The sequence below is a fragment of the Balaenoptera acutorostrata genome, chromosome 1 (assembly GCF_949987535.1).
Source record: "Balaenoptera acutorostrata chromosome 1, mBalAcu1.1, whole genome shotgun sequence".
NCBI lineage: Eukaryota > Metazoa > Chordata > Mammalia > Artiodactyla > Balaenopteridae > Balaenoptera > Balaenoptera acutorostrata.
In genome coordinates this window covers 85,813,756-85,957,934 of record NC_080064.1, presented here as the reverse complement: position 1 = coordinate 85,957,934, position 144,179 = coordinate 85,813,756, and the positions used below count along the sequence as shown (strand labels likewise).

The window sequence follows — 144,179 nt, the reverse complement described above, 5'->3', positions numbered from 1 at the left end:
AAGGTTCTGAGCCCCACGTCAGGCTTCCCAACATGGGGGTCTGGCAACAGGAGGAGGAATTCCTAGAGAATCAGACTTTGAAGCCTAGTGGGAATTGATTGCAGGACTTCGACAGGACTGGGGGAAACAGAGACCCCACTCTTGGAGGGCACACACAAAGTAGTGTGCGCATCGGGACCCAGGGGAAGGAGCAGTGACCCTGGGGGAGACTGAACCAGACCTACCTGCTGGTGTTGGGGGGTCTCCTGCAGAGGCAGGGGGTGGCTCTGTTTCACTGTGGGGACAAGGACTCTGGCAGCGGAGGTTCTGGGAAGTGCTCCTTGGCGTGAGCCCTCCCAGAGTCTGCCATTAACCCCACCAAAGAGCCCAGGTAGGCTCCAGTGTTGGGTTGCCTCAGGCAAAACAACCAACAGGGAGGGAACCCAGCCCCACCCATCAACAGTCAAGTGGATTAAAGTTTTACTGAGCTCTGACCGCCACAGCAACAGTCAGCTCTACCCACCACCAGAGCCTCCCATCAAGCCTCTTAGATAGCCTCAACCACCAGAGGGCAGACAGCAGAAGCAAGAAAAACTACAATCCTGCAGCCTGTGGACCAAAAACCACAGTTACAGAAAGATAGACAAGATGAAAAGGCAGAGGGCTATGTACCAGATGAAGGAACAAGAAAAAACCCCAGAAAAACAACTAAATGAAGTGGAGATAGGCAACCTTCCAGAAAAAGAATTCAGAATAATGATAGTGAAGATGATCCAGGACCTCGGAATAAGAATGGAGGCAAAGATTGAGAAGATGCAAGAAATGATTAACAAAGACCTAGAAGAATTAAAGAACAAACAAACAGAGATGAACAATACAATAACTGAAATGAAAACTACACTAGAAGGAATCAATAGCAGAATAACTGAGGCAGAAGAACAGATAAGTGACCTGGAAGACAGAATGGTGGAATTCACTGCTGCGGAACAGACTAAAGATGAAAGAATGAAAAGAAATGAAGACAGCCTAAGAGGCCTCTGGGACAACATTAAACGCAACAACATTCGCATTATAGGGGTCCCAGAAGGTGAAGAGAGAGAGAAAGGACCAGAGAAAATATTTGAAGAGATTATAGTCGAAAACTTCCCTAACATGGGAAAGGAAATAGCCACCCAATTCCAGGAAGTGCAGAGAGTCCCATACATGATAAACCCAAGGAGAAACACGCCGAGACACATAGTAACCAAAGTGGCAAAAATTAAAGACAAAGGAAAATTATTGAAAGCAGCAAGGGAAAAACGACAAATAACATACAAGGGAACTCCCATAAGGTTAACAGCTGATTTCTCAGCAGAAACTCTGCAAGCCAGAAGGGAGTGGCATGATATACTTAAAGTGATGAAAGAGAAGAACCTACAACCAAGATTACTCTACCCAGCAAGGATCTCATTTAGATTTGATGGAGAAGTCAAAAGCTTTACAGACAAGCAAAAGCTAAGAGAATTCAGCACCACCAAACCAGCTCTACAACAAATGCTAAAGGAACTTCTCTAAGTGGGAAACACAAGAGAAGAAAAGGACCTACAAAAACAAACCCAAAACAATTAAGAAAATGGTCATAGGAACATACATATCGATAATTACCTTAAACGTGAATGGATTAAATGCCCCAACCAAAAGACATAGACTGGCTGAATGGATACAAAAACAAGACCCATATATATGCTGTCTACAAGAGACCCACTTTAGACCTAGGGACACATACAGACTGAAAATGAGGGGATGGAAATAGATATTCCATGCAAATGGAAATCAAAAGAAAGCTGGAGTAGCTATACTCATATCAGATAAAATAGACTTTAAAATAAAGAATGTTACAAGAGACAAGGAAGGGCACTACATAATGATCAAGGGATCAATCCAAGAAGAAGATATAACAATTATAAATATATATGCACCCAACATAGGAACACCTCAATACATAAGGCAACTGCTAACAGCTATAAAAGAGGAAATTGACAGTAACACAATCATAGTGGGGGACTTTAACACCTCACTTACACCAATGGACAGATCATCCAAAATGAAAATAAATAAGGAAACAGAAGCTTGAAATGACACAATAGACCAGATAGATTTAATTGATATTTATAGAAAATTCCATCCAAAAACAGCAGATTACACGTTCTTCTCAAGTGCGCACGGAACATTCTCCAGGGTAGATCACATCTTGGGTCACAAATCAAGCCTCAGTAAATTTAAGAAAATTGAAATCATATCAAGCATCTTTTCTGACCACAACGCTATGAGATTAGAAATGAATTACAGGGAAAAAAACGTAAAAAAGACAAACACATGGAGGCTAAACAATACGTTACTAAATAACCAAGAGATCACTGAAGAAATCAAAGAGGAAATAAAAAAATACCTAGAGACAAATGACAATGAAAACACGATGACCCAAAACCTATGGGATGCAGCGAAAGCAGTTCTAAGAGGGAAGTTTATAGCTATACAAGCCTACCTAAAGAAACAAGAAAAATCTCAAGTAAACAATCTAACCTTACACCTAAAGAAACTAGAGAAAGAAGAACAAACAAAACCCAAAGTTAGCAGAAGGAAAGAAATCATAAAGATCAGAGCAGAAATAAATGAAATAGAAACAAAGAAAACAATAGCAAAGATCAATAAAACTAAAAGTTGGTTCTTTGAGAAGATAAACAAAATTGATAAGCCATTAGCCAGACTCATCAAGAAAAAGAGGGAGAGGACTCAAATCAATAAAATCAGAAATGAAAAAGGAGAAGTTACAACAGACACCGCAGAAATACAAAGCATCCTAAGAGACTACTACAAGCAACTTTATGCCAATAAAATGGACAACCTGGAAGAAATGGACAAATTCTTAGAAAGGTATAACCTTCCAAGACTGAATCAGGAAGAAACAGAAAATATGAACAGACCAATCACAAGTAATGAAATTGAAACTGTGATTAAAAATCTTCCAACAAACAAAAGTCCAGGACCAGATGGCTTCACAGGTGAATTCTATCAAACATTTAGAGAAGAGCTAACACCCATCCTTCTCAAACTCTTCCAAAAAATTGCAGAGGAAGGAACACTCCCAAACTCATTCTATGAGGCCACCATCACCCTGATACCAAAACCAGACAAAGACACTACAAAAAAAGAAAATTACAGACCAATATCACTGATGAATATAGATGCAAAAATCCTCAACAAAATACTAGCAAACAGAATCCAACAACACATTAAAAGGATCATACACCACGATCAAGTGGGATTTATCCCAGGGATGCAAGGATTCTTGAATATACACAAATCAATCAATGTGATACACCATATTAACAAATTGAAGAATAAAAACCATATGATCATCTCAATAGATGCAGAAAAAGCTTTTGACAAAATTCAACACCCATTTATGATAAAAACTCTCCAGAAAGTGGGCATAGAGGGAACCTACCTCAACATAATAAAGGCCATATATGACAAACCCACAGCAAACATCATTCTCAATGGTGAAAAACTGAAAGCATTTCCTCTAAGATCAGGAACAAGACAAGGATGTCCACTCTCACCACTATTATTCAACATAGTTCTGGAAGTCCTAGCCACGGCAATCAGAGAAGAAAAAGAAATAAAAGGAATACAAATTGGAAAAGAAGAAGTAAAACTGTCACTGTTTGCAGATGACATGATACTATACATAGAGAATCCTAAAACTGCCACCAGAAAACTGCTAGAGCTAATTAATGAATATGGTAACGTTGCAGGATACAAAATTAATGCACAGAAATCTCTTGCATTCTTATACACTAATGATGAAAAATCTGAAAGAGAAATAATGGAAACACTCCCATTTACCATTGCAACAAAAAGAATAAAATACCTAAAAAAAAAAATAATAATAATGTGTTAAAACTCCTTCAAGGTGGTGTTCTCCCTTACCTCAGCAAGTTCTAATAAATTTACCTTTGCTTTATTAACAGGTTGTCCGGTGATATTTTTGGGAGAATCAACATTGTTGTTTATTTCTGTGTTTCCCAGGCCTAGATCAATAATAGAAAACGAATAGGTACTCTGGGAGAATTTGTGGAATGGATGAATGAACAAAAGAATGGATGTAGGGTCTCCATCCTCTGGTTCCTGAAGTTTGTTGAGGGGGATTATGCATTGGCACCTGGTCTGTAGTGCAGGTTCACTGTTCAGACTGACATCTGTTACATCAGTCATCCCTTGGGGTCCTTGGCCATTGGGTCCTGAAGGATGCTAACGGATCATTTCTTTGTTCTTGTCTGTGCTGGCTCCTCTAAGCCCTGATGGTATTCTTGGTTATTTCTGTATAGTCACCATTCTGCTGCTTCCATACCACACAAAAGTTGCAAAAAACTCACTAGGACTGTCTCAGCCTTTTATCCATCTTTTTGCCACTTTGAGTGCATGGGAAACTGTCAGATGCATTTGAGTTTTATGTGCCATGCTGGTTGTTTGTTTTAAGCCTATCCGCCTAAGCACGCTAGCCATTCATTGTACTCCCAGACAACACTCCACACTTCTACCTGGGGAACTGGAATTTGCCAATGCCCTAGGCCAAGTGTTGGCAAATGTTTTCTGTGAAGGACAAGGTAGTAAATATTTTTGGCTATGCAAGCCATAAGGTCTCTGTTGCAATGATTCAGTTCTGCCATAATAACATCAAAGCAGCCATAGGCAGTACATAAATGCATGGGTTTGTATTTATAAAAACAGACAGCTGACACGTGGGACAGTCAGAGTTTGCTGACCCTGCCCTCAGCTTCCCTAGAGAATAAAATATAGACCTTTCCTACTCTTGGATTCACAAATTTATCAAAGTTTAATCAGTTCCCCTCAAGTCTCAGCCCACTTTTGGGGGGCAGGATATATGACTTCTACTCAGCACTTCCAACATTCTAAGCTCTTTACTTTTCCTTTAATCATTTCTTTCTCCCAAGATAAAGTCTTGAGGACAAGAAAAAGCTGGCTTTGACAAATGACTTTTTCTTCCAAATCTATTACTTTATTTTTATACCTCAGCTTGAAGAAATGCCAGGAATTTGATTCTCTTACCTATTCTTCTTGAGGAAATGATGTGTTATTGGTCCAGTTGGGAGAAAGTAAAAACATAATAGGATATTCCAGGAGGAAATATTAGCTAATGTTTCAAACTATCATTAGCTTTTTATTATAACATGGTTCCTGGGGAGATAGGGAAGGAAAGGAAAGAAGGCTCAGGCAGCCCATCAGTGGAGTAGCTGGGGGAGTACACTGTGACAGTGGGGTCCCCAGGAGGTCTTGCTTCACCTGGGCTGAAAGCTCTGTGAACCATGACGTGGAGGCCTTTCACTAACTCAGGTTGGGGCCAACTGGTACGTTGCCTGCCATTCAAACTGAAGAAAGAATTTAGGTGTGGACTACAGACCAGAAGAGAAATTTGACTCTTTCTGGGGGTGGTATCAGAAGAAAAGAGGCAGGTAGAAACTCTAAAATGGTATCACCTAGACACTCTGCCCATTTTCTTCATGATTGGAAACCGGATAGTGATGAATTAACAGTTCAGTAAAATCAGCAGAATGTGGTTTAGCCTGGAAAAAATGATTGTGAATTAAACCATGGCAGAGGGAGTCTTGCCACGGTTCTCAGACAGGTATAACCAAAGTTACATTATACATGTGGCTGAAGATATCGCATGAGTTTAATGTTACATATCACAGAGAGTGGCCCCTATTTAGAAATGGGCACAGTAGTTCCTTCTCTAAAAATGATTGAGTTCCTGTCTGGGGGTAAAGAAACTATCTTGCATCTATATAGTGTCTTATTATTTCCAGTGTGCTTCCTTATCTATGCCCCTGCACAAAAGTATCTCAGAATAGGAGACAGAGACACATAAAAATGGGTCAAAGGTCTGGGATGAAAAAAAAAAAGGGGGACTTCCCTGGTGGTCCAGTGGTTAAGACTTCCACTGCAGGGCGCCTGGGTTCAATCCCTGGTCAAGGAACTAAAATCCCTCATGCCAAGCTGTGTGGCCAAAACAAACAAGCAAACAAAAACCCCAATATTAAATTGGGTAATATTTTCCCAAATGAATGTTACAGAAGCTGCTTTGGACAGTGGGGGACACTGTAAGAAGAGGAAGCTGGAAAGGGGAACTTTAGAAAGCGGTAACAAAGGAGATGGATTTCAGGGGGATGATGACAGCAAAGGCAAAGGAAAAGTTAACTTGACTCAATCAATAGGACAATTAGAAAAGAAAAAGAATACAATTTTAGATTAAGGAATAAATCCAAACCCTAGAGGAGATAGACATGGGGCTTGCATTTTTATGTGTGAGAATTTACGTATGAGAAATGAGATAGTGACACGTAAAATGGACAATGTGGCTTTTAATCCTACTTCTACTTTGTCCTCATCTTTGATTTTATTTTCCTTCACTTTTCCTTATGCTATCTGTCATGTAATATATCTTTATACTCTGCCTTTAAAACTTTCTGGGGCAAGATGTGGCAAAAATAAACACCATGTGCTCTGTTCTGATAATAACCAACACTCACTGCCTCATTTGCTTTGAATCCTTTTGGAAGTGGGTATACCAGAATTCAGTGCTTCTCACCCTGAGTCCCACAGAGTCCTGGTGGTTATTATAAAAGGTCTGCAAACTTTGATATTATACAAACATTGTATAGGTGTGTTTGTATAGGTGTGAAATTATACAAGCATTGTGAGGTGTACTGAAATATTTTTAGTTACATGTGGTTTAAAAAGTAGCAGATCCATTTAAAATCATAGTTTTCTACTACTATGTACTCTATCAATCAAAAGGTACTAACAGTAAGAGTTTTCATGAAATCATGATTGTTTTTTGACACAATGAAAGGTCCTCAAACACAAAAAGACTGGAGAAATTTTATAGAAATAGATAGCCCTGTTAGAATAGCACAGTTTGTTTGGTTTTTTTTTTCCTATTTATGGATGTTCAGAGAATAGAATATCGAAATAGATTAGTATATTGAAGGTCCCAGTGGAAATTTCTATAGAAAATAATTTTAGAACTTTAATTTAGTGGGTGGGGTACTCTTTGGTGTATGTGGGACTCAGAAAAAAAACGGAGTGACAAAGGCATCAGTTTTATTAGGATCACATGAGTATAAGATCTTTCAAGGCAGGATATAAACACTCCTGGTGTGCAAAGACTTTCCAGGGGCTAAGGAGCATGAATGGCCTTAAGGAAATCAGTCTGTGCCCTCATCTTCCATAGTACTCTTTTGCCTAAGGACCTGCCTTAGGTTCGCCTAAGGACCTGCCTGGGTTCATAAAAGACCTTCTTCCCTTTACCAAGTAATGCATACCTCTCCCACACATTAAATATTACTATGATTTATTGCTGGAGGTTGGAAAATCTGTTGCCAAAAGAAGGGGAGACATACCTTTCAGTAGTTAATCAAGATGCCATAGGTCCATAAAAATTCTTCTATTTTCCTATCATTATATATTCTACTTGGGATAAGCTTGTGTTAGAAATGTGGAATTTTGGTCCATGTTGGGATATCCTGAATCCAGATATTTGTTTCTTCTGTCTTCCAGTTGTTTTCATAGAAGTGGGGAAGGTCTCAAGGAAGCAAAGCAAAGAGAGTTATTGGTAGAAGTAGGGAAATGTAGATGTGGCGGACAGACCCTAAGGTGAACCCCAGTGGTTTTGTTCCTCTTGGTGCCCTGTCCTTTGAGTGTGGGCACCACTTGGGACTACTTCAAACTAACAGATTATGGCAAATGTGGTGGCATGTCACTTCCATGACTACTCACTCCTCCTTAGAAGACAGAGAGAGATTCTCTTTGCTAACATGATACAGTAAGCAGGCATATTGAGGAAACCCACATGGCAAGGAAGTGCAAAGGGCCTCTAGAAGCCATAGGCAGCCTCTAGGACATTCTAGAGGACTCCAGCCCACAAGCAGCAGAAAGCTAGACCCTTTAGTCATAAAGCTGCAAGGAAATAAATTCTGCCAATGATCCGAATGAGCTTGGAAGCAGATTCTTCCTCCGCTGAGCTTTCAGATGAGAACCTGTCTCAACCTCAGTTACATCCTTGTGAGAACCTAAACAGAGAACCCAGCTAGGCCAGGCCTGGATTCTTGGTTCACAGAAACTGAGATAATTAATATGGGTTGTTTTAAGCTGCTAATCTTGTGGTAATTTTTTACACAACAATAAAAAATGAATACTGTTGATATTTTCATTTTTATAAATATTTTGGTTGCATATGATGATGTAAGGATAATCAGTAAAAAGGACAGAAATATTTGGAAAAAGGAATAAAAACTCAAAGTGAGGGAGTAAAAGGAAAATTTTTAATTTTTGAATGTCAATGAAAAGCTGTTACAAATAGATTTTAGGGACTTCCCTGGCAGTCCAGTGGTTAATACTCCGTGCTGCCAATGCAGGGAGCACGGGTTCAATCCCTGGTCGGGGAACTAAGATCATACATGCTGTGCAGTGCGGCCAAAAAAATTAAAAAAAAAAAAAGTTTTTAGATGGAAGATGGTGGGTATCAAATGATTATGGGTTTTAAATACCATTAGTATTATTTTAAAGAAACACACAGTTTTATTCTTTAAAAAACATTTATAATATTCTGGAAATCAAATCATTTATTTAAATTTATTATTCAAATTTATAACAAAAATTTTTGATGTCAGTTTAAGGTATACCAAGGGGTACACACATTTTCAAAATTGTTTTAAGAGGTACATGAGCATAAAATACTAATGACCACAGTTACATGTTATAAGCTCTTTTATAGTAAGGGCTATGTATGTCTTATTTGTATACTGTACTCCTAGGATCTAATGCCATGCCTAAGACATAGTGTAAGTTTCATATGTTTTTGGAATTAAGGAATATTATTTTTACAGAGTTTCTGCTACTATTTTAAAAAAAAGCAGAAAATACCTTTTTGGTAGAAAAAAAATCATAGAATACAAAAACCATAACACATAAACATAAAGGTGGTAGAATTTCCTTTAGGAAAGCACCTTTTCCCTATTCTTAGTTTATGTGCTCAAGGACTCCAGGGACGGAGCAAGTGATTCAATCTCAGCCAATCAAAGCATCCAATTCCCCTGGCTACCATGATTGGTTCAGAGGTAGGCACTCAACCCCAACTTGCCTAGTCAGAGAAATTTTGTAGTGATGATCTCATCAATTGGTACGTGACTCAAGCTGATCCTATCAGGCTAACTTTTGAAACTTGAAGAATTATAGGAAGTGGATTTCTTCATCTGCAAAACTGGGATAAGAATATACACTTGATAGGATGTTAGCAAATTAAATGCTGTGACATGTGGAAACTATTTGCTTAGTAAATTGGCAGTTAGAAGGTCATTAATGATGGACATTAATGATTTGATGAGAGAAATTTCTGTGGAATATTGGTGGCAGAAGTCAGACTGCAGTTGACTGGAGTGGATTAAGTCTTGTGAAATAGTAAGTATAGACTACCCCTGTAAAAGTGTGACTGTGAAGGGGAAGTGAGATTAAATAATAGAAGGGGACATGAGATCAGAGGTGTGTGTTTTATGCAATGTGAATATGTTTATAGACTGAGACAGAATCTGTTTTCCCTTATATGTTAAGCTTCAGTTTTAAATCTAAAAATTTTTCATGATAGAATAAACATTTTCTAGATGAAAAAATACAGTTGAACTAAATAAATGTAGTAAATTGGGGGCTACAAACTCTTCACGTTGTATAAATAGACCAGTATAAACAAATGTCTAAATAAATAAATTTTTTATTTTTATTTAGGAAGTGTTTATTAACTTATAAGTTCAGTTGATCATTTTTGAACTATATCTTATCTAATCAATTGAAAGAAAAGGCTTAGTTTAATACAACTATCTCTGGGAAAAAATGCACTGCATTTTTACTCTAGGTAGGATCCTTCCAGTTCATCCTTTCTTCCACATTGACTTCAGAAATGAAATGTTCAATTTAATCGCTAATATTGTATTATTTCAAACAAGTAGTCTTTTTAGGCCTCAAAAATTCTTGCTAGATCAAATGTAAATGGAATGGAAATAACCTGTACTTCATAAGGAAAGGTTTAGAATTTAGCAAAAAAACTTAGACATGCCTCTAGGTGCAAAAACAACTCAACATTTAGATGAATATGCAAAAAGAAATCCTATATTATTTGCAATATATTGGTGTATATCTTCTGGAATTTTGAAACATGTTAGATTCCAGCTTCCCCCATTTAAGAATAAAATACTTTAAATGTAACAGATATCAGCACACAAATTGTTTATATAATTATGCTTTTTTTAAAAAAGTAGTTATAGTTTGAGAAATTAAAAGAAATGAAGAGTTTTTGTTCCCACAAAAGGGTATTTTTTGAAACAAAACAGTGTATAAGTATTTGAGCTACATGTGAACAGCTTTAAGAGATATGTATTTGTTCTTGTTTTAGTAAATGATTTGTCCTAACTTTTTCATGGATATATCAAGTATTAGATTTGCATCAGTAAATCATGGTTGTTATGAAAATTACAGCAGCCAAAATTACTTCACAGTAAAGTTAATTCCAAAGTGGAAATGATCTTATATAGCACATAGTACAGTCTCTTATCTCTGTTAAATAGATAGCTGAAAATCAGCCATAATCACAGATTTTTTTAGTTAATATGTATTGTACTCAAATCCTTTTACTATCACTACACATCTAAAATCTGTGCTATGTAGAGCATGGTAAGCTTCCTGATGTATGTATAGTTAAATAAATGAAGATACACACGTGATGAAAGTAGCAATACACAGAGTACTTACCCTCAGAGAATGCTAAATTGAAATTTATATTAAAAAATAAATATAATAGGCAATAAAACTTCTGTGATTGACTGATAGGCATTCCTCAAGAGATATATGAATAAATTTGAACCTCAGAGTCAAAGCAGTATTTTAGCACTGACTTATTTCCTATGATAAAATAGGTTTCCTGAGATTTAACGTGAGAATAAATGAAATTTCTAGCAGCTTCATTACAGCAATGAGACGACTTTAAGACAGTGCTTCTTGAAATTACAATCACGATTGTGAATTTTAAACAAAGCTCAAGTTTGAAATGACTCAATGTCATGACTATATCTTTTCCTTTAAAATACTTTTAAAGAATGGATAAAAACCTGAAAGTCTTGTTTTGGTGCCATAATATATATTTGAAAATATAGCACCCTGGGGAACAAAATAGTGTTGAGTAGGACCAATGCAAAGCTTTCAAATATTTTATAAATCAGATCATTAATAATATCAACTAACACTGTAAGTAGTCAATAGCTATAAGAAATATACAGTTACTGCCCTCTATTACTGGCTTGAAAAGTATAGAGTAATGATGTGAAGTGCTTATTACAGACTTGATAGTTATACAGATTTATATTAAGAACTGGCACAAAAATGATAAACTGAACCACAGAAAAGAGATTTTGAAGCAATTACTAATCAGGAAAAGATTCTAATAAATCAATCAGCATTAAGGTTGCTCTTCATCAGCTAGATTCATGGTATTGCAAATTATTTACATTTTTAAATGGCTCACCTGGCTTAGCAATGATATTCAAATAATTTCCATAATGTTGCCTGACAAGGACATCTTAGAAAATTGCTTATTTAACACTGAGAATCTAATGGAACAAGGAAGGGGGGCAGGCAGGAGGGAGTAAAGAAGGAGAGGAAAAAAACCTCACTAAGCCAGGTAAATGAAAATATAAAGAAAAAAAATGCCAGATTTAATGGAGTAAAATTTTATCAAGTATCAACAAATATAGATTCAGCCTATCTACATAGAGTGTATATGTAGACCTAGCATTGTGTAAATATTCTGTGATAGTGTATCTAAAAGTAACTTATATCATTACGGAATAAGCATTGATATTCTAAGCTCTTTTTCATATATTTTGTGAAAACCATACAGTACATAGGCCTATTTGTATGTTGTAGCCTTTCAGATTAGCATATTTTTAAACTTCAAAGCAGAACAATAGAAGTAACAATATATCATTAACATTACTTTCCAAAAAAAAATAATAACTTTTCTATGTTCTTAAAAAGCCTCTAAGGTGAAACTGTGTCTGGAGTTATATGGCAAGTTCCACAGAACATTCAAATTTTTCCCTATGGTGGTATTTCATTATATTATACACCTCACCAGAAATTACTTTCCAAATTACTCTCTGTGCTGAATTGAACAGAGAGTGCATAAGCAAAGAAGGAAAAGTGCTTTGAAGATAAGAAAGCAAAGAGGGAAAAAAAATTCTTTAGCAAATACTCATTCCTGTTGAAAGTATCATTTTCTTGTGCTGGACTCTTAGAAGCATATAAAATTTGAATCAATCCTAGCCCTCAATGAGCACACAGTCTACTTGGGCAGAGAGGACTGATAGAATAGGAAATAGATAAAAATAAAAATCTTTATCCACTCTCTATAGATGACCTTACCCACTCCTATTGCTTAAACTATTATCTATATGGTATGGCCCAAAGACTCCCTGGACATTATCTCCACTCCCACCTCTTTTACAATCTAATTGAATGTTCCAACAGTCCTTTAAACTGTTGCTCTAAAACTACACTACAAGAGCTACTTCTTTTTCTACCTTAAAAAAAATAATAATAGCATAACACTCTGGTCATCAAATCTTCCTTTTCCTTCACATCCTCTCATTTACTTAGTTTCCCAGCCCATCTCTGAAATAGTCCTCAAATTTTCTCCCTTTCCACTGCCTGAATTCATAGCATTATCTTTGGCTTGCTCTGTTCCAAGAATTTCCCCAACTAATCTTAATTACTCCAGGGTCTCTTCCTGCATGCAATCCATCCTCATCATTCCTACCAGTTATCTAATACAAATCTGATCACATAGAGCCCTTATTTAAGTATTCACAATTTCTATCTATAGGGAAGACTAAAATCCTCAGCATGACAGACAAGACTTACCAACTTTTTTAGTCTTATCTCTCTGCACTCCCACCTCCCATACTATATTCCATCAATATTGAACTATTCATATGAGCTGAAAATAATGTCTTTCCATTACTCTGTGCCTCTGCACATATCTTTTATTGCATTAAGATACCTTCCTTATCCATTTCTCTTTCTGGCAAGTGCTTACTTAGCCTTTAGTACTCTAGTCAAATCTCACTTCCTCTGTGGCATTAGTTTATCCTTCCCATGTGCTCTCATAGCACAATTTTATATACATCTCTATTATAACCATGGCAATATGGTTGTTTTATGTTTTCTTTGCTAGACTGTGAGTCATTTTTGCAATTTTTTGCTTGAATTGAATGGATTTGGCAAGTGCAGTGATTCAGATAAACAGTTTGTTAAGGGAGACAATTTACCAAGTCTAGGCTGAGAAATCAGGGAAGGATTCCAGTAACACAATTCACTCTTAAGAATAAGTACAAAACGGCAGGCTAGGAAAGAGAGAAGTAAGAACATTATAGGCAGAAGGACAAACATGTACAAAAGGTAATGTTATGTACATTTATCCCTAAGTATTTGCTAGTGGTAAAGTTGGAAATACGTATATATAGGCTAAGGGAAATATAAAAAGGGAATTGACCTTGGTCCTTAAAATAATTTTAAGATGGTGCAAAGTACTCAGATGAGTTGAGCTAATTTGCAAGGATGTAAGATTTTGTTCAACTGTACTTAGCAATTCAAGCAAAGAACATGGATTTTGATATTGATCTGGGTTGAGATTTGTTGGTCAGGTGTGGCATAAATGACAGATATAAGGGAAATGAAGATTTTAGTGAGAGTGGTTCAGATGACAATTCTTAGCTCCAGACTAGGTAGAAGAACTGGGAAGAATCAAGGAACATAGGCTCTCTGTTTTCAAAAACCAGATATACTGAGATTGAAACATTGGAAGTTGTAATTTATGGATCAAACAGGTCTTTATTAAGCACTTACTATGTGCCAAATACTGTTTTAGGAACTGGGGATACAGCAGAAGAAAAAAGACAAAAATCCCCATAACGTTTGTTGAAGTTCAAATTTTCAGGGGTAAAACAGTTCTGGAAGATACAAAGAGCATACGTTGACATGGGAAGGGATGACTGAAGTGTTGTGAAGGTATGGGTCACTGGAGTTTAGAAGAACAAGAAACTCTAAGGAGAATATATTCCATAAGTCATAAACATGGGTAGGAAATCAGTCAAGACATTTGTCAGCACTTGGGTGATAAGACAAAAAGCCAGGTGCAAAAGTCTTCAATGAATGTGAAGGAGTGAACAGGAGGTTGCTATGTTGTAGAGATGAAACTGGGCGAAGGAAGGTGTGGTCAGATGCAAAAGTATCACTGGAGTAGGAATGTTTACTTGAAAGTAGAGGGAGAGAAGCAGTAGTTGAGAGAAAAAAAGCTTGCCCTACCTTCTAATCCCATGGGATATATGTAAAATGAGAAGAATCAGGGTTTAGTTAAGGAAGTGGGAAAGGCATTATGTGAACACTCTAAGGGCTTTGTTCACCATGGAGTGATGAGTGAGGGTTCCACAAACAGTGTGAAAAGGTCAAGGAGAAAGAGTAGCAGTGGGAAGTTTGTTCAGAAAGAGAAAGCACAGAAAATTATGAGGATGAGTATATGGCAGACAATAAAGGACTTGAATTACATTTTGGGCAGCAATCAAGGAGTGAATTTAGTCGACTCAAATGTTACAAAAAAGCATGGGTGCAACAGTTGAGTCCAGATTCTAGAAAGACTTCCTAAGTTAGATTTCCAGCTTTACCACTTATAGACTCTACGACTTTGGAAATTATATAAAATACTTCGTGTAGATCTTGCACATAGCAATTTTAATTATTAGTTATTATTAATGTGCTGAAGCCCAGGGAAGTGTTGGAAGTTGAATGGAGCTGGTTAGTAAGTATAGGCTGACATGCTGGGAAATCAGAGGTCTGATCTGTTGATGTTGAAGCCAGGGCAAGAATAGGTCCTTGGTGGAAATGGAGGCCAGTATATTGAGAAACTCAGAGTGGATTGAGATCTCAGTACATTGATGTCAGTAAAAACAGAAATGCCCAACTTAAAGACTCAAGAGCAAAGAAAACCATCACCTGGTCTCTGATAACACACTCCCACCAGAAAGTGAGCCTAGTTTTGTGTTTATTTGTCCCATCACTTGGCTCTAAACCCTAGAGCCTGAGGAAGGCAGTAAGACAGAATAAAGAATAAATGTGTCAAAAGCAAACTACGCATATTTATGGAGGTGTATGATAAAATGTTATCACTAAAGGTCTGTGGGCTGAGATGATAGTGGAAGGATTGGTGTTTAAAACATGGGCTCAGAGGACCTGCAAGATGGCAGAGGAGTAAGACATGGACATCACCTTCCTCCCCACAAATACATCAAAAATACATCTACATGTGGAACAACTCCTACAGAACACCTGCTGAACGCTGGCAGAAGACCTCAGACCTCCCAAAAGGCAAGAAACTCCCCACGTACCTGGGTAGGGCCAAAGAAGAAAGAAAAAACAGGGACAAAAGAATAGGGACGGGACCTGCACCAGCGGGAGGGAGCTGTGAAGGAGGAAAGGTTTCCACACACTAGGAAGCCCCTTCGCGGGCGGAGACTGCGGGTGGCGGAGGGGGGAGCTTCGGAGCCATGGAGGAGAGCGCAGCCACAGGGGTGCGGAGGGCAAAGCGGAGAGATTCCCGCACAGAGGATCGGTGCCGACCAGCACTCACCAGCCCGAGAGGCTTGTCTGCTCACCCGCTGGGGCGGGCGGGGACTGGGAGCTGAGGCTCGGGCTTCGGAGGTCAGATCCCAGGGAGAGGACTGGGGTTGGCTGCGTGAACACAGCCTGAAGGGGCTAGCGCGCCACAGCTAGCCGGGAGGGAGTCCGGAAAAAAGTCCGGAGCTGCCGAAGAGGCAAGAGACCATTGTTTCTGGGTGCATTAGGAGAAGAGATTCAGAACACCGCCTAAACGAGCCTCACAGACGGGCGTGAGTTGTGGCTGCTACTGCAGCCACCAAGAATCTTGTGTGCAAGCACAGGTCACTATCCACACCTCCCCTCACGGGAACCTGTGCAGCTCGTCACTTCCAGGGTCCCGTGATCCAGGGACGACATTCCTGGGAGAACACACGGTGCATCTCAGGCTGTTGCAATGTCATGTCGGCCTCTGCCTCCACAGGCTCGCCCCGCATTCCGTACCCCTGCCTCCCCCCTGCCTGAGTGAGCCAGAGCCCCCGAATCAGCCTCTCCTTTAACCCCCTCCTGTCTGGGTGAAGAGCAGATGCCAGAGGGCGACCTACATGCAGAGGCGGGGCCAAAACCAAAGCTGAACCCCAGGAGCTGTGCGAACAAAGAAGAGAAAGGGGAATCTCTCCCAGCAGCCTCAGGAGCAGCAGATTAAATTTCCACAATCAACTTGATAAACCCTGCATCTGTGGAATACCTGAATAGACAATGAATCATCCCAAAATTGAGGCCATGGACTTTGGGAGCAACTGTAGACTAGGGGTTTGCTGTATGCAACAGACTAGTTTCTGATTCTTATGTTTATCTTAGTATAGCTTTTAGCACTTGTTATCATTGGTGGATTTGTTTACTGGTTTAGTTGTCTTTTTTTTATTACTTTTTAAATGTTTTTATTTTAATATTTTTTATTTTTTATTTTAATAACTTTATTTTTCTTTCTTTTTTTTTCTCCCTTTTCTTCTGAGCTGTGTGGCTGACAGGGTCTCGGTGCTCTGGCCGGGTGTCAGGCCTGAGCCTCTGAGGTGGGAGAGCCGAGTTCAGGACATTGGACCACCAGAGACCTCCCAGATGCATGTAGTATCAATTGGTGAGAGCTCTCCCAGAGATCTCCATCTCAGTGCTAAGACCCAGCTCCACTCAATGACCAGCAAGCTCCAGTGTTGGACACCACATGCCAAACAACTAGCAAGATAGGAACAAAACCCCATCCATTAGCAGAGAGGCTGCCTAAAATCATACTAAGTTCACAGACCCCTCAAAACACACCACCAGACACGGTTCTGCCCACCAGAAAGATAAAATCCAGTCTCATCCACCAGAACACAGGCACCAGTTCCCTCCACCAGGAAGCCTACACAACCCACTGAGCCAACCTTACCCACTGGGGGCAGACACCAAGAACAACGGGAACTATGAACCTGCAGCCTATGAAAAGGAGACCCCAAACACAGTAAGTTAAGGAAAATGAGAAGACAGAGAAACACACAGCAGATGAAGGAGCAAGGTAAAAACCCACCAGACCAAACAAATGAAGAGGAAATAGGCAGTCTACCTGAAAAAGAATTCAGAGTAATGACAGGAAAGTTGATCCAAAATCTTGGAAATAGAATGGAGAAAATACAAGAAACATTTAACAAGGACCTAGAAGAACTGAAGAGCAAACAAACAATGATGAACAGCACAATAAATGAAATTAAAAATTCTCTAGAAGGAATCACTAGCAGAATAACTGAGGCAGAAGAATGGATAAGTGACCTGGAAGATAAAATAATGGAAATAACTACTGCAGAGCAGAAAAAAAGAAAAAGGAATGAAAAGAATTGAGGACAGTCTCAGAGACTTCTGGGACAACATTAAACGTACCAACATTCGAATTATAGGGGTCCCAGAAGAAGAAGAGGAAAAGAAAGGGACTGAGGAAATATTTGAAGAGATTATAGTTGAAAACTTCCCTAATATGGGAAAGGAAATAGTCAATCAAGTCCAGGAAGCACAGAGAGTCCCATAGAGGATAAATCCAAGGAGAAACATGCCAAGACACACATTAATCAAACTATCAAAAAGTAAATACAAAGAAAACATATTAAAAGCAGCAAGGGAAAAACAACAAATAACATACAAGGGAATCCCCATAAGGTTAACAGCTGATCTCTCAGCAGAAACTCTGCAAGCCAGAAGGGAGTGGACCATTATATTTAAAGCAATGAAAGGGAAGAACCTACAGCCAAGATTATTCTACCTAGCAAGGATTTCATTCAGATTTGACAGAGAAATCAAAAGCTTTACAGACAAGCAAAAGCTAAGAGAATTCAGCACCACCAAACCAGCTCTACAACAAATGCTAAAGGAACTTCTCTAGGGAGGAAACACCATAGAAGGAAAAGACCTACAATAACAAACCCAAAACAATTAAGAAAATGGTAATAGGAACATACATATCTATAACTACCTTAAATGTAAATGGATTAAATACTCCAACCAAAAGACATAGACTGGCTGAATGGATACAAAAACAAGACCCGTATATATGTTGTCTACAAGAGACCCACTTCAGACCTAGGGACACATACAGACTGAAAGTGAGGGGATGGAAAAAGATATTCCATGCAAATGGAAATCAAAAGAAAGCTGGAGTAGCAATTCTCATATCAGACAAAATAGACTTTAAAATAAAGACTATTACAAGAGACAAAGAAGGACACTACATAATGATCAAGGGATCAATCCAAGAAGAAGATATAACAATTGTAAATATTTATGCACCCAACGTAGGAGCATCTCAATACATAAGGCAAATGCTAACAGCCACAACAGGGGAAATCAACAGTAACACAATCATAGTAGGGGACTTCAACACCCCACTTTCACCATGGACAGATCAACCAAAATGGAAATAAATAAGGAAACACAAGCTTTAAGTGACACATTAAACAAGATGGACTTAATTGATATTTATAGGACATTCCATCCAAAAACAACAGAATACACTTTCTTCTCAAGTGCTCATGGAACATTCTCCAGGATAGATCATATCTTGGGTCACAAATCAAGCCTTGGTAAATTTAAGAAAATTGAAATCATATCAAGTATCTTTTCCGACGACAATGCTATGAGACTAGATATCAATTACAAGAAAAAAGACTGAAAAAAATACAAACACATGGAGGCTAAACAATACACTACTAAATAACTGAGAGATCACTGAAGAAATCAAGAGGAAATCAAAAAATACCTAGATACAAATGACAATGAAAACATGACGACCCAAAGCCTATGGGATGCAGCAAAAGCAGTTCTAAGAGGGAAGTTTATAGCAATATAAACCTACCTCAAGAAACAAGAAAAATCTCAAATAAACAACCTAACCTTACAATGAAAGCAATTAGAGAAAGAAGAACAAAAAAACCCCAAAGCTAGCAGAAGGAAAGAAATCATAAAAATCAGATCAGAAATAAATGGAAAAGAAATGAAGGAAACAATAGCAAAGATCAATAAAACTAAGAGCTGGTTCCTTGAGAAGATAAAAAAATTGATAAACCATTAGCCAGACTCATCAAGAAATAAAGGGAAAAGACTCAAGTCAACAGAATTAGAAATGAAAAAGGAGAAGTAACAACTGACACTGCAGAAATACAAAGGATCATGAGAGATTACTACAAGCAACTATATGCCAATAAAATGGACAACCTGGAAGAAATGGACAAATTCTTAGAAAAGCACAACCTTCTGAGACTGAACCTGGAAGAAATAGAAAATATAAACAGACCAGTCATAAGCACTGAAATTGAAACTGAGATTAAAAATCTTCCAACAAACAAAAGTCCAGGACCAGATGGCTTCACAGGAAAATTCTATAGTTAGAGAAGAGCTAACACCTATCCTTCTCAAACTCTTCCAAAATATAGCAGAGGGAGGAACACTCCCAAACTCATTCTACATGACCACCATCACCTTGATACCAAAACCAGACAAAGAAGTCACAAAAAAAGGAAACTACAGACCAATATCACTGATGAACATAGATGCAAAAATCCTCAACAAAATACTAGGAAACAGAATCCAATAGCACATTAAAAGGATCATACACCATGATCAAGTGGGGTTTATCCCAGGAAGGCAAGGATTCTTCAATATACGCAAATCAATAAATATTATACACCATATTAACAAACTGAAGGATAAAAACCATATGATAATGTCAACAGATGCAGAAAGAGCTTTCGACAAAATTCAACAACCATTTATCATGAAAACCCTCCAGAAGGTAGGCATAGAGGGAACTTACCTCAACATAATAAAGGCCATATATAACAAACCCACAGCCAACATCGTTCTCAATGGTGAAAAACTGAAACCATTTCCACTAAGATCAGGAACAAGACAAGGTTGCCCACTCTCATCACTATTATTCAACATAGTTTTGGAAGTTTTAGCCACAGCAATCAGAGTAGAAAAAGAAAATGAATCCAAATTGGAAAAGAAGTAAAACTGTCACTGTTTGCAGATGGCATAATACTATACATAGAGAATCATAAAGATGCTACCAGAAAACTATTAGAGCTAATCAATTAATTTGGTAAAATAGCAGGATACAAAACTAATGCAGAGAAATCTCTTGCATTCCTGTACACTAATGATGAAAAATCTGAAAGAGAAATTAAGGAAATACTCCTATTTACCATGGCAACAAAAAGAATAAAATACCTAGGAATAAACCTACTTAAGGAGACAAAAGACCTGTATGCAGAAAACTATAAGACACTGATGAAAGAAATTAAAGATGATACCAACAGATGGAGAGATATACCATGTTCCTGGATTGGAAGAATCAACATTGTGAAAATGAGTATACTACCCAAAGCAATCTACAGATTCAGTGCAATCCCTGTCAAACTACCAATGGCATTTTTCACAGAACTAGAACAAAAAATTTCACAACTTGTATGGAAACACAAAAGACCCCAAACAGCCACAGCAATCTTGAGACAGAAAAACGGAGCTGGAGGAATCAGGCTCCCGGACTTCAGACTATACTACAAAGCTAGAGTAATCAAGACAGTATGGTACTGGCACAAAAACAGAAATATAGATCAATGGAACAGGATAGAAAGTCCAGAAATAAACCCACACACATATGGTCACCTTATCTTTGATAAAGGAGGCAAGAATATACAATGGGGAAAAGACAGCCTCTTCAATAAGTGGTGCTGGGAAAACTGGACAGCTACATGTAAAAGAATGAAATTAGAACACTCCCTAACACCATACACAAAAATAAACTCAAAATGGATTAAAGACCTAAATGTAAGGCCAGACACTATCAAACTCTTAGAGGAAAACATAGAACACTCTATGACATAAATCACAGCAAGATCCTTTTTGACCCACCTCCTAGAGAAATGGAAATAAAAACAAAAATAAACAAATGGGACCTAATGAAACTTAAAGTCTTTTGCACAGCAAAGGAAACCATAAATAAGACGAAAAGACAACCCTCAGAATGGGAGAAAATATTTGCAAACGAAGCAACTGACAAAGGGTTAATCTCCAAAATATACAAGCAGCTCATGCAGCTCAATATCAAAAGAACAAACAACCCAATCCAAAAATGGGCAGAAGACCTAAATAGACATTTCTCCAAAGAAGATATACAGATTGACAACAAACACATGAAAGGATGCTCAACATCACTAATCATCAGAGAAATGCAAATCAAAACTACAATGACGTATCACCTCACACCAGTCAGAATGGCCATCATCAAAAAATCTACAAACAGTAAATGCTGGAGAGGGTGTGGAGAAAAGAGAACCCTCTTGCACTGTTGGTGGGAATGTAAATTGATACAGGCACTATGGAGAATAGTATGGAGGGTCCTTAAAAAATAAAAATAGAACTACCATATGACCCAGCAATCCCACTACTGGGCATATACCCTGAGAAAACCATAATTCAAAAAGAGTCATGTACCACAATATTCACTGCAGCACTATTTACAATAACCAGGACATGGAAGCAACCTAAGTGTCCATTGACAGATGAATGGATAAAGAAGATGTGGCACATATATACAATGGAATATTACTCAGCCATAAAAAGAAACGAAATTGAGTTATTTGTAGTGAGGTGGATGGACCTAGAGTCTATCATACAGAGTGAAGTAAGTCAGAAAGGGAAAAACAAATACCATATGCTAACACATATATATGGAATCTAAAAGAAAAAAAAAAAAAGGTTCTGAAGAACCTAGGGGCAGGACAGGAATAAAGACACAGAAGTAGGGAATGGACTTGAGGACACGGGGAGGAGGAAGGGTAAGCTGGGACGAAGTGGCATTGACATATATACACTACCAAACGTAAAATAGCTAGCTAGTGGGAAGCAGCTGCATAGCACAGGGAGATCAGCTCGGTACTTTGTGACCACCTAGAGGGTGGGAGGGAGATGCAAGAGGAAGGGGATATGGGGATATATGTATATGTATAGCTGACTCACTTTGTTATACAGTAGAAAGTAACACACCATTGTAAAGCAATTATACTCCAATAAAGATGTTAAATAAAAAGACAAAACATGGGCTCAGTCTTTGTTGTTTACTGTGTGACTTTGGTAGTAACATCTACTGAGCCTCATTTTCTCTAATATGGAAATAATATATATTTGCCTTATAGTGTTGCCACAGGAATTAAATGTACAAATATATACAGGGTTCAGCATTGTAAATATTACTATCAAATACTCTTTAAATTCTATCTCTTACTTACTACAGGACCACAACTGCAAATCCAGACCTACAGCACATGAGATTTGTTTCCTGTTGCCACTGCTCCAACATGTGTGTCATTTCCTGAAGTTTTATCAAACCCTCCCCCCCACCTCCATTATCTGAAAAAGGAAAACATGTTTTCATGATCATCCTGTAGGAGAAAAAAAGACAGCAAAGAGAAAGTTCTGGCTCTCTAGTGCAAAAATGCACTAAAAAGTAAAGATCTTATGATAAAAATGTACAAGATTTATATCCAAAGGACAGAAGAAATGTTATGTAATGTAAAATTGTGTCAGGGATAAAAGGTATATAGATAAGCAACCAGGACCAAGAAGAATCAGATTCAAAAAAGATCTTTTCTTCATCTTCCTTTGACTGAAGGGCTACCATGTGGATAGTTTGCTTTTAGTGTTGGTTGTATAGACAAATTAAAAGAGTATGTCTCCTTCTGGCACTACAAATCTAACAAAGCTAGATTAGGTCCATGATTGATTTTGATCATCTTTATGATAGCATGTAAAAGTATAAATTTAGGTTCTTAGAGAACACATAATACTTTTTTTCCCCCTGAAGGAAGACAGGGAAAGAAAAGGGTACACTGTGACTACAGATCTCCATACAACAAGTGTTCATTGTTGAGTATAAATACAAAAGAGGAAAAGGACACACTTAACCATGTTTGCGTTCTTTCAGAAATCCTGTTAAATGTTATATGACTCTGCTGCTTTCTGTGTCTTGTTTTATCATCTGAATTGTCTCCTATCACTTGCTTCAACAAATCTACAAAGACCCACATACTTAAGCTCTCCTACCCTAACAGAAGACAACATCCTAACTACTCTTGAAGAAACAAATCAAACTCTCATGTACTAGTATACTAGTACCTGTGTATATCATGTTCACATTTAGAATTTAGCAAAAATAGGTGACAAATGAAAACAAAATTTGGATTAATTTTGCCAATTATTTTGCATTTATTACTCCATAAGTTAGACCAAGATAGTATGATACTTATGCAGTAAATATATTAAATACAGAATGAATGAGAGTTCTTTGATCTCCTTAGGTCAAACACTATTAAACTAATTAAAACTAAATTACATCTGTTTAATAACAATTCATTTAATGTGTCAAAAAATTTGACAGTCTTTGGAGTTTCTAAAGTGGGATCTGACCTAAATTATCAACTCCATACATCATCGCAGTTAAGAATGATGAATAAAGAAGAGAGACACAGAAAGAAAATATACTTAAGGGAGACAATATATTGGTAAGGAACTTCTACTAGAGTTCTAGGTTAGGTATAGTGATTCAGTGATCAGAAAGCAAGCAAATGCTAACAGAAATATTTTTGGCAGTTCTATTTATCTAATATAAAGCACAGTATTCCCAAAGATATCTTACTTGTCTACTTGATTTCAAGTAATTCTCATTAAGCTCAAACACATATGACTTTTGTATACAAAATGATAAGCTAAGGTAGATAGCAAATTTAGAGGCACAGATGGTGAAGAAAAATATGTTGAATTTTCAATCAAACTGCTTTTGAGTGTGGTTGTAAACTCAAGAATATATTGCATGTATAATTCTGCTTGAATTAGCTGAAAGACAAATCATGGTTAACATACTACTTATTAGCAAGTAATAAAGAGTTAAGCTTACTGTGGAACTTGAAACTTTTTTTAAAGTGGTCTTTGCTCAACTACATTGTCTTTTGACTCAACAAAACTGATATTTCAGATTTAAAATTTCTATATTACTTAAAAATAGGGATTCTAGAATTCTCAAGCCAAAACGGCAGCATGAACAGCTTAGGACGTTGAGGCAATATTCCTATGGGACTTTGAATCACAGCCTAAAATGGTCCTAAAAGTACAGTGGCTAAAATGGCTTTGAAATTTCATTTTAAATCTTCCGTTGTCACTTACATGCTTTATGTTTTGCATTCTTCTGATATGTCCATGTTTGTTTTAATGGGAAAATATTTTAAAATTACCACAAAAAAAGACAATGCCAAAACCATGCATCATGTTTGTTTCATGGATTTCTCTAATCCTCATCATATAGTTAGAAAAGTATGGTCATGGGGTTTAAGTTGTCAGAGGATGATGCAGCATTAGAGTAAGGATCTTCCTTTTAATGGCACTCAACAAGATACTTTTGGAAGTCTTAATTTTATATTCTTTAGGAGAATTTAGTATCAAGTTTTATTTGAGGTTCTCATATAGACAGATTTAAGCAAACTTAATACTTGTGTGATTTTTTTAGAATTAGGAAAAAAAAAACCCTCTATATTTAAAAGGGATATTTTAATGAGCAGGGTAAATTTATCAGTGTTGTCACTCCAACCCTGACCCTTCTCTTAAATCCATTTTACCAATAATTGTGTTTAGAAACACGGATCTTAGAATAGAGTCCCAATGTTTTAGCGTGACCCACGATTTGACCTTTTCATACCCAAACACATTTCTCTACCGCTTCCTTGTCTCATAATTGATGACCTAGCCATGTTAAACTTTTAGTTTCTCCAGGGTGCCATCATCTTGACTCAGTACTATATATATATTTTTTAAACAAACTGTTCTGTCTTCAACACTTCCCTTCCTCATCCCTCGGACCCAGCTCGCAACTGTAACTACAGTTGACCCTTGAACAACACAGGTTTGAACTACACGAGTCCACCTAAACATGGATTTTTTTTTTTCAATAAATACATACGTACTGCAGTACTACAGGATCCTCAGTTGAATCTCCAGATGCAGAACCAAGGGTACAAAGGGAGGACTATAAAGTTATAAGCCCTAACCCCCACGTTGTTCGAGGTTCAACTGTACCTCCAAGAATCCTTTCCTAACGGGTAAAGGTTGAGTATACTACAATAGCGCCCAGTAGTTTCTGCATAAAACTTACCAAACTATACAACTGCTATTATTTCACACCAGACTGAAAGCCCCTTGATAAGAAGGAACTGTGTTTCATGCTGATTCACAGCTTCTAGTTAGCATGTAGTAGTATTTGCTGAATGAAGATGTTAGCGAGTAAGTATGGTTTATGTTTCTAGTTCGTAGAAATCCAGTTTGAGGAGTTAGTGGTTCATTTGAAAGCATAATACTGGATGTTTTATACTGACAGTCTTTTAAAACCGAAATCTACCTCTTCATGTGCTCTCCTGTCATTTTTTTTAACATCTTTATTAGAGTATAATTGCTTTACAATGGTTTCTGCTTTATAACAAAGTGAATCAGTTATACATATACATATGTTCCCATATCTCTTCCCTCTTGTGTCTCCCTCCCTCCCACCCTCCCTATCTCACCCCTCTAGGTGGTCACAAAGCACCAAGTCCATTCTCTAGTAGGTCTGTGTCTTTATTCCCGTCTTGTCTTCTCTATCATTCCAATTTTAGTATATGTGCTGCCGAAGCAAGCACTCTCCTGTAATTTTTATAAATAAATTCAATTATTATCTAACAAAACAAAAATGGAAAGGGAAAAAACTAACCACAAATAATTTATATCATTTTGTTATTGTGGTGTAGAGAGAAAAGAGCCATGGGCTTTGAGGTAGAAAAATACCTCCATTCGTTCAGAAAATTGTTAAAATAATCTCACCTTAAAAAATTGGTTCAAAAGGTGATTCTTTTTTCTATCACTACAGACATTCCCAAACTGTATTTCTACAGCAGTTGATATTTTATGAAGTGCTTTCATATTGTTTGAAACTAAATCATTTTGAAAATATTTTAATATTTGCCATTTTTTGTTGCCTATGCTATTAATCTATACATTAATTAGCAATAAATATACTACGATTACATAGAGTGCAATATTTTTAGTATTCATGACTGGTTGAAATTAATACTATTATCGTCTCAGGAAAGGAATAAATACCATGCCCAGATTACAAACTAATGCTCAAGAAATTATGATAAACAAAAACTAGAAAATAAACATCTTGGGCATTATCTTTTTAAGCATGATTCCTGTAATAGCATAGACAAGATAGAAAGGCCATAGACAAGAAAATGGGCTCAGACTAACATGGCTTGTTCAAGCTGCCATGATCTATAAATGGTGATGCCCAACCTCAAACCGTTTTCTCATGTCCAGCATCACAATTTGCTAGATACCCTTCTGTCATAATGTGAATTGGCCTAGAAGCTCCTTGAGAGTAGACAACTCTACTATAACAAAGCATAAGCATTTCCAGACACTGCCACATTATGCAAAATCACACAATAAAAACCACAGGGCTTATGGGACACAACAAACACTTCATCACACAAAAACAAACAAAAAAAATGGCAGCACAGTTTTGCATGTTAAATGTTTAAGAAATATATAAATACTGCTATAAATATGCCTTATTTTAAAAAAGATTGAAAGCTTGCTTGTGGAAGTGGGCGTTGGAAGTGTTGTAGCTTGTGAGTCATCGTGAAGTGTTGGAAGGATTGTATGAAATTGGACGGCAAGTTGTTAACACCAGATGTGGGTAAGTGTGCCCCCTAACACGTGAAGAGCTGAGGTAGGTAGCTGACAGATGTCTGAGGTGTATACGTGTGCGCACCTGGTGTATTTCTAAACAGCCTGGATTAACTGGGTGCAGTTTTCTGTTTTCCACGTTTCTCGTGATGAAATCGCGCATTAAATGCGAAATGCATGTAACACTTAAATTCTTCCTTAATATATCAAATACGTTGGAACAAATGTGCATTTTCAAAAATCAAAGAAAAGAGCCGAGTGTACCGTGGTTCCATTTACCTTTGAATTCCCTACGATGCAAACAGCAAATTCCAACAAACGTCTTCTGAAAACGTGTAAATTAACACTTAGGGGGAAAAAACTTCCATAAACGGAATGCCAAGAATCTTCCCCAAGCAAGAGGAGAAAGAAAAACTGCCAATGGAATGAATCTGTATTTCACATAATCCTCACAGTGAACATATGAGGCAGGTATTATCTCTATTTTACAGATGAGAAAATTAAGGCTTTGAAAGGTCTCATCACTACTGGGTAGCAGAATAAGGTCTGTGAATACAATTCAGTCTAATGTCAATGCCTATACTTTTCCCAGAACAAAAAATATTTATAATTTAAAATATACATTATAAAATTCCAAACTCAGGGAAGAGACAACTACTGCAACGTTACTATGGTCTCCCTGGGGCTGTTTTACTTACATCTTTAAAAAAACAGCAGTAATTATTCCTTTGAACATATATATGTACTTTAACTTCTATGAATCATTACTAAGTGAATTGGAACCACCTTTTAGAACTTTATAGGTGTCAGCATAAGAAGCTTTTTAACCACAATTCTTTGACTAATTCTCCACTAGCGTTGAACACACTAGTGATAAATACATTAATACTTCAGGTTTCTGGAGCCTTTTAGTGATTTCTACTGTCTGGAATTGTTACAATACCAGAAATTAAGAAAATTTTTAAAAAGGGAGGATTTTAAGCTGAACCAGACAAAAATAGAAAAACATCTGAATATTACAATTTGTACCATCATTTATCAGTTCATTAACCAGTTGAAAGGATTCATCTAACTGGTTGGTTGTGGTTATAAAAATGTAAGTCACAGGAGCAAGAAATTAACTGCAAAGAGAAGATGGATGAAAAGTAAAGAGAAAAACAATTTAAGTGATAGCTAAAGCAGCAACAAGGTTTAGAGACAGCAATGGGAGTGGTAAACAGGAAATACTCAGCAAGACAGGACAACAGAGAAAACTGCTAGCCACAAGAACATGAACCACCATGCTAAGGATATGGGTAATAAGTCACTGAAGGCATAGGATGGCACAGCTAAATCTGTATTTTTATCACAGCTCTAACGCAGAGAGCTATCAGCAGCATCACTAGTAAAGTTTAGGTACTGCAACTTTAGAACTGTGCTATCCAATTGGAGTTGGGAAAGGAACTGATGCAGCATTCAGTGAATAGGAAAGCTTTCTATTTACCAAAGTGACCCAAGGGTCATTTTATTATAAAGTATGATGTAACAGAGACAGGGCTTAAGACTGTTAATTTCCAGTCATTTAACAATATCAATTCACGTGGAAGTCCTTTCCCTGTCAGGCTAAACTTGATGTTTATTACTAAATAAAACAATCGTATTGTTTTCTGTTATTAGCTATTTACCTATTATCTTGTACATTAAATTCCAGTAATTTTAATTTATGAATAACAGCAGGCCTCTACTTCCTTTAATTAGTTTAACACATTGCAGGACTGAACTGGAAACCCAGGTACCTGTAATCTAATTACAGGTAAGTCAATACAAATATGTTGCTAAACTGTTCATTTGACCTATCTAGAACAGTTTAAAATGAGGTTAAAACAATACATAAGGTCCTTTTCAGCTCTACAGTTATTCCTTAGTGTTAACAGTACATATCTCTCGAATAACTTGAAATTACCAAGAAAATGTAACAATGTTCACACTCAGCAAAAAAATAAGAAAAAACTTTTAAGCTGATTTTCACTGAACTGAAAAAAAAAAATTCTACTAGCATAGAACTTGAGTGTCCAAATGGGTCACACCTACCAATCTTGTCAAAATGTAGTTCAACAGGTCAGAGGCGGAGCTAGAGATTATGAGTTTCTAATAAGCTCCCAGGTGATAACTGCTGTTGGTCTGGGGACTTGACTTTTGAGTAGCAAGGTTCTATGATCTGAACAAACTGCAATGCTGACAAGCTAGGCTAGCCCAGATATCGTTGCAGAATAGTGACTATGACCAGGAATAAAACACTGTAAGGAAAACATTCCAGAAAACCTGATGATGAAATACATCTGGGAGGTGATAATAAGGGAGGAACAAGAAAGATCGTTAAGTTGGTAACTGAAGCGGAATGAGGGAGGTTTGTTATTTTCTAAGCACTAACACCAATTAAGGGGAATACTCTTTCTGTCCACTGAAGTGGGAGGGAGGCATTAAGCTGCACAAACGGTGGCTATGATGTGAAGCTGGAAAGGATATCTTTGTATTTGAGGATCTCACACATAATTTCAGCTTTTAAAATACTAACGATAGCTCCTTGTTTACTTTTTACATCTTTGCCTTAGGAAAAACTTGAGACTCAAACAACCCATACAGTATTTATTGAAAAGGAATTGATCTAATAACCTTAAAATTGGTTAAATGTCATGAGATTTGATAAGGGGATTATTAATGTCCAGACATCCTAATCTTAACAAAATTTTAAAGTGTGTTGAACAAAATATCATACCATTTAATAAACATCATAAATATTTGCAGTATTTTTTTAGGTACAAAAAGCAACTTAGAATACAGACCAAATTCTCTTTGAAAAACTACCACTGAATTTAAAACATACTAAATTCAATGTAACGATTACCTGTGGAGAAGGGATATACAGGGGCTAAGATCAGGGAGAGTACATAAAGGAGATCAGTTCAATCTGTAATGTTTTTTTTAAGTCATATATTAAAATTACACAAAGTATGGGAAGTATTAGGTGGTGAAATAGTAAGTGCATAGCTGTTTATGTTCTTTGTATTTTTCTGCGTATCTGAACACTTCATTTTGTCCTTAATGTGGGCAATCTGACACTTAACTTCATTAATACTTTATTTGCAAAATGTAAAACAGAAAAAGATAAAGGGAATAAGTATACTTAGGAGAATAAAGAATAACTCCAAAATTAAGGGTTTTGATAACTGGTACACATATCCTAATACTGTGGCTTAAAATTGAGATTTTCTACTGAATTCTTACCAACAGATTTTCTTGAAACAAATATTTAGCCAAAATAGAAACCTATGTATGTTCAATTTCACTAAACAGTTCCATACCCGTTTCTCCTGAATGAAAAAACATTTTCAGATTTTTGCTCTATTTAAAAATATTAAGGCAGTGAGGAAATCTTGTTTGAAGTCCCAAGCTACTCATGAGAACGTCTTTTCTTTTCATATTCTCCAAAGACTTGTGTTAAAATTACCTCTCAGTTTCACAGCAACCTTTAAAGGTATATACACAGAAAATCTCATTTTTAAATGGAGTCCATAATTAAATATGTATCTGTGTTGTTACTAGGCTATCAAATAGTTCAAACAGAAAATACAAGGCTAAATCCAGATTCTCCTTTCATTTGGCTTTGGGATGCATTATAGACTTGCTTTCTACATCTTTTTGCTTTAGCAGATGTTAACACTTAAAAACATAAAAAAAAATCCTCTGTAGCAAAGCGACATCGGGGTATTATTTATTGTAGGTAGCTAAGATCTGGCAGACATGAAACTGGCATTGCAACTTTTCCTCCTACATAGCAATTTATCAATTGCATAGCATTTCTGCATTCCTACTATCTGAGTTTCACAGTACCCTGTGAGGTGGGAAGAGCAGTACTGCCTACATTTCCCATACACAAGGGATACTGAGGCTTAGAAACGTAACTTGTCCTTTTCTGCTAACTATATGTTGATCCAAAAATAGAAATAACAAACCAATTACCACAATTTGATTATACTAACCTTATTATTTTGAACTTTAAATTTCTCAAGTGTTAATATATCCCTAATGTAACTAAATATGATTCCTTATCATTCCTGGTTAAGCCAGGGTGTTCTTAGCTGCTTTCAAATATTAAATTAGATTTCTAACATTAAATGTCAACTTTATGAATCCATTCCTTAAGTAGGTATTTTGAAACCCATTTTCCAAAATAAATCTTAATGTCAAAAAATCAGTTTCTCTCTCAGTTGTAGGAAAAAATAAAGTTATCTTTCTTAATATTCAAGGTAAGACCTCTATTAACAAGCAGCTGCATCTTACGAACACTTCAGTTAGCTAGTTCACTTGAGAGAGAAGACTCAGGCATATGGTGGTAATAATAATGATGACAAAGCTATTATTTTCACCTAATTAAACAATTTACTATATGCTGAGGACTGGGTTAAAATAATGTATGAAAATTAAAGCACTCCAAAATGTCAAAATTCTCACTTCACTGACTTGTGCTTTGGAAGGAAGGTTGCACTGGAGTGCACTCTAAAAGACTGAGGAATCTGCCACTCCCTAGGCAGGAAAAACTTGGGTTTCTGGTCACTCCCCCATCAGAAATACTGGGAACTCCTCTTCTTAGCTCAGTAATTGGAGCAACCCCAGTTCCCACAGACATCTCAGAACTTCTGTTTCTTCTTCCAAGCCAATCCCAGCCACAAGGAACTACCTGAAAAACAGATAGCACCTACTTTCAGATATTTCAACTACCACCCAATACTGAGAAAAACTTCACTTAGAGAAAACTGTTCGATTACTATTCATTCATGTTATGGGTTTTTTACAGACTTTTTAGGCTCATGTGCTGTTGCTAGAGTTCTTCTGTACTACAATGCTATTTTAAGAAAAAAAAAATTTGAGATAACTTTTAGCTTCCAAATCACCCCCATTGTCGACCCAAATGTAAACAATTATTTGCTATATTCTTTCTTTCTTGGAAGTGACTGAATTATTAATATAGCACACTTAAATGAACTGCATACTCCTTCATTTGTTTTTAACTTTCCTAATGTATGAGTTTTGCATAATTGTCAGTTATTTTATAACAGAACTTAACGAACATGTATAACTGCAAAGTTATCAGACACCCAAAATGCCTGTATAAAAAAAGGTGACCCCCCAAAAATACTGAGTACAAATAGCACCCTAATCGAAACCCTTTAAAAAGTGAAAATCGTAACATCACAAATTACCCTTAAACTTTTAAATAAATACCTGAATGTGTATCTTCCTTCCCACCCAAGGCAAAAGCAGATGGTATGATACTGTTTCTTCCCAGTAACATCAAGTACCCTTTGTTAAAACTCACAAGGTAGGAAATCTTTAGCAGACACAAAAGATGAAAGATGAAACTGCAGCAAGAGAGCATGGCAAATCCAAAAGATCTATTAGTGCATAAATCTACTGGAAAAAAAACAACAACAACAAAAGAGATAGAAAGAATTAACAAGATACAATAAAAGTTATGTCTTTAAAGCAGTAGATTATAACAGGGTGGGAAATGTTTAATATGTGTCCTCCTGAAAAGCAGTTACCATCTTTCAAATTAAAAAAAAACCAGCTGGTATATTTTCACAGCATCTAGATTTATTTATGGTATAAAGCCATAGAATTGTAATATTATTATTCCTTTCCCACCCTGGCAGAGAATAAACATGAATTCAGAAGCACAGTGGAGTGAAAACAAAGAAGAGAGAGAAAAGGCAGCAGAGAAAGACAGAAAAGGTGAATACAGAGCTACAGAAGTGTTTATTGAGCATGCTACAGAGGTAAGCAGAGTACACACAAAAGGAAATTAAACAACCATCAAACCTCCCAACTTTGTTAGAAAATTAATTTTTAATTGTGCCGCTTTCAAACTATACTGAATTTTACATTTCTAAAGATGTAAAAACTCAACTAATAGAAAATATACATGACCATTCTGTCTACATAGATAACAGAATCTATGAACCTTGAAACTAAGTACATCAATTTGAAAAAGTATTGGTCATTTAAACAGAATCAACAATTCAGATTGACAAGAACTGTTCAAATTAATTTGACCTGTAGATTCTGAGCCATGTTTTTATTAAAGTCAAAGTCAGATCTATTCCTAAATACAAAATATTTTGAAGATTTATTAAAACTGAATATTACAATGCAAGGTAAATTAAGACTAAAGGCACATAAACTTTGGTCCCACCTGGTTGTCAGTTTTAGAAAACTGCCACAAAATTAATCTTCCTGCAAATTTTCGCAGTACACTTTCTTTTATCTTTGAAAAATACATGCACCAGTTCCTGAACTAGCTAGACCAGTCTGCACATGCTCAGAAATCCACAACCGTATTCCAAATCTTAATTACAAACTAAGGATGGCAATATATATTTAAATGCACATAAATCATGTCAACTTCAAAAACATCTACGAAAAATATTCAGCCACAAACAAGACGTTACTTAGTGCTGACATTTATATGATACGTCCCACAAGAGTGTGTTCAAAAAGGTTAAGATTCCACAATGCTTTCCACATAGGGCTCAAACTTACAGAAATCACTTTGTTGTCTTAAGAAATTAATACTCTGCATCTTGTTAATTTTAACTAATGCCTACATTCATAACTGAATCTAGACCAGAATTGTGAGATACAAAAGGCCAATGTTTTTTCAAAGCAATAAAGCCTAAGGTAGTAAAAACTAAAAAAATGCTGCTTTATTCTTTCAGTATCATGTATCTTATTTGATTAAATATAAAGAAATGTGACAAGCCAATAATTCAAAATAAGTTCCAAGCAGGAGAAACAAAAACTTAACCTTTTTACACACCCCTGCCTAAACATATTGTTAATTCCCATTTAACAATGTGCCCTAGACAACCAATTCCTTTCTTCTAGTAAATGCACAATAGCAACACTAGTTTTCCTTTTTAAGGCACGTATGTCAACTAAGTTGAAAAAGGAAAGTAAAATTAAAATTTTAAACAGACAATAAAAATGGCTTCTCTACAGAACAGATGAAAGAGAGCAGTTAATAACTCTGCCTTTACATATGCCATGTCATTTTATAACCAAGGAATGATAACAGCATGGGAAAAAAGAAGAAAAAAAAAGAAAGAAAACAACAAAAAAAATCAAACTCTGGTCCCCACTTTTCTGAACAGTCAATAGGTGTTGACACCAAACAATGTGATTCACCGCCAATCTTCATCTCCCCTTTTTTAAATTGTTGACTTGGAGAAAGACACTCTCAGATGATGATTTTCACCAAGGTTATAATTATGAAGATCAATCAAGGCCTGAATAGCTTCTTCCACTGTTGCCATCTGAAGAAGAGCCATTTTGTGATCTCTTCTGAAACAAAATTATGAAATTAGATACTTCATAAAAATTAGGAAGGGCTTAAATACTTAACTTTTGCCCATTCCAGAATCAAAGATGTCTAGAAACAAAAAGAACAACTACTTGAAGAAAACTTTTACTTCTATCAAGTCACTAATTTAAAGACAAGAAAGCTTGCTTACTGAAAAAACTTAAATGCTTTCACAGTGCCCCCAGTGTTAGCAAACAGTGTTCGTAGATCCTCTTCTGCTACTGAAGGACTGGGAAAATTAGACGGAAAAAAAGAGTAACAATTAATAAAACATGTTTATATTTTATTCCTAAAATGTATATCCTTAATAAACTACTCCAGCTTTATTACTTACGGGATATTGGATAGGTGAAGGGTTGCAGAAGGAGGAAAAATGTTCTGAAAATTTTTGGATCCAGGTTTCTTAAAACGATGCAGTGGGGAATTACCAAAATCTTTTGTTAGCCCTTGATCATCAAGTCCCTCTCGAGGTAGTTGTACAGTCTGATGCTTAGACAGAGTAACACGAATAATTTTTCCATACATCTTCTGTCCATTAAGATGATTCATGGCTATAAAGGGGAAGAATGCCTATTAAAAAACAATATCAAGGTTCAAAGCAAAAATAATTCTCATTTTAGAATAGTTGAAATATCTGAATTCTGTTATGATTTTAAAATAAATCATGAATTTACAATAGCCACTGGTGACAAAACAAGTTCATTTGCACTAGACAAGGCGTTGAGGCAAAAAACCCAGCTTCTTTCATAGAACGAAAATCCAAAATGTGAGTCTCTCTCTTCCTTGACAGTCCTGCTAAATGCCCAAGAAAGAAACTTAGTACTCATCTGTAACATTTTCTCCCTCCTGATCCATATCTTAACTGCCAAGTCCTACCATACCCATCCTCTTAATTACTCTCAAATTCATCTTCTATTTCTACACTTTTCACTGCCATTATTTTTTTATCTGGATAACTCAATCAGTCTCCTAATTTGTCTTGTTGGATTTTTCTCTACTTTTCTCCAATCCATTCTATACAAATCTATGTCACTACCTGCTTAAAAGCCTTAGGGATAAACTCTAAAATTACTCTTTCTTTAACATGGCTTATGCCTTTCTCAGTCTGACCCTACCATCTCTCTCAAGCCTCCCTGAATAAACATTTATTGATGATATACAACACTAACCACTTTGCTAATGCTTAGAATCAAGTGGTAAGACAAGAACCATCCTAGCCCTCCTCATGGAACCTACAGTATCTTAGTACCGTACTCCTTGTACTTAATGTTCCAGGTGTACAAAACGTATTTTCTTAAACACTAGTTTTTTTACCTTTAGCCCAGTGTGCATGCTTTTCTATTTATAACAATTTCCTATCTCCTTCACTATCCCTCCTAATCTATTTATCCTTTAGTGTTACTTCCTCAAGAGGGCCTTTTCTTCATCCTCTAGAAAATGTTCAGAACCTCACTAGATATTCCCCCATGCAGTACCCTTTACTTATTTTTATAAATTCATTACATTTTAATTATTTATATCCTCCTTCAGACTGTAAGATACATGAAAGCAGGAACCAGTGTCTCTCCCCACAGCACACAGCACAGTGCCTAAACACAGAACATCACATAGCTACTTCTTGAGGCAGCAGTTGGGTTACTTTTCAACTAAAAGAACTGGTCTGAGATTAGAGAACATTTATACGTTTTATGTTTTATTCACTAGTCACAACTGAAGAAAACCATGTCATAAGTCAAATAGTTTAGCTAAACTGAAGGTCTACTTGACTACTCAAATCAAAGTATTAGAGTATTAAACAGAGAGGTAAAGGCAATATGGAAGAGCAGGGAATTGAGAATAAAATCCTTACTCTCAAATGTTTTTAATTTGATTAGTATACTACAGTACACAGTCTGACACAGGAGATACCCAGAATTTGTTAAATCCATGCATCTTGTCATACTTACTTGTATAGAATAAACCAGTTAAATATAAAACAGGTCTGAAAAGGAAAATGCTATAAAAGTATAAGGTAACATTCCAAAAAATCTTTTTCATTTATAGCTTCCCTAATTTGTAAAAATAAGTTTACTATTCCAGCTATAAGATAAATACTAAGGATGTAGCGTACAACATGATAAATATAATTAACACTGCTGTATGTTATACATGAAAGTTGTTAAGAGAGTAAACCCTAGGAGTTCTCATAACACAAAAAATTTTTCTATTTCTTTAATTTTATAACTATGAGATGATGGATGTTCACTAAACTTACTGTGATAATCAATTCATGATGTATACAAATCAAATCATTATGCTGTACCTCTTAAACTTACACAGTGCTGTATGTCAATTGTATCTCAAAACTGGAAGGAAAAAAAAGTTTACTCTTCCTGATTTACTGCAGTGTTATACATTTGTAATAGTTTTTTCTCAGATTTTCAACTGAGGCTAATAAAAAAAATAAGCTCTCAGGCCTTAACTTTCTTACACTGTATTTCACATATACTTATAAAATCAACTCAATTACCCATAGTGATGGTATGTAAACTCCTTTTATAATAAAGCTTACTTGAATTATAAAATATTTTTAAGGTTCTATTAATTCTGTTGTTTTAAGTGAACAGAACTTTGCTTATGATAAAGTGCTATTACCTCATACAAAATGTGTTATAAGGAATGAGTTTTGGGAACAAAGTGGCATAAAGAAGTAGACTAAGGTTGTCATAAGAAAAGGTGTTTTAGTGCAGCTTTGAGAAGTTATAAAAATACTGCACGGTTGAGCTTTGAGATACTGAAGGGCACAAATAACAAAACAACAAGAGGTTCTAAGCATAGTAACTGCACCGAAAGGAGATGGATAATAGAGAAATGGGGTTACAAATAAAGCAAAATAACCAAACAGCTAACTCAGAAAGTAACCAGGTAATAAGGGAGATTCTAGTCAGCTGATTGCTGATAAAAGGATGTGAATAAATTTAAAGTGGATGGGGGTTAAGGAGAGGGGTAATTAGAATACCGGGGCTTTTAAGGGTATTAAAAAATAAAAAGCGTGTCAAAAATGGAGGTATATATATTGATTAAACAAAGCAGAAGGAAATGATTAGAATAATTTTAAATGAATCAAGTTTAAATAACAGGACTCTAATATCTTGAAATCTGTTCCAAGAAATATGGCATCAATGAACAAAGCAATCAATGATCAAGAAGAAAAAAGTCAATGCTGCATAGTGGAAACGTCATTTTTGGTTTAGTATTATTTTCTACCTCTCCCTTTATCTCTGAAGATAGTAATGAATAGTGAGAAGTTAAAAGATGGTAAAAAAAACCCAAACATACAGGAGTTTACATAATGTGGAACTGGAGCTATATCAATAATTATCCCCTTTATAATTAAAAATATTGTTGCCTCTCCCATTTAAAAAAAAATGAATCTTGACATCCACCGGTTTATTAGTCTTGTCAAAGGACCCAACTTTTAGCTTTTTTTTCCTCTCAACTGTCTTCTATACCATTATTTCTAGATTTCTAGTCGTCTTTATTATCTCTTTTCCTTGGGTTTATGCCATATTCTTTTTTTTTTCTAAATTTTATTTATTTACTTATTGGCTGTGTTGGGTCTTCGTTGCCGTGTGCGGGCTTTCTCACGTTGCGGCAAGCAGGGGGCTACTCTTTGTTGCGGTGTGCAGGCTTCTCATTGTGGTGGCTTGTTGCAGAGCATGGACTCTAGGCGTGCAGGCTTCAGTAGTTGTGGCACGTGGGCTCAGTAGTTGTGGCACGTGGGCTCAGTAGTTGTGGCTCACGTGCTCTAGAGCGCAGGCTCAGTAGTTGTGGCTCATGGGCTTAGATGCTCCACAGCATGTGGGATCTTCCCGGACCAGGGCTCAAACCCGTGTCCCCTGCATTGGCAGGCGGATTCTTTTTTCTTTCTTTTTTTTTTAAATAAATTTATTTATTTATTTATTTATGGCTGCATTGGGTCTTTGTTGCTGCGTGCGGGCTTTCTCTAGTTGGAGGGAGCGGGGGCATTATCTTTGCTGCAGTGCACGGGCTTCTCACTGTGGTGGCTTCTCTTGTTGCAGAGCACGGGCTCTAGGGCGAACGGGCTTAGTTGCTCCTCAGCACGTGGGATCTTCCCGGACCAGGGCCTGAACCTGTGTCTCCTGAATTGGCAGGCAGATTCTTAACCACTGCGCCACCAGGGAAGCCCAGGAAGGCGGATTCGTAAACACTGCGCCAGCAGGGAAGTCCCTATACCATTATTCTTAACAGTTAAAACATTCTGTAAAACATCACTTTCACTGTACCACACATACTAATATGTATAGTACTTTTATTATCATTTAGTTTTACATATTTTAAAATTCCCATTAAAATAACTTCTTTGAGACATGACATATTGGAATTATTTTTCAATTTCCAGATACCTGGAGATTTTAAATGTATCTTTCTGTTATTAACTCTTTAACTTAATTGGGCAGTAGTCAGAGAATTTGGTCTGTATGATACTTACTCTTTGAAATTTACTGAAGCTTGCTTTACAGTTTAGTTTGTGATCAATTTCTGTAAGCATTCCCTGTGTACTTAAAAAGAATGTGTTGGATGTATAACTATTAGATGCCTAATTCTATACATGTGTAATTCTGTTAATGTAATTGTGCTGTATCATTTGCGTCTTGCTGATTTTTTTTTTTGGGGGGGTCTGCCTGACATAATTCAGCAAGGTGTATATAAAAACCTCCATTATCGTGGTGAATTTGCTCAATTCTCCCTGCAGTTCTATCCATTTATAATTTACGTATTTTGAAGCTATTTCATTAGGCACACATAAACATAAAACTGTTGTCATCTTGGTGAACTAATAAATCTTTTATCACTAATCTTTATCTGAAATGAATACAGCTACCTAAGTTTTCTTTTGCTTATTACCTGTCAATTATCCTTTTTATATCCCTTTACTTTCAATCTTTCTACATCTTTGCACCTCACATCTCTTGTAAAGAATAGGTGGCTTTTAAAAAATCAAATCTGTCTTTTAATTGATGAATTTATTCCTTTACATCTGTTGTTATTATTGATACAACTGGACTTGATTCTATCATTACTTTCAAATTTCTATTTTCCCCCATTTTCTCCATATCATTTGCCATTTTTCCCTCTTTTCTTTTGACTTTTTTTTGGGGGGGGGGAAGGTCTATTGAGAGCTCCCTTCTATCAGACCAGCAATACCTCAAAGTGCAACTCAGAGTTCTCCACTACTCACAGTAATGAAGAAGTGAAAGCCAATATATACACATACTTAAAAATTGCTCAAATATCGCAACACCAGAGTTACATGATTCCTACTCCCTTTACAGCACACTTCGCTAGATATAATTTAGTAAAGAAGAAGTAAGTTTACTTTTGAGATGGCAGCTACATATTAAATAAAAAGTTGAGGCTTTCCTGTAAGTAGTTCTTGAAAATATGAATTGGAGAAACAAGATAATTATTTTAACAAGGAACTACTCTTTGACATTTCCTTAGAATTAATTTACTTTAATTGTTGAAGATCAGTACACTACTTCAAAACATAATTTACAAATTATATTATTCCTAAAATATCCAATTTAAGAAAATTCCAGTATCAATTAAATAGGTTATGGTAGAAACTGAAACATCTTAATGTTTGCAAATTTTAAAACTCTGGTCTAAAATGATTTAACATGGCCTCTAAGATTTGCAACAATCCCATTCACACTTGTATACTACTGACTACACCTTGCCGTTTATTTCTCCCATACTACTTCCTAAGCATAAAAACATCTGCCTATATTATAAAACAATGAGTATTTCCAAACAGAGACCCATGAAAACCCAAAAGAATGAGAACAGAGCCCATAAAAAAAGCATACTACGTTTTTAAAAATTTCACTTATTTTTTTCAATAGCACACCCTAGTTTTGTATAGGATTTGTGTGTTTGTGTGTGTGCTATAAAGGCATTAAGGGTCCAAGTACGTATTTTTACGGACATATACTTCAAGAAAGCAAAATCTAACCTGGCAGCAATGAGAAATAATAAATTATTTGCCACTACATATAGTTTGAAACCTATAAATCATGCTATTAGTAAGTCAAAGCTTTAGTAAAAAAATCTTATAAAAATTAGGGGTAAAAGATTTATAAATGTAAGTACTGTTAGGCACTGAATTGTATTCTCCCAAAAGTGATAAACTGAAGCTTTAATCCCTCAATGTGACTACCTGGAGGCAGGGCCTTTAAGGAGGTAATGTAGGTTAAATGAGGTCACATGGGTGAGGCCCTAATCCAGTAAGACTGGTGTCCTTATAAGTACAGGAAGAGAAATCAGAGCCTCAGAGGCTGAGAAAAGGCTCAGAGGAAAGGCCATGTGAGGACATATGGAGAATGGAGCTCTCTGAAAGCCAGGAAGAAAGTTCTCACCAGAAACCAAATCTACTGGCACCTAACTACTGGCCTCCAGAACTATAAGAAAATAAATTTCTGTTGTTTTAGCCACTCAGTCTGTGGTATTTTGTTATGGCAGCCCAAGCAGACTAATACAAGTATAGCAAAAATTAAAGTATCACTTATCTAAATAGTCCTTACATAAAACAAAACCAAAAATATCGTGAAAAATTTGGTTAAATTCTACCTCAGGTACTTCCCAACCGTAATGACTGTGTATCCTTTATTTACATGAGGGTAATGCCACCCACAGCTCACACAATGAGGAAAAAAACCAAACATTTAAGAATGCTTTGTCAACTATGAAACAAAAACTGTAAAATGCTACTTACAAAGTTTATAAAAACAATGGCAATGACTACACCCACCAAAGTACAGAAGTGTACACAAGCAGAGGAAGAAGAAAAGATTTAATGAGCATCTATGACATAATCAGCACTTTTATATAACTTCCACTAAAGATGGATAATAGCTGATAAGAAACACTGAATTTCAAACTTACTTCTGATTCCAAAGACTAAAAGGTCTAGTTCATCATGTTCTTAGTTTGTGAGTCTCACTGGATATAACAGCAAAAATACACTAGTTTTTACACCAAAAATGGCAAATTTCAAAATTAATAATGTGAGTACACCCAGTCTGAAGTACCATTATCCCCGAATCTCAACTAACAGAATTATAAGCTAAGAACATATTGACATTTACAGTCAATCACACCGTGCATATGCAGCTACATTCTAGATTTATGTGATTTGGCTTTGTGCATGAAGTCAAACGAGATGTTAATTAAGTCATCAATTATTTAATAGTATAAGTGTAACTTGTCTGAAGTACATTTTAAGATTTCAAAAAGGATTAACAGTGGGGTATTTGGTATAAGTTTTTCATTCTGTAAGAACCTGGTATCTCTAAAATATGTTTCCCATGTGACTCTTTCCTTTACTAAGTTTAGTTAAATACTTGCAAATGACTTTAGAAGAATTAAAATAACACGGCGTTAATCAGGATTCCATGGACTATATGAACTGTTAGCTTTGGTTACAAGGAGTATCCAGGAATGAAAAACACTAAGGATCTTTAATATGTATGTCATAATTCTTATGTGAAATTGTTATTGTAATTTTGAAGCCAAAACATTTCTTCCTTAGACTCCACACAAGAAATGGTTAAGAGGACAGCAGAAAAATACAAATATGTTCATCATGTACAACTATTCATGTTAAAATATGAAAATTAACATGACATTTTGAACCCTGGCTATTAATAAATGGCTTCTTACTAATATAAAGACTTTGTTTTTATTCACAGGTTTAGATTATATATTTGAAATCAGATTTGAAGATGTATAGATAACATATAATTTAATCTTACCCAGTTGTGATTGGTTTCCATCAGCCATCTGTATTAGAGCACTGTCTTTCTTATTGTACAAAATCTTCACACGCTGCACATCTCCATAAACACCTTTTTTTGGAGCCACAGAGAGGTAATCCAAAAATGGAATTAATTTTACGTGCAAGTCAGCTAAAGATTATCTTTCTGACATATTAATGAAACATTCAGACATCAACATGATCACTCATTCAAACTCATCATTCTCACAAATGAATAAAGAAGATCAAGATTTTGAACAGTGAATTTTGAAAAGAATAATCTCTGATAAACCCTCAAAGCTATGTGAATGATATTAAATTAAAGACCATGCAAAATAAATCAGCATGCATTAAAACAAATTTTGTGTCTATGGAGTTTTAAATAGCAAAGAAAAATAGCAAAAGATTTACTATTCAACTTTAAGCCAAAGTGCTAGCTACAAATAAGAATTAAGGTGAAACAAAAATCAAATCAATAATAAAAGTATAGTGCTAACAATAACATACCGAAGAGGGTAAACAGACTTTGGGGCGTAACCATCTTTAGAAGGAGAGAAGAGCAAGCAGCGTAAGACAAGAAGAGAGAAGAGTCGAGGAAGAGCGGAGATGAACAGATCATCCATAACGAAGGGTGGTTCCCGCAGAATGGTGAGGTGGTCATGGATCATGGTTCAAGGCGGTTAATTGGGGCAAGTTGGTCCGAGGAACATTTGTTCAAGCACAGAAGCATGAACATAGGGAATGGAGACAGGGGATGAAGACAAGGACAAGGAAAATAAAGGATAAGACAGGGAAGGGAATGGGCATTTGGGAAAAGACAAGGAAAGGGAAGGTGAACACACAGGGAAAAGGATGAAATGGGGAAGGGAAACAGCAATGCAGAAGAAAAAAATAAGGAATTGGGGAACAAAAAAAAAATAAAATATAGGTCAGTACATAGGAAATGCAGGATTTGGTCAGAAAATGGTTGGTTTATGTACTGTACAAGAAAAACTGAGTAAAATGTAGTCATCCAAGACAAATATGGGTAAAGTACATCTATATCAAAGAGTAAATTACAGCATTTCATCTCAACATAGGGAAGGAAAGCATGCACAGGAATTTTAAACTTTGAACTTTAACTGCATAAGCATGGCTGGTTATGAAATGCAGGCAAAATTCTTAAGAGAAAAACAAAGGCACTCTGATTCAAACATTTTAGCATGCAGAACTGTGGATGACAATAGTACTAAATGATAAAATAGCTTAATGTTCGTATTAACAGAGGCCAATTAAAAATGAAACAAATATTCAAATTAGACATCATAAACTGATACATTGAGCTTCCCACATTTCATACCAGCTTCCATAGCAATCAAAATAAAATATACCAGACATAAAATGTACAACTAAAGAAAATAACTCAGCAATAAACTTTATTTAACGGGGTGGGAGGGGTTCAGGGAGGGGTAAAGTTGAAAAATATTTTTAGAAGACAATGACTAATAACTGCAAAGAAAAAATTACTAAGAAAGACTGGAAGAGTGCCTCGTCAAGATCTTTGGAAGAACCTTCAAAGAAAAATGTATTAGAGTAGTTCACATAAAATAAGATTTAAAAAAATGCAATGACACATAAGCATGAAATGAACAAGCAAATAATTAGAAAAGGCAAAGAGCAAAATTGTTTTACAGTTACATCTGCAAATTAGATCACATTTGCCTTTTGAGAACAACAAAAAGATAAAAAGCCAAACTACAGTACTTCACCATATTTTTCTTAGGAAAAATAGGTAGTTAGGTTAAAATATATATATATATATATATTAAAAGAGATATGACTGTCTACGGAAATAAAGTATTACCTAAACAAGTACATAGATTTTACTTGGAAGTAGCAACACACAGAAAATACTTTGACTAATGAATGTACATAAAAAGAAAGGCAAGTGCAAAACGAAATAAACATGAAAAACTTTCACAAATGAAATGGAGTTAAAAAATAAACACTAGAAAATTATTTTACTAACCTCTTCATTTAAATTGCTAACCAACAGGACTGTATTGCCACCAGCTGAGACTCCAGGCATACCCACTCGGCCAGCAGCAGCTGCAGCAGCTGCTGCAGCAGCGTTTGGAATAGCCAAAGGACTCAGAGCTCCTGGAACAGCTGCAACAGGAAGCCCTAATTTTAAAATAAAGCATATTTTACGAAACACACACAAGTCGTTTACAAAAACCAATTTAAGCACGATGGCTGCACGGCTTAGGGCTGACCGTTCCAAGTGGTTCCTGAAAGTTAATTTTTATAACATTTAGAAACATTAGTTGCTGATAAGTAGTAGATAAAATTAATTGGTTTCAATGAAATCATTAAATATTAGAACTAAGGTACATACCTGTATTATGTTAAAAAAATTAAATATACAACATTCCATTTCCTATGGAAAAGCAAACACAGCATAAAGAATATACTTCCAAGTCAGAGACTTGAAAAATTCACTTCCATGGTTCATAGTGAGGAGCCAAATCTAAAAAAAATCATCTTCAACATAACAGTAACTCACTTTTTTATAAAGTGCTATCTTCTTTATAAACGTGCTTGAAATTAGACAAATAATTACAGCTTACAAAACATATATAGTAAGTCCTTCACTTTTAGAGACAAAATCACCCTGAACGTCATTATTTAATTCATTCAAGTGACCTAAAGAAAATCTTACCAAAATCTGTTTTCCTTAATTCCACACTCAAGTAGGTAACACAAGTTTCTCAATTACAACACTTCCCGCATAGAAAGAATGAGAAAAAGTCTCTATATCACACAGGCTTTCTCTTTCAGTATTTTCCTATCCTTTACCTACCAGTTTTAACATTTCCTTCTTATTTCTACTGTTCTACTTTCCAGTCTTACTGTTGTTCTGTCATCTTCAGGATTCTTCATTTATTCCACAGAATTCCCTTTGTCTCAGCATCTTTTATCCATATTTCAATTATCAATAAACTTGGATTCCTTTCATCCCTTAAATTCTTACATACCAGCTTATTTCTCAATAAATATTAGTTCACTAAAGAAATGAGTTATATGTTCTTTTTTTTCCTTCTCATGATAAAGGCGACAAACATTCAACCTACATAAAGTTAATTCATGACATACCTGGGTAGAACTGGCCCATAGTACTGTTGTCCATAAGTTCATGTTTTATTTCTTCTTTTCTCTTTCCAGCTTTCTTGTACATGTCATAAGGATGTGCTGTTACCTCTGGTTTCAGATGTTACTCTTTTAGCCAAGTTTATCTTTTTACTTTACAGAAACTACTATGACCTTTCATTGGCAGGGTGAAGGTTTCTTGAAGACTGACAATTCTTAACTTCTTTAGTTTTTGACTTATAAAATTTTTCCCTCCCAATCTCCTTTTATCTTTTCTGAGTATCTCCCCCATCAGTAGAATGGTGTTTCTCATTTACGTTCTTGCTCTGTATGAGTTTATTTTACAGTCCCCCCCCACCACTCCACATACCATTTTTGGGGATTCCCTCCCCCCACCTTTTTTTCTTATTTCTCCACTTTTATTTTTTAGATTTTACTTTTTGTTTTGGAAAATTTCCAACATATAAAAAAGTAGAGAGACTAGAATAATGAGCCCCATGTATCCACCACAATTGTTTACCAATTATTATCATGGCTAATCGTGTTGTATCTACTCACCAATTTTATTTTTAAAGGAAATCCAGAAATAAGGATCTAATTTTAAAATAGAAACTTCTCACGTCTAATAATTAATCATGCATAATAGTCTTTACTGCCTTTTAGGATCCACCACTTTAACTATCCTATGGTATTACTAACTTCTCAATGTTAAATACCATAGCTCTCATTACATTTGATAGGTTGTTTCCATTTAACAGTCAATGGATATCTTAAAATGCTGCCAATGTAAGATACATTCCTAATTCCTAGGTATGTACTCACAGTCATTTTGATCTTGAATACTCTTATTAGACATGTAGATAGATTCCAAAACTTATAGTTCTAAGTTACTTATCATTTGTCTTTCTCTGTTGATATTTCAAGAAAAATTACTAATTCATGAAACACATATAAAACATCAATACATTTGATATATCAGTCTAAACACAACTTCATTTTTGCAGAAAATGGTTTCTTCTAAAACACATCTCTACCATGCCAATATACAATTAAACAATCATAATACTTCACCAAAATATTCAAAGATGATGAAAAATTTATTCAAAGAAACTTTAAGTCTGGGATTTGTAATGAAGATACCTTGGTAGCACAATATTATTTAAAACATCAAGACATCATGGAAAAATAATCACTGAGAATTAAAATAATTAAAATTAATTTAAAATGGTAATTAAGAATTAAGAGACTAGGCTAAAGCCCTTTTTGAAGTGTGAAAGACTTAAAAAAAACAAGAATGCCATATAAACAACATTACACTTCAGTAAAAATAAGACTTAATTTTCTCGTGAAAACATAAGTGAAATTTTGTGGCTCCAAGTAGATACAATTTATCTCCTTCTAGTAAGGAGATAATGGAAAGCTCAGCAAAATGTGGAATGTAAGCTATGAGGTCCCCACTGTTCTTGCTACTATGCAAATGCTACTTCATAATCTCCCTACTTCTCCATTTATTCTCACCATTCTGGGTCACCAGATTATCTATCCTCTTGCCAAATGACCTTTCTTCATTTTAGGCAGCCCAGAGCATGATGCAAAAGTACTTCAAGAGATAAGGGCAGTCACTGTCCTTAGTGCCACTAGCATGTATTTCTCTTCCACTATTTCTCCTCCTAGTCTGGTAACTTAGAAAACTATTTCAGCCATCTTTCACAGTTCCAAATCACTAGAATAGTCTTGAGGTTTTTATTGGACTTTTAAAGCCTCTAAGGATAGTTTCCACAATTTCCTTCAGTATACTCTTCTCTAAAAAATTATTTTGTCAGTAAGGTAATTTTTTTTTTTAGGTTTAATCTCAGTTTTGTCTGCTACACAAAAATATAAAAACCTATGAAGTATTTCATGATGTACTATTTATGCCATAATAATGAATTCTGAAAAGGAATTCTGCACTGTATTTTTCATATTAATGTTAACTGCTAGCTGTGAGAGAAAATACATTTACTATCTTCCCTTTGTAAAAAAACATATAAAACACGTTATGCACATTGGCTCTAATGGATTACTTTTAGCTGTAGAAATAACTTTAATTTTAATGATTTACATCTTCAAGCCAGCAGGTATGCTGTAAAAAACACTATATGCATATTGAGATGGGGGATAAAAACGTCTGTTTTACTTCCAGGATTGTTTTAAGAGTCAAATAACGTCAAAGAGCTTCATAAACTGCCACATGAAAAGAAAAGGAAGGTGTCACAGGGATCCCTTCTATGTGAAATGATCTTCATCAGCTGGGCCACCCAGCATTTTGAGTGATTCAGCAATTTTATAAACTTCTTGTATTAGTTCTGACAAATTACTAGCCCTTCCTCCCTGAAACTGATGGCCACACTGCCATGTATCTATCTGATAGAGATTCAAAGTCCACAGCGATGAAGTGATGAGAAATTATGCATCTATCTATCCCTCTATCCCTGAGGTCATATTTTGCTGAGGCACACAGACATCCCTAACCTTGTCCATTACAATTGAAGAATTAAACTGTTCTTGATAACTTACCTTAGATCACTGGCAAATTTTATCTATAATTTTTAATAAACTTTTATTTTACACCAGTTTTAGATTTACAGAAAAATTAAAAATTCTCCAAAGTTCCTATAACCTGGGCACCCCTTTTCCATTATTAATATCTTAACTATAGCATGATATAGTTATATATCATATATATTATAAATAGATATATTCTACTATCATACAATAGTATATGTTGCAACTAATCAGCCAGTATTAATATGTTATTATTAATTAAGGTCCATAAAGTATTCAGATTTCCTTAATTTGCATGTAATGTCCTTTTTTTGTTTCAGGATGCCGTTATTAGATTTAGTCATACCTCCTTAGGCTCCTCTAGACTACAACAGTTTTATCCATGCTTTTTAGAGATGCAGAATTTGTTTCATCCTTTCATTTCCTATTCTAAAACGTCTATCCAAAGTCAATTACATCATATCTTTTGGTCTTACACTTCTTTCCCCTGTTTTTGGTCTTAAACTTCTTTTCCCTGTTCAAGACATCTGGTGGTTGTTATTCTCACATATGACTGAACAGAGGATTGGTGGTGGGACTTTGAGGCCTGTTATAATTCATGTAGTATAGGGTCCTGGGTGAGGGGGGCAGTTTTTACAACATTTTATTTCCTGACTTGAAAATAAAAATTTTACCTTTGACAAGAATGACAACTGCTATTTTTTCCTCAAACAATCCATTCTTCCTCTTCCACCAACCTTCCCTTCAATTTCTATTTTACCCTCCAGAACCCATTTTTCTTTTCTATCATTAACAATTGCATTTTATTCAATGTGTTCCTTAGAGAAAATTTTTAATTAAAATCTTGCTTGGTCCTAATGAAACTTATAACCCTCTCAAAAAGTCATTTTTACCTCCCTAAACCCTTCCCCAAAGGAAAGTAAAGGGTGCATTTTTCATCCCACTATCCCACCACCCAATGTTATTTTCAGATTGCTGTTCTGCCGTCACCAATTAGAATGTCTTTGAGGTCGTACCATGCAATCATTTCTCATCAAAACAGCCATCAGGTCACTGGGACATTTTCTCTCATTACATTAAGACTTTGGCACCTGGCTTTATTTCTTCCTTCTATCTCAGCTCTTGTCCTCATCCTGTGATCTGTCTGACACACTGGTCTCACTATTTCTTAAAAACTTCTACTTTGATGATTTTTACTGTATCAGTCTGTTTTACCAACTTCTTTTGCTATATTTTTGATTTTTTTCCCTTTTTTCGCCATTCATTTCTAACATTACATCCCCTTTCCTGACTTCATTCTTCCATCTTATAGATCCTCCTACTCCCATACCAACCACTGAACCAACCCATTTTTAGCCTATATGATAACCACTTCCCTTTCTATTCTCCCTTGGCTAGACTATACTATGTCTAGAGCATTTTGGCTTGCTTGTTCCTAATCCATTAATGCTCTACAATGCCAGACTTGGATAAATCAAATCTTATATTTTGGATATGCTTTCATCTAGGTTTGTAAAATATTAGAGTGAAAACACACACACACACACACACACACACCCTACAACCCCAAACTGATTCCACAAACATTGTTATTTGATGTTAGCCGCATTTCCTATTCTATTTTCAAGAATTCCCTAAAAATCCACTAGACTTAAGTCCTGTACCCTATTCTCAACCTTTATATTCACCAAGTATCTTGTAAGACGGAGATCAGAATTCCCTCAGAATTTTCAATCAACTTCAAAAGTCCTCCCTTCTTTCATCTGTTCCCCTTTCTTCATAAAGATACAAATGGTGAGAAGAAAGAATACGGACTATCAAAAGCTGATGACTTCAGTTCTGGCTCCAGCTCTGCCCCTAAATCTCTAGGTGAGCTTGATAAAACTTCCTTCCAGTTCTCACAATGGTCCTGAAAAGTATCTCTATATTTCGTAGGCCCCAACATTTCCACTATATTCTTGATCCAATCTACTACAATCAATTCTAGGACTTAAGCCAGCCTTCAAAACAAATACTAGCTAATATGAAATTAGCATTCATTCTATGCCAGACACTGTGAAAAGTTCTCTGTATGTATTAACACATTTAATCCTCACACTAGCCTTAGAACATGGGGACTACTATCATTATATCCATGACAAATGTGAAAGCTGAGACAGTGAAGCTGACCCAGCTTTTGAACTGAGGATGTCTGGATTTGGACCACATACTCTTAATGATTATGCATACTCCTTCACCGTAAACATTTCCTCTTGGGCCCTGATTTGCTCAACTACCATCCCATTTCTCCTTCCTTCCTAAAGCACTTATTCAAAGAGTAGTAAGTACTTTCTTATCAAATTTACATTCCTAATCCATTATAATTTGATTTATACCCATTCTTATAAGAATAAACTTTATGGTAACTACTAAACTGAATAGGCACTTCTAATTTTAACCCTATTTATTTCATCCCTCAATCCCTTACTTCTTTACTTTCCCACAACATAAATGTGTAGTGCTTAAAGTTTCAATTTCAAGTCTTTAGCCCTCTTGCTCTCTTATACCTGAGAATCTTAAACCAAAGTTTTTTTTTTCTTTCAGTTTTACTGAGATATAATGGGCATACAGCACTGTCTAAGTTTAAGGTGTGCAGCATAATGATTTGACTTACATCATGAAATGATTATCACAGTCTCATATAGATACAACATTAAAGAAATAGGAAAAAAAAATTTTCTCCTTGTGATGAGAACTCTTAGGATTTACTCTAACAAGTTTCATATATAACATAGAGCGGTGTTCGTTATATGTATCATGTTACATTACATCCCTAGTACTTATCTTATAACTGGAAGTTTGTACCTGTTGACCACCTTTATCCAATTTCTCCCCACCCCCAAGCCCTGTGTCTGGCAACTACAAATCTGATCTCTCTAAACCAAAGTTTTAAATATCACTCCTCTGGCCTTTCAAATTCTCAACCCCACAGAACTCTTGCCTAAGTCCTAGGCTGAATTTCCTACTATCTAGGTAGACTCCTCCACAAGTTTAATTCTTCATGAGTCATCATATCATAACGTGCCAAGTCCTATTACTTTTACATTTCATTTTTCCCATGTTTCTTTCTTTCCATTCTCATTTCTGTCCCTAGTTTAGATTCACAATTTTACCTTACTTAGACTAATAGTCTCCAGTATACTCCTTGGGATAGCATCAGTTCTAAGATCTTCTCTCAAACTAGTTATTTCTGACATCACTGCCTTTCATGTTTTCCCAATTACCCTATGCCTCTTTCACAACTGAATACTTGTCACTTCCTAAACATGCATGATATATTCTTCATCACATTTCTCATGCTGTGTTTTTTAAATCCTTTATTCTTATCCAAATCAAATGCCTTTGGCCCATAAAGCCCTTCCACATTCTCCTTTGGATGATAAATTACTCACTTCATTATGCTCTAATACTACATTAAACTCTATTATATATTTCAGTTTGCCTCACATTAGAGATATTCAGACGTATGCTGTCTCCACCGGAGTATAAACAAGATTACAAGCACAGAAACCTTGTAATTTTTCTGAGCCCCTACAGTACCCAGCACAGTGCTAAAATGACTGCTGAAAAACGCAATTAATGAATAAAGCAGGATGCCACTGAGGTGAGGTAGAATCCTTCTAGGAATGTGAAAAGCTCACAGCAATTACTTACAGAGGATAAGAAAAATTCAGAAAGGGGGGCAAAAAGGAGAGGTAGATTCAGAGACAGAATACCATTTTTAAATTAAAATCAAGATTAACAGGAAAAAGAAAAAATATAGAAATTAAAAGGAAGAGAAATATGAAGTTAGGAAGAACTCAGAAAAAAAAAACCACTAAAATTTCCTGTATGTATCTATTGCTTTCTTGGTGCATCTTTAGAGACTGAAAACTTCCTGCATAATTTTTACCTCCTTCAGATAGAGGCACATTTTATACTATGGTCACAAATGCATAGTTTTTCTTCTACTAATTGCAGAGGTAGCAGTAATATACTTTAGAAGGCTTTACTTTTAGCCACACCACATACATAACTGTCAACTCTTAAAAATTTTTCAAGATTAAATCTACAGTATAACAATTTAAATCTGTCTTCTACATCCAAAGGCTGAAGTTGATTACCACTGAATCAACTTCTGTTGTTTAGCTGTTTAGCTTTAAAAATATGAACACCAGGATAAATATGAGAAAGGTTTTCAAGTATGTGACAGGGTATCATGGAAAAGGAGGAGGTAAACGTAGGATTAATAAAAGAAATTTCTTAGAGCTATAGCTGAGAACAATAGAATGGATGACCATAAATCAGTTTAGGACTATAAAATCAACCATTAAGAACTCTGAATGAAAATGTGTACCCTGGATAGTTAAAAAGCAGCCTACAAATAACATTTTAGCCCTACAGTTATAAGCTTATTCCATTTGAGAAGGCTGGTAAATAAGTAAATATGAACTGATGTAATAATGTATTTCTCCTAATGTTTATGGCACGTTATACCTCCAAAGTATGAAGTATGCAATTACCACCAACTATTTCCTTTGCTGAGAAGACAAAAAACTTCCAGATTTAAAACATATTAATTCAAATATTATATAAAATGTACTTGGAGTTAAATAAACTCTTTAAAGGTTATTGCTTCAAGTTAATTCATGATTCACAAGTAAAAATGTTATCCAAATTTTAAAATGAACAATTCTACCCCAGCTCTTGCAACTTCCTCTTTAAAAGAGACATTTTAAAGACAGAAAGTGGTTAAGACTCCGTGCTCCCAATGCAGGGGGCCCGGGTTCGATCCCTGGTCAGGGAACTTAGAGCCTGTAGGCCGCAACTAAAGATCCCGCACGCCGCAACTAAGACCCGACACAGCCAAATAAATATTTTTTAAAAATGAATAAATAAATATGAATACACAAGAACACGTGATCTTAAAAAAAGAAAAAAAAGATGACACTATAAGGAAATAAATAGCCAGACCAATCCAGATTGTGGCATTTTCTAAAAGAATATAACTAGGTTTCCACAATAAGTCAATGGAACTGAGGGCTGGGGCAGAGGGAGAGGACTTTAACAGAGTAATAGACATTCAGGAGACATAACTACCAAATGCCATGTGTGGCCCCTGAGAAGATCCTATTCTGAACAAATCAATGCTTAAAAAACATTTTTTGAGACAACTGGGGAAATGCAAGATTGACTGCGTATTCAACAACATTAAGAAATCATCATCAATTTTGATAGGTATGATAATCAGGTTTTAATCAATTTTGATCAGGTATGCTTGGTAAGAAAATGCCATTATTTTAGAGAAATTATGGTAATGTTTGAGATGACATGATGTTAAGAATTTGCCTCAAAATACAAAAGAAAAAATAAACAGATAAAACAAGTGTGGGAACTAGTGAATTGAGATAATGGATATGATAACTGAAGTCTTTGATAATAAAAACTTAAAAAAAAACACCATGTAAATAACCCATTCAAAAGTAACAAAAACAAAAGCTTTCAGAAGTCATTTAAAAATAAATTTTAAAATATTAAGTTTAAAGTAAGTTTTAAAAAATATATTTAAAAAAAGTTTACTTGTTAATTTTATGCATCATAAACACATAGAAAAGAAAACCAAATTCAATTTAACAGCTAAACAGTATCAGTGGAATTGTACCGATACCAAGACAGATTTACATGGCATGAATAAAGAAAAGTATTAGAATACTGGCTCAATAGGTATAAAGTATGTTTTTATGAGAACACTAATAACTTCACTAAAAAACTATAAACTTTCCTCTATAGCAGTAATTCTCAACTCCCACTACATCTTGGAATCCTGGAATCTTAAAAAATTAGAAACCCACTAATCATTAGGGATTCTCAGTCTAGGGTAAGACCTGGTGATTTTGATGTGCAGGAAAGTTTGAGAAACACTGATCTATAAGAACTACATATTTACCCTTATGAATAAATGGTTGTTATATCTGTTCTCAATTACCAATTATTTTCACCTCAGAAGATATCCTATACAAAGTTTGCTTTGCTTTTCTGTTAAAACCTTATGATGAGAACGGCTGCTACTTATTAACTCAAACTACACAGAAGGCTCTACAGTAAGTATTCTTTGTACGTATTATCTGCATTAATTTTTAAAATGTAGACAACATGATCATGAAAAATTAATTACTTCTAGCAGTTTTTCTAAAAGTGACCCACCCCTTAATAAATTAACTACACTTCTTAAACATGATAAAATGGTCATTATAATGACATCTCAATTTATAATCTCAAGGATTTTTGATCACCTTGTTCTTTGATGTAGAATATGTGAATAACTAATAGTCTGCCAAGTTTGTGATTATGTATTTAAATGTCAGATTTCTAACTAATTACAAAGCACTCAGTCTCCATTCTTGAATAAATTACATTTTTTGGAGACACTGTGGTCCCTAGCACTAAAAAAAGGAAGCCGAGAATGCTAGTCTTAAAAAATTACTGTGTAAAATAAACCAATTAAAATTTATAATACTGATTCCAAATTAATTAAATTTAGTCAAGTGCTAGGATATAATATAAAAATCATACAAAGTAAAGTGAATCCCCCTAAATATTTAGCAGAAAAGAATTATCACCTAGTATCTGTGTTCTTACAGAATCTTTGAAATAAAAGGATACCGAGCAATTATTTCATTTTGGACAAGTACTCTTTGAGGAAGACTCAAGCAGGAAATGGATCCTATCAATATTAGTTTGTTGTACTTTGAAGTCACCTGACTTATTAAATATCACTAGAAGCAAATAAACAGAGAAAAAAATGTAGTCACCATTCCAGAAGGCATGACCTCACTAACGCAACAGTGTATGTCACTATTAAGAGTGTTTCATGACTACCTTAAAAAGCAAAACAGTAAGTGGTTCCTCATAAAGATAACAATACCCACCAAAGGTGTGGCGGGTAAAAAAAAAGTTACCTTAATGTCCTGTAAATGGAAACGTTTGGATTGTGATGAATTATTTTAAAATATTTTCCCGTAACTAGCCAGTCTAAAATATAAGTATAAAGTTGAATGCTTAGCTCATACCAAATATGAACATAATATCCTTAATATACATTTTACGTTTTGTACATCCTAATAGAAAGAATCCAGACAACCAATTCAGAGACTTGTAAGTACCTAATAAGCATTGAAAAATTATAAACTAGTTCATAAAATAATAACAATTATAATAAGCTGGTAGAGGAAAAAGTACAATAGCCAGCCTCATATACCATTCATGTTAGTTTAAATTAACATCAACATTCTAGAAAGAAATTTGCAACAAGATTCAGAAGGCTTTAACATTTTCTTTGACCCAATGATTCTAGTTCTAGGAATCTAGTCTAAGTAAATAAGAGACAAAAAATTATGTATGTACAGGTGTTTGTCACAGCGCCATTTATACTAATGAAAAGTATGAAAGTAGACTAAATGTCCAACATACTTCCAAAAGTATTATATATCCACTAGAATGTTATGAAGCTATTATAATTATCATTTTTCCAAAAAATTCTCAGTAGAATAATTCAAATAAAACACAAAACCGCAAATAGTGTGATTTTAATTTTGTACAAAATATGTATTTACATAGAAAGAAAAAAATATCAAAATATAAGTAATCTCATAAATTATAAATTCCATTATTTGATTTTTAAAACTTGTAACTCACCCACTTTCAAAAACTACTTGCAGACATTTAAAATAAAAAACCCCAGTTTTAAGATGTAAAACCATTATAACAGGTAAACGATGAAGTCATTTAGTAAAGGAAGGTAAATTCACATATTTTCACTACAAAATATTTTCCTTGTTCTTATCAGGCAGAGCACAGAAACAAAAATACAGACATACCTTGGAGATACTGCAGCTTTGGTTCCAGACCACCACAATAAAGCAAGTATTGCAATAAAGTGAGTCACACAAATTTTATGGTTTTTCTGTGCATATAAAAGCTATGTTTACAGTATACCGTAGTCTATTAGGTGTGTAAACATCATTATGTCTAAAAAAAAAATGTATATATACCTTAATTACAAAATACTTTATTGCTAAAAAATGCTAACCATCATCTGACAATGCAGGGTTGCCACAAACCTTCAATTTGTTTTTAAAAAACAAAAACAAAACAGTATCTGTGAAGCACAATGAAACGAGGTATGCCAGCATATTATATTAAAATATTCAAGACAGAGCTGGAAGAAGACACCAGACGAATTTATTTACTAAGAACTAAGCAACTTTACTCATATTCTTTTAATGCAAAAATGTAGAACACTTGAAAAATGATAAAAGCACTGAATAAGACAGAAGTTAGTTATGGCATAACTTCATAATCTTTTATGAGAAAGACATTATTATTACTTTAAAAAAATTCCATCAAAGCCATGAGATTACAAGGAAAATGATGATGAATTCCCTCTAACCATGACTCCACCCAGAATCAAAAACACATACGAACTCATCTAACTACACCCAAATGAGCAAACACACATAGCTCTTAGGGTCCAAGAAAGTGATTATTATGGTCATATGTTTGACGCTAGCTGAAGTTTCTTGGTATTTTACCCTTGTTTCTTTAATGAGTTGCATGTAATATTTTAAATTTCTTAGAAACTACTATAAAAAATCTTGTTGTCATCTTCTACTTTGGTTATTTTAAGGATTAAATAATGTATCTGCTAAGTGACTTGCAGAATGCCTATGACATAGAAGCTCTTCAATAAATGTAGATTTTTGTCTTTTCTATAAAATAATTTCTATCAGTTAAAAAAATGTAAAAAAAAAAAATGTAAGAATTCACAGTAACAATTACAAGCAAAGGCCATGTATCACTCATTATTGTCTCACTCTTGACTTTAAAAAATGGTACACCATGTAATAGTCAATATTATCTACTTACAAGCCAAGTTGAGGGAATAAAGCCTTAAATTAGCCCCACACAGTGATAGAGATTCTCTCAAGAAAGAATGTTGTCAACCTAAAGAATCTATTATGGTCATGATAAACTGCTATGACTTGTGCTTAGATGTATTAGACAATTAGAATAAAGGGTCAGTTTTGTCTAAAATTACCAGAATTAATTTCACATATCAAATGCTCCTCTTGTGCATTAGTGTGTGTTGGTTCATAGATGTATCACTTATATTACATATTTATAAATGGATAACACATGCTACATATTCACAGTAAGTAAATATTTCCCAAAATTACTTCATTCTAATGCTTTTCCTTTTTTAATTGATGAACATAAACTAAACTGTAAGAACTAGTTTGTGACTCATCAATCTTGGGTTCCATATGTATAGAAACACTCATTTAAAGATAATCTTACAAACTTCAGAAACCAAGAATTTCCTGAATACATCAAATAAAACTGTAAAATTTCATCTTAAATTATAAATCACTTATTTTACTTACAAAATAACATTTTCCTTTATTTTTTCTTCATCTTGACTCTGTCAACTATTAGTTGCAAATTTTTGTTTTGTTTTGTTTTTTGATTAGGTGGGTCAAATCCATTGTAGAATGAGGTGAAATACAATGATTAAGACAAAATGCAAATACTGATAAATACCAAAATAAATTTTATATAAAATTCTTTCTAGTTAAAATTGTTTAAAAGAGAGAGTATAATATGCTTTGAAAAAATCTATACACCTACTCCCATTATATGTTGCATCTGTTAACTTTTCATTGTCTGCGCAGTGCTAAATTGAAACAATTAGATTGGCCCTAAAGAATATGCACAAGGGCCCCTAGACAGCATGACTTCAATTTAAAGTGTAAATATTTTATTAAGAACTCAACAGTATTTCTTCATTAGAGCTTTTCCTCTTCTATTCTGGGAGAGAAGATGAGAGTGGTGAAAAAGAATATAACTGATATAATTTTCATTATACTTATGAATTTAGGGTTTTCTTCCAACAGCATTCATATGCTTTCTTACCTGATGGGGGGAGAAACCTAATTTCTTAAATTCCAAAATGGGAGATTCATTATACTTACTGGAGTTTAACAGGCACTTTCCCATTTGGCAAAATGGGAGAAAAGTGGTATAGACAATAAAAATCATACCTAAGAGAGATGTCTCCTTGGCAAATGCTGCAGCAATAGCTGGGTCCAATGCAGGTTGTCCATCCCCAGATGGAAGATCAGGTCGAGTATAATCCCTACTTTTATCATTGTTGTATTTTACATTCAAATTCACAAGTTTGGAAAAATCAATCCTTAGGGTACAGCAAGCATTATAAATATTCTGACCATCTAGGGCCTGTAAAAGTGAACAAAATACATCAGCAATCTTAAGAAATAAAAATTAGAAAAAGTATGACTTTGACAAATAAAACTCAACAATGAAAAACTGCACATAAAAGCCGCCAGGAAAGGGATCAAATTCCATACCCTGTTCTTTACTATCCCAGCTGTACATATATTGGTTTCCACAAATACTATCTTCTTTAAATAGAAAAGTGTTACCTAAATCTAAAATACAACCAGTTAAACATATGTGCTAATACTTTTAATTTTAAAAATCTGCAGAGGGACTTCCCTGGTGGCGCAGTGGATAAGACTCTGCGCTCCCAATGCAGGGGGCCCAGGTTCATTCCCTGGTCGGGGAACTAGATCCCACATGCCGCAACTAAGAGTTGGAATGTCTCAACTAAGGAGCTGGCGAGCCGCAACTAAGGAGACTGCCTGCCGCAACTAAGACCCCACACAACCAAATAAATAAATAAATATTTAAAAAAAAAATCTGCAGATATTTTAATTTAAAAAAATTAACAAGGGTCACAAATATAGTCAGTCCTGCCAAAGTAGTACCATAACAGTCTGCACAATACTTTAAAGTTAATTTTATTATACACATATCTTTTGCTGGATGGTAACACTTACAAAAATTGGTATAGGTATAAGGTAACTTCTGTTTGATGCCACATTAAATGAGGTGCCTCAAGACAAATAAATATCACTATGATGCATAATAGCAACTACCATGAAATGAGCAAAAACTCTTGGGTTGGCCCATAAGTTCGTCTGGGTTTTCCATAACATATTAAGGAAAACCCCAACAAACATTTTGGCCAATCCAATATTATCTTCCTTAACCTAGGTTGTTCAACCTGAATCAGAATAACTTGCTGAATAAGCAAATTCAACGTCATCCCAGGAAAGTTCTGGAATAGAAGGAGTACAAACTCTAGAGTTGAAAGGTCATCTTGAACAAGTTATTTAACCTTTCTGAATCTCAGAATCTTTCTGAACCTGGAAAACAGAGATGACAATGGCTGCCATGTTTCCTTGCAGGATTATGAGGATTAGATAAAAGATCACATATGTAAAAGCATATCATGAATTATAAAGGACTGTGCTGCTGTTATGATGATTATGTTTTTTTCTGTTCCTATATAATCACCAATGCTACTCCAGCTGGATAGAAACCTGGAATGAACTAGAGAACAGGGGAACACACTGTTAATTTTTCATTAGAAGAATGAACATTTACTGTATAAAATAACAGTCCAGAAATGAAGAACATGTTTAGCTCTATAATTCACCTCAAAAATGAAACCAATTCTTCTGATAACAATACATAAATAGATCACGCAGACCAAGATCTATTAAGTGTGTAAAACCAGAACTATATTAATAGTAGACCAATATATTTTTCACATTTGATGTTTGAAAGAGAATTTTTGTATTACCTCAGTATGACTATTTTAATTGTCACATTGTTGAAGAAGGAAAGTAACTGAAACAGACTTAAATATAATCAAGAGTGCCCTGTTACGGAAAAAGTAAACCTCTAGAGCTCCTTATGTATATAAAGCTTATAATTAAAATATTCCCACTCTAACAAAAGAAAACCCGTTCCTTTAATATACAAAATTAAGATTTATCCAAGGGGGAAAGTGTTGGGGGTGGTGGGATGAATTGGGAGATTGGGATTGACATGTATACACTAATATGTATAAAACAGATAATAAGAACCTGCTGTATAAAAAAATAAAATAAAATTCAAAAAAAGTTAAGATTTATGTGAATATATTTACCAAGCTAAAAACTAACCTAAAAACACAATTCAACCCAAGTTCACCAATTTCAATACATTACTGGTGAAAACTCACTTAAAGGGACTACATACACATCAGGATTTGAATTATATTTGAATTAGGCAATGTACCTATCATCACATGAGAATGAAAGCCAAGTGTCAACTCTCTCAGCCAGAATAATATAAGTATTAATTCAATACTCTGCTGTAAAGGCAAACAAAGCATTGAAAATAGGTCTTCATTTACTCATTCCTATAGGGGAAATGTTGAGCCAAGTAATAGAATCTGTATCTCTCCCCAATATATGAACGTCAAAAGATGAGCAGCAAAATTCACTCTTAGGTGACTATTTCAATAACATCATACAAAAAAATCTGATATCTTGTAAGAAAAGACCTGGCTTTGGGTCATATTATCTAAATTAATGCAAAAAAGTAATGTACTGACACAAAATCACTAACTTCACAATAAGCAGTTTCTTTGGGGCTGAGTTCTTTCAATGAGGTTGACTGCCAAATACCTACAATGAATATGCTAACTGCTAGAAAGCCCTCTAGAAGCCTTTGACATTCTTCCTTTAATTAAAAAAAAAATATCTTTATGTAGATGGAAGATACACAAGTATACCTAAGATACAAAAGCTAGAGAAATCAGGAAACAATATGTAAATTAAAATCACCTGTTATAGCAACATACGAGAGGAACAAGAGCTGAGGATACATGAGAATAGAAATCCAGGCACTTTCAATAGCTGGCTGAGGTAAGATGACTACAAATGAGGTAAGGAGAAAAATCAAATTAAACTATATATGCAAGCTCACTTCAAGCTCATGTGTTTGCAAAATTCCAGGAAATAATGGCAGCACACAAGTCAGTCTGTGTTCAGCAGTCGGGATTGCAGGGATCTTGCTAGAGCAAAGATTTCTGACAGTAAAAGCTCAAGTTAATTTGCAGAAAGGCCTCTCAAATGTGTCTATGCAAAGGGAAGGTTTGGAGTACACAAAAACAATCAGGAAAAAGTATTTTCAAATGAAGTATAAGATTTATGGCAAAAACATGGTAAACTCAGTAAAGACGTTAAATACAGAATGTATAATTAACAACACAATAAAACATTGCATATGGATTAAAAACAGGAAAAGCCACCAATGAAACTAATGAAATACACTCTCCTGGAAGGAATCATTAATGAGAAACAATCCACTTGCATATTAAAACAGAGTGACCATATTAAAGGATTTCCAAAAGACACAGTGTCACTGTCCAGTGTCAACTGTACACATTCCTAATAGAAATAGATAACACACCTGAAAAGCTGTCTCTAATAACATAAAAACAAAAACAGCTATTTTCTACCATGTGTGTTATAATTTCAGGGTTGTATAAAACAATTTTTAAAAGTCCAGGTGAAAAGGAGATTACTTCTATTTCTCGAAAATATAGAAACCAAACTAGAAAGCCACAGTAAGTGATATCTTTGCCCAATACACTGCTTGACAATAAACAAGATTTTTGAAAAAGGCATTAGGGCATTTTCTTTAATAAATGTGAAGATCATTTAAAACAATTTACTTTTTACTTGACAATTATGATTGTTACAATGACTTGTGATTACCACCCTAAATGTCAACCCTCAATATACATTACCTTTTCTGTTGACTTAAGAGGTTTTTAAAGCCAACCTCAGGACAAATTTAGGAGATGGTTACATTTTTCCCCTCCAACCCTCACTAATAAAACTCCATTGTTAATATGTTTTTTTCCGAGTTGCTCTTCTCTTATAAAGCAAAATGCTAGGGGGAAAGAATTCCAATTAACTGAAAATAATTGCCAAAGATGATAACTAATATATGGAAAGTTTGGTTGGCTCTGTCACTCAAGCTGCCTTTACATAGCAGTGATTCCCAGGGCATTCAAAACAAAACAGAGTAGTGGGCTCCCAACCCCAAAGATTAGAACTGTTAGTTCAGGATAGCCAGAGTCCCATTTTGTATAAGCAATCTATATGATAAGAATGTATCTGGACCACAGTCTGATAAGAATGGGCTCTGGACCATACTTTAAAGAATACTATAATTCTCTTGCCCCAAACCTAAAGGTACACTATGCCTGCTAAATGAATTCCCAGGGCGTAAGCAATATTTTGTCATTCTCTCATTCATTTGAACAACAATCATTATAGAAGTGGAGAAGCAGGCTTGAGATTCTCTTCCCAAATTCTTATTCCTTACCTATAAATTTTACATGATCTCTACTGTTTTAACAAGCATAAAAATACAGCAACTGAATTACAAAGTTTAGAACCAACTCATTTTATAATACACCGAGATGTACATGGATGGTTGAAAGGTTGGAAGGATCTACAGCACTCCAGATGCTGGGAAAGTTGTGACACGGGTTGAAAAAGCCCTAATACCTGTAATACACCATACACTATGCTAGGTTCTAAAAATGTAGCAGGGAACAAAGTAGACATGATACTCACTCATATATAACTTATAGTCCAACAGATAATACACTTAACAAGTAATTATAAGTTTGGTGTGCAGTGGTGAGAACTAAGAAAGGAAGGGATCCAATCTAGTTGAAAGGTTATGAAAGATCTGAGAAGAGACTTCTAAACTGATACTTGAAAGAGAGGTAGAAGTTGGGCATAAAGAGATGGAGAGAACAGTTTCAGCAAACAGAACAGCAAGCTGTAAGCCCAGAGATCAGAGAATATATAGCATATGCAAGCATTTAAAGAAGTCCGATATGGTTAAAGAGGTGGAAGATGAGACTGGAGAGGCAAGATTTAGTTTTATAAGCTATGTTAAAGAAGGAGAATTTTATATTAAGGACAAAAATCAGTCACTGAAGGGCACTGAGAAAGGAAGAAATGACTTTGAGATCATTCTTAAAACTCAAAGTGGTGAGTTTTGTCAGAAGGCCAATGAAGCACAGATTTAAGAGATGATGGCTTAGATCAGTGCTACTCAAACTGTGGTTCATGGACTAGCAACCCAAGTCACTCTGCATGAAGAGAAGCTTGTGTCCGAATTTATTATCAACACTGACACTAAACAAACTATAGCTAAAAGTATGCTAATTTGTATTTTGGCACAAGCTCCTTGTAGCATCAAAGACCAACACTTCGAATGACACTAGCTTAGACTATGGTGATGGCAAGAGAGTTGGAGACAAAAGGATAGATTCAACAGAAATTTAGGATCTAGAATCAGTACTATTTGGTATTAAGCTGAAAGGAAGAGGAATAAAGGAAGATTCAATGTTTTCTGGCTTGTTTCTTAGATTCATAGTACCTTGACCTTTATTGACATAGAAAATACAGGCTTTCGTATTTTTGGTGGTGGGGGGTGGTGGTGACAGGAGTTAATTGAACACGCTAAGTTTGAAGGTGCCCCATGGTCCATGGGTTCCTAATCTGGGTCTCTTAGAAGAGGTCTGAGCTAGAAAAAGTGATATGAGTACTGTCAGAATCACAAAGGTGTAACTGAGCTGTGTGTAACAGCTGAAGTCCCCGTGGTGGAAGGGGAGGGATATAACAAGGAAGGGACAGAGAGGTGGGATATATATAGGTGAGAAGTGTCAGAGACGAGAAAAGAGGATTTTAAGAAAGGGAAAGAAAGGTTCAATGTCAAATGTTACCTAAGGTTAGTTAAGATAAGGACTGAATAATGCTGTGGAGATTTAGCTACTCTAGTGATCATTGGTGACACGAGGGAGAAAAATATGGATAAATAGGGGCTGAAACCAAATTACTCTAAGTAGAGAAATAAGAAGAGGATAATAAGTATTAACAGCAAATAAAGACAGCTTATTTAAGAAGTCTAGTTATAAATGAAAAAAGGGAAGAGAGACAAGGTGTTAGATGGACAGATATATGGAATACAGAATTAAGGGTAAATTCATTTAAAAAATGAGAGAACACTTAAGCACACTTGAAACACTGGTGAGAAGTAACCAACAAAGAGAAAAATACAAGAGAAAGAGGGGATGAAAATGCAAAGGCTCTTAACAGGCAGAAGAGGATGGTATCTGGTGTTTACTGGTCTTAGAAATACCTATGCCTTTTATTTAGAAGAGACAGATATGTGTGGGTATAAGTAGATTTTGTGAGAAATACTGATGGAGTTTCCATCTGATAGTTTCTATTTTTTCTGAGAAGCAGCAGGCAAGGTTGTAAGAAAGAGTGAAGAGAGACTTGGTGGAAAGAGAAATTTCAATCTGATATAGTCATTGTGGAAAATGGGAGAACAGACTGAAGAAATGTGGTAAGATTTTGCAAGCAGAGGGCCTATTTGTAGTTGATGCTGAAGAATTTAAACTGGTATCAATTGGTTAGATTATGTGATATTCTCTAGGTACAGTCCACAGTCCAGATAAAGGCATCAAGAAAAATGACTGGAGTCATCAAAAGTATATGTTTAAACAAGGAATCTGGATTAAAAGAAATTGGGACAAGCAAGTTTAGGAAACAAACTCCTTTTTCCTTCTCCAATAAGTGAAATATAGTTGAGTTCAGATACCAGAATAAAAGCTTAATTATTACCTACTTTCTTAGAATTACAATTGTAGATCTTTGCAGAGAAGAACTGAGTGTATATAAACATTCACAAACACCAAGTGTAATGCTTATTTTCTGTACACAGAAGACTGGTTAAATGAAAACCTATCAAATACTGAAAGATATATATAAACTACTTTCCCCATTGAGTTGTAGAGCCCAAATGCAGTATTAATTCTGAATCAAATTCCATTTCACTGGTCCTTTACCAAATACTCCTCCTCTGGATCAGAAGGGAATGACAAAGAAAATATTCCATATTAAGAAAAATGCACACTATATTTAAATTTGTTTGAAGCTGTGAAAAGTGCCATCGAGAACATGGCTTCTAGATTGTCTGCTATTCATCAAACCTCATACCACAATGATTTTGGTAACTCTTTAAATATAAAATAGCTCCAAAGTTGGAGGGCTGGGGCATGTTAGGAAAGACAATTATTTTTTTAAAGAACTCTAATTGCTGAAAAGGGAAACATAATATGATTAGATCATGCAATTGGGAACCAGTGAGTAGCAACACACTGGAGAAAAGTAGACTAAAAAAATGTCAACTTTACAGATAGTGTACATTATAAGTAATTTACTTCTTTAAATCTTAGCATCCCCTTGTAACACAGGAAAAATTCCTGTTCTGTTTATAACACGGAGTAGTCAGAAAAAAATGAGATAACAGCACTTGGTAAACCATTTCAATTATGCTATTATTACTAGTAAAGCCTTTCTGCTACCTGAAGCTATTTTTGCTCCCCAAATGAGATTCTAAGGATGAAATGCAATGAAACAATAATTAAAAATGGCCTGGTTCCATACAAGCTATCTTGATCTGGAGGAAGTATTGAAGTAATAGACCATAATTAGTCTGAAAGTAAAAGTGTGAAAGGGAGAAAAAAGGTAAGACAAATATAAGTAGAGACAGTTGATTTAATGGTTTAATAATAAATATTTAATGTTTTAATAATGGAATAAAAATGAGATACTACAGCACAAGAAGTTAAAGAGACAGACAAAGGTAGATTTAAATAAGATACACAAACAGAAGATTAGGCATTTAGAAACAAAGATATGGTATGCAGTTTTCAGTGGTAGCTATGACAGGGGTAGATTTTACTGCTTTGAACAGTTTCTTACCATCCATATAAAATAACAACAACAACAACAACAAAAAGGTAAGTAATGTGAATAAAAGGGAGACTAAGAACTTATTCAAAAAACCTATCTTTTAAAAAAATACTTAAAAAGAATACTGAAAATAGACTGAGAGCCTATCATAGCATTGAGCCACACGTCTATTGATGTATTTCAGCCAAACTATCTTATAGCTAAATTAATTACTTTGAAACTCCCACTGGAAAATGTAAAATCTTATACAGGTATGCATGCACAATACAATCCTGCTATATCCTCAAGAGCACAAAACTTCTGGACCTAAATCAAACAAAAATGCAAAATATAAGCCTATATTACAGATAACTACAAATATGAGTAATGTTAAAAATAAACATTTTTTTAATCATAAATACTAAGCTTTTCTAATACTATCTTAATGACAATAATGTGTGCCATCTAAAATGCTATATGGTATTGCTAAGTTATGTCAGTATTAATAACATTAGCTACACATATATATGTGTATATACATATACATTATCTGCCACTGAAAATTACAAACACAAAATCTCCCACTCTCTCAAAAAAAAGCTAGACTTACTAGTTTTGCTTGCTGAGCATTTACTGGATCGCCATACTGGAGAAGAGCTTGAAACTGGTTATTTTTTGTAAATGTGATTATCTTCAATACAGCACCAAACTTAGAAAATATCTGTTAAAACATTAAAATCAAAACAAATTTTATCTACTGTATTATTATTTCTCAATTTTATAGATAAACATGCAAATTAAACTAAACTTACTTGGTGAAGAACATCAAGTGTTACAGGGTAATACATATTGTCAATAATTATTCTCAGCACTGGACTCTGGGCTGGAGTCACTGCACTCTCACTAACTGTGGTGCCACTAAGAGGAGTATTTGCTGTCTGGACAGCTGTCACAGCTTGAAGAACCGCTTGAGCACGCTAAAAAATGAAAGATAAGCACTTTAGAAACATTCCTGGTATTTTCACCTATACTTTGCTACACGTTACAATATTAAATTCTTTTCTAGAACACATATAGATTAAATAAAATTTAATACTCAATAAATACTTTTGAGCACCTGCCATGAGCCAGGGATTATAATTCAAGTATTATACTAGTATTTACTTCAAAACAATTATCTAGGGTTTGGGACCAATGTGGAACAAGAAAGACAGTCAGTGTAATTTATTCTCAAAACAACAAGATGTAGTCTGACAGATTCAGAAAATGTTTTAAACAGAAACTTCTAGAGAACAATGAAACTTTAACATTATTCATTCCATAAAAAAGGCACATAGTAAACCTTAACAAGGGGATTACTAGATTATCCAAAAGAACTCCCATAAACCTTATTATTTCCAATAAATCTGAGAAGAATATTCAGTTACAAATTAAGTCTTTTTTTCATACTAGCATAACTTCTGAAACCAAAATTTTTAGAACAGAAATTGATGTATACCATACTACAAAGCTATAAAATTTTCAGGAATACTTCAAAATAAAATATGAAGAATATTTTCCATACATGTTATGGTATCTAATACACTATTATTTTACATAGGACTAGTAAGATATTGATAATTAAACCATGACAGATCAACTATTATAAGACACATCGTGATTTCTGAGATTTTAAAATGAGAAAAAATATATATATGGAACTGAAAAAATACAGTATTTTTAGAAAATCTGTCAACTAAATCACATGTTAAATGCTCCAAAAAGACTGCCTTTATTACTATTATGCCTTTCCTATTATTACTGACAGATTCACTGATAAGGAATAATTTCTTTCTACCTTATCTGGGGTCAGAAAACCTATATAAAGGCAAATAACTGTTAGATATAATAATGACAAATACCTCTACACTGCTTTATAGTTTGAAAAAGTTGTATTGGCAGATAACAGGAATATAAACAGAGCACAGTGATGAATGAAAAGGAAGGTGGACACAAAAGAATGAGAACACTTAATAAGGAATGATCAGTGTTCCCTTCAGCAGCACATGTACTAAAATTGGAACAACACAGAGATTAGCATGGCCCTATGCAAATATGACCTCAAAATCATGAAGTGTCACATTTTTTCTGGACCTATTAACTAATGTGGTGGTGGTAATCATTTTGCAAAATATAAATATATCACATCACCTTAAAACTCAAACAATGTGTATGTGAACTATATCTCAAAAAAGGTGGGAGGATGGTCATTTCACTGAAATATTATATAACCAGGAAATCATATAGCTTGGTATTCAAAGAGATCACACACTCATCTAGTCAAACTTCATCATCTAAATGCTAATTAAGTAAAATATGACCTATAAATTTATGTTAAAGTGACTTGTTAATTCAAATCCAACATTTTGAAACATACAATAAATATTTAATACAATGGGCACATTTATACTACTATAAAGAATAGTTATAAAAAAAAGGGGATAAAAAGATTTCTAGAACAATGTTTGTTAATTTAAACATCTGAACATATTTAACCCAATATATATTTAACTAAAGTATTTTAAGTAGCTCACTGCAAGTAGCTCACTGTTCACTTTCTTCATTAGTGAACATGTCTTTATATACATTTATTAAAATAAGCATGGAAATATCACAACTTAGAACAACTCTAACATCTGCTATTTTAAACAATGGAACGTCTTCTTAAAATAGGAATCACATGATCATGGTGTACTATCCAAACAGTATAAAAAGTTAAGGTTCCTCTGCAACCCAGTTACCCTGTCTGCTTTCCCTACTACACAAGCATATATGTATATATGTACGCCATACAAACATGTTAAGTACTCATCTACTGCATACTTTTCTTTCCCATACTATTCACTGTTCTCCATCTTCCTTTTTCACTTTAACAATTACATTCTCTATTATCATTAACAAGTAACTTCATACATTTTTTTTGTCTCATTTATGTGTAGCTTTTTTTTTAACATCTTTATTGGAGTATAATTGCTTTACAATGGTGTGTTAGTTTCTGCTTTATAACAAAGTGAATCAGCTATACATATATCCCTACATCTCCTCCCTCTTGCATCTCCCTCCCCCATTTTTTTTTAAATAAATAAATTTACTTATTTATTTATTTATTTTTGGCTGCATTGCGTCTTCGTTGCTGTGTGCGGGCTTTCTCTAGTTGTGGCGAGTAGGGGCTACTCTTCGTTGCGGTGCGCAGGCTTCTCATTGCGGTGGCTTCTCTTGTTGCAGAGCACGGGCTCTAGGCGCGTGGGTTTCAGTAGTTGTGGCATGTGGGCTCAGTAGTTGTGGTTTGCAGGCTCTAGAGAGCAGGCTCAGTAGTGTGGTGCACGGGCTTAGTTGCTCTGCAGCATGTGGGATCTTCCTGGACCAGGGCTCAAACCCGTGTCTCCTGCACTGGCAGGCGGATTCTTAACCACTGCGCCACCAGGGAAGCCTCTTCATACGTTTTTTTAAAAAAATTCATGGAGCAGAGTTGGCTTGCCAACCTAGATTTTAATTAAACTTCATATTGGAACAATCATATACACATAAAAGGACACAAATCGTAAGTATATACAGCTCAATAAAACTTCACAAATAGAACATATCTGTGAAAGGACTATCTACATAAAAAATAGAACATTACCAACACTCCAGAAGCCACACACATGCTTTCTCCCAGTTATATAAATGGAACCATATAGTATGTGTTCTACTTTGATCTGGCTTCTTCCAATAAACGTAATTTTTATGATGTTCATCCAATTTCTAGAGGCACCAGTAGCTTGTTCATTCTTTTTGCCAGTCAGTATTCCAACGAATAAATATACCACAACACATTCTACAGCTGCTGAACATGTGGATCATTTCCAGCTCTGGGCTATTACATACAGTGTGCCATGAACTTTCTTATACGTATCTTTTCATGCACATATGTATGTATTTTCTCAGATACGTGACTAGTAAAAATTACTACGTCAAAGAATATGTATATGCTCAGCTTTAGTAGATATTTCAAGGTTTTAAAAATGATTCTACCAATTTACATTCTCATCACTTATTTACGGAAGTTCAAGCTTCTCTACATTGTTCCAATACTTGGTACTACCGGTCTTAATTTTATCCAGTATGGTATACATGGCAGTATCTCACTGTGAGCTTCATTTGTATTAAGGGTTCTTAATCCAAACCTAATCCACTCTGTGGATCAGAGGATGGCTTTCAAGGAAACTAACTAATGGGAAACCTGAAGATGTCTAACAAGTGGCCATGTGAAGTGAGGGATGGAAAGGTGGTGCAAAGGCAGGCAGGCCACAATATTCCAGGTAAAAGGGACAGCACAGAAACACAATGGCCTCCAAAGACAAAATAAGAGAAAGCATGCCAGTTTACAGGCGCTACACTTACTACTGGGATAGAAGCACAGGAAAATAGGGTGGGAGTAGCCATAAGACAGAAACAGTACTCATCTCAGAAAGGGCCTTTACCCTGAGCATGAAAAGGATTTGCTGTAGGGGAGTAACTTAGTCAGATTTGGCATTTTAGAAAGAGATACACTCATACACACACACGCGCACAGCTGTACTAGGAAGAAAGAATTGAAGATGAAAATGAAGAAAGATAGTAAAAGAAAGCTATTAGGTAATATAGCCAAGAGATGATTGTGTCTGAGCAAATGAAGTAGCAAGAAAGAAGAAAACTGGGCAGATATTGAAAAGAGTGAATTCACAGGACTTACTGATTTGATGAAAGGTTATGGAAGAATTCATGATTGACACACACATTCATTTGTCTCTCTTCTATTATAAAACACTATTAAAATGACTATAAATAAGTACAAAATGGAATAAATGCAGATACTGAAGAGAGAAGGTAATCACTAGCTCAGAATAATTTGATCAAATTCCCAGAACTCAGAAAATGCATGGACAGAAGACATAGTGAACACATAGCAAACAGGGTTTGCACTGGTAGCAGCCATAGGAATCAAATTAGAAACTCGCAGGTACACAGGAGGGAGGAGAATGTGAAAATAAAAGGGTTAACAGAAAGTATGGCTAACAAACATCCTCCTCCTCCTCACCATCAACCAACTTATAATTAAATAATAAAAACAAAAGCAACAACAACTAAACACTCCCTTAAAAGAACAGAAACTCTAAAAGGAGTTTTGAAGGCCAAGAATAAAGACCTCTGGCATCTGGGGGGATCCCAGGTTAGTATCCAAGTCCTCATTACCTTACTCTAGAGGAAAGCATGCAAGTCCAATAAAACCTAAATTGTCCATTCTGAAATATAAACAGACAATGAGGGTGGGTGGGAGGAAGAGAAGAATAGAGAGAACAAGATAAACATAACAGCTAATACTAAAGAAAGTAAAAGATACAGTCAAATATTTTAAAATACCATTAATTAGTAACTGTAAAGAATGACCAATTGCAAGGTAAAAAGGGTATCAAAGAAGAAGAACTTTTGAAAATCAAAAATATGGCTGTCAAAAAAATTTTTTTCAACATAAGGAACATTGCACTGACTGCTCCCTATGTCTGGAATATAACCAAGACTGCAGTAAGTGCCTTATTCTCTAATCACTTTGAAGTTTGTCACTCAAATGTCACTTGTTGGTTGGGCTTCCACTGGTTATCCTATTTGAAATTACAAATCCCCCTCCCCTACATATATATATCTATCTATAGATGCCTTATCTTTATTCTTTCCACATCATTTTCATTTGAATCTTTTTAAATGAGAATGCATTCACTAATTACTGAAAATACTAACATGTAAAATAAAATTGTGATATTAAATGCCATTTTAAACTCTAAGTAAAAAGAATAGAGAATAGATATTTTCTTGTGGCATATTTCCTCATAATCAATTCTGAGAAGTACAACTTCTGGTTTAAAAGAAATGAAAATTATCAAATTAAAAAAACAACTGAAAATTTTAGCCTTATCTCTTAGGCAAAAAGTTTTACAAGCTTATTTTTCATGAACTATCAAAATGATCTTAAATTATTTTTTACAAAGGTTAAAATCTATGAGGAATTGTTTTCCATTTAATTTTTGATAAGACAAGAGCCACAGTTTAGATTTTACTAAAACAGATATAATTAGCTAAAAACTACATTTGAAGAGCTGAAATTTTTAGACCAGTTTTTATTGCAATCCTATGTATTTAGATCTAAAACCATTCTTACACTTTTTCTAAATAAATAATTTTAGATAATTAATATCTTCTACATCACATTTTTAAAAGATCAACACATTCATATATTCTCAATTGTTACATTTTTCCCCCAGGAAAACCATTAACAGATCCTCAATAGGAGTTTTTCCGTAAGAAATGAAGACCTATAAAAAGTCAAATAACCAAAGGGACTGAACTTCGTACATTGAAGTCTAAGCAGCAGAGTTGCATAAACAGTTTATGCTTAAGTCCTACCTCAGACAGTTTCTATACAAAAACTTTAATTTGCACAAAGAAAAAGAACACTTTGACCAGAACCTTAAAAGCACTGAAAAAATGCTATTTAACTAATTTATCCAGTATTAATTTAAAATATGAAAATAATAGACCACACATACTTTCTGTAAATTAACATAATGGTTAATACTTTAACATGCTACAAGAAAACACCACAAAAAAACCAAAAAAAAAAAAAAACAAGAAAATGCTCATAGAAAAATCTTCTGAATGGTTAAAAAAATTTTTTTCTGCTAATATGTTTATGATATTCTTAATAGGTTCTAGGCCATTTTATTTATGTACCTACACATACTCACTTGGTTCAATGTATTATCTGTTTTTAGTTCTTTGTGATTGGAGTACTGAATATAAATTGGTTGGTTACGAAGGTGAGGTGTCACAGCAGAATAGTAATTAACCATAGTAATAGCTGCTTCCTCTGTTGCTAGTTCCAAAAATGCCTGAAAATTTAAATAGCAAAAATCTTAATATTATGAATCAAATTCAAATAAACTTCAATATCTGTGTAATCTATTTGGCTCATTAGAAAAATCAGTATCTAGAATATAACCTTTCAAGTTACATTTAGATGCTCTAGTAGGTAGAATTAGAAATCCCTTACTGAAGTTTAGAGATACAATTAAAGCTCAACTCAGAAGAAAGCTCTTAGAATATAAAGTACTTCCACCTCTGATTTTCCATACACTACAAATGTACCCACTCCAACAAAGGCTAGAGAAAATAAAATCTAAACATTTTCCAGCACCAGAATTTTACCACTCCTAACCTAGGAAACATAAGAGAACTCTAAGTCATTTTAAAAGCATTTACAATTTAACAAAGAAAAAAATTAAATGTCATATTATTAGTGATACTAACTGTATTTAAGAGAACATTAAATTTCTCTAAATTCTTCTAAATGGTATCATTAGAAACTTTAAAACAAAATTTGATTTTTAATATACCTGGACCCTACTGCCACAGGTATAACTATTCAATATAGAATACCTGGGACTAATGACTATCTTTTTCTAATGTTATCAGATAAAGATTTCCCTGGGATAAGCCTAAAGGATAAGATGCTGCTAGTGTCCTTACTGATTTCCGATATTACAAAGAGCAAAGCCACAATAAAAGAAGTATTTCATCTGTATTTCCCACAATCTCATTGACCAATAGTTCAATTAGAGTCCTAAAGGGAATTTAAAAGGCAAAATTTGAAAACTACGGTGACTCATTCCTTTTAGCTCCCTAGCATTAGTTTCCCAAACACAGCTACAAGGAAAAGTCAGAGTAAGACTTCTGTCATGTTCTTTAAGAAAAGTAACCTACTATATACCACCCTTTCATCAGGCGACAGCTAATTCACACCTGCTGCATAGCTGGGGCTTAACATTTTGTAAGTCCTGAAAGAAATATACCTGATTTTTTCCTTTCAGCATAAGGATGTTGGTCACCTTACCAAAAGGTAAGCCTAAAGCAATAACTTCAGTTTCTGTCACTTCACCCGGTAATTTTCGAATATGAAGTACACGAGAAGGAGCACCATCCATTTTATCTTCTCCTTTAAATTTTTTACTATCATTACCATTGGCTGAAAGACATTAAAGAAACAGTCTTTAGTATATTGATTTTCCTTATTTGCATAAAAAAATCACAAAACAAACTTTAATAAAGAACTTAAAAACAGAGCTGAGCATACTTGGGATACTTCCTAAAAATTCAAAAACCAGGTTTGCAAAGTAACAGAGAAAATCATATCCACCAATTACTACTAAATGAAATCATGAATTAAGATTACTATTGGGTAAATATATTTCTGGATAGCATATGTAAAGAGTAGCAAGTGATAATCAAAAACATTAAGATGCAATTTCATAAAGAAATGGTCAATGGCTATAGAACACAATTATCTTACAATTCAATCGTTTTATTAGAGACTAATAAGGAGTCTAAGACTTAGTCTAAGACTAAGGAAAATACAAAAAAGTGAAAATTTTGACTTAGCAAAAATTAGATTATAATTTTACCTGAGAAATTCTAAATTGTTCAATTTGAAAAATGTGCTAAAAAATGGAATCAAAGAAGGCAATGCTGTAAAAATTATTATGCAGTCAATCCACACTACGGGTCACATTCCTCTACCTAAATGTTTTGTCACTATCAAAATCTACTATAAATCACTCATGGACTTGATTATCTTATTCTGTTACTCTGAGCTTTAAAGTGATATATTTTAAACAACAAATTAGTTGCCTGCTTTTATTCCAAAGCTTTACCAAAACACAAAAAATAAACAAAAAAAACAAAAACCAAACTTACTAAAGATGCAATAAAATAGGTGTTTTGGTGGTTCTTAATCTTCTAAGAACTCAAGGATATTTCTGAGAATCTAACTAACCTGAAGAATCCTTACACAGTGAGAAATATGCATGTATACTCCATTTTGATACAATTTTTGGTACTTTACAGTACACCCCCAGAAAACATTCAATACTATCTGTAAAATTCTAAGACCATCGGGATCTTCTAAGTGCCTTCAAAATTTATTCAAACATTAATTCTTTAAACAGTTACTGAGTATCAAGAATATGTCTGGCACTTCTTTAGGTTCTGGGGGTACAGCAGTGAACAGTAAGCAGTAAGATCCCTGATGCTCTCCTGTAGTCTAGTGGGAGAGATGTACTACCCAGTAAATGAACCACATAATTTATTATAGTGATTAAGTGCTATGGAGAAAGTAAAGCACAGTAATGTGATTACAAGTGACTTAGCAGAGGACTGGAAGAGGGTGATGTGGTAGTGATTTTACTGGATGATCAGAGATAATATGTGAATTCACCTGGTAAGTATAACTTAAAGTGTCAATTAAGTCATAGTTTAACAGTTTCACTCAAGTTTATATACATCAATGAACAGCCAATGCATTTAAAAATTCCCTTAAGTTGACTCTGTACAGAAGAGTAGTAAGCTCTGGCTTCTGAATATATTACCAGAAAAATCTTGCTGGTTAGCTCTTCATCATTCCAAAAATAAGAACTACAAAAAGCTCTCCACACTTCCTTCCATAAGTAAGGAAAACATGCATGTGCACAGGCACCTGAACCTATCAGAAACAGGCTGAATTTCCTATTTTGCGGCATCTTATTTTAACAAAATCATCATTGGGTCTGTTAAATGATACTTCAAGTTAAAGCAGGGAATCAAAAAATACACATATACCTTAAAACATATAATTGACATACAAATGCATATTCTTCTAAGGCCTTTTCTTGGCAAAGCAATCTGATAGATTGTGTTCTTGTTCATTCATTTGTTTGAATAACAAGAACAAATACTTCACAGTCCAACCTATAGTCCCATGAATTATAGGTTATGATATCAGGAAACTCAAACAGCAAATTTGTTTTTCCTTTAGGGAAAAAAGGCAAGGAAAAAAAATCACAATAAAGATACTACCCATCACTACACATATAGGGAGAAAAAAACGCTTCCCTTTTCAAATGATTCTTAGAATATGATTCCCAAAAGGCAAAAACCTGCCTAAACCTATTATTAAAAGAATAGAAGAGTTTATTGTTTTGAATTTGTGTTGGATGATTTCTTGACAGTGGATGGTGAGTAAAACAACTGAGTAAAAAGGTAGCTGGGACAGTTTTCACAGTTAAAGAAGAAGATAAATAACTTGTTTGTTTGTTTCATATTTATAGAAAAGAAGGTACTTTTCTCTTGCATTGATATTTAACATTCACTGAAAGTAACCTACATGCCAGGCACTTTACAACTCTTAAGACTGCTATTATAACCCATCAATCCCATTTATAAATGAGAGGTACTTAAGCTGCCCAAGGTCAGAGTTACTAAGTGGTAAAGACAGGAAATGGCAGGAAAAGGATTAAAACTCAGGAGTATGACTCCATAGTCTGTAGTCTCAACCCACTACTACAGGAGGACCCTAAAGACAAACTTCAGGTAATATATAATGGCCTAGAGAAGATCTGTTCTTTTCTGCCAAATGCCATGTAACTAACAACATTTACACTCTGTCTTTACACTACTTGATACTCCTCTCAGTTAACAGCTTCAGAAAGGGTGGCTATTAGATATTCATATTTTAGTGCTAAATATTATGAAAGTCTCAATTTTAAATAATGATACTATGAGAATGTAAAATTGAGAAATGATGATTTCTTTAAATATAACTAAGCTGACTTTCATATATAAAAATACCCCAACCCTGGAAAAGAGAAAGGACGCTAAATGTGTGGCCTTGCGGCTCCCCTGGTGGCGCAGTAGTTTAGAATCCGCCTGCCAATGCAGGGGACACGGGTTCGAGCCCTGGTCCGGGAGATCCCACATGCCACAGAGCAGCTAAGCCCTGCGTCACAACTACTGAACCTGCACGCTAGAGCTCGCGAGCCACAACTACTGAGCCCACATGCCACAGCTACTGAAGCCCGTGCACCTAGAGCCCATGCTCCACAACAAGAGAAGCCGTCCAATGAGAAGCCTGTGTACTGCAACAAAGAGTAGCCCCTGCTCGCCGCAACTAGAGAAAGCCCACGTGCAGCAATGAAGACCCAACGCAGCCAAAAATAAATAAATAAATCAAAGTGTGGCCTCAACTTATGAAACATGTAGGCCATTTATGACCCTATTAGAGAAATAAGGAAGATGGGGTCTCTCTGGGTTACAGATCTATGATTCTTCAGAAGACAAAGTACTATAATTTGGACTTCTTTCCACAATCCTTTCCCTTACACTTCCCAGGTAATTCCAGACAGAAACTTTGGTTTAGGTATGTAAAACTAAAGAATTTTAAAGACTGTTTTTTCAACAACAGATGATCTTATGAAGATGATTTTACTCATGCATGTAAGCTGAATATAGACTGTAGAAATCTTTATACTGTTTTCCATATATGTCTTCTTAAAAAAGCCTCTGGCTTACGGAGGATGTTCTTCTACTCACAAATTCAAAACAGGACATAGAAACTGTTTCTAACTGAACATTCCAATACAAACTTAAAAGTTTTCTACCTCAGTTCTAAAGTGAACATCTTCACTTCTGAACAGTCCTAGTCCATCTCTTTTCTCTTTGACTTTTTTCTTCTACTGGCTTTTACCTGTAGTTTTCACACAAAATGGTCTCACCAAGATCCTGGGTAATTTGTTAAATCCACCTGTGGCGGAAGAGCTGTGAGCCCTCTCAACCTTACCAAATCTCTCTGTTCTCACAGCATCCTTAATAACTTACTTCTAGTTTCCTTACTTCCCTGACTCATTTGATACCTGCTTCGACCCCTCTGCTAACTCATTTACTTCCCAAAATGGTTGGACTGCCCCAATCTGTTCTGGTCTTAAGTCGTTCCCATCTTTACTTGCTCATACAGACACTCCAGTAAGGGGTTTCAAAAATCAACTTCTATTTTATGAGTCTATTATTTTAATCCCACTCATTCACCAATACTTCTAGTTCTATACTTTCAACTGTATATACCAACTTGAAGTGCATCATCTCAAAACTTTTTACTTCATCTGTCCAGTGAAAACTTATCTAATAAAATATAAGTACATTCTCATTCTCCAAGTCTTCCAGACTCAAGCATTTATAAAAAGCACTCGTAACTTCCTTTATCGAAATATAACTGAGAGGCAAAGCAGTTTTACTCTCAAGCAGTTTTAGTTAGACTTCAGGGCAAAGCACAGTGTTATACAAGCTGCTGGCTTTAGAAAAACAAAAAAATAAAATAAAGTTAATCTAAGAAAAATGAATGCTCATACTCTTTGCATTCTATATGGGAAAACAAATTTCAAAGAACAGTTAAACCAGAAATGTAGGTATATACGGGTAGAGAATACTTCTGTTATTCTACTAGCTTTAGTTAACTCCAACAGTCACCGCACAAAAAAAAAATCTTACTAGGTTTACTGTAAAAGCTGCCTGTAACTCTGCATTTCTGAGTAGCTGCATAGCCTAGTTGCCAAAAGTAACTTATGCATGAGCTGGAAAAATATAGAAGGCTACACTAAATTAGAGGAAGGCTCACATTACCTCTACACCTCTATGCAAGAAAGAGGGCATGCTGTTAGGACCCTCATAAACATTCAAACTGAAACAACGTGCTGGAATAGTCTCAAAGTATTACAAAAAAATGAAATAACATATCAAAAATGTCTGTATGTAAAAATTAATTGGAAATCTAAGAGAATTCTGAATAACATGTAACAGAATCTATAAAATGATTTCAGTTCTTTCACACAGAGAAAAAGTCATACTTTCAGCAATAATAAATACTGATATTAAACAGCAGCAGCACTGGCAGAAACATGTATACCTAACTTAAAGAGGTAGTCCACTTCCACACCTATAAAAAAATGGACTCAGGAGACCATATCTTACAATTGTCAAGCCTCCTCCCCACTTCCAAAGAGTTACAAATTCCTTCCAATAAAATCCAATTCCAATACTAGTTAGAGCTAGCTGTGTCTTTGAAATGTTACACTTCTAAAGAAGGAACTAGTTTATTACAAAATAGTTTTGAATAAGATTATTTCCCCAAGACTAAGTTTCTAATAACATTAACTTTTCTCACTTCTAAAATTCTTTTTTTCTTTGACACAAATATACGTGTAGAGAAAGAAGTCTCGACAGGGAAAGGCTGTTGAGATAGATGCTGTTGGAAACAGAATTCTAGTGAAGTCAACTAGAAGAAACATTTTGGGAAAAGCTGGAATGTAAGAATGAAATTCTGTTTTGTATCTGATAATGATAAAAATGTCCTTGTAATACTGTCTGTAAAAGTCCCTTTTTGAGACATCTGGATGACAACTGCGTATTTTTCCAGGTAAGTATAGTCACTGGTTTTTAAAGGTCTTATTATTCAAATTGGGGTCTGTTTGAACATACAGACTCTCATCTTTCTATGTTAGGAAAACCACAGAAAAATTTAAAAACTCAATGTTTCCTTTGTTCAAAAAGGTAAAATAAATTGAATCTATATAAACTTATGTTGAAACAGGCTTTAAGAAATTTTACTCCATCACTACAAAAACACTTGATTCATTCTTTAGTCACAAAGTACATTATCATTCCTAAACATACTTAAAAAAAAAGGATAACAGTAACAGATTGTTCTTTCTTTTCAACAAAAACAAATCACTTTCTCTACTTTGCTCCCTTTGTTAATGGAACTACTATCCATCAACCCAGTGATTCTAGGCCAAAACTCTTAATACTTCTACCAAAGTCTACTTCCAAATAACTCAGAAATTGTCTAATTTCTTCATATATCCTTCTCTCCATATTCTACTTCGGAGACTCTAAAATTCAGGACCTCGGTGTCTCTAAAGCAGATTATTCTAAAGTTTTAAACTGTCCTATGTACAGTAGTAACCCCCCTCTGCCCCCTAAGAAATGCAAATGGAACAAAAATCCTTTCTAAGTGTAAATATCGTGAAGTCCAATCTCCTTAGTACAACAAATCAAATCCTATATCCAGACCCCTGCCCACCAGGACTTTTTTAGTCATTCCCCTTCTCACATTCCACATTGCAGAAAGACAGAACTCTACAAGTAGTTGATGGGTTTCCACAGGTAGCCTACTATTTCAAATAAATTTTGTATTTATTTTACAACTTTGTTCATTGACAAAGAACATGTCCATCACCCCAGAAAACGTCCTAATACTTATTAATCCCCAACACCCACAAGCAACGATTATTTTGGTTTCTATACTGAAAATTAATTATCTGCTCTTTACAGAAAGGTAATCACATAGTATATACTCTTTTGTGTCTGGCTTCTCTTGCTTCATATATTGTTTCTTAATATTCACTCATGTTGCTACATGTATTAATAGTAATTCTTTTGCTTTTAATGAGTAGTAATCCACTGTGTGACTAACTTCTTGATCCATTTTCCTGTTGATAGACATTTAGATTGTTTCAAGTTTGGGACCATTATAAATAGTTTTTTATACACACATTTGTACAACTAGAAATGGAAGTACTGGGTCATAGGGCGGGTTTATGTTTAACTTTATAAGAAACTGCCAAACTGTGTTCCAAACTATTTTACACTCTCACCAGCAATGGCATATAGTTTCAGCCGCTCCACATCCTCATCAACATTTGGCATTACCGATTTGTTTAATTTTAGCCTAGATTCTAGTTGGTCTGAAGTGGTATCTCATATTAGTTATAAACTGTGATTTCCTTATGACTAATAAATCTTTTCATGTGCTTATTAGCCATTCGTGTACCTCCTTTTGTCCATTTAAAAAATTAGTCTCTTTGTATTTGACGTGGAAGAATTCTTTACATACTCTGGATGTAAGTATTTATATATATCAGACATGTATTGATATCTGAATGAATATTAATATTTTCTCTCAGCCTGTGCCTTGCCTTTTCACTGTCTTAATAATGTCGTTTGATGAGAAGGTTTTCATTTAGATGGACTCTAGTTTGTAAAGTAATGCTTTATGGTTACTGTATTTTTGTACCTTTTCTAAGAAATCTTCATTTACCCCAAGGTTGAGGATACATTCTAGGATTTTCTTCTTAAAAGCTTTGCATATTTAGATTTTAGGTTTAGGTATGTAATTCATCTTTTTCTGTACGGTATGAAGTAAGGTTTGAGTTTCTAATTTTTTTTTTTTAATATGTGTATCCACTGTTCTAACACCACTTGTTAAAAATACTTCCCTTTCACCATTAAATGACCAAGGGACCTTTGTAAATAATCAATTGACCTTAAATGTAGGAGTTTATTTATAAATACTGTTCTGTGACACTAATCATGCTAATACTAAACTGCTGTGATTACTTCACTCTTGAAATCAAATAGTATTCTAACTCTTTTTTTTCTTTTTCAAATGGTTTTAGTTATTCTAGGTCCTTTTTTATTTCCATATATAGTTCAGATCAATTCATCACTTTTAATGTAAATGCCTGTTCAGCTTGACTGACTGATTTATAAATTCCATCCCAATTAGGGGAAAAATGACATCTTTAACACACTGAGACTTCTACTCATGAACATGGTGTATCTATTTATTTGGGTCTTTAATTTCTCTTTGCCATGCCTTACAGTTATTGATGTAGTTATCATGCACATTTTTTGTTAAATTTATTCTTTGATATTTTGTTTTTCTCATGTTTCTATAAACGGATTTTTTTAAATTCCATTTTCCAAAACTTTGCTAATAATATCAGAAAAAAATTATCTTTGTATGGTTAATTGTATCCTGTAACCATTCTAAAATCATTTAGATTCCTTTGGGTTTTCTCTTTTAAAAATCATGTTGACTGTGAATAATACAGTTTTACTTCTTCCCTTCTGATCTTTATGCTTTTTATTTATTTTACTCGCCTTAATGTAAGCAAAAGCTAGAAAAACTGTGGAAACAGACATCCTTACTTCATTCCTCATTTTAAGAAGGAAACATTCACCCCTGCAGGTTTTGTTGTTGTTACTGTTGTTTTAAAGAAATTGATTAAGTAATTACTTAAGTTTACCTGGAAACACAAAAGCTCTAGATTAATCAATTAGAAAAAAAGAGCAAAGTTCCTCAACCTCAGTCATAAAAACGAAAATTAAAACCTTGAGGTACTACTTACACACCCATTAGAAGAGATAACATTAAAAAGACAATACCAAGGTGAGGATGTTGAGCAACTGGAACTCTCATATACTGCTGGTGGGAATGTTAAAATGGTATAAGCACTTTTGAAAACTGTTTGGCATTAAATGTACATAAGAATTAAACATATACCTACCATACAAAACAGGTGTTCCACTCCTCAGCATTTACTCAAGAGGAGTAACAGTGGATGTTCACGTAAAGACTTGAACATGATTGCTCCTAACAGTTTTACTCCTAATAGTCCCCAAAGGGAAATGACTTAAATGTCCATCAATGGCTGAATGAATAAACAAAATGCAAACACTACTCAGCAGTGAAGAGGAAAGGAAGTGAAAGCAGTACGACACAAAAGAGTACACAGTACATGGTTCTGTTTATACAAAATTCTAGAGAATTCAAACTAATTTAATAGTGACAAAAAACAGATCAGTGATTGCCTGGGAAGGGGATAAAACAGGAAGGGATGGCTACAAAGGTCTATGAGGAACCTAGTATGTGTGATGGATATATATTTTGACTGACAGTGATTTCATGGGTGCATACATCTTTCAATACTTATCTGACTGTACAATTTAAATGGATGCAGTTTATTGTATGGAAATTATACCTTAATAAAATTGAATTTAAAGTGAAAAAAAAGAAGAAAACATTCAATATTTCACCATTATGAATGAAACTTATTGTAGGCTCTTAGTAGATGCCCCTTGTCTACCCTGTAGAAGTTCCTCTTTTACATATTAGTTTTCTGAGAACTTTTTATCATGAATGGATGCTGTATTTTTGTCAAATGCCTTTTCTGCTTATATTAACATGATCATTTTTTTCCTCCATTATTCTATTGAGATAAATTACACTGAATTCCTTTTCCACTGTTAAACCTTACAATCAAGAGGTAAGCCTCAATTAGTCATCATGAATTACCTTTTACATACTGCTGAAAGTGATTTGCTAATATCCTGTTAAGAATGTCTGCATTTATGTTAATGAAAAATATTAGTGTGAAATCCTGATTTCTTATATTATCTTTGTTAGATTTTGGTTTTGGTAGCTTCATACAGTGAATTAGGGAGTATCCCCCTTCTCTTTTTCTAAAAAAGGTTAAAAGACGGCTATTATTTCTTACTTTTAAGTTTCATAAAATTCAACAGTGAAACTGCCCATGCCTGAGTAAAACCACCTACAAGTGAAAACCACCTACGAGTGAAATCACCTATGCCTGAGTAATCTCTGTGAAAAGATGTTTTTTATTATTAAAAATTCAATTTTGATAATAGAGATAAAGGTAATCCATACTTATAATATTATAATATAGAGGTAATCTATTATATCAGTTTTGGTTCACTAGATTTATAAAGGAGTTAGTCTATTTCACTTAAGTTGCTGAATTTATCAGCATTTCCAATGCCTGTGATACTGTCTTTGTCCTATTACACTGTGTAGGATCTGTAGTGATATCTCCACTTTCATTCCTGATTCTGGTAATTTATGTTTTCTTTTTCTTTCTTGACAGAAATTTTAAATCTTTCTTTTTTTCTACGACAGATATTTTCCAATGTAGGTAGATAAGTACTAATATAGGCATAGAACTATTTTCCCCCCATGCACTTCATGTGGGGAAAATACTTCTATATTTTCTTCTATATTCCAAGAAAATATAGATGTATTTTCATTTGAAGTACGATTAAAATATGATGTATTTTCATTCAAAAATATGCCCTTTATGTTTTCTGTGATTCATGTGCTTTTCAGAATTGTGTAAATTTCTAAATACTTGGTAATTTCCTAGATTTCTGTAAATCCCACTACAATCAGTACTATATGAGCTTCAATCATTTGAAATTTATTGTCAGTTATTTTAACATCATGTTGAATATCCTATGTACATTTAAAAGGCTATTCTGCAGTTATTGGATGTCTTGTAAATGTGAGTTAAGCCAAGCTGACAGCATTGTTCAAATCCTCTACGCATTGTTTTTTTAAGATCAATTTGTCCTATTGATTACTATGAGGAATATGAAAATAGCCAATTGTAAATTTAAAATTGTAGACTTCTCTGCTTCTCTTTTAATTTTGTCATTTTTTAAAATGTACTTTGAAACTGTTATTACTAATATACAAATAAAGGAATGTTATATTTTCCAATATATTGACTCTTTCGACCCTAAGAAATATGCCTTTTTATACCCGATAATACTCCTTGTCTTGAATTCTACTTCATCTGATGTTAATACAATCACATCAACTTTCTTGTGCTTACTGTTTGCATGAAATATTATTTTCCATCCCTTTTACTTTCAACTTGTGTCTCTGTATACTTCAACCTGACTACAGCAGTAGACAGCGTAGTTAGGTCTTACTTTTTAATCCAGTATGATCTTCTTTGCCTTTTAATTGGACTTCTTAGACTACGAATGTCCAAAAGAAACATACTACAAGCCACATAAATTTTAGGTATTCTAGTAACCACATCAAAAAGTAAAAGGGAGTGAAATTTATTTTTTTTTGAATTTTTGAATTTCAGGTTCTTATTAGTTATCTATTTTATACATATTAGTGTATACATGTCAATCCCAATCTCCCAATTCATCCCACCACCACCACTCCACCACTTTCTCCCCTTGTTGTCCATACATTTGTTCTCTACATCTGTGTCTCTATTTCTGCCCTGCAAATGCGTTAATATACGATATTTGTTTTTCGCTTCCTGACTTACTTCACTCTGCATGACAGTCTCTAGATCCATCCACGTCTCTACAAATGACCCAATTTCGTTCCTTTTTATGGCTGAGTAACACACCATTGTATATATGTACCACAACTTCTTTATCCATTCGTCTGTCGATGGGCATTTAGGTTGCTTCCATGACCTGGTATTGTAAAATAGTGCTGCAGTGAACACTGCAGTGCATGTGTCTTTCTGAATTATGGTTTTCTCTGGATATACGCCCAGTAGTGGGATTGCTGGGTCATATGGTAATTCTGTTTTTAGTTTTTTAAGGAACCTCCATACTGTTCTCCATAGTGGCTGTATCAATTTACATTCCCACCAACAGTGCAAGAGGGTACCCTTTTCTCCACACCCTCTCCAGCATTTGCTGTTTGTAGATTTTCTGATGATGCCCATTCTAACTGGTGTGAGGTGATACCTCACTGTAGCTTTGATTTGCATTTCTCTAATAATTAGTGATGCTGAGCAGCTTTTCATATGCCTCTTGGCCATCTGTATGTCTTCTTTGGAGAATGTCTATTTAGGTCTTCTGTCCATTTTTTGATTGGGTTGTTTGTTTTTCTAATATTGAGCTGCTTAAGCTGTTCACATATTTCGGAGATTAATCCTTTGTCCATTGATTCATTTGCAAATATTTTCTCCCATTCTGAGGGTTGTCTTTTCATCTTGTTTGTAGCTTCCTTTGCTTTGCAAAAGCTTTTAAGTTTCATTAGGTCCCATTTGTTTATTCTGGTTTTTATTTCCATTACTCTAGGAGATGGATCAAAGAAGATCTTGCTTTGATTTATGTCAAAGAGTGTTCTTCCTATGTTTTCCTCTAAGAGTTTTATAGTGTCCGGCCTTACATTTAGGTCTCTAATCCATTTTGAGTTTATTTTTTTGTGTATGGTGTTAGGGAGTGTTCTAATTTCATTCTTTTACATGCAGCTGTCCAGTTTTCCCAGCACCACTTATTGAAGATGCTGTCTTTTCTCCACTGTATATCCTTGCCTCCTTTGTCATAGATTAGCTGACCATAGGTGTGTGGGTTTATCTCTGGGCTTTCTATCTTGTTCCACTGATCTATATTTCTGTTTTTGTGCCAGTACCATATTGTCTTGATTATTGTAGCTTTGTAGTCTAGTCTGAAGTCAGGGAGTCTGATTCCTCCAGCTCCCTTTTGTTCCCTCAAGACTCCTTTGGCTATTCAGGGTCTTCTGTGTCTCCATAGAAATTTTAAGATTTTTTGTTCTAGTTCTGTAAAAAATGCCATTGGTAATTTGATAGGGATTGCATTGAATCTGTAGATTGCTTTGGGCAGTACAGTCATTTTCACAATATTGATTCTTCTAATCCAAGAACATGGTATATCTCTCCATCTGTTTGTCATCTTTGATTTCTTTCATCAGTGTCTTATAGTTTTCTAAGTACAGGTCTTTTACCTCCTTAGATAGGTTTATTCCTAGGTATGTTATTCTTTTTGTTACAATGGTGAATGGGATTGTTTCCTTCATTTCTCTTTCTGATGTTTCTTTGTTAGTGCATAGGAATGCAAGAGATTTCTGTGCTTTAATTTTGTATCCTGCAACTTTACCAAATTCATTGATTAGCTCTAGTAGTTTTCTGGTGGCATCTTTAGGATTCTCTATGTATAGTATCATGTCATCTGCAAACAGTGACAGCTTTACTTCTTCTTTTCCAATTAGGATTCCTTTTGTTTCTTTTTCTTCTCTGATTGTCGTGGCTAGGACTTCCAAAACTATGTTGAATAATAGTGGAGAAAGTGGACATCCTTGTCTTGTTCCTGATCTTAGAGGAAACGCTTTCAGTTTTTCACCATTGAGAATGATGTTTGCTGTGGATTTGTGGTATATGGCCTTTATTATATTAGGTTCCCTCTATGCCAACTTTCTGGAGAGTTTTTACCACAAATGGTGTTGAATTTTGTCAAAAGCTTTTTCTGCATCTATTGAGATGATCATATGGTTTTTCTCCTTCAATTTGGTAATACGGTTTATCACATTGATTGATTTGCGTATATTGAAGAATCCCTGCATCCCTGGCATAAATCCCACTTGATCATGGTGTATGATCCTTTTAATGTGTTGTTGGATTCTATTTGCTAGTATTTTGTTGAGGATTTTTGCATCTATGTTCATCAGTTACATTGGTCTGTAATCTTTTTTTGTAGTATCTTTGTCTGGTTTTGGTATCAGGGTGATGGTGGCCTCATAGAATGAGTTTGGGAGTGTTCCTTCCTCTGCAATTTTTTGGAAGAGTTTGAGAAGGATGGGTGTTAGCTCTTTCCTAAATGTTTGATAAAATTCACCTGTGAAGCCATCTGGTCCTGGACTTCTGTGTGTTGGAAGATTTTTAATCACAGTTTCAATTTCAGTGCTTATGACTAGTCTGTTTATATTTTCTATTTCTTCCTGGTTCAGTCTCAGAAGGTTGTACTTTTCTAAGAATTTGTCCATTTCTTCCAGGTTGTCCACATTATTGGCATATAGTTGCCAATAAATTAATTTTAATAATATATTTTAACCCAATATATCTGAAATATTACCATATCAACATTTAAATCAGTATTTTTAAAAATGAGATTATTTTGCGTATTTTTTTTGGTACGTCTTTGAACAACACACACACCCATTTACATCTTAATTAGGAGTAGTCACATTCCACATGCTCCACAGTCTCACAAAACTAGTGGTTACTGGACTAAACTATGTTAGTTTAACCAATTTACATTTACGTTTATGACTGGGTTTAACATCTATCTCTCTTTATTTTCTAACTGTCCAGTGTTTTGTTGTTCTTCTCTTGCTATATTTGATAGTATTCCATTTTAATTCCTCTATGGACTTTTCTTTTTAAATAATCTTTTTGAGGTACAATTCACATAAAATAAGCTGCCTATGAAGTTATAATCTAACAAGTTTTGACATATATTTACATCTGTGAAACCTTCAGCATAAGGGAATATACATATCCATCACCCTCAAATTTCCTTATGCCCTTTACAACCCTCTCCCTTGCTCTACCCACCTCTAAATTCCAAGCAACCACCAATTTGCTTTAATATGCATCTCCTAAAGTTTTATATAAATAGACTCATACCGGACATACTCTTTTTTTTTCCCTGTCTTTCACAGATCATAATTATTTAAGAGATTTATCCCTGCTGCTGCATGTAACATAGGTCACTCTATATGGCCAAGCAGTATTTCACTGTATGCAATGGAATTCAATACCAAAAGAGCTATCTTTTTATATATTCATCTGCTGATGGACACTTGGGTTGTTCTGGATTTTAGATATTACGAATAAAGCTACTATGAACATTCATATGACAGTTTTAATGAGTATATGCTTTCATTTTCCTTGGGTAAGCACCTAGGAAACAAATAGCTGGATCATACAGTAAATGTTTAGCTAAATTGTTTTCCAAAGTAGTTCTATAATTTTACTTTCCCATCAACAGTATATGAGTGTTACAGTTCCCCCACATCCTTTCCAACACTTAGTATGATCAATCTTTTAAATTTTAGCTGTTGCAGAGATGTGTAATGTTATCTCACTTTGCATTTCTCTAACAACAAATGATGCTGAACATCTTTTTCATGTGCTTACTTGCCATCTGTATATGTTTTTTGCTGACCAATTCAATTACTTTTGCCAATTTATCAAATTGGGTTGTTTGCTGCATTATTGTTGAGTTTTAGAGTTTATATACGTAGTCTGAATTTATATATATTCTGGATAAAAATCCTTTATCAGCTATATATATATATGTATATATATCAGCCATCTTTGTAAAGATGTCTGCCGCTCTATGGCTTATCTTTTCATTCTCTTAACAATGTCTTTTGAATAATGTAAGTTTTTAAAACTAATGAAGTCCCATTTGTTCTTTCATAGATTGTGCTTTTGGGGTCAATCTATGACCCCATTAAAGAAATCTCTGCATAACCCAAGGTCACAAAGATTTTCTACTATGCTTTCTTCTAGAAGTCTTATAATTTTTAGGTTCTACATTTACATCAAAGTCCATTTGGAGCTCATTTTTGTGTGAAGTATAGATCCAAGTATCAACAGCTTGTTGCTGCTGTTGTTGGTAGCATATGGATAGCCTATTGTTACAGAATCCTTTGCTGAAAAATCTATTTTTTTCCTCCACTGAATTGCCTTTGTGCCTTTGTCAAAAACCAGTTGTCCATAACTGTGTGGCTTTATTTCCAGACTCTCTATTCTGTTCCATTGATCTATTTATCTTTCTTTATGCTAATACGACTTTGTTTTGGTTAGTGTAAGGTTTACAGTAACTTTTTTTTTTTTTTTTTTTTAATTTATTTATTTATTTATTTTGGCTGTGTTGGGTCTTCGTTTCTGTGCGAGGGCTTTCTCTAGTTGCGTCAAGCGGGGGCCACTCTTCATGGGCCACTCTTCATCGCGGTGCGTGGGCCTCTCTCACTATCGCGGCCTCTCTTGTTGGGAGCACAGGCTCCAGACGCGCAGGCTCAGCAGCTGTGGCTCGCGGGCCTAGTTGCTCCGCGGCATGTGGGATCTTCCCAGACCAGGGCTCGAACCCGTGTCCCCTGCATTGGCAGGCAGACTCCAAACCACTGCGCCACCAGGGAAGCCCAGGTTTACAGTAACTTTTAAAAGCAGGAGTCAGCCCTCCAACTTTCTATTTGCTTTTGAATATGTCTTTCTACCTTTTTAAAGACATTGTTTCAATATGCAACCTTAATTTACCAGTATATTCTTACATAAGAGTTAATACTCTATCACTTCATGTAAAATATAAAACCTTAAACTGTAAAATTCCATTTATATTCACTTTGTGCTAATCACTGTCATATAAACATCTATGTACAGAATGAACCACATAATTAAAAGGGTTTCTGTATACCTAAACAGTCTTTCAAAGAAGTTTAAAGGAGTAAAAGAGATAGATTTTTTTAATTTTCACACATTTATTTACCAATCCTGGTACTCGTTGTTATCTCCTGCAGATCCAAGTTTTTGTCTAGTGCTATTCCATTCAGCCTAAAGAACTTTTTTTTTTCTTTTAATGTTAGTCTCCCGTGAGATATCTTTTTCTTGCTTGCTTATAAGATTTTCTCTTTATTATTAGTTTTCAATATTTTGATTATTGTGTGCCTTGGTATGTTTTTTACTTATCCTACCTGACAGTTTTCTTCGAATTTTAGAAGTTTTCAACTATTACTCCTTCAATTACGTAAATATTTGGTACCATTCTCTTTACTCCCTCTCTGAAACTGCAATTACACATATGTTAGACTGCTTGATCGCCCCAAAGATATACTTTTACTCTCTCTGGAAGACTGAGTAATTTCTATCAATCTGTATTCAAGTTCATTAACCTTTCTTCAGTTGTCTTCAAACTGCTGTTAGTCTCAACCAGTGAATTTTTCATTCCAAATTTTGTATTTTTCAATTAGAGCATTTCTATATGCTTTCTTTATAGTTCTTTTCTCAACACATTCTTCCATGTTCATTATTTCAATATTTTCTTTTATAGCTTTAATAATATTTATAGTCCTTGTCTGCTAATTCCAATATCAAGGTCATTTTGAGGTCTATTCTTATTGAATGCTTCTTCACAAGATTCGTAAAATTTGATGGTATGCAGGATATTGTGGATGATAGCTGTGGGAAGACTGAATCATGTTGTCTTCCTTAGGGCATGTTGTTTTATTTAGGCAGGCAATTCAATTACTGGTGACTCCTTCATGTCTTGTCAGGCTGGACTATCAGAGTTTCTTAACTTAGTCTTACGGCTGTCACTTACTATAGTGTATGATCCTTTCTCTTACGGCCTGAGCTTTTTGCAGTCTAAACAGAATGTCTGAAGTAATCTGCAAGACATACGCATTCTAACTACCCAGAACTCCAATGTCTCAGAGCACTGCACAACCTATGGAATCACCATTCTAGCTCTGACCCACAGTTGGTCATTTCTGATAGACCAGGAGAGTCTCAACCTGCATATATGCAGCCCAGCCATTATTCAAAATTCTGAATTAAGTAAGAATCCCCACACCAAATTCTGCCCTCCAACCTATGCCCAAACCCCTGGACAAGTTCCTTTTTCAGGATCCTTCTCCATAAATCCCAAATGTCTCAGCAGCTTTGAATTCCAATCTTAAGTCTCTTCAGCACAGTGAGACCTCCATGCTTTACTTCAGCTCCACCTCCATATGCTACAACAGTAGGGTACCCCAAAGCAGAAAAGCCAAAGTATTCATGAGACTCACTTCATATGTTTCCCTTATCTCAGGTTTCATTATCTTGTACTATTTACTCATCAATTCCAGACAACAGGTGTCCCATATATTTTATTCAGTTTTGTAGTTTTTGATTTTGGGGAAAGATGGAAAGAAGGAAAGGCTGCTACCAGTACTCTGTCATAGCCCTACATATTAATTTAAAAAACATTTCCATTATCAATCATTAAATGTACTACTTCAAAAAACATGAAACTGGCAAAGCAGAGATACAGACATTTGAGCCTGTTTGTTCAATTATTTGTACATGGTACCTTGACTATCAAAATCATGGCCTAGTGATTTTGCTTTGTAATCATGACATGGAAAACTCAGTAATGATGATGTGCAGAAAAATTCATCTTAACATCATTATAACTATATTTGAAAAATACTTCATTATAATTTTTACTTAATTGTCAGGGATGTGTACATGTGCACTGAGGTGTACATATACACAAGCATGGCTACCTGAAGGAAATCAAAATGCTTCCATTCTTTTACAATCTTTATATTGCCCAATATCATTCCTCAAACAACTAATTCAGAAAAGGGTTTAGAAAAAAGAAACTTTGGCTTTAGGTAATAATATAAAATGTAGGGTTATAAGGCAAACTAATTCACTCATCATCAGATTCAAATTTGCTCCACTGGCCATAAAACTAAGCTCTAAAAATTAGTCTATATTTATTTATAGACAGACATTACAAACAACCAATAGTAATGTTTCAAACGTATAAAGCTTAAACACCCTAACTATGAAGATTACATAAATCATTTTATATTTCCAAGTAAATAAATAAAGGAAACCAATCCAAAGAGTTAAAAATACTGTTACCACACAGAAAAAAGATTTAAAGCACATTAAAAAAACAGCTATGCAACTGAATCTTATGGTATTTTTTTTTTTTTTTTTACAGTTTGGCCTTTAGGATTTGTGGGATAAAGAAAAAATACTTAAAATAAAAATATTTTATGACACAATAAAAGCTAAGCACAAAAGTACAAAAGGAGTGAGAGTGAGGAAACTTGTAACATGAAAGAAAAAAAGGTTACATTTTTGTGATTTTTAAAAAAAAAGCAATCAGATTTAGTTACTTGCCCACAAATCACCCACTTCAGGTTTCTGCACTTGACACATACATACTATAGTAAAATTTCTCTAAACTGTTTCAACACAGAGTATTTAAAAATAAAGGCTATTCTGGTAAAACACACTAAACTTTTGTTTTAACATTCTGCTCTGCGAAATGTCAAATAATGAGACTGTTAAGAGAGTTAACACTTACCTGTAACCACCATGCTGCTCATGTTAGAGTTTGGACTACTGAGAACACTGCCTGAGAGTAGTTCGTCAGATCCTCTCTGTTAAAACAAGAACAAATTAGCATAAGACCCCTTTACATTTAAAATTATTAATCTGAAAGTCTTGTCACTTATCTGGTAACTTTTCAAACAGTGTCACTGAAAACCAAATGTCAGGTGTTACACTACTGGGAATAAAAAATTTAATCCCTAAAATAATAAGTTAACTCCACTCTCCTATCCATCTCTTCCTTTTCCACAAAGCCAACAGTGTTTCCTTCCTTCCATTCACCCAAGTCCAACAGACAATAAATAGGAAAACTGATTAGGTTTCATAATCAGAAGCCTTGGAGAACTACATCATTTTTTTAAATAAACAAACTAATGCCACAGCAGCTGGACTTTCTCACAGACACTCTGTGAATCCTTCAGCCTCACAGCCCTTTACTCATCCAGATAACTCAGGTCTTTAGAAAATGAGAACTTCACACTGGTGAGCTGGACAACTCATTTACATGAGCTGGACAATTCATTTTCATAATCATTAAAATTAAACAATTAGGTATATATTCCAATGGCTAGAACACTGTAAACAAAGGCAAAAATCTATGGAATGAGAAATTTCCTTCTGCCAATATAAAGAGATTGAATCATGTCTTTAAATCCTTTAAAGAAAAGGTTATAAATCGTATGTTTCCAGAACTGCACAGTTGTTCAAACCAACCAATGTTGTTTCAACTATTTTAAAAATGTGTGTACATACAAAAGTATGTGTGACCAGACTAATATTTAAAAAAGCTAAGTCAACTGTTTTGCATATTTTAAGTATGTGTATACTTACATACATGGGTAATTAATATTTAAAATAACTAAATCAACACTAGCTGATTTAGACAATCAGGACAAAGTTGAATGCAACCACCAAAGTGGAAAAAAATGTACAAAGGAGATAATTTACCAAAGCAATTTAGAAAGTCCAAAACAATCCGAATTAACCATAAAATTTATGTTAATTTGTGTTAAACTCATACTTTAATAAGCTGTATTATAATAAGTATCACAGTGATGAACAAATATTTATATGTCATCCCCTTTTTTAAAAGCTTTCTACTTGTTAGCGTCAAGTTCACAGAAATACAAGCATGAGGAAAATAAAAACATAGTATCAAGTCACATTAATACCATATTTACATCGTATTTAATTTTTTAATCAAAGTATGGAAGATTCAGCATGGCATTGTTTTATAAGGACATGATATGATATATAGAATTAGATACTTTAGAGATCCTTAAAGTGTGGTCCCTAGAGCAGCATTAGACCTGGAAATTTCCTTAGCAACATATGTTCTCAGATCCATCCTAGACGTACTGAACAGAACAATGGAGACAGGATCCAACAACCTGAGTTTTAACAAGCCTTTCAGATGGTTCTGAAGCATGCTGAAGTTTAAGAACTGCTGACATCCATTACTGGTTCACTATCAACAACAAAAATGTTTCCTAGTTGTTGTTTTTTTAATTTTTTCGAACACTTTTAGGTTTAAAATAAAATTGAGAAGGAACAGATTTCCCATATACCCCCTGCCACCAAAGATGCATAGCCTCCCCCATTATCAACATCCTCCACCAGACTGGTACATTTATCACCAAGGATGAACCTATTTTGACACATCATAATCATCCAAACTTCAGTTTACCTAAGGGTTTAATACTGTACATTTTAATACCTAAGGGTCTGGACAAATGTGTAATGACATATCCGTCATTATAACATCACACACAGTATCTTCACTACCTTAAAAATCCTCTGTGCTCTGCCTATTCATCCAAACTCCTCCCAACCCCTGATCTTGTTTGTTGTCTCCTCAGTTTTGCCTTTTTCAGAATATAGCTGGAATCACATAGTATGTACCATTCTCAATTGGCTTCTTTCATTTAGTAATTTGCATTTATGGTACCACGTACCCTTCATGCCTTTTCATGGCTTGATAACTCATTTTGTTTTACTGCTGATAAATACCCCATTGTTGGGACATACCACAGTTTATTAATCCATTCACCTACTGAAGGACATCTTGGTTGCTTCCATGTTTTGGCTATTATGAATAAAGCTGCTATTAAGATCCACGTGCAGGTTTCGGTGTATACGTAAGTTTTCAACTCCTTTGAATAAATACCAAGGAGTTGCTGGATCGTACGGTACGAGTATGGTCAGTTTTGTAAGAACAGCCAAACTGTTTTCCAAAGTGACTATATAATTTTGCATTCCCACCAGGAATGTATGAGAATTCCTGACACTCCACATCCTTGCCAGCATTTATGGTTTCCAGTGTTCCAGACTTTGGCTATTCTGACAGTGTAACAGTATTTCACTGTTATTTCAGTTTGCATTTCCTTAATGACATATGATATGAAGTATCTTTTCATATACTTATTTGCTATCTGTATATCTTCTGTGGTGAGATGTCTGTTAAGTTCTTTGGTCTATTTCCTAATCGAGTTGTTTTCTTATTGCTGAGTTTAAAAGTTTTTTGTATATTTTGGATAACGGCCCTTTATCACATGTATCTTTTGCAAAAGTCCAGCTTATCAATTATTTTTTTCATGGATTATGTCTTTGGTGTGGTACCTAAAAATACATCTTTATACCCAACTCATCTAGATCTTCTCTTACCTTATCTTCTAAGAGTTTTATAGTTCTACATTTTATATTTAGGTCTACGATCCATTTTGAGTTAATTTTTGTGAAAAGTGTAGCATCTGTGTCTCAATTCATTCTTCTGTACATGTATGTTCAGCTGTTCCAGTAGCACTTGTTGGAGAGACTACCTTTGCTCCTTTGTCAAAAATAAGTTGACTATATTTATGGGGGGGGGGGCTCTATTCTGGGCTCTCTATTCTGTTTCACTGATCAACCTGTCTGTTCTTTCACCAAAACCACACTGTCATGATCACTGTAGCTTCATACTAAATCTTGAAGTTGAGTAGCATCAATCCTCCAACTTTGCTATTCTCCTTCAATACTGTTGGCTATCTGGGTCTTTTGCTTCTCCATATAAATTTCAGAATCAGTTTGTTGACATCCATATAACTACTTGCTGGAATTTTGATTGGGATTGCACTGAATCTATATATCAATTTCAGAAGAACTGACATCTTGACAATACTGAGTCTTCCTATCCATGAACGTGGAATATCTATCCACACTTACTTGGTTCTTTGGTTTCATTTATCAAAGTTTTGTAGTTTTCCTCATGTAGATCTTATATATATTTTGTTAGATTTGTACTTAAGATTTTCAATTTTGGGGGTGCTAATGTAAACTGTATTTTATTTTTAATTTCAAATTGCACTTGCTCACCATTGGTATATAGGAAAACCATCGACTTTCCTATTAATATATTAACCTTGTACCCTGCAATCCTGCAATAACTACTTATCAGTTCCATGAAATTTTTAGTCAATTCTTTTGGATGTTGTACATAGACTATCTTGTCATCTGCCAACAAGTTTTATACCTTCCTTCTCAATCTGTATACCTTTAATTTCCTTTTCTTGCCTTACTGCATCAGCAAGGAATTCCAGGAGGATGTTGAAAAGAAGTGGTGAGAAGGGACATCCTTGCCTTGCACTTGATCTTCATGAGAAAGTGTTGAGTTTCTCACCATTAATATGATGTTAGCTGTAGGGTTTTTTGGTAGATGTTCTTTGTCAAGTTGAGGAAGTTCCCCTCTGTTCTAGTTTAGTGAGACTTTTTATCATGAATGGGTGCTGAATTCTGTCAAATGTTTTTTCCTCATCTAGTGATATCATATGATTTTTCTTCTTTAGTCGATTGATGTGGTGAATTAACCTAGTTCTCTTTGTTTCTATGACAACTATGCCATATGGCATTAAGAAAAAGGATTCTGTAGTTCAGCTTCCACCTACTATGTCACTGGTAAATTACTTACCTGTTCTAAACCTTAACTTCCTCATTTGAAAAACAGAGATAACATCTTATCACAGTCCTTGGGCTCTGACAGGTTTCAGGACTGAGACTAGCCCAACAACTTTCTCCTCTGGAGAAGAGAGAACCAGGACAGAAACACATGCGACAAGGATGTGAATATCAAGTTCCTGAGGAAAATTAGATTCTCAGAGAGAAAGAAAGGTTCTCACTCATGTATTTCTGGCCTCCACGAACACAAAGGTGCTACAAAGGAGGTGGACTGAGTGCTACCTACCTGCTAAAAGCTGTGAAAGCACAAACTCATACAACCAATAAAAATATGAAATACATATAATAACACACTGAAGAGGATCAATAAAACCAAAATTTGATTTTTTGAAAACAAGACAACAGAATAGACAAACTTTGGATGAGAATTAGGTAAGGAAAACAAAAAAAAGCATAATTATGTATCATTAGGTCATGCAGACAAGAATAAAAGCTCAGGGAAAAACTGAAGCAACCAGATGAAAAAAACTTAGCCCAGTGAATAACCTCATGGAGCATACTGATACCATTTTCTTACAACTGCAGGACTTTCACTTATGAAAAATCGGCTTCTAGGTTATTTACACCACTATGTTCTGCATTTCCATTTTGTTATAGTGGCTTAGCCTTTACCCTAAAATATATACATCTGTAATGTGAAAAAAAAAATGACACTGCATATTTTAACTGGCTATCTGTATAAGAGTAAAAAAGACAAGAAAAATGAAATTGGATCCCCACCTCATACAATAAATGAATTAAATTTTTTTCTGATGAATTAGAGACAAACGCAACAGATAAGACTTTTACATTTTTCAGAAGAAAATATTTTTATGTTTATATATGAGTATATAAGTCACAAAAGTGGATCACATACTATGTAATGAATACCTCAGTAAGTTCCATAGAGAAGAAATCGTACAGATCATAATATCTGGTCAAACACAATAAACATTTTAATGAAATTAAGAGAGAAAAGAAAAACAGAACAAAATCCAATTATAGTTTATTCAGATAAAATTTTGAAACTGTTCCTAAAAACCTGAGCCAAAGAGGGAATTTAAACTTCAAACACAGATTCCTATGAAAATTTAGAAAGAAAGACCAGTTACTCATAAAAAAATAGGCAAGAGATAAGATTAGTTTTCAGCACACACGAAATGGAAATTATCCTTAAACAGAAAAGTTGTTTCATCTTGCTCACAGTAAAAACAAATTCAAATTAATACTAGATTTAGATGCCATTTCACCTCTCAGACTGGCAAAACCCCAAGCATTTGACAACATACTATACTATGGCTATGGGGAACTGAGGTACTTGCATACTTTCTATACAGTGGTATAAAGAAATGAGAAGATTGTCCATATATAGCCACGGAATGATTTCCAGAGTGTATTTCTCATTAAGTAAAAAAGGTAAGATATTAAACCCTGTATATTCTGTGCTACCTTTTCTCTAAGGTGGAGGGAGCGAGCACGTAAAAAGAAATTCACACTTACTTCTATTAAATAAAAGAATAAACCAAAAACTAGTGAAAACAGATACCTATAAGGGGATAGAAAAAACAAAGTAGAGTAGACAGAAGTGAAAGACTAGACATCTATGAATGTAGTTTGTTTTGTAGTTTTGACTTTGGAAAATTTATTCAACATGAAAAATACTGCCTAAAAATGAAAACCAAAATGTAACAAAAAAACCTAACTATTAGCTTGGTGGTAGAACTGCACACAGAATTATCTCAATAGATTTTAAAATTCTGTGATTATACTATACATTCTTTGCGAAATACACTTTAAGGACAAAAATAACTGCAAACATCTTAAAACTGTATTACAATGTTAATGTTAACACAGATGTTGCTTTTTAAAGAAACTAGTATATATGCAATTATGTTAACATTAGCAAGCAAGAGTTTACAACATACAAGAGATACAAACAAAAAACTGGAAGAGGAAAAACTGTAAAATTACATACGAATTGTAAATAAATGAGTTCAAATATATGTCTCAAAAAAATTTTGTTAGCTTTGTGAATTGAAAACATCTTGAAACAATAACAACCTAAAAGCAACTGGCACCTCTGCACCCACATTACTGTGGTCTCTAAGGACCAGGTCTCACCAAAGGACCATTCTTTTTAAAGAAATGGCTAATTGAAGTTTTGGAGAAAGAAATGATACTTTAGGTTAAGTATCAAAATTACCAGTATTATGAGCTGCTGCTGGCCCAAGATGAGAAAATTTAAACATTTTTAAAGGAATGATCATTGCAATAAGACTGGAATAAACATAAAAATCCTTGCCTTCACAACGACCTAACATCAACGCTAAAGAACTCACATTACATTGGAGTTACTGGAGTTACCAGCTCATGAGGAAAAAATTTTTAACTGAAAATCTACCCTGCTTTTTTTAAATAAGGGTGTTTCAGTATGACCAAGTATTTGATGAAAAAAGATCTTCCTAACAGAAAAATATTTTAAAATATATGCAAGAGAAAAAAAATAATATCACCATTTTTGCACTACCCAATGAAATTACTCAATTATTAGCTACTAAAGCCCACTAGGTGAAAGGATGATAGAGCACTCTATACTGGATGCATCAAGCTGAGGACACCTGAACCTACTGATAAAACATCACAAAGAGGTAACTAGACATGTTCCTCCTGGTGTGATACATTAGAAATTACAGATATATACATTTATAAAATATTCTTGCTAAAAATTAAACCTGAATCTGATCAAGCCTGAATCTGAATCTGATCAAGCCTCATCTAACTACAAGTACACAGGAAATACAAGACATGAGAAACACACAAAATGACAACATGGAGGTATAATCAGCAAAATTATATTTTTCTGAAAATTGTGCAGAATAGATGACCCAGTTTCTCTAACAAAAAAAATCAAGAAAGAGGGAGGGAGAAGGAAAACTGACTTATAAATAGACTTAAAAGAACCAAATCAACATGTTGACTTTCCTTGATCCCTGATTCAAAAAGAAAATATGAAAGACTTCTTTAAAGTGACTGGGAAATTTTGACTACTGTTAGACATTAGATGATATTAAGAAATTATTTTAGTGATGGGGTGGGATTGGGCAAAATAAGTGAAGGGGATTAAGTGATACAAACTTCCAGTTATAAAATAAATAAGTTACTGGGATGTAATGTACAGCTTGGGGAGTATAATTAATAATATTACAATTTTTTACAGTGACAGATGGTTATGGTGATCAATCTGTAATGTATGTAAATTTTGAATCATTATGTTATACACCTGAAACTAACATAATATTGTATGTCAACTATACTTCAATAAAAAAGGAAAAACTTGTTTAAAATTTTATTAGGTGTGATGATATAAATGTCATCTTTAAGAGATTATTATCTATTAGAGATACACATTGAAGTATTTAGGAATGATATAAAATAATCACTGAGATTTGCTTTAATATTCTCCCACAGGAAGACAAAGAAAATATATTATTATACCATTCACCCTACTTTTGTATACCTTGAAGCTTTCACAAAGCTTAAAAAAGTGAAAAAGATATAACACGTTGATGAAACACATTGAAGAAGACACAAATAAGTGGAAAGATATTCCATGCTCATGGACTGGAAGAATACTGTTAAAATGTCCACACTACCCAAAACAATCTACAGATTCAATGCAATCCTTATCAAACTAAGGATTTAGTATAACTAAGCCCCCTGGCATCAGTTTTAGCAATGACTTTTTGGCTTTGACACCAAAGGCAAAGACACCAAAAGCAAAAATAAATTTGGACTATATCAAACTTTTAGCTTCTGCAGAGTGAAGGAACCCATCAACAAGATGAAAAGGCAACCTACTGAATGGGAGAAAATATTTACAAATCATATATAGAAAATTAGTATCAAAAATAAAGAACTCATACTACTCAGAAAAAATGAACAGTATGATTAAAGAATGAGCAGAAGACACAAATAGACATTCTTCCAAAGACACACGAACGACCAACAGGAACATGAAAAGGTGCTCAACATCACTAATCATCAGGGAAATGCCAATCAAAACCACAATGAGATATCACCTCACACCTGTTAGAATGGATATTATCAAAACGATAAGAAATAACAAGCACTGTCGAGGATGTGGAGAAAAAGGAAGACTTGTGCACTGATGATGGGAATGTAAATTGGTGTACCCACTAAGGAAAACAGTATGGAGGTTCCTCAAAAAATTTTAGAAAGTACAACTGTATGATCCAACAATACCACCTGAGTATTTCCCCGAAAGAAATAAAATCACTATCTATAAAAGATATCTGCACCCTGTATTCATTGTACCACTATTTACAAGTCAAGACATGGAAACAACCTAGGTCTCCATCAACGCATGAAAAAAATGTGGTTAATCTAGACAATGAAATACTATTCAACTATAAACAGAAGAAAATCCTACCATTTGCAACAACATGCAAATGAGGTCATTAGGCTAAGTGAAACAAGTCAGAGAAAGACAAACACCATATGATCTCATTTATATGTAAATTCTTAAAAAAACAAACAAAAACCCAAAACACTGAACTCACAGATACAGAGAACAGTGGTATACAGAAGCACAGTCAGGCCTTTTGGGGGGGGGGGGACCGAGGGGGGGTAGGAATTAGTGAAGGTGGTGGTCAAAAGGTACAAACTTGGAGTTATGACATAAATGACTCCTGACGGTATAATGTACCGCATGCTAATATAGTTAACAATACTGTATATTTGAAAGTTGCAGAGAATAAATCTTAGAAATTCCCATCACAAGGAAAATAATTTAATTATGTGTGGTGATGGATGTTAACTAAACTTACTCTGGTAATCATTTTGCAATATATACATACATCAAACCATGTTGTACACCTGAAAATAACAATGTTTTTACATCAATTACACCTCAATCTTAAAAAAAGAAAAAGAAAAAAGGGAACTCTCAAAGTCAAAGCTTTCTGCCCAAACTATCAATTGATCTTTCTTCATCTTGAATGCATTTTTAAACAAGAAAATAAACATGTTAGTGATGTAATTTAAAGTGGACAAAAAATAATAATACAGTAAAACAGATCTAGTGTGGGCAGAAAAAGACAAAAACAAATTAGTGAATCATGAAACAAACCAAAAAAATTAACAAAAGCTGGTACTTTGAAAAGACCAGTAAAATAAGGTCTCTGACAAGAAAAATAAAGAAAAAGGATAAAATAGGAATGTGTAATGTTAATGAAAATTAAAAAAAGGAGAATTAAGAAATGCTATAAAATTCTGAGAAATAGAAAAGTACTGAATAAATCAATAACTTTGGAAGAAATCAAACTGTCAAAGAAGCATCTCTCTTTCCTCATGCCTACACATAAGCTTTTAAAAATCCTTCTAACATGTAGGGAAAACGATGGGAAGTACATACAATGCTGATTAGCTTTGGTAAAATTATCAATGATTTATTTTCCTTTTTGCCTAAAGCATTAAGTTTCTGCATTAAGCATGTCTTTTATAATTAAAACAGTATAGAGAAGGGGAAAATTCTTCAAAGAAATATCACCGTTCTCTCCAGCTCTGCCATCTTATTTTTTTGATAACACAAATACAATACTCTCTAATTAACTTATAAATTTAGTACAAGTATAACCAAAACCTGAAAAGTCTTCATGGAACTTAGCCAACTGATCTTAAAAATATATATACAGTGAAGAAAATGCCAAGACAATTTTGAAGTTGCAAAATTCACTCTCCAAGATTCCAAGACTTACTGTGATGCCACATTAAATTAAGACATTTGGGTAGTAAGACAGTAATAGACAATGAAACAGAAGAGATAGCCCAGGGAAAGTTTCACACATATATGGAAACCTGACAACTAACATTGCAGATCAGTAGGAAAAACATGAACCATTCAACTGAGTTTGTACCAGATTTGTTAACCATTTACAACACACTACACAAAAATTAAATTACAGGTAAACTGAGGCCCTAAATGTGAAAATCTAAATTTAAAAATTTTCAAAATAAAATCCAGAAGACTATATAGTATAAAACCTTGAATTTAAGATTTCTTAAAACTAAAATGTAAATTTAATGTTAAAATTTCCTATTCTACTCATCAATGCAAAAAAAAACAAGCCACAGACAGGAAGGAGTTTATCTGTACCATATATAACTAACAAAGCTTTAGTACCCACAATATATAAAAACTCCTAGAAATCAGTGACAAAAAATAAAAACTTCAAAGTTGACTTCTAATAAAGTGCTCCTTCTAAATAGGATTTACAGATTAAAGAACTACAATACCAAGCATCACCATCATTTGAACACTTACTGCCATTCTGGGCTAAATCTTTTACATATTATTCAATCTTCAACATAACTTCTGAGGTAGGTCCTGTTAAACCCATTTTAAAAGTTGTAAAACTGAAACTCAGAGGTTACCTTGTTCAATGTTAGAGGCCAACTCTAGTCTGTTAATTCTAAATCACGTGCTTTTAATCTGACAAGCCCTTCATTGAAAAAAAATTTCTTGTCCACCATCAGTAATGCCAATTTATGTTCAACTTTAATACTATATTTCTACTACAGAAAATTTAATTGGACTTTCAAGATATACTTCTTTGTACATATCCTTTAAGAATACTGACAAAGAAATGTTTATTGAGCAAACTATGCTGAGCATAAACAAATTGAAGAAAAAATTACAAAGAATGTTGTTGGAAAAAACATCACAGACATATGCAAAAAAAAATCAGGTATCATATATCTTCTAATGGAAAAACATATCACCACTTATAAAATATTACTAAAAACAGAAAGAGAACCTGATGGTCTGTAGATCCATCTACCAATTGACATATATGGACAACATAATAATTATAACATCAGAATACAATCAGTATATGCAAACTATGGACAACTCTGTAAGACCAACAACCAGTTTTCTTCAAAAATAAAATGTAATTATGAAAAACCTCACAGTGACAAAAGGAGAATTTCTAAATTGAAAGAAATTTAAAAGGCATGTCAATTTATTGAATGTGTTGATCTTATTTGATCCTGATCCCTCCCCACCACGAAAAATGAACTCTGTAAAAATATTATGACTTTCATGAGACAAACAGAAATCTTAACACAAATCTGGCACTTGAGAACATTAAGCAATTGTTGCTATTTTTTTTTGGGGGGGGGGATACACTAACAGTACTGTGACTGTATTTCTTTAAAACAGAAAGAAAGGGAGAACTGACCCTATCTTTTAAAGAGACACACCAAAACATTTATGGATGAAACAAATAACCTGGAATTTTTCTCAAAATAATACAGGAGGAGAAAAGTAGAGTGTGGATATCCTAAGTTTTAGCAATGGGTTGTTCGTTGATGATTGTTGGGACTGAAGGACATATAAATAATGCTTCATGATACTACTGTGTCTTTTTTTAATGTTTAAAATTCACCACAACAGTTATAAAATGAATCATTGCTCAAAAACACATACCTTTCATAACTGTTATATGTTATTAATTTTAAAGTAAAAATATTACCTAACCACCTTAACCCTTAATGAAGTATGTCTGAAACTAAATTAAGAAAGCTATTACAGTTTAGGGACACAAATGGACCAAGTTAAGAGATTAGAATAGTTAACAACTATATTCTAATTCATGGTGCTCCATACAGTACCAAAGCCAACTATTTTGCAGCTCAGTCTCCACATTCTAAAGATAACAGAATAATGAGCTACTTTCACGTATGGAAGCTTACAGATATATGGAATACTACCTACCACATGAAATACTTTAAATTTTCTCCAACCTATCGGCCATTCTATTTTTTCTCTCCCTCCCATATATTACACAAACCCTTTGCTGTAAAATCCATATCATTCAGCTAAATTGTTCAATGGCTATGAATTTGTGCAAGCCTATTGACAAAACTTTGGCCATGTCTTCCCCTCAACATATACTGCTCACTTCTGCTCCCAAACATTTACAATATACAGGTCACAATCCACTGATTTCATGAAATCTACTCTGATTTTACCAACCAATCTTCCCTAACGTAGCCATAGAGCATTTGCTTAAACCTTGTATATTTATTTCTTCTAGATGAGGTTCTAGAATATACAGCTCTTTTGGATCTCCAGCAAGAAGGAAGAATGTTGTGCAATAAAATTAATATTTACCTTTGTACTGATAAGTGGCTCATGAGATTATGAGCATGTTGAAGCCAGAGACCCTTCAATAGTCATTAAATATATACTGAGTATGTACTATTTAACAGGCACTACTGATGACACAGAAACAATAAAACAAAAAAGGTCCCTGCCCTCAAGACGCATATATTCTATTCTTAATGTCTTTGAATCACCAGTCTTTAACACAGTGCTGTCATTTAGTAGACACACTAATGTCTCTAATTTGAAATTCTAATACAAATACCCTAGCAAGCATTATGTAACATTTTAAGAAAACTCAAAATCTAAAAACCCAAACAACACAGTTTTTGTTAACCTGTTATAAGTCAGTTACATTCAACTACTACCAAAAAAGTTTTCTTTAGCATTATTTTACTGTAATTTTCTAGGAAAGCCAATGATATGAATAAAATAGCCATACCACAACTTAAAACTGTGCATTCAGCAATTTACAACAAGTGCTTTCAAAATTCTAGTGAAATTTAACTTGAAAAAAGCTAACTACTTGGGCCCATTATTCTGCAAGGATTTCAAAGGCAAAATGGTTAAGAGTACAGAAATGAAGCCTCTGAAACAAATTACAAAGAACATAAAAAAACATTTTAAACAAATGCAACAAACTTCATGTTAAAAATTCACAAATTTCCTTTCCTGTTGTACAGTCTCACTGACCTGACCAAATAGAAAGGAGTCTAAAATCACTGAGAACTGAGTAAGTCTACAGCACATTTATAAGGATAAAGAAAAATGAAATTTCAACATACCCTAAAGCTATAAAAATTGGATATTCTTTATGTAGTATAAATTGGTTAACATTAACAAAGGACCTAATTCATGGAAAATACTTTTTATGCATGATCACTTTTAATCTTCAGAACTTATAATCTCAATTTTAAAGAAACTGAAATTAAAAATGTTTAAGTATCAAAGAGACAAAAAAATTAAATCATACTACTTCACAATTCAAACACACCTAGATGCCCAAAACTGCATGAGGTAAAAAAGTAATAAACTGTAAGAAAAAGTACCTATGATGCATATGAATCAATTTTCTTTTTATACAGTTATAACAAAAAAGATAATCATTGAAATAGATCACATATACAAAGAGGCAGTTCACAGAAACAGAGAGCCAAATTTTAAAAATCTCACCCATTTCAAAATACAAATTACAAAACTTTTTTTTACTGTGAAATTAGCTAATATTCTAAATTTTTATTAAAACCCAGGATTGGTAAGGGTGTAGAAAAACAGGCACTCCCATACACAACTGTAGAAAACAAATGAGTATGGAAACTTGTGGCATTGTGGTTTTAACAAACTTTTTAACTGTAAATTTCATTTGACACTGCATTTTTACTTCTATTTTTAGTATGCTCAGTTTTTAACTGCAAAGGGAATCAAACCAAAATGTTCATCAATGTGGAACTAAATTGTGGTATGTCAAGCAACTACACTGTGGTGCATCCATAGAACAAAGAATAAGATAAACCTATTACTGCAAAGATATTATGTAATTTTTTTTAAAAAAGTGAACTTCTACTTTTGGCCAAGAAGGTATAACATGGGCCAGTTTGCCCAACTGAGAAAAAAAATAAAAGAAAAAGAAAATCACACATAATACATAGAACAATGTTTTTCAAGACCACTGGACATCAGACAATGATGAACAATGATCCCCGAGAGTCAGAAAACAACCATGGGGTAAGGCCATAATCGTCCCAGCTTACTCACTTGAGAAAAAGCCCAGGTCAAGGCACAGCTCAGATAAGAAAACCAGGTCGAACTTGGAGAACTCCCTGAGAGTTAAGAAAGAGGTAAGAATCCAAGGAGACCAAAGCAACTAGAGTTTGTATGGCAGAGTTCCAAAGACAGTTGCACGGAGAGAACTCTGGAAATCTGCAGAGAATCCGCCCTGAGTATTCAATGCATGTGCATAACTATGTTAAGGGTAAAGTAGAAGATTATTTTTCTTGTTGTTTAAATCTTTTAAAAAGATAAATGGCTGTTTAAACAAATAAAAAGAATGCCATATAGAATTTATAACACATAGAAATAAAATGTTATAATAGTACACAGGCCAAAGGGGGAGAAGTATTCACATAGTATATGTAAAGTAGCATAAATACTACTTGAGTTAAGACTGTGATAAATTAAAGATGTATGCTATAAATCCTAAAACAGCTATCAACATAACAAAACAGCTATAAGCTAATCAGCTAAAGAGATAAAATGGAATTAAAAAAATTACTCAATCCAAAAGAAAGCAGGAAAAAAAAAGGGAACGAAGAACACAAGGGACAAATGGAAAACAAACAACAAAGTGGTACTTTTAAAACTAACCATATTAATATAACAACATTGAATGTGAAGGGTTTCAACAACCAAAAGAAGAGGGTGTAAGACAGGATTTAAAAATCAAGTCTCTATTTTATGCTGTCTACAAGAAATACACTTTAAAATCTAAGGATACAAATAGCCTGAAAGTAAAATAATGGAAAAAGATATACCATGTAAACTGTATTCAAAAGAAAGCCAAGATGGCTGTATTAATATCACAAAAAGTAAAGCAAAGAAATTCAAAAAAAAGAAAGCAAAGAAATTTTTTAAAATTTTAAATTTTAAAGCAAAGAAGATTACTGGGGATAAAAAAGGTCACTGCATAATAATAAAGGGATCAATGAATCAAGAGGACATAGTAATCCTGAACGTTTATGTACTAATTATAACTTCAAAAACATAAAGCAAAAACTGGGAGAACTGCAAGAAAAAACAAACAAATACACAATATCGGAGATTTCAATATCGTTTTCTCAATAAGTGACAGAACAATAAAAAATCAGGAAAGGCAGATCACTTGAGCAACACTACCAATAAACATGACCTAATTGATATGTATAGAACACATCACCCAACAATAACAGAATGCACATCCTTATCAAATGCACTTAAAACAGGATATATATTTGAACCATAAAACAATAAAATAATTACAAAGATTCAAGTCTTACAAAATATGTTCTCTAACCACAATGGAATTAAATTAGAATAACAGAAAAATACATGGAAAATTCCAAATACTTGGAAATTAAATAACATACTTCTCAATAACCCATGGGTCAAAGAAATAAAAACACATATTGGAATATATTTTGAACTGAATGAAAAGAAGTATAAATGTCAAAATTTGAGGGATGCCATGGAAGCAACATTTGTATGAAAATACACTGCATTAAACCTCTCTGTATTAGAAAAGATATGTCAACTACATCAACTTCAATGTTAAGAAAGAAGAGAGCAAACTAAATACAAAGCAGAAAAACATTAAAACAGCAGAAATCAATAAAATGGGAAAGAGAAAACTCAATGCAACCAAAAGCTGATTTGTTTTATATTAATAAAATCAATAAATCTTTAGCCAGACTGATAGGGAAAAGAGAAGACACTAATTATCAATACCAGGAATGAGAGAGGCAACATCACTATAGATTCTACAGATACTAAAAATATAAAAATGTAATACAACAAACAACCCTATGCAAATAAGTTCAGCAACTTTGATGAAAACAGACTAATTCTATGAAAACAAAATTACCAAAGCTCACTCCAGAATAAATAATGTGAATAGTCCTGTATTTATTCAATAAATTGAATGTGTAGTTTAAAACCTTCCCACAAAGAAAACACCAGGCCCACACAGCTTCACTAGTGAACTGTACCAAACACTTAAGAAAAAAATATATCATTTAGGGTATTTACCCTATTATCAGGAAAAAAGTAAGAAGGCCTGCTCTCATCATTTAAATATTGTACTAGATGCCATAGGCAAGAAAAACAAAAGGCATCCAGATAAAAAATATGATGAACAGTGTATATATAAAATCTGACAGCGTCTACCAAATAGCTGTTCAATCTAATGAGTTTGGCAAAGGTGCTGAATACAAGAGCAATGGGCATAAATAATCTGTATTTCTATATATTAATAACAAATGGACATTTGATTTTTTAAAATATTACTTAAAATAGCACCAAAAACACAAAATAAGGATAAATCTGACCAAAAAAATACAAAATCTATACAGCGAAAACTAAAACACTGCTGAAAGAAATGAAAGACCTAAGTAAATGGAAAGATAAATTGTGTTCATGGATGAGAAAACTCAACATTAAGATGTTAATTTTCCCCAAATTGCTCTACTGATTCAAGTTAATTTCAATTAAATCCCAGCAGGCCTTTTTGTAGAAACTGACTCATAGGAAAATGTTAAGGACCCAGAAGAGCCAAAACAACTTTGAAAAAGAACAAAGTTCTACCTGATTTCAAGATTTAATATAAAACTACAGTAATTAAGACAGCACGTTTTTGGCTACTAGGTAGACAAAAATGGGTCAATGGACAAGAATACAGTACAGAAATAGAATCATACGTACATACATAATTGATTTTTGACACAGGTGCAGAGCCAGTTTAATGAAAAAAATAGTCTTTTCAACGAATGTTGCTAGAAAAATTGAATGTCCGTATCAAAACCCAAAAAACCTTGATTCATACATTGCACCATATTAAAAAAAATTAACTCAAAAAGACTTAAATGCAAAAGTAAAAACTATAAAACTTCTATTAGAAAACAGAGGAGAAAATCATCGTGACCTTGGGTTACACGAAGATGGCTTAGATATGACCAAAAGCATGAGCCACACCAAACCAAGAAAAAAAAAAAAAAACACCACAGAACATCTGGTAAACTGAAGTTCATCAGAATTAAAAACTGCTGCACTACTGCTCTTCAAAACACTGTTGAGAGAATGAAAACACAAGTGGCAGAAAATATTTTAAACCATATATCTGATAAAGAACTTGTAACCAGAAATGTAGACTTCTCAAAACTCAAAAGAAATAAATCAATTTAAAAAGTGGACAAGAGATTTAAAAAGACAACTGTACCAAAGATGATACACAGCTTGCAAAAAGCCCATGAAAAGATGTTCAGCACCAAAGACATTAGAGAAGTGCAAATGAAAACCACAAAGAGATTACGACTTCACATCCACTAGAATCTCTATAATCAAGAAAAACAGACAACAGGCACTGGAGAGGACGTAGATGGACTGGGAATCTCATACCCTGCTGGTGGCGATGTAAAATAGTGTAACCACTTTGGAAAATAGTTTGCAGTTTCTTAAAAAGTTAAACATATGCCTAACCATATGATCTAGCCATTCCAATCATAGGTATTTCCCCAAGAGAAATGAAAGCATACATTCACAAAAAGACCTGCACAGGAATGTTCACAGAAGCTTTACTTATTATAGCCCAAAACTGGAAACAATCCAAATGTCCATCAAGAGTTGAGTGGATAAACAAATTGCTGTATATCCATACAATGCAATACTACAAAGCAATAAAAAGAAGTGAACTATTGATATACAACATGGGTGAAATCCCAAAATAATTATGCTGAGTGGAATAATCCAGGCAAAAAGAAGGTACATACTGTATGACTATTTGTTTAAAATTCTAAAAATTGCAAACTCATCTATAGTGACAGAAAGCAGATCAGTGGTTGCTTGGGGAAAGAAAGGCAGATGGGAGAGATCACAAAAGGGCAAAATGATACTTCTGGGGTTCATTATCTTGATTGTGGTGATAGTTTCATAGGTGTATACATGTCAAAACACTAGTATACCTTAAATATATGCAGTTTACGTCAAATTGTATCTCAATAAAGCTTTTTTTAAAGACAAGATATGGACCAGTACACACGGCATGAATCCATATTTGTCGCTAAACAAGGATGTTTATATGTGTGCTAATATATAAACTAATAATTTCAGGAAAAAAATGCACCAAAAAAAATGTTAAAATAATTATCTACACCTAAGAAACAGGACTGGATATCAGGGAGAAATACTTTTCACTTAAAATTTTTTTTTAACCGTTCACATTACTTTTTTTTTTTTTTTAATTTCATAAAAGCTTAATTACTTGTACCTAAGTCTGACGCCAAAGCAAAAATTCTTAACCATTATCCTAGAAAATTATTTAAAACATAACTTTAGTTATCAAAACTTTTATATTAAACACTGGACAAAAAAATTGGCTAGCAATTACTTTTATATCATTTTCTAATGTTTTCTCTTCAAACTACTAATACAGAAAACTGCCAGTAAACCAATTCTGTACATCCTCTTCCAGGCATCCTCATTTCTCTCTGTTTGTTCGGGGTTCTGTGAGTTCCTTTTCTCCTTATCCAATAACAGTTGACAATTCAGACTTGAATCATTTATTCTCTTAAAAAATTCACTTCCAGAGGCTGTTTGGATAGTAACTATATCTACATCTTGCCCTCTCAACTTAGAAAACAGCATTGCCAAATAAAAATAAATATACCTTCCCACAAAGAGCTCATCATTTCTCCCCCAATCTACATAATATGAACTTGACAAGCCTAAATATTAAAGCATGGACAAGTACTTAGTTTACTAGATACAGAGGACAGAAAATAAGCAAAACACAAAATATCTCCAAAAGCATTCTGAATAATATCACACTGTTATGGATGAAATTTTAAGAATTCCAAAAATTATTTGCAACAGTCAGCATTAACTGGACTAAGCACACAGCTTTTCAAGACTACTCACACTTGAAGGGGGGAAATGTCATTGCATCCAACAAGTATCTTAGTACTAGGCTTGGAAGATGTGTCAGGCTTGGAAAATTGAATATTTAAGACAAGAACCATGCCCTAACAGGGCAGAAAGGCTTACAAACAAAAATTTATAATACATCAAGATGTTAAAATATGCAAGGATTCAAGGAAATGAAAGACCTAAGCACTAGAACTAAGGTTTAAAGTTTTCCTGGCCATAGTGAGTGAGGAAAGATTCCAAACAATCTCTACTATAAGGCCTATCTTTCTTTAACAGACACACAAACCAGCTTTGTAACTTCTGACTCAAATTTGAAGCTAACTGCCTAAACAAGTTTCTTTTCTCTTTAAAGATCAGAGTAACTGACTTCTAATGAGGCTTATCATTGGTGAAAATATTTTAGTCTTCGTAAGACAAAAGCAGAGCGAAAAAAATCTTAGATTACTAAAATTATATGATTTAGGTCAAATCACGTATCTGTCCATTTAAAACCATCATTTCCTCTCAGAAAATTGGGTTATTTTCTATTCACAAGAAGCCGTGTCCGAAAGCTTTAATTCCTTGAACAGCATTCATAACTATTTTAAAATGTTATTCTCACAGACTGCCTTTCTAAAAAAATTTATGGTTGTTGTCTATTTAGGTTAAAACTATTTATATAAACCAACTTTAAAAATTCAACAAAACACTTTACACTTGAATTCTGTAAGCTGTATTATAGTTTTCAAAAGCCAACAGAAAGTTTCCACTAATGATGATAATATACTCAGTTGATTGAGGAATCCAGTTTTCATTAGTTTTAAACTTTTTTCCTACCTTCACGCCAACTGCAACTTCAGTGACAATTCTGTAATGGAAAAAAACAAGTTTCAACCTCTTGTTCTTCAAACGGTCATTGTCTGACTGAAACTTTTTAGGGTAGTTCATCATCCATGAATTTTCCACTTACAATGCAGACAGAAAACAAAGATGGTCAGTGGCACATTATCAACTTGGCTTTCTAGAAATGACTTTCAAAGGTGTGACGAAACCCACCAAACTTCTGGTATTTTTTAACACTTCAAATAGCAAACTGAACAAAACCCCAAAGCCTATAATGCCCCTTTACCCTTTGATTAGTAATTTAAAACTTAACTCTTTAGTAATCTTGATAGAAACAGGAAACATGAATTCCAGGGCAAGTTTTGCCATCTATTTCCATATTGATCTGGGGGAAAGAGTGAACTTCTCTGGATTTGTTTCATCTGGAAAATAATCTCCAGAGAACCTCTAGGAAGATTCAAATGTTGTTAATCTGTTAACTTTTATGTGACCTGCACTTAGTTTCTTCACGAAATACCTAACTCCAGATGCTTAAAATAAACCACATTTTACTTCTGACCCTTCAAATACTGTCAATGATTCCAATAAACGTACTTTTTAAGTGATACTGTTTTCCTATGCCCCCAAACGGGCTGAATACGGCTGTATTTCGCCCTAAAGGGTGCCTCCTTTCTAACAATGAGTTAAATTATTAAATCGTCTTTTCAGATGTGGAGCGTTAAGTACCAGGGAGACCCTGGTCCGTATCATTTCCCGAAGCCCTTGCCTCACCTCACTCAGCACTCTATCGCCAGCCTCAAAGATGCAGCACGGTTCTGGCTTTTTGGAGTTGTTTTTGTTTTTCCAGAAACTGGTCAAAGTAGCTGAAAAGAGGGCCCTGTGTTGACTATCTACTCTTGTTTCTGCCATGGCTCTTGGCCTTTGCCCATGTGACTGATGTGGACCACAAACACTTCGTTTTTTAGATGATTTAATTGCTGGGCCCTTCTGCCAAGCTTGGAACGATCTTAGGCCACACAGAAAGGCGTTTTTTCAGCCTCCCGCCCCCACTAGCGGACTCCAGTGAAAACAAAGGAGTGTGACATCTGCCCTCCCCCTTCCTCCCGCCGCCGCACGCCTCCCCGCCCCCCCTTCCCCCGCGGCTCCCACTCAGCCTTCCCCGGAGCTCCCGCCACCGGCATCTCCCCCAGCCGGGGCGGGGCGGGGCGGGGCGGGCCGGGCGAGACCGGGGAGGCTTGGGACGGCTGGGGGGGCCTAGGTGGGGGGGGGCTCTCTCCTCTCCGCGGGGAGCCTCCCACGCAGGCCTCGCTCCGAGCCGAGCCGCTCGCCCGCGGTCCAGATCCCAGGTTACGGATCGAAATGGCTCCTAGAGGGGGCAGGGCAGGGCGAGACGTTCTGGGACCCCCCAGAGCCCATCCCCCGCCGCCCCGCCGGGGCCCGCTGCCTCTCCGGGGTCGTCGCCCCGCCGTCTCCCCAACGCCTGCCGTGTCCACGAGCCCGCTTTCTTCCCGTTTTCTCGACCAGAGCCCGCCACGGGGAAGCCCAAGGAGGGGTGTGTGCGATGGGGCGGGGGTTGGGTAACGGCAGCCCAGCCCTGGGGAGGGACCGCCGGGGGGTTTCGGCCCGACCCCGGACCGGGCCGAAGGCGGGCCCCACTCCCCTCCCGCACACCTCCTCGCCGGCCTCGTTACCTACCCGTCCATTGCCGAACCGGACAAAGCTTCGCTCACAAGAACCGAGCCACGCAGCCGGCGAGACACACAAGCGGAGAGAAAATGGCGGCCAGGGCCCGACGGAAATTGCCGAAGGTGCCGGAGCGCACGGGGCAGCGCGCGGCAGCGGCGGCGGCGGAAAGAGCCGAGCGCGCCGGCGCCCGGCTGCGGGCGGCGAGCGGCGGGGCGCGAGGAAGAGGGGGAGTGGGCGCAGCCGCCGTCGCCTCCTACGCGCTGCCGCGCGCATGAGGCCCTCCGCCCTCCGCGCTCTGGGCCGGGGCGTGCTGCTGTGCAGCGTGGCGTGCTCGGTTTCTTTTGAACGTTCCTCTCCGAAGTCCCTGTTGCCCTCCTAGGGCGCTGTGGGTGCGACACCGCCCAACCCTCCACACCCACTGCCTTGGACCTCGGGAGCGTGGTCACTGGACCGCAGGACTGCCCCCAGGCAGCCTCCACTTTTCCCTCCAAATCAGGCTCCAAGTTGGCTCCCCTTGACCTAGGCGGGCCAAGGAAAAACTATTTTATAGCTTTTTTTTCTATGCCATCTTTTATTTGCAGACCTCTCCATCCTCTTAAAAAAAGAAACAAAAAACACTTTACCCCGTTAACCAAGACCACTGCTTAGTAAAAATAGTATTTCCAAAGTAGGCATCATCAGATTGAAACATACGCTTTTGCTTCCAGACACTTGAAGTTCCAAGTGGAGAAGGATGTGATTCTCACCTCACTCAGTTGATGATTAGTGGGGACCCGTAGGACATATTCACAATACCTGGATGGAAAAGAACACAGGTTGAGCGATGTATTAAAGAGTTGGTACAAAAACTGGTACCAAGGGTAGGATCTACCATTTGGGGGCTTGAAAGAGCAAGTGGGGATGGGAGTGGTAGCTCCATCTTCACCACTGATTAGAGATGGAAGAAGCATTAAGAAAGGCTACTCAAATTGACTCCCTTTTCTATACAGTATCTCTCACGGTCTCCGTTTTATTTTTAATAGATATTGGAAATTTCCTTTAAAATGTTTTTATCAGAGGCTCTACAACGTTTGAAAAGGCATCCATTTTTGAAAAATTTGCTCAGTGGGTAACTGCTTTGCCAGCAATTTTCTCTCTCCTCCACCCTTCCCCCCCAACCACAACACACACACACACACACACACACACACACACACACACACACACAAATATCCCTTGTCTCTCCAGTTACTCTCAATGCCTATTATGGGCTTTCCTGTATCTCCTGCATACAAACCTCTTACCCTTTTACTATTTGGAATTTCACTGTACTAAATGGTACTTTCTGTATGATTCATAAAATTATATTATTTTTAACTTGGGCAAACCTTATAGAGCATCTTGTCCAAATAGAACTCTTCAAAGCACTCAAATGTTAAAAATTCTTGATTTGGTTCAGGGATTGGGATTCCTTAAAAAAAACAAAAACACCTATTTCCTACAATGCCTTCTTTGCCTTAATCATTGACTTACAATACATAAAGGGCCCATTATCAGTGCCATTAATAATCACTTTTCACATGTTTGGGGTTTTGTACATGTATTTTCACTCAACAATTAAATATGTAAGCTCCCAAAGGGCAGGAACTCTAGCATAATTCTTTGTATTCCCCACATTGACTCAATCGATGTTGATTGATTAGCTCTTGCTTTATCCTGGCAAAAACAAACTGTTCCATGAGGGGAAACCTGGCCTTAGGAGGCAAAAGAAAATATAATACTCACAAAACCATATTTTTCTTTTTTTTTTCTCCTAATAAAGCACAAGACTACAAACAAACAATAGTCAATATGCTTGCTTATTTAAACCCCATCACTTTCTAGAAAAAATTTAAGGTTCTTTACAAGTCAAGACACAAAAAGTGAAATATAAAAAGTGAAATAAGAAATAAAACAAAAGGACAGGGCTTCCCTGGTGGCGCAGTGGTTGAGATCTGCCTGCCAATGCAGGGGACACGGGTTCGGGCCCCGGTCTGGGAAGATCCCACATGCCACGGAGCAACTAGGCCCGTGAGCCACAACTACTGAGCCTGCGCGTCTGGAGCCTGTGCTCCGCAACAAGAGAGGCCGGATAGTGAGAGGCCCGCGCACCGCGATGAAGAGTGGCCCCCGCTTGCCACAAGTAGAGAAAGCCCTCGCACAGAAACAAAGACCCAACACAGCCATAAATAAATAAATTTTAAAAAAAAAGGACAAAATACAACATGGAGTCAGGAGTGAGGCTAATGCAACAATGTATGTCACAAAAGCATGCTGATTAAAGACTGGGTTCAAATTTGAGCTCTTTTCATTTAGTAGCTGTGTGACACCAGACATGTTCATTAACCTCCAGGAATAAATTTCATTTACTGAAAATAATGGGATTTCCTTTACTGAAGATGAAAATGGGATTAAAAATAAGGTCTTCATCCCAGATGATTGTGAAACCTAAAAGCCATAATGTACGTAAAGCACTTCTCTAGCTCAGTGATGGGTTACAGTAAATACTCAATAAAGGCTGCTATCATCATCCTTATTATTTTTGTTATTAAGTATTATTATTCACTTGAGAAGGAACAGGTCACAAATTTGGCCCTTGGATTTTTTAACAGCAACAATATTCATATAAATAAATCTATACAGAGACTTTCACAAAGGTTAAACATGTCACCACTAACATAATTAGATTGGCTGGTATCTAGTGGAATAAATCTGGGAAAATGTCAGAGATAAATTTCTAAAACCTCATCCAAATCTAAATTTGTGTGATTTTATGAGTTAACCATGGGGTAGATTATTAATCTCAACATTAGCAGATGGTCAACCTTTGTAATATATGACAAGATTATATTAGTGTTTATGGCTTTCTAACAAAGTAAGGCAATAAAAAGTGAAGTGCCTGTACAGCATTATTTTCATACCCATATCTTTTTTCAGTATAATGATTTGTTCTTTCCCTTCTGCATGGTAAATGTTTTGACCTTTTACAGAGATTTACACTTATGTGAACAATGATTAAACCTAAATTTCAGTGTATGCTAAGCCAAAATGAGGTCTAATACTGATGCAATAAAAATAGGAGATAGGATCGTGTTCATAATGTTCTGATTTTATTCCTAGCCTCACTTCTTGTCTGTTTATATTACTAAAGACTTTCTTTAACTTTTTTATGCTGCATTTTCTTCTTATGAGAAAAGGAAATAATCATAAGGTCAATTAGATAATTCTGAGGGGTATGTATTTTTGAATAATAGGTATAAATTCACAATGGAAAATATAAACTCAAAAAGTATAAAAGCATATACAATATGCCTGGAAATGGCAAACAGAGAGAGACAGAAAGTAGATTAGTGGTTGCCTAGGGCTGGGAGTGGGGATGGGGAATAACTAAATGGACATAATTTTCTTTTTAGGCAAATGGAAATGTTCTAAAACTAAATTGTGGTGATAGTTGTAAATATGCTAAATATGACAAATTCATTGAATTATACACTTAATACTGGTGATTTTCATAGTATGTAACTTGTATACCAATAAAGCTGTTTCAAAAAGAAGCAGCACATATTTTTAACTCCTGCTCTCCAGCTACCGAGGACCAGTTTACTGTACATTCTTCCACATATATTCTAACGCATAAATTGATTACATACATACTTAGTTTTTATTACAAAGTAGTAACCACAGTACACACTGTCCTGTAACTTATTTTTTAACTTAAAAATATATCTTAGAGATCTGTCCTTATCAGTAAGTACACTTAGAAATATCTTATTCTTTATATATAGCTGCAAAATATTCCACCAAATAAGAGTCATGATTTATTTAACTAGATCTTATTGATGGACACTTAGGTTGCCTCCAATCTTGCTATTTACAAACAAATCTTTGATGAATATCCCTGTTTCTAAGTCATTTTTCACATGTGGGAATATATCTGCTGGATAGATACTATAAATTAAATTTCTGGGTAGAATGCATTTTTTATTTTAAAAGATGCTATCAAATTACCCTCCCTGTCCTTGAGTCCTTGCAGGAAAATATTACCAATTCTTATCATAAAAAAGCTCTGATTTCTTTAATACACAAGGAGTTCCTAAAAATAAAAAAGTCAAAGGCCAACAACCAAATTTTTAAAATTGGGTAAAACATATGAATAAAATATGAACAAACATTATAGAAAAATAAAAACAAAAATATTCAGCCTCACTTATAATAAGAGACATCCAAAGTAAAATTGTACTAAGATTCTCTTTTTCACCTGTCAATGCCCACCTCCCCCCTCCACCTTAGGCAAACATTGCACAAATCTTCCTGAGTACTGAGAAGAAGAATTCCTTTCCAAATTATCAATATGCAAAAATAGAATAAAGATACTTCTAGATACACTAAATGTAGAAAAGTTTGTTCCCTATGTACTTTTCTTTGAAATCTTCTGGAAGATGTATGTCCCAATGAAGGAATACATCAGTAAAGAAGATGTGGTACCCAGGAAACTGGAGATCAAACATATAAGATAAGTAAATTAGATATCAATGAATTAAGGCCTAGGCCAACAGCTATACAGCCATATATCAGTCCTTGGGTTCCAATGCAATATGAGACCAGAGGGCTCCAGGAAACATGTCTCCAAGGAAAAACATGGAACTTATAGACCAAAAATGTCTGAATATATTGAGCAGAATTTTATAGTACTGTTGGCAAACTTAGGGGAAAAAAATAATAAAAGATACATGGAAACTTTTAAAAAATTAACTTCAAGGTAAATAAAGTTTTAAGGAGATATAATCACGTACACTCTGTGGATCAGTTATAAAAATAGTTACATCTTCATAAAAATGTAAGCACTGAATATTAATAAAATTAAGATGTGAAACAATTTCATGGGAGGATGGAAAAAAAGCAGGGATGTGTGCATATGTCTGTGTGATGGGAATACAAATTCTCATATTCCTAAGTAGGAAGCCAATAGATAATGTCTAGAATTGATAGGTGAGAAAATGGCAGATGAACATATTAATCAGAAGTATGGAGGTAAATACCAGGAAAATCAGGAAGAAGAGTTTAAAGTTGTTGTTTCTGGGATATAATACTTAGGGATAAGAAAAGGGTGAGACAGAGAGTATAGTTTGGGTTTGTTTATTTCATGATAAATCTTCCAGAACTATTTATTTTTTAAGCTTTGTGCATGTGTTACTTTGGTAAAAATAAATTTTACATTAAAAAAGAAAGGATTAGATGGCAGCAAACAAAGGGCTGTCTTAGCACAAATATTGCTCTTTTGTATTCTGCAAAAGTGACTGCTTATCTACTTGCTCACTGAAAAAAGCTCAGCATAGCTGGCTGTCCTTCCTATACTGTGCATTTAATAAAGATTATTCTTGGAAGAGAACACAATAGTTTGAGTGGATCAGCAGTTTTTAGAATGATCAAGCATAAAGAACTAAACTAGGATAACGAATGGAGAAAAGTAAAGAAAAAAGTAAAAGATAAAAAATACGCTAAATACAAAAGAAACAACATCATTTTGCTTTATAATATCATCAATTATGAAATGCTATAAATGTATTATAAAATCCACATTATAATTTATTTGACTTTATGCAAATAACCACACAAATGATAACTGACAAGTGTTCTGCAAATAAAAATACAGATTTTAAGCTCATTCCTGGAATAAGTAACTCTTCCAAACTAAATTCTTCTTTGATAACTTCACACAGAAAGGAACCAAGTAACAAATGGAAACCATCAGCATTTTCAAAATATATTTTAATATTTCTAGAGTATTCACAGTAGTTTGAATACATTTGCTCCTTAACACCGGCAATGAAAAACTGAGGAATGAGAGCTGAAAATCGTTCAGGTTTGGTTAAAACTCTTAATTATTTTGCAAATAGATATTTCTGTTGGAGCATCGTCACTTCAGTCTTATAATTCCCTCACCCCCATACCCATTTTCTACTAGAGAAATAAAGTATCTTTTTAAGAAAGGGGAAATGAATATGATTTTGTCCTTATTTAATATTTATGATGAAGTATTTTTACGAAATTTGCAAATGATAGATAACTTATATTAGGAAGATAGAATCAGCATTCAAAATGACACTGAAAGGAATGCAACAGGAATATAAATGTAAAGTCTACTATTTAGGTTTTTAAAGATCAGCTGCCAAATGCTCTACATATTAGGGGATACATGGTTTGATGATACACCTTATAAAGAAATCATGAAGCATTGACCCAAAGCAATTACAGTATTAGGATTTGTTAATGAAATAAAAGTATTCAATTAACCATATAATAGTTCCATTGTGTCCTACTCAAATTTTCCCCACAGATTATGTTTAGTTAGAATATGTTAAAAAAAAATGGCAGTTATACCAGGATAATTGTGGAGAGCAATATCGTTAGCAGCTCTGTTGTCTTGTGGGGTAACCATGCAATTTGGTCAGGGGTAAACCAATCAAAGTAATCATCCCCCACTTCCATAGTGATAATTTCAGGTAATCCAGACCTAAGGCCAATCAGAGCATGGCATTCCCTTGAACCCAGGGGTTGGTTCAAGGGTGGGTCTGTCAGCATGAAATTTACCATCATTTGATGATGGTAGTAATCATCACCTCTCTCTTGATGGACGCAAACATGGAAGCATGGAGTTCTGATCATTGCTGGCAACCACACTAAAATCACAACAGGAGGCTACCTAAACATAAAGCCTGAAGGAAGACAGAAAGAAACTCTTGCCTCCCAACAATCTATTTTTAATAGGAGCCAGGGAGATTCCTTTAAAATGTAAGCAAAACCATGTCACGCCTCTGCTCAGAAACCTGAAATGGAGCTTGATTTCATTTTGAGTAAAAGACAAGGTCCTTACAAAGGTTTATAAATCCTACATGATCTGGTCCCCTGCCCTCTCTCCGTCCTCATCTGAGATAACTCTCTTTTTTTCTATATTCATTTCTTGCTGACATACTGGCCTTTGCTGTTCCTAGAATATTCCAGGCACTGTCTCGCCTTAGGGTCTTCTCTTTAGCTGTTTCTCGGCTCTTCCCTCAAATATCCCCTTTCCCACTTCCTATGTACACCCCCAATAAAGTCTTCATCTTTAAGTCTTAATTGAAATCTCCGTGAAAGGTACCCTGATACAGCCACCTGCTACCCCACCCCCAATCTCAGCCCCCTTTCCTTGTTCTACTTTTTTTATTAAAAGCACTTACCACGTTCTAACCTTCTATATAATTTGTTTTTTTTAAAACATTTATTGTTTACCATCTGTCTCTCTCCATTGGAATATAAGCTCTAGAAGGGTAGTTTGTTTGGGTCCTGACATACCTCGAATGCCTAGTACAAATGTCTGGCACATAGTAGGTGCTCCCTAAGCATTTGTTGAGGGATGAATGTGTAACTGAGCTGCTGGACCACCCACTTGCTGAAGACTGACTTTGGACTTGCCAGTGATGTGAGCAAAGGTGGTTCCTTTACTGCTTTATGCTTTAGAGTAAAAATACCTTTTTTAGACAGCTGAAAGCAAACTAATTATTAAAATAGTGAAGGATGGGGGATTCTTACCAGAGAAAGAACGTTTGAAGGAGTTGGAGATGTTTACACTGGGGAAAACCAGTGAAGAACATGTTAGTTATAGTCTAATAAATAAAGGGCTTTCAAGTAAAAAGAGGAATTAGGCATATAATTTATTGTTCCACAAAGTATAATGGATTGAAGTTACAGAGATTTCAGCTCAATGTAAGAATGGACCTTCTAACAATAAAACTGCCTCACCCATGAATGAGCTGCCTCATGCTTTAGTCAGCTCTCTGTTATTATGAGTGTTTAAGCAGAGGCTGAATATAGCCATCGGTCAGAGAGCAGACAGAAGAGATCACTGCATTTGGCAGTGGATGGAATTCAGTGATTTTTTGAGTTCTTTTCTACTCTAGAATCAGGTCTGAAGTATTCTGATGTACCATATTTGTATTGTGAGGGCCCAGTCCCTTTGGCCATAGCTGATTAGACCAGGAATGGGCAGCTTAGCAAACTGTATCAATTGGATCCTTCCACCTAGAAATTTAGAGATAGGAGAAAAGACTCTCAGCTGGTCTTCTTACGTGATTAGAAAGGTAACCTCTGAACCCAGAAGTAATGGACAACCATATTCTACCATATGAGCTAATGAGCGGAGATAACTGGTCTGTAGAGGGAATAAAAGAATGAAGCTGATGCAAAAAGAGAGCAAAACTTAATGAGAGTCTATACTGCCGGGCTATCAGGCTTTCCAGCTTCTATTCCAGTCATTCCTAAGGCCCAGTGGTTTTCCTACCCTTGAGCCTCTCTCCCTCCCTCTCTCTCTCCCTCCTTAAGCTAGTAAGCTAGTCAAGTTCTTTCTGTTACTTACACCCAATAAACATTTATTTTTCTTTTAACCACTGTTTATCTGCATTTATAGGTTCTGGGGTAATAAAGGAAATCTACCATTTATATATAAAGGGTAAAGATAATATTCTTTCTACGCATTAATTGGAACTACATACACTGTCAATAAAAAAAAAGTTGTATGACATTTTTTGCAATGCATTAGTTGCTTTACCTTTATCACCATCATATTAGTGCTTGACATAAAGTTCTTAAAAATGTGGTAACAGTTCTAGAATGAGTATTTTGGAACTTTACAAATGTGCTATGTATCTCAATTTGGGAACCTTAAAGCCATTCTTATGTCCTACTTACTTTGGGTGGTATTATCAATAGCATTTTCTGTTCCTGTCCTCAACTTAGCTTTTTTATTCTTTCAGATTTAGTTGTTGGTGGTACTGTGAAAATGATAAAATAGGTGTTAAAGACTAAACATTTTTAAAAAGCAGGAGTGGCACATAAGTGCAAGGGTGGAACAAAGGGAATTTTCATTGACACCGCCTGCCAATTACAAGGAACAGTAACTGCAAGGGATACTCTCTCCACCTCAGGGGCTGAGGTTGGGGGAGACTGTAGGCCTACATAAGAAAACAAGCATAACTTTTTTGCCAGGTCTCCACCATGTGAACCAGTCTCATAGAAGTCAGATCTGCCCCCTGAGATGATCTCACCACTACTACTCTCCCCTGCCTCAGTGCATGGGAACAGAGTCAGAATACTGGCAAATGTTTCACAACTGGGAGAAAACCTCTCACTGGTCATGTTTGTTGATTTGCATGACTTAAATTCTTCCTCCATGGCTGATTTCAAGCTACAAGCATGACTAAACATGGATTTGGGAAGAGGTAAGCAGAGTTGGCTCTTGAGGGTGTGTACAAGTGTCTCCAACACACCACTGATACAGGCCACCTTGCTGTATCTAGAATACACTGCCAAGCACATCAACCTCGGGCTGGGCTCACTGCTTTGAACACTCTTCTCTTGCACCTTTGCCTGGTTTTCTCCCTTCAAGTCTTGCTCAGAAGTGACCCCCTCCCTCAGAAAGGCAAAATAGCAACTCTCTCCCATCACTCTATTCCCTTTCTTACTTCTTTTTTTCTTCTTAGGAATTAACAGTGTAACATTATACTGTATATCTAAATGTTTAATTGATTATTATTTGTCTCATCTCTCAAAATGCAAACTATATGAGGGTAATAAATTTGCATTTTTTTGTCCTTTACTGCTCTTCCAACACTTAGAACAATACCTGGCACAAAGCAAATAGTCAATAAATCATTATGTAATGAATTAATGAATAGATTTTGTTAAATCAAGTGGTAATCATCTCTCTATTGTACGTGCTTAGCACAGTGCCTGGACCAGAACTGACACTCAATAAAAATGTTTGAATATATGAATAAGTGATTAGATATACAAGACAAATGAGCTAAAGTGGGAAGTTAGAAGAAAGTTTACTTAGGAACATTATTATTTCTAGTAATCTGCTTGCACAACAGATGGCAAATCTTTTCTTCCTTATCCTGTTTCATAGTTTAGAAGACTGAAATACAGAAAAACAATTTGACTTTACCTACCGATATAAAGTGTGTTGCATTTTTACAGGCTAGTAGTTCGATTCAAAATGAACATTTGGATTTGAACCAGGCTGAGATAATGGAAAGAATACTGGATCTGTAGTTCAGGAGAGCTGGCTCTTGTGTCAGTTGCCTAAACTGGGTGGGACATATCACTTAACTTCTTTTCACTAAAAGAAATGTTGGCGAAATGACATAACTAGAGGTGTACAGATTCTATGATCCAACTCAAAGATTCTAATCAGGTTATCTTATTTAAGAATATAGATTTTTCAGTTCATTTTTGCCTGAGGTGAAATATCCAGCTCAAACAAAAATAAGTTTCCATTCTAGAAGTTACCATTCATGTTGCTGGTGGTGAGCCAAAGTTATTTAACTAATGCAAGTTTAAATATAAATAAAATAGCTGACCACATGGAATAAGAGATATTCATTCATTCATTAAACAAGTATGTATTCACACAATACATATTTATTTATTCATAAATATTTGTTTGACCATCCTATTTACTATTGTAAATTGTCCCCTAAGCACACCTGATCCTCTTCACCCTACTTTCATTTTTCATAACATCTTCCAATATAGTAAATGATTTCCTTATGTATTATGTTTATTTTTTATTGTCTTTCTTCCTCCCTCAACAGTCTCTCACTCTGGACACTCACAAGGGGAAGCTCTTACTTTGCTCATCAATATATCCCAAGCATTTAGGACAGTACCTGGCTCTATAAAATATTAATCTTATTAACAATAAATATTTGTTAAATGAATGAATTTACACTTACTATGTTTCAGACACTGTTTTAGGGACTGGGAATACAGTAGAGAACAAAACAAAGACTACTCTCAAGGAACTTACATTCCAGAGGAAGTGACAGTAAAAAAAAAATACATATATATATATATGTATATATACATACATATATACACATACACATATATACATGTATGCATACACATGTATACATACATATATATGTCAGGAGATGATAACTGCTGTATAGAAAAATAGCAAGGCAGGGTACAAAGAGGGTAATAAATGAGAATTGAGTGATATATTTCAAAAGGGAGGTTAGGGAAGGCCATTCTGATAAAGTAAGATTTAAGCAGAGACTTAAAAGAAGATAAAACAGTATGAGACTGCAGGTATAATACTCCATATGTAAATATATGGAAATATGTTGACTGTGGCTGTTCAAAATTTTTGAAAATTAAGTTATTTAACATATAACTTATCGAAAATTTACCGTGTCTCAATCTCTGTGTGAGGTATTGAAGCCATAAGAATGAAAGCAAGCAAAGAAACAACACAACCTAACTGTCCTCAACCTCAAGTAATTTGACTTCTGGTAGAGAGAAGAGATGGGAAAATTAGTTATTAAAATTCAGTGCAAAAAAATAAAAGAAAATTCAGTGTAGCTCTAGTATAACCAGAAACATAAAGGAGGCCCCCTACACACTTCTGGGGGGAATGTGAGTTGGAGAGGTTGGTGATCAGGGTCTCTGGGTGGTTGAAGCTTCAATCCTCAGGTTGCCAATAGACGAGACAGGGAAGGGCATTACAGATAGAGGAAACAGCATGTGCAAAACAGGGCCTCAGGAGAGAGCATGAAGTGCTTGGAACCTGTACACAGAGAGGTAACAATGGTGTTGAAGATTTTGTTGTAAGGAATGGAGAGTAAAGAGGGAACCTGTTACTGAAATGTCTGTATATGCCAAGCTAAGGAGTTTGAACCTTTATCCCAAAGGCAATGCAACAGGAAACTGTTGGAAGGTTTTAAGCAGCAGAGGACATGAGGTTCCTACAAGATGTTTGGGCAGAAACTCAGGGTAGACATTTACAATTTTAACTTTTTGGAATTTACAAGACTGTTTCATAAAACTGTTGCCCGCTTGAGACTCGTGATATCTCAGAAGAGGGGGGAAAAGCCAATATAATGAATTCATCGTTTCTCTTTAATACTGAAATACATAAAGCTTCAAGATATTTATGTCAGTAGCTCTTTCATGACACTTGGTATAGCCTGGAAACTGTCTTTGATTTGAAGCTTCTATAATCAGCCAATTGGATATTTGCCCACTGCTATTGAAAGCAGCTCATTTGCCCCTTTCCTGTTTGCCCATTTCTATTCCTCTCTGACCTTAAAAGAACCTAATTATAGGAATGAGATCACTAAGCAATTGAAACTAACTCCTGACTTATGCTCTCCTTATGCACACCATGCCTTGTCTAACCTGTTGATTCTTTCCCTAGATACAAAGAATTAAGTAGTTAAAGAATGATTAGCTCTCTACTCCCAACAGCTCCCTAAGGAATCCTGCAGGCAGATAACTCAGACAAGATAACATCTGAAGAGAGAGTTACCCAGTCTGCACTCAATGGAGAATGATCAGAACCCATCCTCCTGCCTTGATGATTTACTGAGATTTTTCCCCCTTTTTCCCATTTAAAAACTGTCATGGCTGAGCAGAACCTTCAGAGTTGGTCTTTGGACGCCAGGCCACCATCTCCCCAGATTGCAGGCCTTTCTGATTAAAGCACCTTTCCTTTCTGCTGACACTTGCCTCTCGAATTATTGACTTTTGAGTGGTGAACAGCTTAACCTGAGTTTAGTAACAATATTAATGCTAATAATATGATATTATTTTGATTTTACCTTGGTTAATGCAATGGACAAATACTTTCTTTTGATATTAACAAGAAGCATAGCTTATTTATATCTCATCAAAAGCTATCCCTTTTTCATATTTTCTACCAATACAGAGAGATTTCAGCAGCAAACAAAAATCTTGTCCCTGAAGAGTAAAAGATTTTGCCACCCCAAATATGCCACTTTGGCATAAGGATGATTTTGAGCTGAAGACAACTGAGAAGAAGCAGATACAAGAAAAGTTCTTTGTTCTTTCCCTATTTGTTTAAAAGCCAGACAACAGTTTACAAAGATGTCCCCACTGGAGACAAATTTAGACCCTTATCAGCCTGGAGGCAGCACATGAGGAATCAGCATAACAAAGTTTACTGACTAGCCTTTATTTACCATTAGCTACCCAGATATTTACTGTCTAGCAATTTGAGACCTAGAGACTCGAGGTCCTTTTCCTTTGTCTTGTTACTTCCCTAAAAATTTATTATTCTTTTGTTAAAATACTGTATAAACCCAAGGTCTAGCCACCCCTTTGAGCTCCTAATCCCTGAGTTTCCCTGTGCATGTGTGGGATATACACGTTAATAAACTTCTGTTTGTTTTTCTCTTGTTCATCTATCTTTTGTCAGTCTAATTTACAGGCCCTAGGTGGAAAACCTAAAATAGGCAGAGGAAGAGATTATTCCTTCCCTACATTCCATCGGACACATGGATATAGTTAAATAGAAGATGCCAGCCTGGCCACTCTGATGTTATATGTGCTTTGGAATGCAAAGTGACCAATTAGGGTATATTTTAAGCTAAGGTTTTAACAATTTATGAAATATATCTTTGGACCTTTTTTTATACTCACCAAGTGTAGGCATATCTTCTGGATCTCCTTCCCAAAATCACTAAAAAAAGAAAAAAGAGAGGATTTAAAAGCTACAATAAAACATTTTTTTAAAAACTCCACAATATTCAGATTTTGTGGATTTTAGGACTTCTGAGGTTGAGCCAGACTTGAATAACGTTCCTCTTCCCTGAAAGAATTCCTTACTTACAAACAGTACAACTTAGTTGTCTAAGTGTAAGCAGAATGTTTAAAGTAACATTAACTGTAAACTATTTCTAAGTTTACAGTTTTCTAAACTATTTCTTCTACACCCTCAAGTATTTCAAAAGTAGTTAATTTACATACAATTGATATGCTAATTATGGTTGATTTATGAATAATTCTTATCTATTCATTCAATCAGTCCCCTAAGGAGTTTTATTAGTCAACATGTTGTTAGCTGGAAGAGTTTGAGTTACTTAAGACTTGACAGCTGAATGAATAGGGGGAAATAGTGAAATATTTTCTGCTTTTCATCTTTGTCAAATGAACTTGGACATTTCCCCTTTCTTCAGTGACTATTCCTTCTTGTTTAGTACCTTTTTGCTTAGGACCCAACAACATTATGTCTGCTGAAAATATCCACTAAATAGGCCACAGAGTGATTTTTTGAAGGCATAATTATTTACAAAATTATGGTTTCCATTTCATGGGGTTCAAGGCACACTAACTCAAAATATGTGACCTTGGCATATCGAATATCTTAAGCTGAAGGATTTTGAGAAAAGGGCAGAAGCAGGTAGGTCACTCTGAAGTCCCACCACCCCCTCACCCTTCTCTGAAACTCCCACCTGAAAGATACTTTCTTTGTACCAGAAAGAAGGAGAACTTCTTGTTATCAGAGATGGGGAATTTGGGGTCAAGAAATCTGTACAAACTTTGTTAAACTCACCCTTACCTTCCTAGTTATTTCTTCACCACTTCCTACCTCTAGCCCAAACCGCTTTGGTCAATTCTTCACAAACTTACTGTTTCTTTGTCTAAAAGGAATAACAGCTTCCCGCTCTAGTCACTTCTTCAGGTCTTCGTTCTCTTGTGAAGGCTCCCTGTAAATGTAAAAATTCAGTAAAATTTGTATGCTTTTCTCCTGTTGATCTGTCTTTGTCAGTTTGGTTTTCAGACCCACCCAGAGACCCTAAGAGGGCTGAGGAAAACTTTTTCCAGCTCCCAAATTAATACAAAATTTAGGGAAAAAAAAACACCTAAACCTTGTCTAATACATTTTCCTCTAGTAACTATTTGGAAGCCTTTCACTGAAAAAAATCGTGGTGCTCCTACCTTCCTTTTATCCAAGGCATGAAGTTAGCCTGATTATTGGTCAGTCCAGTACTAGCCACTACAGTAACCAACCTGGCAAGCTTTTTGCAGATAATGTCCTGGACCAGCCAAAGGAGAGCAGAGAGCCAGCACTTAACCTTTAGGAATAGATGCCTAAGGTTTTTGGTGCAGGGTTGTTATAAGGGTGGCTTTACCTGCAGCCCAGCCACAAAAATTTACACTAGATACTGAATGCAAGTATGTTTCTGGTTATCCAGTCTCTCTTAGAAAATTTACCCGTGCTAGCCTAGTACTCTGATGTTTGAAAATGTCATGCCCTTGTTATATGAAAATGACAGCGCTGAGCTGTGCTTTGAGTTGTTTATTTGAAGGCAGTGAAAGGTCAGAGATCCAGTCACTCTTTTCTCTCCTGTTCCTCTTATAAAAGGTAGAGTGCATCCTTGAGACGGATGACTCAGAATAGAGTTTAGCTATTGAATGCTCCTCATGTGTAAGGCATATGCCAAGGCAGTCAGGAGATACAGAGGGATCAGTTTGAATTCTGCCCTTGAGAAGCTATTGTGGGGTCTTTCCTGCCACTAAAGGTAAAGTTGGTGTGAATCACCAATGTTCACCCCTAGGAGCTTAGATTCTCACGATCTACTCTGCCTCCAGTTCCTCTGTCTATATTTCCTTCATCGGTACACCTTGCACTAACATTCGTGTGAAATTCAGTCCCTTGTTTAGTTAACATAATAAATCAGTTTCCACCAAGTGTTCATGAGATTGATCCTGAATATTTGGAGGTGACAATGAAGAGTTACATTGTGCAGGGGTTAGACTTCTGCAACAACTTTCTTTTTCTTCTCTCTTTCTTCTTGATTTTGTATTCTCTCTTCTCTCTGTTGAAGCAAAACAAAGTGTCCTTCCGCTCTCAGGCGTGTAGTTTTAGTGAGCACCATTTATTGCTTCAACATGCCTTTGGGGGGGTCTCATTCGAAATGCCAAGAAATAATTCTTCCAATAATACTGTACTTTGTTCTTCCCAAGAGGAATTCTGATGAATACATTTTTCTCCTCTTCATTATAGGAGTATGAGAGAGAAGTTTTAAAAGGTCCATTTTGATTATTTAAAGAAAGCTTTTAATCGCTACTCAAAAAACTCTGAAGCCCTATCCTCCCAACTCAGCCCAACAAAACCCCAATCAAGGCTTCAGTCTATCATCTTCTCTTTCCTACACCTGAACAGTTGAGTGTCACAAGTGAAAAAAATCTCCCAGTCTTATAGATGTTGTCACCATAAAATCATATTTTCAAAACAGTTGGATCCTCAGCTTCTCCTATTAATCCCTATTATACTTAGGAGTAATTCTGCTTAGCCTCCTCTCCCTCAATTACTACTCCAAATTGGCACAAGTCTTATCAAATTCTCCATTCACTCTCAGACCACTTTTATTGAGAAAACTGAGGCCATAATATACAATCTCTCTTAACTTGCAGGTCTCTCACCTATGAAATAATTTAGATAAACCATTCACACTTACTCCTTTCCTCTAGTTCTGAGGATGAAGGGTGCCTCTTGCAGTTCCTTGTTGCTATACCATCCAGGTCCTTGATTTCTCAATGACTCCCTCCTCCTCTATCACTAAATTTTGTTCAGGGGAAGGCATCTTCTCTTAACTCAATTACTGTAATAACCTTTCGACTCTTCTAACCACTGTTCTTATACATATTAACTCTACACTCCACAGGATCTTTGTAAAAACAGATCTGAATATGGAACCAACCTTCTTAAAATTCTTTAATGGCTCCCTTTCACTGTAGGTAAAGTCTAGGCTTATTCACATGGTATGCAAACTCTTCATGGTGTCGAACTTCATTTTCAGACACTCCCAGTCTCCCACTTTATGCTCCAGACAAATAAGACACCAATAGTTCCTGCACCTAGTGTGCCATTCTTGCCTCAGTGCCCTTGTTTACACCTGTTTATGACCTTCCCAACTTTCCCACACTACACCACACTACCTCACACATGTCCTTTGCCTAATTAATTTCTGTTTACTTTATTGGAGTCATTTAATATGTCACTTACACTAAAAAAATCTTTCCCTTTTTGCTGTAATAATATCCTGTGGCTCTCCATCACCCATTTTTGTCTATTATTTTCTAAATATCTCTGTAAGCTTGGGTGTCCCAACTACAACACCACACATACCTTATAGGTCCTTGAGGATAGAAACTACGTTTTTTTTCACCTTGATCTACCAAGTCTTTTACTGTATTGCAATATGAAACTCTGATTTTTTATTGTGAAATATTTTATCCATACCATACACAAATGTTCATAAATAGTTTAAAGAACATTAATGAAATTAATACCACCTGAGTTAAGAAATAATGGCCAAGATCCTGAGTCCCTGGTAGCAATAAAGTTCACCAGTCTGGACATCTGGCCCAGCTGTATGGACAAGGTACTTGAGCTACAGCAGAATTAATGTCCACAGGGAGTAGGCCACTCTTTATATTTTTTCTTCTAAGATTGCTATGTTCTATCTCTAGCTCTCAGGAGTAATCAAACTGAACATACTTCTATATAGTGAAATCAGGGTTCTTGGCTAATACAGCAGGGGAAAACAGAAACTTCACTTGTAAATAGTCAAGACAAGTCAATCACAGATAAGAATATGGGCTAGGCTCATTAGTGTCCTTAGCCATAAAAAGTAACTGGGAACTGACTTGCTCTCCTGCCATTAAAAAAAAAAAAAAATAGAAAACTTGAAAAAATATAAATAAACAACTGTTTTCATACACTGGACAACAAACAGTGCAGGACTGAGAAAAGGGAAAAAATGAGGTGAGCCCTATGATCTCTCCAACTTGTGTCTGAAGGCACTTTCTGAAATACGGTGAGGAGAGAGTTAAGCAAAGCACAATATGACAGTCTCACTAAGTCGAGGTGACAGATATCAAATTTAGGAGAGGTTAAATAACTTGAAATTTGAACTGATGGGAAACTGGAGAGGCAGGAGAGCAGAGAAAGAGCTCCAGAAGTCTGCAAGTGTTACCCTAGAGTCTGCTGGTGAATACTGAGCTGCACATGCATAGAATAAAACTCCATAAAGCTGGTCAAGGAATAACTGAAGACCTGTAAGCGGAGTAATGATCATTGCTCTCACAGGGCTGGGAGATATTTGAGTTCCAATAAGCCATAGTAGAGAGTCGTCATTGAATTTCTTGGATGTTCAATCGAGACCCCAGAAATGTCATCCTTTAGTAGTAGGGCTAGACAAGCCTTAGTGTTAAGATTGCTGTTGACCATCCTTGACCAAGCTATAAAAAAAATCATGAAAGAGTCAAATTGATGCAAAAGTAACTTAAATGTCTACCAAACAGAATTCAGCTCTCTTTAAAAGACAACAAAACACAGACATGCAACAACATAAAATTTGCTATGTCCAGAACTCAATACAAAATTACAAGACATGAAAACAGGCAGAAAACTGAGACTCATAGCCAAGAGAGATGTCAATCAGTAGAAATATACCTCAAAATTATAGATATGATGGGTATTAGCAGATATTTACTTAGACAGTGATTATAAATATGCTCAAGTATTTAAAGAAAAAACAAATATAATGAAATGGAAATAAAAGATATAAAAAGATTATTTTATATAAAATAATTTTTATATAACATATGTGACTAAGAAATAAAAAAATCACATGGAACTTCTAGAGCTGAAAAAGATAATAGTTGAAATAAAACTTTTTGTGGATGGGCTTAATGGAGTTTTTAGACACTGCAGAAGAAAAGATCAATGAACTTGAAGACATAAAAATTGATAGAAACTATCCAAACTGATATGTAAGAAGGAAGAAAAGACTGAAAAAAATGAACAGAGCTTCAATGACCCATGGAACCATAGTAAATAGTCTAAAACATGTGTAATTGAAGTTCTGAGTTGGAAGGGAAGACTGAAAATATTTGAAAAAAGTAATGACTGAAAAATTCCCAAATTTGATCAAAACTATTAGCCCACAGATTCAAGAACTCAAACACCAAGCATGATAAACACACACACAAAAACCCACATGAAGCCACATCATAATCAAGCAGTGGAAAATCAATGATAAAGAGAAAAATCTTAAAACCAGCCAGAGGAAATACAGAATGATTATAGACTTCTTACCAGAAAAAATTGCAATCCAGGTGATTTGCAATGACACCTTTAAAGTGTTGAAAATTTTTCCTTTCACACTGAATTCTATGTCCAGAGAAAATCTCTTTCAAAAGTTAAGGAAGATGAAACTCTTTTCTGGACAAATAAAGCTGAGCAAATTATCAGCATATCTGTGCCATGAGAAAAATGTTCCTCAGATAAAAGGAAAATTATTCTAGATAGGAAATTGGATCTTGAAAAGGGAATGAAAAGTGCTGGAAAAGGTAAATATGTGTTATATTTAAGTATCTTTTTCATTTAAAAAATTTCTTCAAAATATAATTGACTATTTAAAGCAAAAATGAATAAGAATTTATCAGGGCCAGGAAACTGAGGAGGGTACACAAGGCAGTCTTCACACAGCATAACACTTAGCCTAGAGGAGAGCTGCTAAACAAACACCATAAGATGGAATGAGTGTCGTGATAGGCAAGGCACAGGTGCCATGGTTGATTCATCTTGCACAGAAACATAAGGAGACTTTAGAATATCTCTCTGCATTTTCAAGTGGGGGGAAAAAAGAGAAACTGCTATTATCTTCCCCTGATCTCTCAAATTTAGCTCTTTGACCTTTGAAGCCCAAACCTGAATTACCTGATATTTACAGTGAATAGTTCCTTAGCAACCATCTCATATATATGGAGAATAGTACAAAATTGCTTTAATAGAGCTGAAAATTAAACAAATGTCAGCTATATCAAAATATTATTATATAAACATATTTAAAAGATTTTAAAGTTAAATTTATAGTCACCACACATCATTTCAAAATGACCAATGATGTATCAGTGATTATAAATTTTTCAAAATAAAAAAGAATTCAACTTATGCTAGCAAATATTTACTATAATTGCTTACTGAACGTACTGTAGTGGGTTATTGCCCCAGTACACAGTAGCAGTTGGGAAGAAGGCTTTGGTAGGGATCTATGGTCAGACAATGTGTCAGGGGTTCAGGAAATTCAACCAAGCTAGAAGACACAGGTGGCCGGCTCTGGAAGGACTGAGGTGATAAGCTCCAGAGTCCAGAAAATGCGGAAGGTATGATTGCTGGAAGCAGCAGCGTTCAGGGACAGAAGAAGGGAATGAGTTTTTTGAAAGCTTCTTTTGGAGGTCGTGTTGTCCTCTGACACCCCCCCCACTCCTTATGCTTCTTGCAGAAAATACAAAGATGTTGGGTTATAGATAGGCAACAGCAAGAATCATAGCTCTAGCCTGCAAAGTGCTGGAATTGGAGCAAAGCTTGAAAGGCTACATGAGGATTACAGGGTAGTTTTTATGTCAATACTCTAATAGGATACTCTAATAAAAACACATATATTCAGCCTTAAAAAGAAGGAAATTCTGATACATAATACAACATAGATGAACCTTGAAAACATTATGCTAAGTAAAATAAGCCAGGCACAAAAGGACAAATATTGTATGATTCCAGTTATATGAGGGACCTTAAATAGACAAATTCATAGAGACAGAAGGTAGAATCGTGCTTGCCAGGACTTGAGGGAAGGGGGGAATGGAGAGTTATTATTTAATGGGTACAGAGTTTCAGTCTGGGATAGTGAAAAAGTCTGGAGGTGGATCATGGTGATGGTAGCACAATATGAATGTACTAAATGCCACTGAATTGTACATTTAAAGTGGTTCAAATTATAAATTTTATATTATGTATATTTTACCACAACAAAAATAACCCATATATAAGCATTCACTTATTTATTTAACATTAGTGAACACCTGCTCTCAGGGTTGCCAGATAAAATACAGTACACAGTGAAATTTGAACTTCAGAAAAACACTGAATAGTTTTCTTTAGTGTAAATATGTATCTTGGAATATTTGGGACCTAACTTATATTAAAAAAAGTGTTTTCTGGAATGCGACATATTTATACCAAAAAAATTCATCGTTTACATGAAATTCAAATTTCACTGGGAATCCTGTAGTTTTATATGCCAAATATAGAAAAATTACCTACTATTCATCAGACATTGTGCTAGGAGCCGAAATATATGAGGCATAAGGTGTGATTCTGGCCTTTGAGTAGTTTTCTTAAGTTATGGTGATGCTTAGCCATATTAGCAATATGAATTCTATCTTTATATAAAAGTTACTAAATATAACTGATATATCTTCAAAAAAAGTCTTGGAGTTTTAATTTTTAAATGATTAGGAAAAAGAAAGCCTAATGTTAATAATAATAAAAAAAGAAAAGAAGAAAAGACCTACGAATTCATTCCCAGTTTTTGCAGTGTTTACATGTAGCATTGTCACAGTGTTACTGTAGTGTAATTTTTTTATACTTCTTATTTAAAAGAACACAATTAAAGGGAAAGGTTTTTCTTTTTTTTTTACTTTATTTCTTTATAAAATGACACATCTCTATTTGAGACTATGATAGTTCTTCTTTACCCTATTTTAGTATTTTAAAATTTGTGTTTTTGAAGTGTATATATGTATTTATTTAAAAAATAACAAACTCCACTCTTGTTCAGTCAGTATTGCAATATACCACTAATCTCTCTCCCATTTATAATTTCTATTACCTGTAATCTATCCCTGATGGATTAATCTTCCTAGTCCATACTCTGTTGTTGTTACTTCCTGTCCCAACATCTTCAATTGCTCCCCTCTACTTTAGAACAATACTTGAAGTCTTTGGCTTGGATTTCAAGTTCCTCCAAAATTCACTCATTTCCTCACCTCATTTTACTTCTCCGTTTTTATCTCACTCCTCTAGTGAACTCTATCTTCCAGATACTGAATTATTTTGTCCTTCAATATGTTTCTGTTTTTGACCTCTGCCAAAAATGTGTCTATTCTCCTAGCTCATTTTCTTCCTTGAAATCTTTTCCGTTTTCAACATAGCGGCTTTCAGATGGTTTTTGTTTTGTTTGTTTTGTTTTACTGAGACCCACTGTAAGAAGTACTTGCAACCTAAAACACACACATATATGTCCATAAAAATAAAATGGAATAAAATTTTCATGAAAGTACATTTTCCCTTACTTTGAGTCATAGAAACTTTCTTTTTGATTGTATTCTATTCTATTCTCTACCATTCCATTTCATTAAAAGAAAATGCTAATCTCATCTCACTAGATTGATTTCTTGACCCAATTATGGGTTACTAGTCTCCAAATGGAAACTCTGCCTTAATGCTTATCTAAAATGTCCCCTCCTGTATGAAGACATTTATCCCCTTAATCAGAAACAGTCTTTCCTTTCTATGCACCCTGATAAGGGCTTTTTACTACTGATGCACTTATTAACACAAGATCTGACATTATAGCCATTTGTGTGCATTTTATGCCTTCTTGTAAGACTATAAACTTCTTGAGAGTAAGGTTGATACCTTGTTTATTTTGTGTCCTATTTAGCACATATAGTGGAGTCTCACTGGAAGTTAGTCAAATGAAAGACACCTGATATTAATCTTGATATGCCTCATCTAACCTACTGCAAAAGATTTGTCTCTTCTTTAGCTGTATCTGATTTAGGGACACAACGATGAAATTATTCATTGAGGTGTTCTCTTTTACCTGTAATCACTTAATGATGCTCTTGAGTAATTCATCCAGACACTGCCAATTCTTATAAAACCTCCTATGCTAGGTCATATTTCTATGTTGGTTCCTTATACGGGGTAGTAATTTTTATAGTACTTCTGAATCTGATCTGACGCAGGGTGAAGCTGAGAAATCCAATCCTATTTTTACAGCAGGTAGGAGGAGCCCTGGTATATTAGTATCTTCAATCTCTCTTATTAGAACAAAATAACTAAAGGTATGATAGTAATGGGGAAAAGTTGAAAAGAAAAGCAAACCCCCTGAATAGAGAATAACATTTTTCAGAAAAGCAGTACTCAGTAACATGAAAACATTCAAAGGGGGAAATCCTTTAAATATTGTTTAAAAAAAAACTTCAAAGAGGATACCCAAGTCATGCAACTGTTTTTTAACATGAAAATCTTCAAAGAATACATTTCCTATGCAATGCTGAAAATTCTCAAAGGGGGCTCTCTCTGGAGTAAAACACTTTGAAGATGAAATCTCTTCAATAGTATGAGTTTTTTCAAAGAGAAAACCTTTTCCAAATTTTCTTTAAGCCAGAGACATTCTTTAAGGAGGAATTATTTCCAAAATAGAAAAACTGCCTTTTCAGTGATATGTGCATTTTTAGATTCCTCCAGGTGAAACCTTTAAAAAAATCAAAAGATAAAATTCTACCAATAATCTATACTACATTAAGTTTGGTAAGAGAATGTAAGTTCTTGTCAGCATTGTCTGTAATGTATAGAAGACATTCATTTTAATGTTGTTAAAAAATGTAAATGCCTTGACTTACGATTGTTAGATATATTGACTTAATTAAAATAAGGGAACAACAGTATTTTTTTCTAGGATCTTCCTTTTGGTTCAAAAGGGTGGCAAGAAGAAGCTTATTATGTGTGGTTCAACTTAATTTCTAGCTTTTATACTTAATGTAAACTTTGATGAGATCTTGCCAGCAGTTTCTCTTCAACTATCTATTATAAAGCTAATTTTGCTGGTTATTATGACATCTGAAAAGAAAAATTGCCAAACATCTTGGGTCAGGTCCACTGTCCCCAGAGCCCAATATTCTGTCAGTTGTACCAGAAGATGTGCTTCTGTTGCCTTGCCATTTGTTTATTTACTTATTCATCAACAAATATTTATTACATTTACAATGTGCCATTTATTATGCTGTGTCATCACTCATGATATCAATGTAAGAAACTTGGGTATTTGCCCACCAAATAGTCTCTTTCTCATTTTCTTTCCTCCAGAAGCTGATGGGATTAGTCACTAGAAGGACCAAAACAGGAGCAGGTGTTTTCACCCACACATGTAATTTAAGCCTTGACCCCCACTCCAGACTAGGCTTCTAGCCTATCCTTGTATCTCTAGACTATGAATTCAACTGTTCTGGTAAACAAAAGAACTATCTACCAGGAGTTCTAGGCTTAGCACAACCCAGTTTTGACATGCGTTGCATGTGATACAAAATACTCACTTTGCTTTGTAAAATAGCAACATCATTTGGGATATAAAAATTAATGGACTAGTACACTTCATCTCTATGATGTTCTTCCTCCAAATCTATAACCTTAGTCTAACCATAACACAGTACACATACTCAGATTAAGAGATAGTCTATAGAATTCCTGACCACAAATCTTCATAAGTGTCTGTTAGTTGAGATCATGAAAAAATAAGGAAAGTCCAAGAAATTTTAATAGGTTAGAAGGGGACTAAGGAGTTATTATGACTAAATGCAACGTGGTGTTCTGGATTAGATCCTGGAATAGAAAAAGGACATTAGTAGAAAAACTGGTGAAATACAAATACACAGTCTGTAGCTGATTTAATAGTGTTGTACCGATGTTAATTTCCAAGTGTTGACAAATGTTTCATGGTTGTGTAAGATGTCAGCATTAGGGGAAATTGGGTGAAGGGTACATGGGAACTCTCTGTACTGTCTTTACAACTCTTCTGTAAATTGAAAATTGTTTTATAATAAGTAATTGAAAAATATATTAGTGCAGCTGAGGTGTGGGGGAAGCAGCAACTCTATAAGTGATATTTAAATGCTTGAGGTCTGGGAAGTGCCACCTTAATTCCTGTTCTGTCCCGAGAATTGCACCAGCTTCTGTGTGGATTCCATAGAAAAATGAATTACATTGTTATACTTGTCCTTGAATCCTACAGCTGACTGGAAGAGTTTGCAGGACACCTGATAAACAAAAGACACATGCATGGCCCAAAGATAGATTCCAATGTCCTATCTCCAGATTGGAAAGAAAATTTATTTTTCTACTGGTCCTACTTTCAAATAATCAATTAATTAATTCAACAAGTATTCACTGATGCAAAGAGGTCTCAGTCAGTGAACTGGATGCTGGATGTACAAAGCCCAATTTAATATGGTTCTTGCTCCCAAGGGTCTTACAGTCTCCTGGGGGAGGGAGACCTACTCATTCAATACATAGTTATTTTTTGAGTGCCTACTCTCTACCAGTCACTATTCTTGGTGCTTGATACGCAGCGGTTAACAAATCTGCAAAGACGCCTGCCCCTCAGGAGTTTATATTCTCTCAGGAGTGGTTTTGGGGGAGACAGCTGATTTACAATCAGGGAAATATATTAGTAAATGATGAATCTTCTGATTCAAACCCAGGATTTGTCTTTGCCAGTAGACTTTGGAGGCAGGTATGGCTGGCCTGTGTCATAATTCCCCCTCACTTGCTGCGGTTGCATTATGACCCATCTCCATTCATACATGGCCAAGCAGAGGCATTGAGTGGGCACAATATGATATAGTCATGATTACATATCCTCCAAAGGACACTTTGTTGGGGCAAGGGAAACCAGCTTTGTACTTGTGAGGTAGAAACTGTGATATGGCTGGGACCAAGGAACTTGTTACTTTGGCGGGTCTTTGTAATGGCTTCCTCTACAGGGCCGCAAACGCCATACCCACTTCAAGCAACAGTACCTAGCCTCTCCATTTATTCTCATTTACTTTCAATATTCTCAGCACCATTTTATTCTTTTACTAGATGTCTTACAGATGTCTCAGTACTGTCCCTAGATACTTCATACTAGGATAATTTTTCTTTGATAGTCTTGCTCTTTTTGCAGGTATACAATTGTAATGACTTCAAGTTATGTTTTCTCAACGAATTCAAGTATTTATGTACTGTAGTTTTTATGTTATGTTTTAATGCTTTTACAGGTTATACAACCTATTGCTCTCCTCTTCCAGGCATTCTTTCAAAATTATTTTCATGTTTATAATAAGAAAATAATAATAAAAAATTCAATGAAACACACTTGATGTAAAATTAATGAAAAAAAATAAAAGGATTGTTACATTGGATAGGCAAAGCACATCCAAAGCATTGCTTCCAACCTAGTGAAGGTTAAATTGGAGTAAACTGTTGTTTTAAAAGTTAATTAACATACAAGCATATATTTGAGAGTTTCTTAGACATAAAAAATAGTACTTTTTTGATAAAAAAAAATGTTATCTACTTTTTTTGACCTCTACTAAAACAGAGTAGTTTGATAAGATCTTTTAAGATAAATTCTGCTTTGAATTTCACAAATGAAGCTTGGCTACCCATTAAAATTTTTTTAAATGACATTTAAACTCTGCTAAAAAATAATAGTTCTTGAGCTCAGAGATATAATGGCAATACCTCTTGGATCTGATTGTGTTCAACAGCTATTGTTTTCAGCAACCTGACCTCACTTTGGAAGCATTTCAAATGAATTAGCAATTGAAAATCTAAAAGGGACAGCATGGGCTAGTAAGAAGTAGACCATGTTTCTCTGTTTCATCTCTTTTCTCCATTTCCAAACCAGGGGCCTAACATACCCATGCAGACTTGGTTGAATAGCTATTTTGGGTTTGCCTTGCCTTCTGCAATTTCCACTGCAAATCAAAGTTCCAAACTGTTGAGATCTATTCGTATTTGATTTAATGAGATCTATTCATATTTCTCATATTTAATGAGATTTATTCATATATTTTAAAATATATTTTGGTTAAGGAATAAAGAACACTTGTTAAAGGATCTCTCAGATTGATCATATTGGGATTTTTTTCCCTTCATTTTTAAATCTCTTTTTTTCAGACTGTTTGAATGGATGTTTGCTCCTAGCCTATATTCATAACTGTCTGAATGAGTATTTGCAGTATAGACTCAATGATTCTCCAGGTTTTCCAAATGTCCATTCAGAGAATGTGTATGATAGAAAAATGACGTGGGTCTTTACTTACAAAAAAGTATTTTTCTGCCATAAGTTACTGGCTAAAAGTGGAGTTTTTCCCAATTCGATTTATATCTTTGATTTCTTTTGGCAGTAATATTTCTATTATGGGAACTGTCTCAATATGATTATTTCCATAATAAAGTCCTTTCAACCCTTGACATGCCTGCTTACATTCCCAGTCTTCTGTTATGTTTAAATTTCCAAGGCGACAGCTTTCAAATTTTCTGAGCAGCACTTTTTGGAAAAACTCTTTTATGCCTGTCTTTTATAGCATCAAACCCTGGATACCAGGAGAAGATACAGCTGGGTGTACGGCTCTTGTCTCCAGTCCCTTCACATCCCAGGGATCCTTCACTTGCTCCAAAAAGGTGAACAGGTCTGACTTAGAGACAATAAGACTCGAGAAGCTGCCAGTTCCTCCTCTTCTTCCTCCTGCTCTGGGTCGTTTTCTCATCAATATTATGTTTTTTTGTTCGTTTGTTTTCCCAGGGAATTGGGAGCCAGCCAGCAAGACCGCCCGGAGCCTGGTGCTGTAGCCCCCATTTATTGCACTGCTTTGCTGTTCACCGGGGAAGCACATCCCCCAAAGTCCCACCCCGGGCCCCATGGGCATCTCATCCCTGGCCTGCCGGCCCACCTGCCTTGCCTGCCTGAGCGCTCCGTAGCCCGCAGATTTCCCGCCTTTCCTGGAGTCTGAAGCGTCCTGCCCAGACGCCGGCTGTGCAGACGATGGCCTGTACCACAGCAGTGAAGGTAGGAGTGACCTGGGTGTGTGGTGTCAGGTCTTCAGGGCTGCAGCCACTGCCTGGTCAAGGTCCTTCTCCAGTGTCGTGGTGTTGGGCAAAAGCTGGCTGTGCAGCCGGGTTTCCTCCACAGCCTGCTTCACATCGTAGCCGAACCACAGGCTGTGGATGACGGCCAACGCAGTGGACGTGGTGACCTGCGTGCCCCCGGAGGCCCCCAGCACCATGCGGACCTGACCGTCCTGACCCACGATGATCTGGCCCATGGACCAGAGCGGCTGTTTCCCTGGCGTGATGAAGTTGGCTGGTGAAGGGGGCACCCTGGCTGGTAAATGATGCTGGGGGAGCTGAAGTCAAGTAATACTGATACTTGATCTGTACTGGGTAGAGTAAGAGTTCTATAAATGCCTGCATGATGCTCCAACCCTAGAGAAGATTTTAAAGAGAAAAAAGCAATACAATTGCAACTCAATTCAATTATTCAGTTCTGTTTGTTAGGGTGGTCTGAGAAACTGATGGAGGATTGGAAGTGCAAGAGTTTTATTGGGGGAAATCTGTAAAAGGTAAAGGGACAGCGCCAGAGAAAGTGGGAAGAGCATTCAGACTGCCATGTTATGTTTGACACCTGAGAGAGAAGGGGGGCAAGAAGAACAGATCACTGGGAACAGTCTCAGACTGAAGCTCAGTTCTGAGAAAGTTTTGGTCAGTCTAATAGTCTTTGAGCCAAAGCCCCTTGTTAAAGGAACACCATGTCTTGCACCACCCCTTCACCGTGTTCACTCTTTGTCTGGAAGTATGGCCCTGACATGATCAGCCCAGGAATGGGGTGGATCTAAAGGAGCATTAGCTACTGAGGCCTTCGGTGAATTTTGCTCGCCACAGAGGGAGACATAAGCAGCACATTATCATGACCACATCAGCAAAACTCCTTCACAGACTATTTCAAGAATAAACATACCCATGTACATACCCATCAGCTTATAGAGAACCCTGTTTCACGGTATTCTCGCATAAATGTCTCTCACTAAACCTACTTTAAATGTACTCCTGACTGATATTCTAATGATGAATCAATAATTTAAAGCAGTGGTGATAATGAAAAGAAAAAAAGATCGTTCAAGAAATACATCCAGGGGGCTTCCCTGGTGGCGCAGTGGTTGGGAGTCTGCCTGCCAATGCGGAGGATGCGGGTTCGAGCCCTGGTCTGGGAAGATCCCACATGCCGCGGAGCGACTGGGCCCATGAGCCACAATTACTGATCCTGCGCGTCTGGAGCCTGTGCTCCGCAACAAGAGAGGCCGCGATGCTGAGAGGCCCGCGCATCGCGATGAAGAGTTGTCCCCGCTTGCCACAACTAGAGAAAGCCCTCGCACAGAAACGAAGACCCAACACAGCCATAAATAAAATAAATAAAAAAAAAAAAAAAAAAAGAAATACATCCAGGACAAATTCGTCTTGTGAATCTATATTTAAATCTTTTAAGCATGCATGTAGAAGGAATTAAATACACATACCCACTTTCTCTTTCACTAAGTGACTTTCTGCATGTTTTGGAGTTGAAATTTTGTGAAATAAAGAAAAACGAGCCAAATTTGTCTTTCAGTTCTGGTTTTATAGAATTCATACATTGAATCATTCAACAAATATCTAGTGAGTACCTACGAAGTGTCATCATTGTTTACTAAACATTTCACTTTCTCTATTTGTGTACCAGGAAATATCACAAATTTGGCCTGGTTTAGGAAGATATGAGCCAATTTGAATCAGCAAAAAGTTCTGTTTATTTACTTACTTAAAAGTTTGCAATTATGAGAATGAGAGATTTGATGGGTAGAGACCTGAAAGACGATTAGAGGCAAAAAGTTAATTCAAAAACACTGGAAAGATCACTTAGTGAAAGATAAAAATGTCTGCATATAAATCCTTCAAAAAAATTAAACGAAATTTATGAAGTTACTCTTAGATATATTTCTTGGACAGTCTTTTTGCCCCACTGACACTTCTGCTCCAAATTGTTGATTTGTTATTAAAGTGTAAGTCAGGAATACATTTAAGATAGGTTTAGCTAGATGTTTTTTATTCAGGAACATCATGAAAATAGTGTATTGCATCTGCATAGGTTTATTGGGGTATATATCTATAAACACATAAACATACCTACACATATACATGTATGTGTATGTATGTGTGCGAAGATACTCATATATGTGTATGCATGTCTCTCTATGTCTATATATAGATAGATAGGTAGGTAGATAGATAGATATAGCTATAGATATATATAGATATTTTTCCAGCCAAAGGCTTTGTTGAATTATTCAACTTAGTTGAAATTTTATTGATTTTTTTCTTTAATAGGCTCTCCACAGTTTGAGGATTATGCAAACTTTTGTAGGGCTCTTATTCTATTCCGTACAGATATGTATATTTGTATTAATCATTAATCATTAATCAACTTAACAGTTTGGAAATTTGGTGGGGGGGGGCAGGATGCTGGGAGGTCCAAGAAAGCAGGATAAGACCACAATGGCTATTTCACTAGGTTTGCATGAGGACTGTATTTCCTGAGCTGGGAATGAAAAAAGAAGATGAAAAAGAGAAACAGAGATACATGAAGAGAAAGATGGCCTACTTCTCATTCAGCCTGTTGTTGTCCCTGCTCGGAGTTTTACCAGTAACTTGTTTAAATTGCTTCTAAAATGAATTCAAATTGTTGAACATGACGGCCAATCAACCAAATCAAAGTGATATTGCCATATGTCTCTAAGCCCGAATTTAATGTTCTTTTTAGCAATGTCAAAATAATGTAGAAAAATCTTAATGGTTAGCCATACTTGATTTGTGAAATTCAAATCAATGTTTATCTATATATAGCTGATTCACTTCGTTGTACAGCAGAAACTAACACAACATTGTAAAGCAACTATACCCCAATTTAAAAAAAAAATCAATGTTTATCTAACAGATGATAATAGTTCTTCTTTTGTAGAGATGGAAGAAAACAAGTTAAGTTACTGTGTAATATATATAAATACATATATATATGTTTGGTTTAAAGTAATATTTCCTATATTTAAAGAGCTTTCACATATACACTAAGAATTTTGTTTTGAGAAATGCTGTTACTCTTAGTTAACCTTCACGAGACTACGTTGTGTCCAATGT

The 144,179-nt window shown here is 35.1% G+C and overlaps 1 protein-coding gene and 1 non-coding gene across 5 annotated transcripts; one reads left to right on the top strand and one right to left on the bottom strand.

Moving 5' to 3' along the window:
- Positions 1 to 32,810: 32,810 nt before the first annotated feature.
- On the bottom strand, positions 32,811 to 113,708 carry PTBP2 (polypyrimidine tract binding protein 2). Of its 4 annotated transcripts, none has more exons than XM_057540617.1 (14): positions 113,480 to 113,708; positions 111,779 to 111,809; positions 92,108 to 92,183; positions 73,591 to 73,763; positions 72,487 to 72,630; positions 66,499 to 66,663; positions 66,297 to 66,407; positions 58,043 to 58,238; positions 44,260 to 44,414; positions 42,759 to 42,792; positions 42,250 to 42,342; positions 34,767 to 34,983; positions 34,584 to 34,661; positions 32,811 to 34,413 (listed from the first exon to the last, which is right to left on the bottom strand). In XM_057540617.1, the coding sequence occupies exons 1-14, from the start codon at positions 113,485 to 113,487 to the stop codon at positions 34,281 to 34,283; spliced, it is 1,614 nt and encodes a 537-aa protein (XP_057396600.1). In that variant the 5' UTR covers positions 113,488 to 113,708; the 3' UTR covers positions 32,811 to 34,280. The 4 variants fall into 4 exon arrangements, with proteins under 4 accessions (XP_057396600.1, XP_057396578.1, XP_057396583.1 ...); XM_057540595.1 differs by having other exon boundaries at positions 32,811 to 34,410; positions 113,480 to 113,612; XM_057540600.1 differs by having other exon boundaries at positions 44,260 to 44,399; positions 113,480 to 113,612.
- LOC114236235 (U6 spliceosomal RNA) lies at positions 67,713 to 67,814 on the top strand. The gene has a single exon (XR_003622224.1). It is a non-coding gene; the product is annotated as a U6 spliceosomal RNA (small nuclear RNA).
- Positions 113,709 to 144,179: the final 30,471 nt, after the last annotated feature.

What these genes read in the sequence shown, in the direction of transcription:
- PTBP2 (XM_057540617.1), bottom strand. An exon ending in AAGTCTGTTTACCCTCTTCG is followed by an intron (nt 42,343 to 42,758) that starts GTATGTTATTGT and finishes CTCCAAAAAAAG; the next exon opens with GTGTTTATGGAGATGTGCAG. An exon ending in AAAGCATTTAAGTTTTTTCA is followed by an intron (nt 34,414 to 34,583) that starts GTAAGCAAGCTT and finishes ATTTTGTTTCAG; the next exon opens with AAGAGATCACAAAATGGCTC.